Source organism: Thermobia domestica, chromosome 3 (genome assembly GCF_964235325.1).
Source record: "Thermobia domestica chromosome 3, izTheDome1.hap1.1, whole genome shotgun sequence".
NCBI classification, from domain to species: Eukaryota; Metazoa; Arthropoda; class Insecta; order Zygentoma; family Lepismatidae; genus Thermobia; species Thermobia domestica.
Genome location: NC_137456.1, coordinates 14,049,956 through 14,188,328, shown reverse-complemented (window position 1 = coordinate 14,188,328; position 138,373 = coordinate 14,049,956). Strand labels below are relative to the sequence as shown.

General features: G+C 36.5%; 1 protein-coding gene and 1 long non-coding RNA gene across 2 annotated transcripts; one reads left to right on the top strand and one right to left on the bottom strand.

Moving 5' to 3' along the window:
• The first annotated feature begins 42,988 nt into the window (after positions 1-42,988).
• On the top strand, positions 42,989-118,405 carry LOC145682419 (gamma-aminobutyric acid receptor subunit rho-3-like). Its single transcript, XM_081754045.1, has 10 exons — positions 42,989-43,112; positions 66,529-66,665; positions 80,894-80,991; positions 84,199-84,263; positions 89,639-89,874; positions 96,244-96,326; positions 97,577-97,726; positions 103,910-104,108; positions 110,056-110,311; positions 115,761-118,405. The coding sequence occupies exons 2-10, from the start codon at positions 66,640-66,642 to the stop codon at positions 115,989-115,991; spliced, it is 1,344 nt and encodes a 447-aa protein (XP_081610171.1). The 5' UTR covers positions 42,989-43,112; positions 66,529-66,639; the 3' UTR covers positions 115,992-118,405.
• Positions 70,266-76,939, bottom strand: LOC145681385 (uncharacterized). The gene is made up of 2 exons (XR_014130765.1): positions 76,443-76,939; positions 70,266-70,773 (listed from the first exon to the last, which is right to left on the bottom strand). It is a non-coding gene; the product is annotated as an uncharacterized LOC145681385 (long non-coding RNA).
• Positions 118,406-138,373: the final 19,968 nt, after the last annotated feature.

Below are 138,373 nucleotides of genomic sequence, written 5' to 3'. Positions count from 1 at the left end.
TCAACAAAATGAATAAATAAAAACTCCCTCCAGCAAAATAAACGAATAAAAATTTCCTCCAGCAAAATAAATGAATAAAAATTCCAGCAAAATAAATAAATATAATTCCTTCCAGCAAAATAAATAAATAAAAATTCTCTCCAGCAAAATAAATAAATAAAAATTCTCCAGCAAAATAAAATTGTAAAAAAAACATCCAAATGTTTAAAAAGCCTGGGAAAAAACAAACTATCGTATGCTATCAAACTTAAGAGTTACAATAAATGTTTTTCTGTATTTTTCGAAAACTGCACATGAGGATTTACACTCATGTATATCATCTTGCTGAGCTCAATTGGTAGATGTCTCATCTTTGCACGTTATCATCAGTGAAGGGGCAAAGTGGCGTAACTCAAAAACGCGATTTTGAGTTATGATCACTATTTATCCTTATTTAAGCTGGTCCATGGACCGTAAAAATTTCATAGCTGAATTCCTTATATTAATAGAGATATGAACTGTCTGAAAAATACTGTCCCTTGAAATGAATAATACAGGATAACATTAAACCAGGGCTCTTTAAAGCGCCCTGGTTAAACGAAACACTTGAAATCACTCTTCCATAAAATTATTAAAATCAAGATAAGCCACTTGGCCTTTTCATCAACTATCCTATTTCCCCGCTAAGAAGTATCACCACTAATTATACTGTTGAATTTCAAGTAATTTGTTGAATTTTACTGGAAAAACTTTACAATGTGTCAGAGGCGCACTCACAAAAGTTTAACGGGTCCGGACGGCCCCCTCACCAAAACTTCCTAACTCAACATACATTTGTACAATTTCTCAATAAAACTATTTCGTTTAACAGGGAAATGATTGATGTAACATGCAAGTTTGATCTTACACTTCACCTGTAACTCTTTCTCATAAAAAAGAATCTAATTCTATCAAGTCTTTCTGAAAATATAGGTGGAAGTTTTTTTCAATTATTTATCGTCTCTTTGGGTGCAGAATAACACCCTTTCAATACTACATAAACGTACTGGCTTGTAGTATTCGATCCCTTAAAGCTTGGATCCCTCCCCTCTAAAAAAATTCTGGGTGCGTATCTGGGTTTCTTAAAGAATTATCTTTATGTTTTTAAAGATATGATATATTCAGTTTATTCCTTAGAGAATGAAAGTTTTCTGTGTATTTACTATATCAGAATTGAATACTTACCAATGAAGATGGTGAGAGTGCAGTATTGTATATCGAGTGGATACAACGCAAAGTCATACTGGCAACGTGTAACTACTTGAACCCTTAAGAAAAAGAAATAAGGTTCAAAGAAACTAAGTACTCGTATAAAGCCTATAAATAAATTTGTAAGCAAAAATTTTGATAAAAAGTTACCCTATGTAGGGTAATTTGGCTAGTTTAGTAATGTTTTGAATAAAATAAATAACATGAAGAATTTTTTGTTTGAGTTTATTTAAAAAGTAAAAGTAGCTTTCTGTATATTTAATAATAGTCATATACAGTGTATATTAAGGATAACACTACAAAACTGAACAAAAAAAGTGATCAACTGATGACGTACACTTACGAAATTAGGCACAGTACTTTTCTAAGTTCGCCAAAGACAATTGAACACAGTACTTTCCTAAGTTCACAAAAGACAATTAGACACAGTACTTTTCTAAGTTTGCAAAAAAACAATTACACACAGTACTTTTCTAAGTTCGCAAAAGACAATTAGACAGGGTACTTTTCTAAGTTCGCAAAAGACAATTGAACACAGTACTTTCCTAAGTTCACAAAAGACAATTAGATACAGTACTTTTCTAAATTCGCAAAAGACAATTAGACACAGTACTTTTCTAAGTTCGCAAAAGAATTGGACGAAGTACTTTTCTAACATTTTAGAACTCGAATTTTTGCTGAATGAGATTTGTATATTGTACTCATATATACTCATATATTGTACTCATATATTGAAAAACAGAAGAAAATAGTCCTATTTTACTTACCCTAAAATATATTTTACAGTCTTATCTGGATAAATATTTAGGAACACACTTTCTCCTAAAACTTCCTTTTTCTTCAGAGACACTAACTCCAAAAAATAGAGTTCTCCCTTCCAAAATAAGTTCCTGTCGTCCGCTTGTAAGGCTATAAATTTTCGAATTGAACCATTTATGAATTGTATCCGGGGCTCATGCCACTTTATTGTAATCGTTGATCGTAGTGAAAGCTCCTAGAATGGTACAAATATCAAAGTACTTATTAACATTTTAACTATGAGCTTGTTGCTAAGGTTGTAATGGTGACCTACCTTCATTTCTTTTTAATTAATCACTAATATCGCTATGTAATTGCAAACATGGAGAAATTTAGTGTATTCGTTCATGGTCAACCAAGATTTTTCACAATAATAATAGGGTTAGTTGGAATTGTTTTGATTAGGTGAAGGTGGGTCACCACCCGGAAGTAAGTACATATTTTAGTTCAGTCCCTTAACTACTGCGCAATGAAACGTTACATATTATAAATATTATACTATAAAATAGAGTTACCGTATTTTACGGACTATAAGACACACTTTTTCCTCGAAAAAATTTCTCCAAAATTCAGGTGCGCCTTATACACGAAATCAGTGGCGTATTTACGATTTTGTTTCGGGGGTGGGGGGCTTTGGTAACTTTATTCTTGGAAATGTGAAAATTCTTCAAGATATTTAATTTACTTTAGTATAGTAAATAAAATTTCGGGGAGAGCGCTTGAGACCGGAAGCCCCCCTTAAATACGCCACAGGGAGAAATTAATATAAAAATATTCAATGTCGCGGGAAACCTATCTCTATCTGGTAACAGGATTCAACTGGCAGCAACAGTATACCGATGCGACGAACATGATTGCAAGGATTCTCAAGCTTGCTAACACTATCTCCCTCCCACCCCGCCATCACAGACCCAAAACCACAGACTAGAACAGGGCGCAAAATTTCGAAGTCAAACGCACTCGCCAATCCAAATACGATGGTCGCCAGTATTTATCATGTACAAATTATGAGAGGTCCCCTCATGGCCTTTGGTTTGATTACATCTATTGATTCAAAAAAATAGATTACATCAGGGAATAAAATTTCGAAACCAGACAATTAGATTCAGGATAATCAATTTTGAATTGGACAATTCATATACATGTTAAAAGATATATCAGTGACAATAATTTTTGTGCGAAACAAACCGCGCAGCCCTTTGAGCATAGGCAGAAACCATTCCTACTGAACACTGGTCGCCAGCTCTAAATATCTAGTCTCCAATGGCGACCGGAAATTTTGCGCCCTGGACTAGAATATACACACCGTAAACTCTGCGTACAATTGAAAAAAATGTTACGGTATTTTTAAAAAAATGCTTAACAAATAAGGCGCGTCTTATAGTCCGTAAAATATGTTATGTTGCAGCTACAACACAAGACACTGATTAATTTGGTTGTGTATTCTGAAATCGAAAAAGGTACCGTAACCAGTAATAGAAGAAAAACTTGATTCGTTTTACAATGAGCACACAAGATGGCACTTGCTGTCAGCTCTTACTAGATCTACGCTCATTTTTGTAAAATGTTTATTTGTATGTGTAAAGTATTTTTTAAGTTACGATCACCCTACGAAATAGGTATATTGTTTGACCGTTTTTCGAGTTGTGTTTCACATCTTATTTAAATAATAATCTATATTTAAGGGCAGAAAAATGTTTCTTCAGTAAGTATCCAAGCAGAAATTCCATGATTAGGCCTACTTCCTTTATTATCTGGCACCAGTGAACGCTCGACACTATCTGAGAACACCAAACTATTCAAGTAGCGTTTAGCATAGCACCGAGAACACTAAGTGATCCACTTTAAATACGACCCGCTCGGGAGAGTAATACTCTCGGAAGTACGTCTTTTCCGCGCGCTACTCTAGCCAGCTGTTTTACGCGCTATCCTGGCCAGCTGTTTTAAGTTGGTTACAAAATTTATATCATGGGGGTCAAGATGGAACAAAACGAGCCCTGCGGGGCTTCTAACCCTTTCCTCTTCCTCCTCTTTTTCTTCTTCCTCCTCCTCCTCCTCCTCCTTCTCCTACTACTACTACTTATCTTCACAAAAGTAAGTAAATCACTTTTTGAGTATTATTTTCATCTTATTTTAAAGAAAACAAGTATTATATAAATTTTTAAAAATTTCGTTGGGCCAGGTTTGAACCCACGCCAAAAGCGATTCCCGTTACTTGCACGTAGCGCTAGCACGCTCAGCCACGTGGGCCGACAGCAGCAAGCGTTTGATTTCTGCTATATGAATGCTACGTGGTAAGAAACGGATAACGCCAACCAATCAGAACCGTGTATTTCGTTCCTACGTCCGGGAGCATTACTCTCCCGAGCTAGTCCTTTTTAAATTAGGTTTAATTTGGTTAAAGTATGTCAGCAGCGCACATTACTAAATATTGTAATCTTTTATTCCGGGAATCTTTTATTTCTTCACCCTTTTATTATAAAAATGTCTTATATTATTTTTTGTTCAAAGTTTCTATAAATCTTCCTCAAAGTCTTTAAATACTCTAAATAAACGTTTTCAGTGTAGGATAGGAATAAGATTCTTCGGCATATGATGTTGCCTCAGGTAGAAAGGAAGTTCGTCAGCTCACAGCGGCCTCAAACGGAATAGGTTATACTCCGTACCTCATTGCAGCCTCGGGAACAGGTATTAAAGGATTACATTCCATAGCGCATGACGGCCTCGGGAGAAGGTATTGTAGGTGAACGATCAGCATTGAAAATGATGATTTCTTGGTCCCGTCGTTCGTTTTTATAGCCGTCCTTTTTAAAGGGAGGACCTGTGGAGGGGTTGTCGGATTACTTCGTGACTTTCCGTGTCCTCTTCGTATTTTCCTGAAAGTGCAAGTCGTAAAAACACGCGTTTATAATAGAAACATGTGATGTATAGAACGTGTGGGTGTCACGGATCCTTTTAATACATTAATACAAATCATGACTAGAAATTAAGTTCCGTTTCCAGTTTATGCCACAGCTGCGCTGCAATCGCAAGAGCGTACACTGTGCACCGAATAGTTGGACCGACGTCAGTGTTAGAGAAGACAGAAGTGGAAGCGTGTCGTAGTAGGTTGCGAGAATGTTCAAGAAAAACGAAACACCCACCGTGTGTCGAGTGCGCTGTGTTCGTTTCAGTAAAAGCATGAGTAGTCAACAAGTATTGCGAAACTAAAAATGACATCGAGCAATCGAAAACAAGCGACCTGGCATGTTGAGTCCTGGTATTGTCTTCTTTCACAACAATGCTCGTTCCCATACGGCAGCTGCTAGGCAATGATTTCTCACAGACTTTGACTGGGAGCCATTTTCTCTTCCCGCGAATTGTCCACGTCCTCACACTGTCTAATTTTAATCTATTCGTGCACCTAAAACCTTTTCTTGCTAGCTAGAACATTGAGAATGACAATGGTTGAAGCAAAGCCCACGTCCTGTGCAATAAAGGGTTGTGTTCCATTATTATATTTTCTAAATTTGCGAACAGAACTTACTTTCTCAATCTATACTGTATCTTAAAGCACAAATTGCAAATAGATTTATGACAATGCTTTAACTATATTTATATTTGTTCCCTTCTGATTAATACTTTTCATGAACAAATTTAAGATAGCAAACGTAATAATAATAATAATAATAATAATAATAATAATAATAATAATAATAATAATAATAATAATAATAATAATAATAATAATAATAATAATAATGGAAATAGAACATCCTTGGTTGTTCGAAACAGATGATTTGTCGGCTTTCCGAGTTCATTATTGTAGATGGTGATAGGGACAGTGCTGGGGGGAGACGTGTGCGATGTGCGCAACCGCACACACGATCATTTTGGGGAAGCGCAGCAAAAACGGGAAGAACTTTATTAAAAAATATAGCGAAGTTAATTGTTTTATATAATTTTGAAGGCAAACCCACATACATATAAATGTGAATATTAAATAGTCCAAATTTTATAAACAGATGTTAAAAACAGTGTGAATCTTTTAAACTGTTTCTTGAAGGCACAGTAAAGTAAATTATTAAAATGGTTTATACCACCACACAGTGGTTGGAATGTGAAGAGAACGCGGCGAAACTACAGGGTGTCCAATATACAATGCAACCCGGAGTTTGGGATAGTAGAACTTTTCAATCGGAAGCGGTACACTTTTATTGGTTATACCAAAATGGAACCTTGTTCATGCATATATTTTTAAACTAAGGAGCAACGATTGAAGTTTACTAGAAATCATATAGTGTTGCCAGATGTAACTGAAGGTGTAAATAATTTTTTTTACAAGACACGTAAATTGACTCATAACTCATATGTATAGATTTTCTGTCGTTAATTTTCAGTTTTTATAGTTGGAGTAGGAGTTGGAGCTGTTCATTGAATCAAAACGGGGCACTTCGAGAATCTGCCGTAGAACTGACTATTCGGTTCGTTATGAATAGCAATCTTGTCGGGTGTATGTAAGTAAAAGTTTTATCATGATAATTTTAAAGTTTCGTTTTCATTGTTTTCAGGAATTTCATAATGTACACAGATCTTAACACACCTTTTGATGCACTTAAACAAGAATTTCATAATGTAGACAGATCTTAACACACCTTTCGATGCACTTAAACATAAGCACTGTTGCCAATTCAGAATGTTAATTTATGAAAACCACGCTTTCCGTAGTAACCACTTACAGAGGCCTCATCCAATTAGTTATTGGTGGAAATGAAAAATTCTTTTTCCATTCCATAGTTTCCAACCTACTCCAACTATACAAACTGAAAATTAACGACAGAAAATCTATACGTATGAGTTATGAGTCAATTTACGTGTCTTGTAAAAAAAAAAATATTTACACCTTCGGTTACATCTGGCAACACTGTGTGGTTCCTAGTGCACTTCAACCGTTGCTTCTTATTTAAAACTTTATGCATGAACATGGCTTCATTTTGGTACAACCATTATTTGTGTACCGGTTCCGGTTGAAAAGTTCTACTATCTCAAACTCCGGGTTGCATTGTATATTGGACACCCTGTATTTGTGGATGAATTGAAAACGTGTTTTTGTCGATGTGGTATTTTTTAAGGTACGTTAGGCTATTGTCAATTGTTCTGTTGTAATGTAAACACTTTTTGCCCTCCTTATTAGTCTTACTGCTATGACTAGTAAAATATTCGTTTTAGATCAGGGGGTAAAAGTGAGGTGCAACGCGGGGGGACGTCGTCGCCCCACTCCTAGAAGTGGCGTCTCCCCGCTTTCTAAAAAAAAATTACAATGGGCAAAGATAGGCACCGGAGACGGCTTGACGTCATACGTCCCCCTACCTTTTCAGATCTACTTTTACCCCTGTCTTAGACATATGTATGTGAAAGCAATTGTTTTCATGAAAAGACAAAACAGATATCCTAAAATTGATAACGAAATAAATTGGTATTTGTTTCACTTTGCGTTTTCGCAACGAAGGCCTGTAAATACTGTATATTGTATGTAGAAGCAGTATATATATATACACATACAGCAATGTTGTCATGCCGTGTTTCCACTATTTTAGCAAATAACATTTACTGTAATAACACAAATATATGTAACATGCAATTACATACACGTATACGTAGCATAGAATTAGCTTTTGCCGTGTCTTTTGTGCTAACATGGAATAGCTTCGAAGGTTCATGTTATCTCCCGCAACAGCGTCAAATGCATTTATTCCACACGTGGCATTATCATTAGTAATCACTTCATATCCTTCATACAATTAGATAAATATAATGGTATAATGTGCCCATTTCCTTTTGCATTGTTTCCCATGTGTATATTGGTTGAAAGGCGTAGAAAGAATATCTACGAGGGTGATTCAGAAAGTAATGGTTCCAAGCCCACTACTTGGCCACTAGGACTGCAAACATTCTGCACTGATGTTTAAGCTATAGAATGTCACTTGTTTCACCTTCCTCTCTCTTCTCGTTCCAGAGTAATGAAGCAATCCATGGCATTCAGTGGTGAAGTCCGGTTGAAACAGCGGGCTGGCATTGAATTTCTGACTGCAGAGGAACATTCATCGCCGGCGACAGGTCGTGGATATACCATTACGACCCGGGAACGAAGCGTCACTCGGAGTACCGCCACACGTCCTCTCCTTCGCCAAAAATTTCAAAGTTGTTCCATCCGCTGGCAAAGTGTTTGTTGCCATTCTGCCATATCCTGTCTATAGTCCAGATCTTGCGCCCTGCGACTTTTGGCTCTTCCCCAAATTTAAGGATCACCTTCAGGACAAATGCTACAGTTGTGACGCGGAGGTGGAAGCAGCTGTTCGGCAATGGTGTTGCCAGTAGCCATCACAATTATTTGCCGACGGCATTAAAAAACCTTGTTTCACGCTGGTGCAAGTGTGTTGCCCGTAATGGGGAATATGTTGGAAATGATGCCACCATTTGTAGCTGATATTGCAAGCTTTCCACTGATACTTCTATCGGTGCTATCTATCAAACACAAATAAAGATATTAGATGGAGGTGTTACTTTTTGAATCACCCTCGTAATATATTCACATTACAGTTCATCCATTGCGCCTCGAAAGATCTGCAAATCTGATTTAAAGGAATTTTCTTTTTGCAAGTTATGTTTCCCATTTATAACAAAGGTTGTAGTAAATAAATTCCAGTAAAAACAGTAATGATTCCATATCCTGGTATTATAGGCAACAAGCATTTCTTTGCTACTGTGCAGGTTGCATACAAGCTAGGAAATTCAACATATTTTAAACGTGATATGGATAGTCACTTTTCTGCAAATATCCTGTTATTATAGGCAACCAACATTTCTTTGCTACTGTCCAGGTTTCACAGAAGCTAGGGAATATTGTGGATATGAATAGCCACAGTTAACATAATCGTTTAGTATCGATAAGAGATTGATTTCATTAACGAACTTGCCCGAGATTATAGCTCTATAGCTCTCTATTGCAAGGAACATAATGTAAAAATTCACTTTTGTTCAAGAATTGTCGTGTGGAGTAACGGACGTACTAATAGGACAATCATCTGCTGTGTTAATCTATGTGTGCAGCATACTTCTGGAACTTCTCGAACAATTTTAACCAAACTTAATACACACACATTATTTACAGCCTGAAAAAGAGTATCGTGGTGATAGGAAGCCCTAGCATTACTACGGCGGTAGGAGGGGGTAAAATTACACATAAAATGGTGGAAAACGACCAATATTAGTGTCGAATCCATAGTTTTGGGGTCCATAACTTGATTGGTAGATAGTTTTGATGCCCTATAAGTCGAAATTTAGCCCTCAGTGGGAGCTAAGACCATCTAACATACCTAGGGGAGTGAGAGGGGATGACAATATAAAATGATCGAAAACAATCAATAGTAGTATCGAATCTATAGTTTTCGGGGTTGCTGAGATGAATAGTGACTCTCTAGATGCCGTTTAAGTACAAGTTCAGCCCCCAGCAAGAGTAAAGTTTTCTAGCACACCTTCGGGGAGTAGGTGGACTGATATGCAAAATGATCATAAACGGCCGATATTAGTGTCGAATGAGTAGTTTTCGGGGTCACTGAGATGAATAACGACACTCCCGATACCATTTAAATCCAAATTCAGCCTCCCATTTGTACTTATGAGCGGGAAATGGTGGCATGTAAAAATAATTACAAATGGCCGATATTAGTATCAAATCTATAGTTTTTTGGGTACCCAAGTTGCGTGGTGACAGTTTCAATGATTTTTTACATCAAGTTCAGCCCCGGTGGGGGTAGTACGCCTAAACATCTAAGGGAAATGGCAGGGGATAACATATAAAATGCTCGAAAAACGACCGATATTACTGTAGTGTCCTTAGTTTTCAGGGTTGCTGAGATAAATAGCGACGCTCCCGATGCCATTTAAATCCAAATTCAATCCTCAGTGGGGTAAGTTATCCTATCGTCCCTAGAGGCCTATTAAGTACGAAATGTACAAAAACAATATAAAGGTGACCTCTACTAGTATGCAATCCATAGTTTTCGGAGCCCTGAGATGTATAGTAACATTCCTTATACCTTTAAGTTCACGCTTAACCCCCATTAGCACCCTTAGGGCGGTGGGAAGGGGTGTCATGTGAAAACATCTAAATCGACCGGTATTAGTGTCGAAATCATAGTTCTCTGTGTCGCTCAGATAATAGTTACACTACCAGTAACGTTAAGGTCCAAGTTTAGCCCAGGGGCGGATCCGGGACGGACTTCTGGGGGTGCGGTGGGTTGTAATACTGTTACTTAGAGCTACTTTTAAGAGCTCAAAACTTTGGGATAAGTTTTATTTATATATAAAATAAGAAAGTTTCCTCTTCAGGGGGGAGGGGCAATCACCCCGATCGCCCCCTGGATCCGCTCCTTGTTTAGGATCCCCGTTCCAATTGAATGAGAAACTGCCAGGCAACGCCAAAGGCGTTGCTTGTAATCTATTTATCTATAGATAGATAGATGTACGTGAATGGATGTATTTTAATTCGATATAAGGAGTTACCTCTGGGAGATTGGTCGCTGAATTTCTAGATATACAGTAGGCCTACAGCCCATAATATACTTATACTTCTTATACTGTGTATTCCAAGTATGTCCCACATGTGTTGCAAAACATTTCATAACTTTGTTTTCAAAGTGTTTGACAAGAAGAATTGTTTTAATACGTCCTACTGGAACACTGTTTTGAGAATCAACGCGTTTCAGGTAACGCACAGAACAATTTTGATGCATTTTCTCCACAAAATTTGTTTTGAAAATGTTTAAACACTGTTTTATTTGAATTCATAGCGTATTCTGGGTGTTTTGTTCGAATTTTACTGCTTTTCAAGCTCTACGTATCACTTTTGACATGACTAATCAATAAATTGGATCCAATCGGAAATTAAGAGGAAAATATTTCTTTCCATAAATAGTCAGTTATAATTAAGCTTTGGATTGGGATTAAGCCCAACTTTTACATAAAATGAGAGATCAAATTAATGACTATTCTGTCATTGTATTTATGAAAAGTGCTACAAAGACTTTTATAATAAAACATTATTGCGAATCTGAATGCGAAATAAAGTTTCTTTTTTTACTTTTGTGTACAAAGTTAATAACTTCTATTATTATAGTTCCGTTTAAGATATTCTATTTCTCTTTCTTTTTTCTTGTCGATTCATATAATTGAGCACGTGTTCTGTATGCATATAAAACGTATGTACACATATCACTTCTTAATAGCATTGTTTATGGTTCAAGATCATATTGAAAACTCGAAATCCTAAAAGACATACAGATGTGTCCAGCTACTTAGGAAAGACAATTCTACATTGTTTTTATATCGTGTAATAGAAAAAAATGTTCAAAAATTAATCTATAGGTGTATTGGAGTTTAAAAAAATGGTATGCTAGAGGGTTGTTTTCGAGAACATCGACAACTACAAGTATTTTTGCTTACATGAAAATTTACGGTGAACGACAATCACGCCATCTTGAAAGGGAAATTGGTACTAAAATGTACTCTCCTCAAATCTTTCATTCTGATGAAATTCTAATGATGGAATGAAGAAAGTGAGAGGAAACGGAAGAGCTCCGGGAAAATCTACACACACGTTTACCGAAGAAAGCTCACTTGGCGGGAGCTGGGAACGAACTAAGGACCCCACGCACCAGAAGTGAACTCTCTACCACTGAGCCACCGCGGCCCCTTTCATTCTGATGCTTGAAACGTTATAAGTAATGTGATATAGAGTTATCCAATAAAACCAACCATATTTTAAAAGCTAATAAAACAAGAAAAAGTATTGCACACATAAATTTGTTTATTCAAAACAATTTGTAATATGTAAAATTATTCTATACTCGGGGCCGCGGTGGCTCAGTGGTAGAGCATTCACCTCTGTGCTTGGGGTTCCTGGTTCGATCCCAGCCCCCGTCAAGTGAACCTTGTGGTGGACAAAGTCCGTGTGCGTGGGTTTTCTCGGGGTTCTCCCGTTTCTTCCCACTTTCTTCATTCCACTATTTCATTCATTATTCATCATCACCGTCTCCTTTAGCCTAACCGGCATAATCGTGGGACATAAAACTCAAGATTTCATTTCATTTCATTATTCTGTACTCTTAGTAGGAAGTTTCACAGCTGCAGTATGCTTCCTTGGAAAATGTTTTGGCGACTGCAAAACGGACTGTCTCATAGCCTCAATACTCTCAGGCAAACACACACTTTTAGGTCGGCCAGATTAATCCAAAGCAGAACAAAGTAATTAAAAACGTTTTCAATACCATTTTATATTTTTGAATAAACAAGTTTCTATCTGCAATACTTTTTTTGGTTTTATTAGCCTTTTAAATGTAGGAGATTTTATTGCGACATCGTATAAAACATTGTACAGATTACAGAACCACGTCACCTATCACGACTCTATGAAACAAAATAATTTTAAACATGTTGACATTTACGACATTAATATGAAGGAGTAATTTGGATAAGGGTGTATAGATCTATTTCCGGTAAAATGAGATATACATATTTTCTGCAAGTTTGAGCATGTCCGTATGTATCTATGTGGTGTTAAAGTAATATCTCTGCTCCATAGCGAACGCCTGTCTCCAAAACTATTGTGTGAATACGTTGGTTAATTGGATAAGGGCGTTTGTTTTTCTTCTCTCCTGAAAAATTGAAGAATTACTGGTTACGCCCTTATCCAAATTAACCCCTCAATTGTTAAGTTCATTGCAGTAGAAACTTCATACGTAATATGTTGTCACAATGTCCGTAGCTTTTATCTCGTAATTTTCCAATAAAAATTGTCAGAATTAGACATTATACGAGATACTGTATAAATTTCCCAAATTTCAAATCTATTGGTGAAAAGAGAATCACAATTTTCGTATTAAAAGCTACAGTGTAGCTATTACATTTCCCCAACTCTGTGGTTTGTTACACATAATTTGCAAGTGACGACATTCTCGTCTGTTTGTTAGTGCAATAAATCATGTGTAAATAAAGAAATAGACAATATAATGAATTGAAGACCTGACATGAATCATAATCTAATTACTTCAGAAAAATGTGTTGAACAAGGATTTCCCAAACATAAGCTGTACTAGACTTTCCAATGTGTGATGTGTAAACATTACGCTAAAGTATGCACTAAATCACAGTTTTAGTACGAATAAATATTGTATTTAATTTCTAACACAAATAACTTTTTTCTTTATATATATAAAAAAAACATCAGACTAGCTTACCTCGTCATGCTCGTTGACACTTATTTGGTGTATTTGCAATCGAAAATATACATGAGTAGGTTTTCCTGTAGATAAAGAAAATCAAGCTTCATTACAAACATCTTATACATGCACACGACTGTTTTTGAATCTAATAAAACCAAAAAAGACACATGTGAGTAAAACTAAATTTATTACGTGGCTACACACAAGATGATTAAAATTTCAGAACTATACAAAACATTTAACATTGACAAATTAGTATGGTGTGAAGTGACCTCGTATTTGAATCAGAATCTCCATACATCGTGCCATCGAACCAAACATGTATTTGAAAAATTGTCTGCAACGTTGTGAGCTCACGAGACAGCTATACTCTCTGCTGCCGACCGGATATAGCGCACATATCATGCAATCATACAGACCTAGGAGGCAGAACTACCCGTCGCACCTAGAAAAAAAAACTTGCACATTTGGCTATGATAAGTGCTGCAACCGGGGGGAGTCCATAGGATGAACATGACGAAAGTATGTCATTGAAATTTTACTGACCAGACTCGGTGGAAAATTAATTGAAAACAATGAAAATTTCAAAATTAGTTGAAGCTAATCAAGGCCTGACGTGAGCAAACACCTGTGTTTCTTTGCTGTCTCGTCTGAGGAAGGAGCCATTTCTGGACAGAATGTTGACATGTGATGAGAAGTGGGTTTTGTACGAAACTCGGCGCCGTCGTCATTGGTTAGCATCCCATGAATCGGTTCCAAAACAGCCAAAACCAGCACTGCACCAGAAGAAGGTCCTCTTGTGTGTTTGGTGGACTGCTCGCGGCATCGTGCATCAGGAACTGCTACCAGCTGGTCAGAGCATTAATGCAACTGTGTACTGTCAGCAATTGAGCCGTGATCAAGAAATACTCAAAACTTTGGAGCCAGGACTTCTGAATTGCAAAGGGGTGCTGACAACTCCTGTTACAGGACAACGCTAAGTCCCACGTGGCTAGGATGACCCGGGACACCATTCTACGCCTTGGGTGGAAATCACTATTGCATCCGTCGTACTCCCCGAACATTGCACCGTCCAATTATCACCAGTTCCATTCCTTGGACAATCACCTTAGAGGACACCAGTTGAAATCCCTAGTAGAGGTGCAAAATGCACTTGATACCTTCTTCGCTTCACGGCCCAGCAAATTCTACCGCGATGGAATCCGTGGCCTACCAGAACATTTGCAGATGGTCGTCGATGCTGATGGGGACTATTTTTGATCTTGTAAATACGTCTTAGGTGACATATCGATTTTCGAAGATGGTGGGTGAAAAAGCGACAAAACGTTCTTGGTTACTTTATAGTTAAATCTAATGAAGAACTAAAAATCGGGTGAATCTAATGAAGAACTGAAAAGTTTATGAAAATTGTGTAATTTATAGAATAACACTTTGGAGGGATTGCAATGTTGGGTGTTGCTAATTAGAACAATGGAGAAAGTTGAAAACGAGGTAATACATTTTGGGGGAACATAACAATTTAATTTTAGAGTCAGAGTTATTGGTACCTCTATTTATTATGTAAACTGAGAGGTCCACATTTTATACCTAACGTAAGTTGATTGTTCTCAACGTGATTGATTAGATATACATATATTCAAAAGCAACTTAGATTATTTACAGTTGAGAAATATTTTTTACCGTATTGTCTAGTCTCACAACAAGAAACATGCGAGTTTAGTCAATGTAAAAAAAAGAAAGAAAGTGTGTTTACTACAAAATAACGCATCACACTTCCTTGTTCTAAAGAACTTCAACATTTGAAGGAAGTCTCTTACCTTCATGAAAGTGAGGATGATCATATTTATTATAGTTCGATGGAAGATAGAATTTTGCAACATGTTCCTGAGCTTGCATTTGAGTGAAACATCTGTTAAAGAAAACAAAATATATATGGGTTAAATTTTCACATGGAAGCTTTTTATCTTTTAAACTTAAACATATACTAGCGATTAATTGATTATAGATTAATTCTTATCAGCGTCTTCGTGAAGTGGATATATATATCTCGTGCGCCACACTGAGAAAAAAAATTGTAGGTGACATACTTAAAAAGATAGGTTACATGCATAATTCCTGTAGTTTTTGGACTTAACGTACAGCAGACGTATAACTGAAAACGCATGTTTTATAATACTTTCTGTATAAGTGTTCCATCAATACGTACTTTCCGTATGAAACAATATAGACGGTCAGCATCTCACATACAAATATACGTATATAACATACAGCTGAGGAATGTAACATAAGTATATGCATGTGAACTACGGAAAATTGTTACATGTCAGACATCCTGCAACGGCATCATGTAACATCGAAGGGCAGTGCCTATGTAGCATATGGATAACGTGTGCTCCGTACTGATTTCTGTAGTAAGCAAGAGGATAACGTATATTTGTACAATATACCGCTGTCCGGAGAACGGATTTTTCTCTGTGCAGTAGTCCAATTATCGAGAAGTAAGCTGGAGGTAAAATATTAGAAGCTACTGAAGGACGAAAAGACTTCCTCGGTGAAATTGTTGGGAAGGAAAACAATTTTAAATATTTGAATATCAAGTTAAGAATTAGTTGAACAAACCCAAAAGCAATCCCTTGGAAGAGAAGCACTTATGAGTACACAGCTGTTCTCACTTTGGTAATTGTTTCTATCTAAAGAAAATGGCAATATTTAATCAGAGTAAAAAACAAGTAAACCTCTTTTTGGATCAAAAGATCCAATATATTTCAATCAATCAAAAATTTTCTTGTAGGATTTATACCTGGAGAACTACATATAGTGTAGCCAAACCCAAACTATTACTTAACTCAGTATGATGTGCTTATTCCGTAGAAAATACGAAAACTCGATTTATGGGCCCTTCAAAAATTTTGTGGCCCCTGATCCAAGATCCAATATATTTCAATCAAAAATTTTCTTGTAAGCCTTATATCCAACCCAACCTATCACTTAACTCGGTATGATGTATTTATTCTGTAGAAAATATGAAAACTCGTGTTATGGGCCGTTCAAAAATTTTGCGTCCCCTGATCTAAGATCCAATATATTTCAATCAATCAAAAATTTTGTTGTACGCCTTATATCTGGAGAGCTACATGTAGTGTAGCCAAACCCAAACTATTACTAGCGAAATGTCATTTAGGGAGATTTCGACACATTACTACTCGATACTACTCTGATATTTATGATAATTTTATTCTGCAAAAGCGATAAGGCTTGTCGGTAATCCTTACCCTAGCTAGGAAACGCAAAATCTTTCCTTGAAATGTAGTATTTCAAAGTACATGAACACATAAAGGGACTGCTGTGGATTAGTAGGTTTCGGAAATTTTGCGGGAGAAATCAACACTTACTATGGGAGATGTCAACACCGTATAAACAAAGAAATCGTTCACATTTTTGGAGTACAAGAAACATAAAACGCAATAAAATACTAGCTCTAAGGTTGCTTCTAGTGCTGTCGAAATCGGTTTTTGAAAAAACTAAAAACCGGTTTTTGAAAAAAGTGAAATTTCATAAAACCGAAAACCGCATTTGCGGTTTCGGTTTTCAGAAAACCTGCTTTCTCAAAAACTGAAAACCGCAAATGTCCGATAGCACTAGTTGCTACTATCTACGCATGACTTATTTGCAAACTTTGCTGCGATTCATTACAACCTGAGTTGAAATACAAGAGAAACACTAAAACAATGTAAGTTCGTTAAAAACGACCTTTGTTTTAGACCTGTTTTCCAACACATTGCTTTCAATATTTCTACCCATAGTAATCAATAATCGAAAATCACAATTTTAACACAATCATTTTCGGAATCCATATACGAAGAATTCAACAGAGACTGATTTCTTCCAACTAAAACTGACTTTCCCATAGTCTTCTTCACAACATTTTGAAAAGGTTCCTACGAACAAAGTATGCCATAAGATAAACTGAAATTGTTTTTCAAATTGTGGAAGAAAGATGTATTAAAAATTGACAATTTTGAGTACCGTACAGTGAAAGACAACATTTCTATACCAGTATTAGAGACTTTCTTTAATGCATCAATATCTTTGACATGTGTACTATACTCATCTAAACCAAAGGTACTTTACCATTACATTTATACCGAACTAAATGACCCAGAAGTTGAGAAAGTGTGTTTGTTATGTAACCTAGACCCATGATGTATACACTAAGATGAACCAGACGGTAGTTCGTTTGTCTGATGACTTTCCTTATAACAACAGAACTAAATGTCGAAATCTCCCTACAATCACTGTCGATTTATCCCCAAAATGCATTGATTAACAAAAGCTGACACGAGTTGTCAATGGAACAAGCAATGTGTGTCAGCCTGACACACATGCATACAAATCGTATACTCTATCATAATACCTGGGGGCGCGGTGGCTCAGTGGTAGAGCGTTCACCTCTGGTGCTTGGGGTCCCGGGTTCGATCCCAGCCCCCGCCAAGTGAACTTTGTGGTGGACAAACACCGCGCTCGTGGGTTTTCTCGGGGTTCTCCCGTTTCCTCCCACTTTCTTCATTCCACCATTTCACTCATCTCTCATCATCACCGTCTCCTTTAGCCTAACCGGCATAATCGTGGGACGTAAAACTTAAAGATTTCATTTCATTTCATTTCTATCATAATACCAATACTTTGCCTCCTTTCATCAACATATACACCGGTGTATTACCGCTATACATTATTTTTGACTTACTAAAACTTATAACATGGATATTTGTTTTCTTAAATAAAGTTTTATGTACCTATTTTAGAGGCTTCTGCTTCCGTTGCAACAGACAAAATTAACTTTTCTGCATGCGCAACTTGTCACTGAGAACCGACACTAACCTTCCACGTGCTGGATGTTTCTTCTCGCGTGTGTGTATGATCACTAGCTTTGCCAGACCTTAAAATTGTCGAAATCTCCTGAGTGTCAACATCTCCCTAAATGACCCTATATGGTTCTCTGGTTGGTTCTGCGGGATTTCTCTCCTCTGGGCCCATTACTGCAGCAATGGCTGACACTTTCGTTCTGGGGGCCATGAACAGGTAACATTATTAAAACAAAATAGGTGAGCCTCTTATATCTTTCGACGTGAACGAAGACATTGTTGTATATAAAGTTTGGATAATTGTTACAATGATATATTGAAGGCAGTTTCGCCGTGTTTTCAGTAGGGATGGGCAAAACCGGTTTCTAGAAAAACCGACATTTAGGTTTTCTCCAAAATCGGTTCGGCCTTTTCACCGAAACCGGTTTCGGTTTTCTTCAAAACCGGTTCATGTTTCACCGAAACTAGTTTCGGTGAAAACGTTTGGAAAACACACAAAACTATTTCTGTGAAAACGGAATCGGTTTCCGAAGAACAACGAAACACTATTTTGGCAAGAAATAGAACAAATTTTGAAGAAAAAAACCGAAACCGGTTTTGAAGAAAACCGAAACCGGATCCGGTGGAAAACGGAACCGGTTTTGGATAATACCGATAAATTTTCAAAAATCGGTTTCGCTTTTTCTAAAATACCAAAACCGAAAAACCGGTTTTTGTGCCCACCACTAATTTTCAGTACCTGTTGTGGTATTCTGGATTCAAGGACTCCGCCTAAGTTGGCTATGTGCAAAATATTGCAGATTCTAAAAGGGAGTTGCTTTCATTGCTTTAATGTTTAAATGAACTTTATTTTTTAAACGTTACTTGCCTGTTAAGAGCTGGGACCAATACAAATTTGCAGCTAATCTGAAATTTTATATTCTTCCTTACATAAAATGAGTAACAGGGTAATTTGAGGGTTCAGTAATTAATAATATTAGGCAGTGTTCGAAGTGAAAAAAAAAAGCAGAGGCGTCATGTTTTATTACGATTTTATTACACTTAAACATAACCAGGGCCGCCCACAGGGGGGATGTATGGCGCAAGCTGCGCCACTGAGAAAAAATTTGGGGGGGATTTTACTCTACTTTCGAACTATCAATTTTACTGTCGGAATAGCATTAAAACACGATTTTGAGAAGCTAATTTTCAAAAATTTTCCGGGGTGAACCCCCGTACCCCCTGCTTCGATACTCGATGAATGAAGTATCGCGCAAGTAGCCGTATGAAAGGAAAGGTTGGTTCGTTTTAAGAGAAGTGCCGCCCACAGGAGGGATGAATGGCGCAAGTTGTGCCATCGAGAAAAAAATTGGGGGGAATAAAAAAATTGGGGAAGAATTTTACTCTAATGTCGAATAAGTAATTTTGCTGTCAGAATAACATTGGAACACGATGCGATTTTTTTTTTATTTCGAGAATGGATCCCCCTACCCCCTGTTTAGAAACTCTATGAATGAAGTACCGCGCAAGTTGCTATATGAAAGGATGGGCTGGTCGGTTTATCGCTTTGTGGATATATCTGGATCAGTCTGGATCAGTGGGTGAAGAAAGGATTCATTAGGCCTTACAGGTATTTGTTGAATGTCTGGTTTTCCATAACTAACAATATTATACCGGATACTTCTGTCATTACCAGCAACGAGTTGCTCAGCAGAGAGGATTATGAGTAAAGTATAGATTGTAAAAAATAGACTAAGAAGCAGCATGGGAGATGTATGGCTCTCCGACATGCTTGTCCTTTCTTCCGAAAAAGACATTTTAGAATGCATTCCCAACAGCGATATTATAGACAAATTTGCTTTGTCGAGTGAGCAAAGAAAAAAATTATTACTCTATAAAGGACATCAAGGGTAGGTTAATGTCACCACCACGACCAGTAATAATTTAATCCAACAAAATCATTCCTGTTAAAAAAAACAAGTATGAGCGGCCTTAAAAAGAAGTGAAATCACAAAAATGAGCGCCAAGTTCTGGTGAACAACAGTTACAAACACTCAAGGAATTACTTTCAAATTTAGATTTGAAACTTGCCTATGTTGTCTGTTGAAAATTATAAAGTTGTTTGACATAATTGAGAGCTAGTGGTAACCATACAAACAGCCAAGTTTTAAATCTAAATTTGAAGTGAGTCAGTGAGTGTTTGCAACTGTTGTCCACCAGAACTTGGCGCCTATTTTTGTGATTTCAATTCTTTTTAAGGCCACTCGTACTTGGCTCTTTTACAGGAATGTTTTTTGTTGGATATCACTTTTTGTAGGCTAATTTCGAGGATAACATTTTCTTTTGGTATCAAACTCAATAATTTGTAACTTGCGTCTTACTTTTCATGCACAAGTATCAATATTTTGTAAAGAAAAAAAATACTACTAATTGTAAAAAAAGAATACCTGTGCCATACACAGTGTATAGAAGTTTTTATACCCTTCAATATCCTTATAGAACATGTTTAGTATTGTACACTACCAAGACTACTAATAAAAGTAATGCCATTTTTATAATTACTACTGTCCCTACTACTACTACAAGCATTCTATACTACTACTACAGGAAATAAAAACAACAAAAATAACAATTACTAGTACTATAAAAACTACTGCTACACCGGGCAATTGTTTTTAGAGGACTTGTTTTGAGGAGGGAAGATATTATTAGTTTTGGGGGGGAGTGCGCCATCAGCTTTGGGGGGGATGGGCACCCCTGAACATAACAACCGATTTTTTTGTTGTTGATTGCATAAAGTATTTTTTCTCGTAAACACCGGATTCAGTTATATATTTCTTTATCATTTTAGGCACAAAAGAAGTTCCGACACGAACTCATAACAACACTTTCCGATTTCAGTTTAAACGAGTCGCCTCATTACACTGCTTTAGTTTCGATTGAACCCATGACTCATTCTTTAGTATTATGTAACCCATATCTGCAACCAACACAACTAACGCGATTTCTTGCGTAGGTGAACTTCTTCGTTAGGGATGGGCACGAGTGAGTTTTCTTTGAAACTCGACTCGACTCGAAACAGACATCTTTCAAACTAGACTCGACTCGAAAACTTGACTCGAAAAATTTCCCTCAACTCGATTCGAGTCGAGCCAAATGCTGTGTATAGTTTCAAGTACTTTCTTCAAGTATCCTACATACGCAATATAATTATTATCAATACTACTACTACTACTAATACAACTTCTTATTATTATTATTCCTATTATTATTACTATTATTATTATTATTATTATTATTATTATTATTATTATTATTATTATTATTATTATTATTATTATTATAACACCGTGTATAAACATGAAACATAGACGGTTTGTATCTGGATACTAAAAACTAATTGACTGCCGACCTCGGTAGTAGTGAAGGCTAGGACGCAAGCACATGTTTCACGAGGTTCTGGGTTTGAGTTCCGGAGAAGGAAGCATCCAGGCACGATCCAATAATCGTTAAAAGTTATAGGACGCCGGCCAAACATGTTCAAAACTGCTTGGCCCGAGTTTAGGGTTGTCAGCGGCTCGGCTCACGGCTCATTCACTATCGAGCCGAACCGAGAAGTGAGCCGAGTCAACAGCTAACTCAACCGAGCTGGATTGAACCCTCGGCTCAGTTGAACCGAACCGAGTAGATGGCTCATCCCAACGAGCTGGTTCGAGCCGAGCCGAGCTAAACTCATTACAAAAATATCCTCTCGTTATCGAGGCGAGACGAGATGCGAGCAGTGTCCCCTCTCGTGAGCAACACTAAAAGTATTCCACAGTACTGGTTATATTTTTCATGGCATTTGCTTTCCAGTCTAATCAGGAATGATTTCGAAACTAGTTGAAACGAGTTGAACGAGCGAGCCATTTATTAAACTCAACTCGACTCGAAACTTGACTACAAAACAGTGACTTGGCTCGGAACTCGACTCGAGAAAATTACCTTTGACTCGACTCGAATTCGAGTTGAGTCGAATTTTTAGCTCGACTCGTGCCCATCCCTATTTTTTGTAGGCACCTCATTTTTAAAACAAAAGGTAGGAAAAAGATAACAAAAATGTCGGTCGATGCTGGCAACTTAGAAATTATTTCTACATAAGATATACCATATTTGACATACAAAGCTGTCAATTACTGTGCATAAAAAAAGGATTTATTAAAGGTATATTAACATTCACTTTCCAGTGACGGTATGTCTTAATCACTGAGAAACCAGAGACTTTATGTGTTCATCACTAAATAACCAGAGATGGTATGGCATACCACCGCATAACGTCTCACTTCAACCACAGATAAGTTCAAACAGCGGATGCAGGGCTCGTTCATCTCGAAGTTCCGATGTTCTGCACCATTTGTATGTACTCCCATGCGCAAAAAAAAAAAAAAAAAAAAAAAAAATTGCGCGTATACTGTAACTCACGATTTTCCTCAATAATTTCATTTTCCTTATGTGTATGGGTAAAATTCAGTTATTAGTATTTGGAGATAATAGAAAGCAATCCATCTAAGGAGATATTTCCAAAAAATATAATAAAATAATAAAAATATAAGCAAAAAACAAAATTATGTTCGGTTTTGTGTATACTGGCAATAATGTTTTCGAGGGAATTTTTGGAGCAGCACAGCACGATTGTAGAGGGAATTACAGAATTGGTAACAGAACAGTTGAATCAAGGAACAGGAAAGTGGAGTAAAATATTGCATTTATTGGCTTAAATCTAGCGTGTAAATTGTCTGCCAAATATAAATTAGCTTCTGTAACCAAAATGTTGTACGGAAATATATAAACAAAGAGAAAAACTGTTGTCTTAAGTTTGGAAGTGACATGCTCTATAGCCATGAGCATTTATTTCTTAAGAAAAAGATAAGCAACAAAAGAAAGTCTGTGTGGTGAAGTGGGTAGAGTGACGGACTAGTAATTCTTATACTGTTTTGACCTCAGATCGAATCTCATCCGATCCTGTTCATTTTTTTTACGAAATATTATAGAAGTGTATAATTTGTATGTTAATAAAAACTGAAACAATACAATAAAGAAATAACTTTTTGTTTCCTCTGATGACGTATTTATTTAGAATTAGTGTACTATTAGTAATAGCCATTGCTTTCAGTTTATGCTGTTATATAGCTTCTTTTATTATCCTCTTTTCTTGAAAAAAAAACAAATTTGTCTCCATTAAAGTATGAAAAATATATATAGACAGAAACAGACATCTTAGTATCAAACGTGATTTATCGTGATGAAATAAACTAGTTTCCCGTTATTAAAAAAGAAAACTATAGAAAATCATTGAATTTGGTCTTTAGGTTTTTAGCATGCTATATATATTCTTTATAAGACTATACTTTATAAGACAAGATGTGCGATCATACCCACAAATTTAGCTAGTGGGTGAAAGATGTTTTCGGCACAAATATTTTACAGGTCTAGGTGCATGAAACACCAATACGCCATGGTCTTGACCTTCGTTTATTTCACATTATTATCCGACATATCATAGCAGGTAAAAAGCAGCATTAATTGGCAAGAAAAACTGCAAATTGTGGTCTTAGTCTGTTTTTGATGCTCCGGACTCGATCGCCTAGCACGCCCGTCTATACCTTGACTCATACGTCTATCATTCAGTGCAGGCACATATCCAGCTTTACTTTTCGGAGGGGGCCCGACACGAAAGCTCGTAAACACGTAATTCTAATGTTTCAAAAATATCAATAATAATAATAATAATAATAATAATAATAATAATAATAATAATAATAATAATAATAATAATAATAATAATAATGCAACAGTTCTGTATTTCTCTTAAACATTTCTTACTTTTCATTTATGAACCGGTCAAACTGCATTCTAACACAAACGAAATCAAAAAAAATATTTTCTAGAGACATGTAAGGAAAACTGTCTGCTACGTATATCACATAACAAAAATAGCAAATGGCAATGAGTGTATCGTTCTAATACAGTAATGTTATAAAGAGAACGGAAACGAAATTGTAATCCCATTTGAAAGTGTTCTTTAATTCCACCTGGTATCAATGGCATTACGGTATATTCTTACAAACGAATACATGTTTTTTTTATTTTCTGCGGAAAAACGGTTTTAGGTGGCAAAAGCCCTCACCCAAAATTTTGAAAGTTAACGCCCAAAAGACAAGAAAAAAAAGAAAAAAAAGTGGACCAAAGTGAACGAAATTGTGCACAGATATGGCAGACGTAAAATGAAGAAATACGTGTTTTGTATTTTCCTGGAAAAACGGTTAGGTGGGGCACAGACCCCTCCAACCCTTTGATCATGAAATATCAAAAGTGCTAGTAACAATATCTCTGATGTGTGTAAAGGACGAAGAATTCCAACGACACTTTGTGTATGGACAATACGCAAAAACTAAACGAATACCTGTTTTTTCATTTTTTGCGGAAAAATGGTTTTAGGAGACAAAAGCCCCCATCCAAAATTTTGAAAGTTGACGCCCGAAAGGCAAGAAGAAGTGAACCGAAATGAATGAAATTGTGCAAAGATATTGCAGACGAAAAATGAGGGAATACGGGTTTCGTATTCCCCCCCCCCAAAAAAAAAGAAAAACGTTTGGGTGGGACACAGACACCTCCAAAACTTTGATCTTGAAATATCAAAAGTGCTAATAATAGAATGTCAGAAGTGCTTAAAGGACATGAAGAATTTGAACGACACATTGTGTAGGGACAATACGCAAAAAACAAACGAATACGGGTTTATTTTCTGCGAAAAAATGGCTTTAGGGGGCAGAATTCCCCACCCAAAATTTTGAAATCGTGCATAGATATCCTAGACGTAAATTGAGGTAATTGTGTTTCGTATTTTCCTGAAAAAAAAAAAGCGGTTGAGTGGGAAACGGACCTTCTAAGCTGTTGATTACGAAATATTAAAAGTGCAAATAAGTATACGTCAGAAGTTCCTAAAGAGTATGGAGAATTGCAACGAAACTTCGTATAGGGACAATTTGCAAAACAATAAATGAAATGCGTTTTAATTTGTACGACAAAACAGTGTTGGGGCCTAGAGCCCCTCAAAAAAAAAAAAAAAAAAAAAGTAAATATTACCGTAAAAGTGCAGGAAGGAATGGACCGAAGCAAATGAAATTGTGTGTAGATATTGTATAGACTGTATGTAAAATAAGGACTTTTGTGTTTTTAAGATGTCCCTATCAATTTTGGCACATAAACAACAAACAGGAAATTAATCGGCACGTGTTTTTGTTTATGCGGAAAAACATTATAAGGGTTAAAGTTGCCTCGTGATATACTACAAAATACGCTAACTGTTTGTGCTTGTTGTTGATCTGCCAAATTTGAAGAAATCTGATGGAGACGCTTGTGAAACACGAGAGGCTTTATTTTTCATATCCAATATCTACAGACAATTTCATTCGCTTCGGTCCTCTCCTTCCGACACTCAACGCCTCGGTCCACTCAACAGTTTTTTTTTCTTTTCAGGAAAATACGAAGCACGTATTCCCTCATCTTACCTCTACAACATTTGTGAACAATTTCATTCAGTTCGGTCCATTTCTTCTTGCCTTTCTTGCGTCCAATTTCAAAATTCTGGGAGGGACCTTTTGCCCCCTAAAACCGTTTTTTCGCAGGAAATAAAAAGCCGTATTTGTTTATTTTTTGCTTATTGTACTAACACAAAGTTTTGTTCCAATTCTTCGTGTAAATTTAGGCACTTCTGACATACTGTTATTAGCACTTTTGATATTTCATGATCAAAGGTTTGGAGGGGTCTGTGCCCCACCTAGCCGGTTTTTCCAGGAAAATACAAAACACGTATTTCCTAATTTTATGTCCGCAATATCTGTTCACAATTTCGTTCACTTTGGTCCACTTGTTTTTGCCTTTCGGGCGTCAACTTTCAAAATTTTGGGTGAGGGTTTTTGCCCCCCTAAAACCGTTTTTCAGCAAAAAATAAAGAAGCACTTATTTGTTTATTTTATATGTAGTATCTACCTGCCAAATTTTATCAAAATCGGAGTGTTACACTTGGGAAGTGTTACTTGTTAGAATTATAACAACAACGCATTGTCCACAGTTTGGACACTGACTCAAAGTAATCTGACATAAAAGAACCTCAAAAGGGAAAAAGTAGGTTTATTAAAAAGTGCTTGAGGTTTGGTAAAGGACAGCTTCCAGGAACTCACGCTGGATACGTCACTGAGTCAATGCATTGTATTTGTTTCTTGCAAAACATGATAATTAGATGCGTAATATGCAGTGGCGTATTTAGGGGGGGGCTTCTGGGCTTAAGCCCCCCCCGAAATCTTACTCACTATAGTAAAGTATATGAAATATCTTGCAGAATTTTCACATTTTCAGGCAAAGCCCCCTCCCGAAAGTTAGTAAAGCCCTCCCCGAAACAAAATCGTAAATACGCCACTGGTAATATGTAAAATTATATCATAGTTTGACTTTTAATACGTCTTTCCTTAATACATCCATATTATCCGGCGTTCTGCCTGCCTGTTTCATGTCGGATAAGCGAAACTCTACTGTATTTTCAAAGATAGCATATACACAGGGGCTAGAGGTCTGCACGGGCCGGAATTTTTAGAATGGACCCGGCCCGTCCCCTTTAATTTATAATCTATAGGCATTAGCGGATTAAGGGCGGAGCCAATGGAGCCCAGGCTTCGGGGCCCCAAGCTCAAGGGGCTCTTTAAAATCCCTCTGTTTAATACTAAAATATAGTAATCAACTTATTATATTATAGGCTTCAGACCGATGCTATTTTTTTCCCGCTCGTTACGCTCGCGGTATCGCTAGATTTAAGTCTTTCTATCAGCAGCATTTACCTGTTAATAATGAATGCAATTATTTAATTGTTAATAATGAATTTAACTAAACTAATTATTCTAAACTTGGAGCACATTCAAATATTACAGCATAGTTCTCAGTAGTTCCATAAGCCTATGAGGCTGTGGAAGGCAGAAAAGAAAATTTATGCACTGGAACTATTCTTAACATAGGGCCCCCTTAAAACAGTCGGTTCTAGGTCCCCAAAAGCCTTAATCCGCCCCTGTCTATAAGCAATATTTCACGAAAAGCTGGTATTTTTTAACAAATGTATTCATAAAGTAGTCCCTTTCTCCTTTAAGTAATTTCAGAGCCCACGGTGTTTCAGTGGTAGAGCGTTCACCTTTGGTGCATGGAGTCCTTGGTTCGATCTATGCTCGCGCCAAGTGAACCTTGTGCTGGACAAACACTGTGCGTGGGTTTTCTCGAGGTTCTCCCGTTTTATCCCACTTTCTTCACTCGATCATTTCATTCATTTCTTATCATCACTGTCTCCTTTAGCCTATCCGGCATAATCGTGGGACGTAAAACTTAAAGATTTCATTTCAAATCATTTCAATCAAAAAACAGTTGCAGGAAGTATGTAATTTCGAATAAAACAAACTACTATATACAATTCTGAGTATATTATTCTTTTATGAAATTCTCGCGAACCTTATTTCTAAATCGAAGGGTAAGAAGACTAAATTCACTCTCTTATTATTATAGATCCATTTCAATTGAAGCAGTTGGAATAGTTGAAAAAAAAATAATAAAAAACATACCCTATATTCCGGTGTGCCACAATCGGTATAACGCGGCACACTGGTGTGTCCAGCAAAGTGAACTGTGTGACGAAAACTTTTTCCTATTATTTGCAAGAATATTTGTCGAGCTTCTGTTATTTATTATTATTATTATTATCATTATTATTATTATTATTATTATTATTATTATTATTATTATTATTATTATTATTATTATTATTATTATTATTATTATTACTATTATTATCAACGATTCTTCCATGGATCAGCTGTCTGTATACGGTTAAGCAACCACAAGTATCACATTGAGGGAATGAGTATAATTATTTACTTTAATAGTAATACAAAATCTATTTGCTTGTATATTCTACCGGGAATAACTGCATCCGTCTAGAAAGCTAGGACTAACAACAAAGGGATCCGAAGTTGTGACCACACACCGCCCCAAATCGTGAGTGCCACAAGTTCCCTTCTACGCCTTAGCACAATAAGGGCTGTTGTGTTCAGGGAGAGAGAGAAACAACTTAATTCCATTGCAGTTATATGCTTATTAAATGTTAACTTATATTTATAAATTATGTAAGTGATCGTATCGTTTTCTCTTTATTATTATTATTATTATTATTATTATTATTATTATTATTATTATTATTATTATTATTATTATTATTATTATTAATTATTATTATTATACATTTCTTATTACGTTGATTGCCATGTGTATGGAATTCCATACACACGGCTCTCCTGTGCAGTAGAGCGTGATTATTTTCCATACGCAAACAATGTAGATATTCCAAGTTTGTTGTGTTCGTTCTATAGGTGTGTATGTAATTAGATACATATGGCGTAGAAATCAAAATTTAATGTCCATGACACGTATATGCAAAACCATACACAAAGACATTTATGAACAAAGACATTGAGTTTGAGTTTAACGTCTCGCTCAGCAACGAAGCTATATGAGACGTCGGCCTACTGATTAACGTGGACTCCGAAGCACGTGAGCTCTCGCCGGGAATCGAAGCCGGGTCTTCCACGCCAAAGGCGCGTACGCTAACCGCTTAGCCACTAAGGAGCTCATGAACAGAGACATTTAAAACAAAGGCGAAAACAAAGATGTGTGATGTGATTTTGAGTTTAACGTCCCTTTCAGCAGCGAGGCTATATGAGACGTGGACCTACTGATTAACGTAAAATCCGAACCACATGAGCTCCCGCCGGACGAAAACAAAGGCCTTTGGAATTGACAATAATCGTTTGGACATTTCAGTCGCACCTACCTAATATTAACAACATTTCTACGATAATTTCGTAACATTGTATTATTTCTTTTGTTGATTAGCTTGGTTAGGCTTATTTAAACACTTTTTTCTTTGCACCGACGTGTCACATCTCTTGGATGAAAATACACTAGCTCTCACTGGAAATCAAATCCAGAACCAATGCACTTGAACCATTTGACCACAACAAGGCACATTTAAAAAGAAGTTTCGATTTTGTTCGGAAAATTGTGATTAGGTGTAACATTAAAAAATATATATTTAAGAAAGGATACGGAGCAAACGCACTGTACTTTCTTGCTCGAATTTTTTACACTGACTTATGTTAGGCTGTAACTATTATTGAAACATTTATTTGGGAAATTGCGAATAAAATAATGTTTTGGAAAACTTTGCTAGAAGAAACTTCAGGCCCAAAAGTAAAGTACCCATTAGTCATATTTTCGTTAGAAATAACTTGATCCATATATTAGAATTATTAAGGATATAATTGTATGTGAACTATAAGCAAAAGCGTCTGAATAATTTCTGAGAAAATCATGAAAAAAGTCACCCCCAAGAATAAATTATCCCTTGTGGATCTTTTCAGGACAAACGAGCTATGCTATATTGTTAGTGTTTTCGTAAAACATTTATTCATGAAATACGAACACAATAGCCTGAGTCGTTCTTGAGAAAATCGCAGGGTAAAACTTACTGTCAAAAGTAATATACCATTTCTAGTTTTTCTGGATGAGGGAATTATACCATATAGCTAGGTTATTTATGTCACATGTATTTATAAAATATGAACAACAAACATCTCCTGAGTGTTTTTTAGGAAGGTCATCGGGAAAAGCTTACCCCCAAAGATAAACTCTTCTATCTGTAATTTTGACAGTATATCGAGAATTTTTAAGCAAATCGTCGGGAAAAAATTCACTGTCAAAGTATCTCTTTTGGATTTTTCTTTTCGGAACAAGCGAGTTATACCATATTGTAAGATTATTACAGAAAATATTTTACTGAAATTAGAACAAATTTGTCTCAGTTATTACTGAGAAAATTGTCCAAAAAAATTCAACCCTTGAGAAAACCACTTCTTCTGTATGTTATCGGAATAAACGATTTATGCTGTATGTTAGTTTATTAATTAAACTTTTCTTTACGAAATATGAACAAAATTGCCTGAGGCGTTAATGGGAAAACTATCGGGGTAAAGCTCACCCTAAGATTAAGCTACTCCTTCGAACGAGTTGTTTGTTAGGTTATTAATGATACGTTTATTTATGAAATGTGGTTGAGAAAATTCTGCAAAAAGAACGCATACCATACAGTAAATTACACCATATATATTTTTTCAGAAAAATTATTCATATGCGGTGGAGATTCGTTAATAAAATATATATTTATAAAAAGTAAATAAAATCGTCACAGCTTTTTTTACTTGAGAAAATTGAATTGTTTTAAATTTTAATCCTTCAGTAAATTACCCTTACTTTTAGATGTCGAAGGACATAAAATTCGAAAGATAGTATGTTATTAAAACGTTATGTCTAGAATTCGGTCCAGATACGTTGAACAGTATGGCCTCTATTTGAGTGCGTGTAAAAGCGTGACGAACCGAGAGACGAATAGATGGACAGACATCGAAAAATCATTTTTTCGATATGTAGGAGCCATGTAACTTGAATTCATTGAAATCTGGCATTCGGTTTTTATAACTATAACCACACTTTCTTCTTTCGTCGCTCGAATGTGAAAACGAATAGGCCTACACCGACACGTAATGTGATAATTTGTAATCCCCAAAATTTAATTTGTTATGTTTAATGTGTTGTCACGCTAGAAAAAGAAGCTTATGCATGTTAGATCATTTTATTAACACTTTTTCACGCTACTGTATAATTCGTCGGAAGCATTCGTGTTATTCACAAAGAGAGCTGTAAAATTTAGTTTTGTTTAAAGAAAGCATTCTTGATTTTTTTTTTTACACAGACTTGTATTTGTTGCACTTGTTGAAATGAAACAAAAGGAGAGAAAGAAAGAGAGTCAATGCTCTAAAAAGGAACACACACACACACACACACAGAAACACTAGAACAGACAACGAGCTATGGCTGTGATTGTGTTCGTCACGCTGTGTGTAAAGCTGCAGGTCGCGCTTGTTTTGTTTTTTACAGACACACTTGCAGTGAGTTGAAGTTTGAAGTTACTTCTGCTGTGTTAAAAAAAACGGAGAGGGAATGATTAAGCATACCATACCATAAACTAAAAACAATCGCTATTAGTAATAAATAGTAAGCTAATTCTAAATAAATACGTCATCAGATGAAACAAAAAGTTATTTCTTTATTGTATTGTTTCGGTTCTTATTAACATAAAAATTATACACTTTCTACAATGTTTTGTAAAAAAAAATTGAACAGGATCGGATGGGATTCGATCTGGGGTCAAAACAGTATAAGAATTACTAATCCGTCACTCTACCCACTTCACCACACAGACTTTCTTTTATTGCCTATCTTTTTCTTAAGAAATAAATGCTCATGGCTATAGAGCATGTCACTTCCAAACTTAAGACAACAGTTTTTCTCTTTGTTTATATATTTCCGTACAACATTTTGGTTACAGAAGCTAATTTATATTTGGCAGACAATTTACACCCTAGATTTAAGCCAATAAATGCAATATTTTACTCCACTTTCCTGTTTCTTGATTCAACTGTTCTGTTACCAATTCTGTAATTCCCTCTACAATCGTGCGGTGCTACTCCAAAAATTCCCTCGAAAACATTATTGCCAGTATACACAAAACCGAACACAATTTTGTTTTTTACTTATATTTTTATTTTTTTATTATATTTTTTGGAAATATCTCCTTAGATGGATTGCTTTCTATTATCTCCACATACTAATAACTGAATTTTACCCATAAACATAAGGAAAACGAAATAATTGCGAAAAATCGTGAGTTACAGTATACGCGCAATTTTTTTTGCGCATGGGAGTACCACCGATTATCCCGACAGAAACCTGCACAGTTAGTAAAAGAAACGTTGTTTGAAACAGATCCCTTTCTCAAACTGCACATTGTGTTGACATGGTAATTTTCTGTCCTGCTATACGGAAAACGAAAGAAGAACATACATCCTATTAATTAAACAGACGTAATTCAGTGTTTGATTGGTATAGCCTAGAGTACTAGAGTACTATTGTAACACTAAAAATCTGTTAGACTTGTTACAGCAATGGTATACAAACACACACACACATACAACACACACACACACACATCTAAATAATATTATTGCAATTAATATGAGGGAGATAAATGCAGTTTCTTGCCAATTATCATGGGCTGACTTGCCGATCCGGCCGTAAGCCAACATGATATAGACGAAAGTACCTATTTCTACACAGTAAAAAATAGTTGTGTTAATTCAACTCAATTTTAACACAGTGCAGTGGTTCCAGCATGATTACTACTATGTGGTGTTAGTTCAACACATACCCCGCGGTGTTGGCGTTTAACACATGGGGTGTGAAAAATGAAATCTTTAAGTTTTACGTCCCACGGTTATGCCGGTTAGGCTAAAGGAGACGGTGATAATGAGAGATGAGTGAAATGGTGGAATGAAGAAAGTGGGAGGAAACGGGAGAACCCCGAGAAAACCCACGAGCACTTTGTTTGTCCACCACAAAGTTCACTTGGCGGGGGCTGGGATCGAACCCGGGAACCCAAGCACCAGAGGTGAACACTCTACCACTGAGCCACCGCGCCCCCCCACATGGGGTGTGTTACGTCATTAACACACAACCGGTGTTGAGCCGTGCCGTAAGCGTTAATGAACCACAAAATTACTCCCTCAAAATATGTCAAATCGCCTATATGTGTAATGTGTTTACATTATGCTGAGTCTAAAAATACACTTTAAACAAGTAAAAAAAAAAAAAAAAAAACTCGGGTGGAGGACCCGAACCACCTTCGATTACTAGCCGCGTGCTCTTCCAACTTGGCCACGGAGGCGCTGAAGGAAATGTCGCTTGTAGAGGGATAAATAGTTGAGGTTTTTTGAATTTGGCTAATCAGAGTGCTCCTTTAAGCCGCGTATATTCGACGATAACCGTTTAGGATAAGATAAAATCTGTTCGCCATGTAATTTTATAACAAAATGACGATTGTCTATTTACTTTATTTTATAGTTCTTCCATATTCACTTTCAAATGATCGGCGACAGTTGCCATCTAATCAAGTTGATGCGTTTGTTGCTTCTAGTACACAATCGCTTAGAAAAAGAAGGAATAAATGCATCAAATGTGGGAGATGAAATTTTGCGTATATTGGATTTGTTTAAGTATTTCTTTCTACTGTGTTTATCTGTAGCTTCAATTTATAAGCCTTTATAATTAGATGCCAACATATTTGGCAATCACGCAGAAAACAACACCGAAGATTCTACACTTGTGTTAATTTAACACACAGGTTGTGTGTCATTTCAACTACCGGCATTTGACACACAATTCCAAATGGAGAGTGAGTTGTTCTAACCACTTGTTTGTGTTATATTTTAACACAATCGTGTTAACACATAGGCATGTCGTTGAAATAACACAACGATTTTTTACAGTGTAGGTGGGCCAATTTTGATGGTACTTTGCGGAGCACGGTAGCTCAGTGATAGAATGCTTACCTCTGGTGTGTGGGGTCTCTGGTTCGAGCCTTGCTCAAGTAAGTTTGCTGTAGAGAACATCATGTCCATGGGTTTTCTCGGGGCACTCCCGTTTCCTTCCACTTTATCATTGCATTCATTCTTCCATTATCATTCACTTGCCTTAATCATCATCTCCCTTAGCCTAAAGACAGGTACGATAGCTAAACAGATTAGTCGCAAAATATTGCGCTTGATATTAGCAAAATAATAATGATAATAATAATAATAATAATAATAATAATAATAATAATAATAATAATAATAATAAACATTCAAGTTAGAAATTGTCGGTGAAAATAAATGCTGAATATAATATTAGTTATTCTAGAAGTGTTCAATGAAGAATAAAACGCAACGCTTACTTTAAACTTTCAAAAATACATAATAATTATTATGTAGTATAATTATTATAATTATTAGTATTATATTAGTATAATTATTATGTATTATTATTATATTACATTAATTATTTGTATCATTAAAAAAACTGGAAGGCTAGACCCCCTGGCCCCAGGGTAGATCCACCACTGATCGTGGGTCAAAATTTACAAATTTTACTCTTGTGTTTTGGCTTAATTCGCAACGCTTCCCTGAAAATTTTCTTAAAACTCGGGGTGTCCCTTCTAATTTGAGACACGTAGCAACCCTAGTCTGAAACAAACTTGAAGTAACATCAAAAATGATAATAAAAGCACGAAAATTGTAAGATATTAAAGATATTTACGTGAAAATTGGTAAAATGGATATAGTCGTTATTCCATGAGCTGCCATTGCAGGAAATACACTGTCTGCCACCATCCTGTTTGCGACTAAATTCAAATATTTATTCACTGAACGCTCGATCAATTTTGTTATTTAGTAGCTGAAGACAAACACGACATCAGATATTGAGCACGAGCTTATAATTATCTCCTGTGTACCGAGTAATTGTACCTTTTGTTTACCGACAGCCATTTGAGATACGAATAAATAAATAAACAGCACTTTGGATATATATGTTATTCATGTAACAACAACACTTCCACAAGACAAAGAGGGAAACCATTTATAGGAAAAACATTGTAAAGGCGCAAGCAATATATCAACTGAAAAAAGATGTTTTTTAATTTACCCATTCTTATTTGAGTAAGTTTATATTTTATTTAAATGTTTATTTCTCTAATAAGCAAACAAAGTCATCACGCATAAAGTCATGAACTTATCTACCTTGTTTCTAAGGAGTTTGGTGTACCTAAACTAACTTATATACGAGGGCTATTTTTTAAGTAAGATCCTATTGTCAATAGGAAAGAAAACGTAAAGATAGTGCCAAAAATTTTTGGTTATCTCCTCTGTACCTATTAAGCTAATTTTCTACATACTTACCATGTTTGTTTAAACATTTGTTGTAGTGTTCGATAAGTTTTATATTTGCCTACGTCCTAGAAATTACCCACCTGTGACTTCTAAGTATACAGAAAACAGAAACACTTTCAAAATTTTAACTGAAAATCCAATAGGAAAACGTCTATTAGGAAGATTTAGTCGCAGATCAGAGGATAATATTAAAATGGATCTCGCAGAAATAGGAATACAAAGTAGAAACTGGATCCAGTTAGATAAGTACAGAAATCAATGGAGAGTTTTTGTGAACGAAGCATTGAATCTCCGGGTTCCATAGGCCATAGAGTTAGTTAGATGATAAATCATTTATTGTGAAACTTCCATAAATCAGATGGAGGATGGGGCAGTCTGTATTAGAGGATGGAAATAATGACTGGCAATTTAATAAAAAATAATGTGAATCTTGTGCTCTGTGAATGGTAGAAAATATCCATTGATATATACATATTATGCAAATTACCGAGAGTTAAGGGAAACATCTGTGGTACTGAATGACTAATAAGATTACCATTTTTCATGCTCAGGATCAGGGTGCGAATTGGCGGGGGGGATGCCAGGGATTTCCCCCCCTGACAAAAATCTTTCCCACCCTGGAGAAGAAAAATTTTATCCCTGGCAGGGATAATTTTTCCCCCTCTGGAGTATTTTTCAATGGACATAAAGATAAGATAGAAAAAGGGAACAATTCTTACTTTGCGTAGCTGACCTAAATACTACTTGAGTGAAAATTTATGAAAGATCTCACATCTCAACTGTTTTGTACTTGTTAGTATATATATATATATATATATATATATATATATATATATATATATATATATATATATATGGGGGGAGGACTGGGTGAGCATATGGGTGGAATTCATCCCCCCCTGGGAAAATTTTTCAATTCGCACACTGCTCAGGATCATGTGCAATTTGAAGGACAGAGGCAAAACTATTTTATTAACTTACATTATCATCTAAAACTGATTTATTTTTTTCATCTCATAGTAAGAATAATTCATTGAAAACAATTCATTCTCTCTCCCAGAAAATACTTAAAATATTGTGAGGGAGGTAGTAATTGATTTGTAGAGGCAAGGTTGGCCATTTTGATCTCTTAAAATTTATTACATTTTTTTGAAGCAGTGATTTCAGAGGGTGGTCTGGAGGAAATTTTACCCCAGAGCTACGGAATTTCCCCCAGAAGTAACCCCATGCCGTAAACGTCGCCAATACCTAGTGCCCCACTTGCGGGTAAACGTCGATCGTCAATATAGAGACGAATCGAAAGATTGCCGCTAGTGTCCCACTGACGGCAGGGTTTCGTCGAGTCGAAACAGATATCTCGAGTCGGGGTGTTGAAGTTAACACCGCGTAGCAGCGAGGACTTCCTTTTTGGTCCGCGCTCCTTCGATTCGTTGCGGAGAATCGTGAAGGGACCAACACGAACTATCGCCAATCATGTGCATGCGGTTATTATTATATATTATTTTTTTCCTGACGAATTGTTCCTAAAGTGAGCTCCGGGGGTCAAGAATAACCTCTGCCTCAACATCATGAAGTGAAAAATCTTGAGATAAGTGCGATAATTATATGAATTTAGATGGTAACTGTCGTCGATCATTAGAAAGTGAGTATGGAAGAAATAAAGTAAATAGACATGCGTCATTTTGTTATAAATTACATGGCGAACGCATTTTATCTTATCCCAAATAGTTACCGTCTAATATACACGGTTAAAGGAGCATTCTGATTGACCAAATTAAAGACATCTCAACGATTTATTCCTTTACAAGCGACGTTTTCTTCATCTCCTCCCTGGCGAAATCGGGCGAAATCTCCTCCGGGGTACGTTTTTTGTACTTTTTAAAAAGTGTTCTTTAGACTCACCTTAATGTAAACAAATCACACACATTGGCGATTTTACATATTTTGGGGGAATAATTTTTTGGTTCATTGGCGTTTTGTTGCGTCTCTGCCACAGGTGGGCCGCTCTTGGTGTAGTTTTCAAAACGGAAGAGGGGCCACCGCGGATTGGCGCTGCGGGGCCGCCAATTTTTGGCGAGATGTCGCTAGTTGCCCATCGGTGGTCCACCGACGCTTACGGCATGGGGAAATCTCCATTGGTGATAACCAGAAGTTACTTCTTTTTCTGCAGTACCACTTGAATTGTGCTAAAAACTTTAAAGCAATCTTCTGTACTTCATTCAATAGGGGGCAGGACAGAAGTATTTACCAGCTACACTGAGAAAGAAATGTATATGGCGTATGTAAAAAAACGTAGCTTAAATGTGTAAATGATGCCTTTTTTGAACTTGACATACAGCAAACGTATAACTGAAAAAGTAGCTATATTTTATACGTACTTTTCGTATATGTATTCCGAAAAAAACTTACTTTCCATACGAACGAAAGAACTGTATATAGGCAGTCAGGATCTCACATACAGATGGACGTATGTAACATATAGCTGACGTATGTAACATACATATACTACGTATGTAATATAAGGAAGACTGTTAGATGTCAGACATCATGCAACGGCGTATAACATCTAAGCGGGAAAGAGGCCAGTACGTATGTAGCATATGGATAACGTATGCTCCGTACTGACTTGTGTAGTAAACATAAGGATCCTGTATATTTGTACAATATCCGGATAGCGGATTTTTCTCAGTGTAATTACCTAAATATCAGAATGCTTTCTATTCATTATGGGTTGCCGAAAAAGGGAGATATTAAAACTACAGAAGTGGCGCCGGGAATCGAACCCGGGTCTCCCACGTAGCCACTAATTGACTTGGTTGGGTGGGGGAATATAAGAAAAATGGTGACGCTTCGTGGGCTATGGTGGAATTGGGCAACGCTGGGCAGATCTGGGACATATTCTTCGGATACTGGATCCACATAAAAATGTCACTGCCCGGGGAGTACACCCAGAGGGAAGCACCGGGTCCGGAACTCCTAAAACTTCGTAACTCGCCCTAAATTTATACGTTTTCTTAATAGAACTATTCTTCTTTAGGAGAGAAATTACTGATGTAACATAAAGATTTGATCTTATTCTTAATCTGGAAATTTTCTTTTCTTATGAAATTAATCTAGTTCTCTAATTTTTTCTGAGAATATAGGTGTTAGTTCTTAACAATTACTTACCGTCTTTTCGGATGTAGAAATACACTGATTCAATATTACATAGAAATAAGATCTTGTAGTGTTGGACTTCCCCAGAAACTTTGGATTCCTCCCAACAAAAATTCTTGGTGCATGCGTGTCGTTACCTATTACCATATTTCCTCCAATGGGTATCAACAATGAAATCGAAAATGTAATATTTCTACCATTTCCATTTGCAACTGGCGGATGAAAAAGCAAAAAAAGGAAATGATTCTTTTAAAGTTTTACGTCCAACGTTTGTGCCGGTTAGGCTAAAGGAGACGGTGATGATGAGAAATGAAGGAAATAGTGATAGGGTGAAAGTGGGAGGAAACGGGAGGACCCCGAGAATACCCACGAGCACGGTGTTTGTCCACCACAAAGTTCACTTGGCGTGAGCTGGAATCGAACCAGGAACCCCATGCACCAAAGGTGAACGCTCTACCACTGAGCCACCGCGGCGCCTCCCCGTAAAGTGGAATAGTATTTGTTGGTTGTTAAATCAGTATCAGATGGCTTCTTCCCATCATCTTCCACCGTTTTTACTTTGACCCTGTCAATGGCAAGACAAGTTGTTGGACGGACATAAGCGTTCTATAGGGTCAATTACTGATGCATAGCATACTTTGGAAGTCGATAAAATATGTAATAAATACATATTTTGAGAACACGATGTAAGACATTGGAACAAATGAGCTTGTTGTTCACTGAAAGTATTCCCAAATTTCGAAATGTGCACAGAAAAAAAGACAGCGTAAAACAATTCAATTTATCGATCACTGTTAAAGTGCTGTTTCAACACGGTATGTTTCTAATGCACATAGGAATAACAGATGGCAGAACTTTTTACTAATATAAAATTTATACGTTCACAAAACTATTTCCGTAGAGGATTACAGGAAATTCGTTCGGAACTTACATGTTATTCGTTACTTAGTGTAAATGTCAAATAGACCACGTACAGTTTTGCTCAAAGGAAAAATAACTAATGTAAATTCTTATTGCAGCTACAAGATATTTCTCATAGTCTAGGAAGACGACGGTCTTGGTGTTGAAATAATACCGTAACAGTGGTAGGCAAAGTGAGTTTTTTTTTAACACCATCATTCTCTGATGTATATGTGTGTTTCTCCTTTGCATGGAGAGATTGAATATATTTAAGTGAAACTTTTAGTCTAGGCACCACGGCTTCAAAATTGAATTCTAAGGGCAAATCATGTAACATCATCTTGGCATCCGATATTCTTTGAATATAAACTCATCACTGATCACAAAAATACCGGATGCCAGAAAAATACCTCACCGGAGGGGTGCGGGAGAAAGCCGAAATTTTAGCCGTTTCTATTATTCACTATAACTCCGTAACTATTCAAGCTAAAAACTTCCAATCTTTCTCAATTTTGTTTGTCTAATTATCTTCTACAATTTAATTCTAGTGCAGTTTTGAGCTAAATATAGAATGGTTTTCTTGTTATTTTCATTATTCGTTGTGCGTGACGTCAGTTTTTTAGTCACAGATTCTTTACAAGATGGAATTTGGAAAAATGTTTCCTCTAAAAGTTTTTCGTCATTTTATGCTCTTTCAAAAATGTATATTTATATTAGTGTAGGACTAATAGTGCCTGAGTTATAAGCGACTTTATTCTGTCGTGTGCGAAATTGACCCAAGTGTTACCTTCCCACAAACGGTAGATATTTTTAGCTGATGATGATTCATATAATCTTCTCTGCATGCAAGTATAGAATTCTGATGATTAAGTTTCTCTATAATCTATTTATTAATATCCATTTTTGATATCAATTGAGGGGTTTTCGAAAATTAACCCTTACCGAAACACAAAAGTTTACTAAAGAATGATAAGAGAGGTTTCTTTAGTACACAGTATGAGAAACTCTGCAAATCTGTTTCTTCATACGTGTCTCTGATACCTTCTAAAACATGCACAAACATGAAGCTTTCTATTGATTTTTCTGAAGAAATCTTGTTTCAACAAGGATTGTTTTTTGCTTCAAGTCCTTCGATTTATGTATTACGATGGTACTGAGCAAAATGGAGCAGGAACCAGATTTGAAAATTGCCTTCAAGAGAGAATCATGAACAATTTGCCATACACGTGTTTTATATATTGTCACCTTTACTTACTGTAACGATAAGGAAAAAAGCAAAAAATAAGATATACCTAACATATTTTACAAATGATCAGTTTTTAAACTGTTAAATCTTATTTTCAGAAGAAGTACTTGCCTATTATCAAGATTGTGTACAGTGCTATAATACAATAAATCTATAATAAGAAACGCAATAGAAGGAAACTATATGCTTAATAAATCTCTACACAAGAGAACAAATTATATGATTTCTAAAATCAGTTCTCAATAATGTTATGGCACTCTTATATAAAGGTAGCCAAGAAATTCTGTTGCCTTTTCACCCACCACCGTCGAACATCGATATGTCAGCTAAGACGTACGTAGAAGATAAAAAAATAGTCTCCATCAGCATCGACGACCTTCTGTCAACTTCTGGAAGAACCATGGATTCCATAGCGATAGAATTTGGTGGGCTGTGAAGCGAAGAAAGTATCAAGTGGATTTTGCACCTCTACTAGGAATTTGAACTGGCGTCCTTTAAGGTGATTGTCCAAGAAATGGAACAGGTGATAATCGGACGGATCAATATCCGGGGAGTATGTTGGATGCAATAATGTTTCCCATCCAAAGCCTAGAATGGTCTCCCGGGTTATCCTAGCCACGTACCTTAACATTATTCTCTAACAAGAGGGCCCCTTTGTGATCCAGAAGTGCTGGTATTGAGTTTCCTTTGAATACGGCTCCAGAGTATTGAGTTTTCTTTGAACACGGCTCAACTGCTGACAGTACACAGTCGCACTGATGCTCTGACGAGCTGGTAGCAGTTCTCAATGCACGATGCTGCAAACAGTCCGCCAAACACACAGGAGGACCTTCTTCTGGTTCAGTACTTGTTTCAGCTGTTGTGGAACCGGTTCATGGGATACTAACCAACGATGACGGCGCCGTGGAGATTCGTACAGGTCCCACTTCTCATCACATGGCAATACCCTGTCCAGAAATGGCTCCTTCCTCAAACGAGACAGCAAAGAAACACAGATGTTTGTTCGCGTTTCCTTCTGGCCCGGAGTCAAATTATGAGAGACCGATCGACCAACTTGTAGTGCTTCCCAAGTTGATGGAGGTAATGCCGAACCTTTTCTCACGTATGAAGAAATACGTATGAGTTACACGTATGAAGAAACAGATTTCCAGAGTTTCTCATACTGTGTACTAGAGAAAGCTCTCTTTTCATTCTTCAGTAAAATTTTGTGTTTTGGTAAGGGTTAATTTTCGAAAACCCCACAATTGATATTAAAAATGGATATTTTTAATTAGATTATAGACAGACTTAACCATTAGGATTCTATACTTGCAGACAGACAAGATTACATGTATATGAATCATCATCAGCTTCTAATATCTACCGTTTGTGGGAAGGTCACACTTGGGCCGCGCCGTGATCAATTTCACACACGACAGAATAAAATCGCTTATAACTCAGGAACCATTAGTCCTACACTAATATAAGTATATATTTTTCTAAAAGAACATAAAATGACGAAAAACTTTTAGAGGAAACATTTTTCCGAATGCGATCTTGTGAAGAATCTGTGACTAAAAAACTGACGTCACGCGCAACCAATAATGAAAATAACAAGAAAACCATTATATTTATCTCAAAACTGCACTAGAATTAAATGGTAGAAGACAATTAGAGAAACAAAATGGAAAAAGTTTGGATGCTCTAGCTCCAATGGTTACGGAGTTATAGTGAATAATAGAAATGGCTAAAATTTCGGCTTTCTCCCTCTCCTCCTCCCCCTCCCTTCCAGTGAGGTATTTTTTCTGGTATCCGGCATTTTTGTGATTAGTGATGGATATATATTAAAAATATATCGGATGGCAAATTGTTACATGATTTGCCCTTAAGCTCGAAAAGGAGATCACTTTTGTCAAATTGATACCTTGACTAGTTCCAAAATTTTGCCCGTGTAAGCCACTTCGTACGCCCCGGTTAAAAAAAATGGCCTTTTTTCTTTTGACGTTCCATGATTATGCACCGAGGCTACGGGAGAAACGGTAGAGCTCCGAGAAAACCCATCCACACGGTATTTGTCCACCACAAAGCCCACATGGCTGAAGCTGGTATCCACGTAGGGCCTTCATGCACTAGAGGTGAACACTGTACCACTGAACTATTGAAGAGCCTAGCTTAGTAATCAACTTGGAGTTCTTTCACTCGTATCTATAGATAACAACAAATAGCATTCCATACCATTTCCTACAGACTACCAATCTTATTAGAAGGAAATGGGAAACAAAACACTTTTTCAGTGTCTTTCTCCACATCTTCAGATGATTTAACGCCTCGTTATCTTCTATATGATTTCTCCCGTTAAATCTAGCATCATTTTCTGTTCGATTTATTGTGTTAAGAACGGAGAGAAAAAATACGAAAAGAATTATAGACTTGTTTTCAACAATGTCAAAGAAAACACATTCTGAACCTTTCACTAACAACGTGATAGCCTCTCACTCTTTTTCTGATTTCTTTCTTCTTGCAAGATATGTCTCCTATTTTCCTCTATCTTTGATTGCTTCCAAACGTTGTTGTTAGGTTTCATTTTATTTGTTCAATTTAGGGAGGAAAAAAAAAAGCCTCAATCACGCCATTCATACATGACAGAAAAACAAAACACTGTTCCTTCAGTTGTGTCGCAACGCCACCTATCAGCTGGATGGAAACGCGAGAGACGACTTGTAGGCTGCCAAAACTCGTATTTGTTTCCAAGGTAAGTTCTCTTCTCGTGAATTAACCTATATATTTTTTTTTATAAGATAATTAATCATAAAGTAAACAGGGCTAATGCAATTGTCAAGGTATTCTTTTTTACAAGGATGTGTGTAGCTCTTCTTACAACGTATAAGTCAATATAATTTGATGCATCAAGCGAAGTAATGTCTCTAGATATCAGCGTTATGCCATAGGCCTATGCGTTGAATAACCTAAACGTATTTGGGGGCAAAGGTGGTCCAGTGGTAAAGGCCTCACCTTTGGTGCTAGGATTCCCTGACCCTATTCCAGCCTATAAGAGTTTATGGTGAACAATACCATGTCCCCGGGGCCGCGATGGCTCAGTGGCAGAGCGTTCACCTCTGGTACTTGGGGTCTCGGGTTCAATGCCTGCTCCCGCCAAGTGAACTTTTTGGTGGACAAACACCGTGTGCGCGGGTTTTCTTGGGGTTCTCTCGTTTCCTTCCACTTTCTTCATTCCACCATTTCATTCGTCTCTCATCATCACCGTCTCCTTTAGCTTAACCGGCATAATCGTGGGATGTTAAACTCAAAAAATTCATTTCCATTTCAACACCATGTCCCTGCGTATTCTCAGAGTTCTCCAGTTTTTTTTCTACAATCCCTGTCACCAGTTATTCAATAGTAGTTCATGTTTACTAATCTAGTGTCTCCTATAGTCTGCAGGGCATAACCGTGGGACATAAAATCATGAATTCCATTTCGTTTCATTTAAACATACCAGTGATCAGTGGCGTATTTAGGATTTTGTTTCAGGGGGGCTATGCACATCACGGAGAAGTACGGGGCAATTGCTCACCTGAATTTTAGGACTAAATATATTTTAATCGATTGCCTACTTATATACTAGAAAAAGACCCGTGAAACTCGTATGTTGGGGGAGGATCTTCCCCCCTCCCCCCCATGAAAAGACACTCCTGCAAACAGTCGTTGAATATTTGTTTTCTAATTTCAACTTAACAGGTTTTATTTTAGAAAAAAATGGAAATATTCAGTTTTATCTGTGTACGTTTTTAGCTGAAAGAAAATGTTGGAGACAAGTTGAAGCTGAATTGTACTGATTACACTTTTAATGGCAAGAATTGCAGACTGGTAATTCCCATAACTCATGTCATATGATACACACAAAAATTTAGCAGTGAAAAATGAAATCTTTGAGTTTTACGTCCTACGGTTATGCTAAAGGAGAGGGTGATTATGAGAAATGAATGAAATGAAGAAAGTGGGAGGAAACGGGAGAATCCCGAGAAAACCCTCCAGCACAGTGTTTGTCCATCACAAAGTCCACACGGTGCGAGCTGGGATCGAACCAGAGACCCCATGCACCGGAGGTGAACGCTCTACCACTGGACCACTGTGCCCCATAAAATTCAGCAGTGAATCTAATCTTGTATTCTATTCATAGAAGAAAAAGGAAGAATCTTCTTGGCCTACCTAATTTCCCGGGCTACTTATTCCTTCCTCTTGATTTTCTTTAATTCAAACATTTATCTTTATAATTAACGATATAAACATTCCTTTGCTAAAGTAACTAAAGTCTCGTTATATTCGTGCAACTTGGTGTGGAACACCAGTTTCGCTTAACAGCTCCTCTTACATTAGTTTTGGTCAGTACATTGGTTACTGACGACGACGGTCGACTTGAATCACAACTAACAACAGTCGAAAATATGATAGGAGAAACGAAAGAAAGTAACAACTAAGAAAAAGAAACAGAAGAGTAGACTGGACGAAAGAAAGAAAAAAAAAAAAACGCAGCTCTTAAATGAAATGAAATTTGACAAATTATAATTTGTAAGCAAAGTATTATTATCTCTGAGGAATGACCATAAGAAAATGGAAAGTCAATGAAATTCTTAGAAATGGTAAGAAGGATTATTGTTGTACGTGGAATGCGAAAAAAAAAAAAAAACTTACAAATTTATTTCGGGAGATGGAGGGCTTGAGCCCGATAGGCACTGCCAGTGATCCTGTAATCCAAGAAACGAGCGAAAGTTTTTTATATATATATACACACAAGGGCGGATCTAAGGGGGGGCTACGGGGCTATAGCCCCCCCCTTGACGCTCAGGTTTACACTGGATAAAATGGGCTTCAATTCAGCTTTACACTGGAAAAAACGGCAAATTATGGTTTAGCCCCTCCCTTGATCATATCCTGGATCCGCCACTGTATATATATATATATATATATATATATATATATATATATATATATATATATATATATATATATATATATATATATAATTGGAAGGTGGGGGCATATAATTGACTATACTGAACCCCAAAAATAAGGAATGTTGGAGGACTTCAAAGACATTTTTACATCATTCTATATCAAAAGGGAGTAAGTTTCGCGAGTTTTCCCTGAATGCTTTTAAATCGAGATGGAGGGTAGAAGTAAAAGTCATGTTCTTATTCTAGGCTGATTTAAAAACCCAATGAACGGAAACATTTGGAAGCAGAAACGGATCTAGAGCGTAAAACTGGGGGGGGGGGGCAACTAGAACCCAGATTATGATTTTACTAGAAACTTTCAAAAATATATAAATTATAGCTTACATTATTTTTGTCACTCAAAAACCTGGGGAGGCCTTTTACTCCCCCGGCCCCAGGCTAGATCCACCACTGTTTGGAAGCATCAAAAAAGTATACGACAAAGTGTATCAAAATCGAATAATTCAGAGATTTTCAAACTTTTTTTTTTCTTGCGTGTCACCAATTTAGTACAGTGAAGTCAGACGCACTACTTAGGGTTTAAATATTAAATTTTAACTAAAATTGAAGGAAGGAAATATTTATAATTAATCAAATAAACCAAACATTTATAACGAAGCACATTACTAGTATAACTTACACATGAATACGTATAAACTGCCTACAATTGAAACATGTCTAACAAGAAAGACGTTTAAACATCCAAATCTTCAAAGTAAGACAATGTACGCAGTCACACACATCAGGCGCGCACTTATAATTTTTTGTTGGAACGGATCCAAATTTTGGGGGATCCAATACTACAAGCCAGTCCTAGGGATGGCCACAAAGTTCCGGTTCTCGGAGATCCGGTTTTCAGAACCGGTTCCGGACCTGGATTCGAAAACCCGGTTCCAGAACCGGATCTGAGGAACCAGGTCCAGATCTGAATCTTAGGAACTGGTTCCAGATCTGGATCTTAAAACCCGGTTCCAGAACCGGATCTTACAAACCGGTTACAGACCTGGATCCGAAAGCCCCCAAAGACCGTAAAGAAGGCACAAAGTTCACCTTAAAAAAATGCAAAGAGGACCATGTGCTTCTGCCCTCGCCGCCCAGACCCGCTTGTGCCCCCAGAAAAAAATTTTGGTCCACAAGTTTGTGTTTAGCCAAATGAGTTTGCCTGTTTAGCCAATGAGTTTGTCAGTTACCCAGTTTGTTTAGCCAAATAAGACTAGCTGCCGCTGCCTGTCGCTTCCATCATTTCATCTAGCACACTGTTCACAGCCTGCCAGCAGCTCGGGTTTAGCGTAGAGATGGTCACCGGTTCTTGGAGATCGGTTCCAGACCTGGGTCCGAATACCCGATTCCAGAACCGGATCTTGGGAACCGGTTCCAGACCTGGATATGAAGAACCGGTTCCAGACCTGGATCCGAAAAACCGGTTCCGGAACCGAATCCGTTCAGACCCGAAAACCGATTCCACTAGGAACCCAGCCAGTACGTCTATGTAGTATTGAACGGATATTAATCTGTACCCAAAAAGACGTTAAGTAATTGTTTAATACTTCTACCTATATATTCAGAAAAAAATGTAGAACTAGATTATTTTTATAAGAGAAAGCGTACAGATGAAGTGTAAGATCAAATTTTCATGCTACATCAATCATTTCCCTGTTAAACAAGTATAGTTTTGTTACGAAAGTGTACAAATGTAGGTTGAGTTAGGAGGTTTTACAGAGATGTGTACCCGGTGAACCCTCCATGGGTACCCCTCTAACACACATACACAAACTGCAATGTTACTAACATGCTTGTATTTAATTGTAAAGAATTACACTTATTTATGTGAATAAGTTTAGGCTTCTAATGTCAGGAATAATAATTCGTGAAAGTTTCAGTCTCAAGTCAAGTTCAACTACAATTCTGTTTGTATATTTATTCTTGATATATGCAAGAAAGGAGAAAGCACTTTTACACAGATAAGTAGTTGTGTAGGGTAGAAATTTAACTGTTTTATCAGCTATAGCAGGATATTCCTTTTTCTTTTTGATCCAGCAATTGGAGAGATTTATTTTACGAAAGATACGCTCTAGTCCACGTATCATTTCAACCAGTTCCTGCTTTTCTTTTTTCGACAAAGTTTAAGGCAGGGATGCAAATAACCACTCCCCCAGGGCAAGTGATTAATCCGTGCGGGCGAGTTTTTAATATCACGATACTATCTGAACCTGCTCTGTCTACTCAGCGCATCGTTCTGTTATGACCATGAATCTCCTTCCTACTGTGCATGTCTCACTTACACAAGTAAAGGATAGGAGACTCACAGTTATGTATAGATGTGCTATACAGCTGCTATGTATAGATGTTGGAGTGAGTTTGTAGGTTTGTAGAAGTAACACGATATCAAGTAGAAATATTTTTTCTAATAAACCCATATCCGTCGAAGTACGCCTCATTGCGTCTCTTGAGGCCTTTGAAGTTGCCAGCATGCAATAGGTTTTGCAATTCCGATTTAAGCAAAGTGCCTGCAATGTCCGTCAACCCGACATACTCAACTTTTCTACTGGTTGTCCCACACCATAGTTTTGACCTGCAACAATGTTAATCTTATGGACTCTAAACGGCCCCTAAAATGTTCAATAGAACAATAACGACACTGTTTTTGAAAATTTGAATGAGAACTGGACAATCTACACAAAATTTCGAATCGACCAGTGAAAACGGCACATTTCTAGCACTTGTGGTTTTCGAGATTTCATTATCGGAAGGATTGCGGATAAACATATAAACGTAGCATTTTAATGTATAGACTAGCTGAACCTGCGCTCTCTACACAGCACATCATTCATATATGAGCATGAATCTCCTTGTGCTTTCTCACATCTGTACATGCTCCTTTACAGACACAAATGAAAGACGTTTTGATAAAAATTGGCAAGAGATACCATAAAGGGGAGATATTTTCGATTACTTTTCCAATATCTCGCACCGTATGCAAGATTTGAGCCTATTTCCGGTTGGAGTTTTTAATTCATGTGTGATCAGTGTTTTCTTTCTTATTGCATGCAGTACGTAATAAGCAAATACATTACACACACAATTAATTATAATATCAGTCATATATCATGTTTATTGGGACAAACACTCCAAACAATAAAGATTCAACTTAGATGGGAGAAATGGTTATCCTTCGTTTTTCATTGTAATTTGGCCATGAAACAAACGCCTGAGAGCCATGCAACCCCCTATACAATTATGTGGTGTTGGAATGTATAATGCGTAGGATAAGATACTTTAGTTTTTTCTAATTTCAACACTTCCAGTGTACCCGTAAAAATGTAATAAAGAAATAATGGTCATGTTTTTTTTAATATTAATTAGAACTGGACAATCTACATAAAATTTGCAATCGATCAGTGAAAACGTCATCTTTTTAGAGCCTGTCCATTTTTGAAACCGTTTGATATTTTGTTCGGTCATTTGCTATTTTGATATTTTTATATTTCACTAGCTGAACCTGAGCTGCCTACTCAGCGCATCGTTCTGTTATGACCATGAATCTCCTTCCTACTGTGCATGTCTCACTTACACAAGTAAAGGATAGGAGACTCACAGTTATGTATAGATGTGCTATACAGCTGCTATGTATAGATGTTGGAGTGAGTTTGTAGGTTTGTAGAAGTAACACGATATCAAGTAGAAATATTTTTTCTAATAAACCCATATCCGTCGAAGTACGCCTCATTGCGTCTCTTGAGGCCTTTTGAAGTTATATGAAGTTTGAACATGCGATGGGTTTTGCCATTCATTTAAGCAAAGCGCCTGCAATGTTTGACAACCCGCCGTACGTAACTTCTCTACTGGTTGCCTAGCACAGTATGTAATTTCTGCCTGCAACAATGTTAAGCTTATGAGCTCAAAACGGTTCTTAAAATGTTGAATAGAACAATAACGACACGTTTTTTGAAAATTTGAATGAGAACTGGACAATCTACACAAAATTTGGACTCGACCAGTGAAAACGGCACGTTTCTAGCACTTGTGGTTTTCGAGTTCTCATTGTCGAAAGGATTGGAGACAAACATATAAACCAGCCGTGTGCCTAACAGAGCCCCGCACGGGCCGGGCGCGCCCGGTTCGGCCCGGTGCCCGGCCCGGTCCGACCCAACCCGGCCCGACCCGTTTCAAGTAATATCAAACTGGACCGGGCCCTAACCGGGCCGGGCACATTTCGGGCCGAGCCGGGCCGGCCCGGCTCGGCCCGATACTCTGAAAGACGGTTCGGAAACTAATGTTGTCAGCCTATTTGTTTTCTTAATGTCCTCCACTACCTCTATTTTTGCCGTGTTTGTACGGTCTTACTGTCAGCCTATGTTAATCGTAATGTGTTTGGGAAACTGACTCTTTATTCAAGACTAGTTATTATGGCCGGTCTGCGTAGAATATGAACCGATGCTTGATCTACGAGGGAGAATAGTGGCTCAATAGAAAAAACACTCACATCTGGTGCTAGAGGTCGTCGGATCAATCCCTGCTCATGCTATGTGAGCTTTGTTGTGGACAAACATCGTGTGCATGGGAGTTTCTGGGGTGGTCCCGCTTCCTCCCACTGTTTTCTTTCCACCAATTCATCCCATCATATCCATTCAGCCTGAGCCGCAGTTACCTAAAGAACGTATGGTAAAGTCAAGTACTTGACCTAGTAAGTAGAATTTGGTACGCTACCATTGGACCACGGAGGGCAAAACCATAAACTGGCGTACTCATAAGATCAGTGCAATTTGTAGTAATGTTCAATTAGCAAGGCAAATATCGAATGGTGTTACATGTTCATGTATTGTTTATAGTATGATGCTACAAATATAACAAAATATAATGATCAAATAAATCACCAAATCGCCAGGGTCGATTAGGTGTTTCTGGAACGGTGGCTTAGTGGTTGAGCGTTCACCTCTGGTGTATGGGGTCCCTGGTTTGATCCGAGCTCTCGCCAAGTGAACTTTGTGGTGGACAAACACCGTGTGGGGGGTTCGCGGCGTTCTCCTGTTTCCTTCCACTTTATTTACTCCACTATTTCATTTATTTCTCACCATCGCCTCCTTTAGGCTAGTTGGCATAACTTGGAACCACCTACCAAGAAGAATAAACTAATGGATTGGGAAGATAGACATTCAGTCTCTGGTGAATTTGATGATGAAGTAGACATCTACCTCAACATATCATCATGTGTAAGAGAACTAGATATACTGCAGTGGTGGAAGCAACAAGAACAAACATTACCAAAATTGTGTAAATTAACGCGTCAGTATCTCGTCATCCCTGCTTCTAGTGCGTCTACTGAAAGAGATTTTAGTACTCAGGAACGGAGAAATGCTCTAAAGCCTGAAACTGTTGAATCTGTTTCCGTGCTATTCGATGCGTACAAGGACATAGAGTAAAGCGATGTTCATTTTGCACTATTGGTTTCTTAGGAAACTTTATTTTTTCATTTTCTTAATATCAACTATCCCTTCTATTATATGTGATGTTAAGAGTAGAGATGCAAGGGATCGGAAAAAAACCGGCTTTTTTGAAAAAAAAACTCGGTTTTTTCTGCTTCGCTTTTTTGCTTGGGAAATTTTGGGCTTTTTTGAAAATTCTGCTTTAAATTGATAAACCAGATTTTGTTTCGCTTCTCTACAACACAAAAAGTCATTTAATTAGTAGTGGTTGATGCCGATGATAATATAAAACCTCAAAAATAAACCATGAATTTCGAAAAGATATTTCAAACAGTTTTACTTCTCAACATATTTACATTATGAATTCCAAAGCATTAACCAATGTATATAACAAGATTTTTTTTTAACCTCCTACATACAAAAGTAAGCAGGGTTGGCAAGAACCATGGTTGTTTTTGAAAATGCCAAAAACCCATTTTTGGGGGGGAGTTTAAACTAGGCTTTTTTGGTTTAAACCAGGTTTATTGGGTTTAGATATTTTGCTTTATGTATTTATATTACATATTGACAGAAATAAGTTTGTTTCGCCTTGGTGTTATTATGCAACAACGGGGTTATGCTGGAAGAGGTCACATAAGCTTAAAGAAGTCCGGTCAGTAAATTTCTTAAATTGAGAAACTCCCGCCCTAACCATCGGGAAAATCCCGTCATTACTCTAAATCCTGTTATTGCTTTGCATGTAAAATTTAAAGGTCAACATATCATAATCAGTACGCTAAAACTGAGGTATTAAATTACAAATTTAGTACGTACATATCATTGAAAGTACAATCCAAGCTAATGTTGGAAGCTACGTAGGCAATCGATAAATTTTGCCAATCTATATCAGTATATTGAAACAACCTTGGCTTCTTTATAAAACAACAGGCATTCAGGCATGCAGAAATATACAATTTAGTTTCGTTTCGTATGTTCAGGCTTAACATCCTTACGTAATATCGAGGTTATCAAGGAGAAGACTTTCGCTTAAAGTTACATCCGAACCGCTACTTTGTTTACGCATGAAAGAAGGGTTGTGGTTCGACCGAGAATTGAACATGGGACACCTTGATTAAAAGGTGAAAAGGAAATAAAACTAATGCAGATGGTTTGATGTATGGAAACGTCACCATGAAGTTCACACGATTCGCATTTTTCGTTCTTTTTTATTTTTTTCTTTTTAAATCAGTTGTTTATTCAAAAAAAAAAAAAAAAGAAAAAAAAGAAAAACAGCTGGTGTAAACCAGCCAACCCTAAAAGTAAATACTTCTTTTAAAAAAAACACTCAAATAAGTAGCAAAATTCTATGTAGTATTTTTACTTCAAAATATTCCATACCCTCTTTTTGGAACAAAATAAAATTAAAATAAAACATAAGAGAAATACTTAGATTTACATGATACACTTAAAGGCTGCACATCTAGAGCTTTTGGTTTTGTATATTCTTGAAATTCTACAGTTATATAAGCACCATCACGGTTTACTCAGTCCTCAGGTTTTCTATATTTTTAACAAGAGGGATTCAACATATGAAGGGTGTGAGGTAAGAACATGGTAACCCACAATTTTACTATTTTAAGAAATTAGAAATTTTCTGCTACACAATCCATTTTGAAAGTCGGAAAGCTGATTTTTCACATAAGACTATACATGAGGAATTAAACGAAGCGGTATCCGTTGCTGTCTATCTGATGCTGCGTAACTCAGCAATTCAAAATTTTTTTAGTTACCATGTTCTTGGCTCACACCCTTCATATTATTATGAAACTCTCCCCACCCCACCAACACCCCCCCCCCAAAAAAAGGACTACGGAATATATTTAAGTTAAGATAAATACAACTGCACAACAAACATGACTGAGTGGCGCTTTTGCACTTCTATCGGGAAGTCCGGATTCAATTCAGCATTCGACCATTCTGACAAAACTTTTCTTCATTCCATCTATGAAATAGAAATAGTGCGTGTACTGTGAGTTGGCCGACTTCATTTCTTATTGTTTTTAAATCGTTATTATTACTAATTACCAGCAGTGACGGTTTTGCGAAGGTTAGGGGGGGCGGTCTTTCGGACTGAAGCCTGTTCCCCAAAATTACGGAATGTCTAAAACAAACGAAATATATATTAATTATGCCTTTACTCATAAACTTTAAGCTCCCGTCAAATAAAAATTACGAATGTTTAGAAAAACTAAACATTAGTAAGAAAAAAACCTCCCAAAATACTTTTCTAAATCCGCCACTGATTCTCAGTATAAAATGATCTTCAAGGTTGTATCCGGAAGATTATCGCTAAATATATAAACGAAACGAAATACAGTATTAGTTATGCCTGTACTCATAAACTTCAAGCTCCTCCCAAATAAAATTAAGACATTTTAGAAAATGAAACAATCAGAGAAACCCGTCCCAAAGTACGTTTCTAAATCCGCTACTGATTGTATAAATTAGTATTCAAGGTTGTATCCGGAAAATCATTGCTAAATCGTTGCACATCTACAGTATAACAGAAATGTGGAAGTACGGTTAGACGGATAAATTGAAAAACGTACGCTTTGACGGATATAGAGAAAAACGTAAGTTTCTTTTGCGCTAGAAACTAGAGTACTAAGCTCTTAGAAATGAAACACAGACGACAAACTGAAATGATCCCGAGAAGAAAAAAATGTCGATAACTCAAAAGTTAAAATAAAGTTAAATGCCCTCTAAAATTGAGCTCAAATACATATTCTTCATGTTAGCTTTAATTCATAAAACATGTGCTCCATCCATCTTGATGGTGAATTTTAGAGCGAAATATGGCATTCAGGTCATGGAATTCTTATCTAACTATAGAATATACTATAAGAAAGCTATTTAGATAGAAAAATCATGAAAATGAAAAAAGCCAAAATTTCCAAAATTCTCGTTTTTTTCCCAAAAAAGCCGGCTTTTTATGTGAAAAAAACCATCGATTCAAAAAAGCCGGCTTTTTTGCATCTCTAGTTAAGAGGCATTTTTGATAGCTGATATCTATACATTTTTCATTCAGGGGACTTTTGAGGTATTTTTTGATCAACAATGATATGTGTGGATTTTGTTTCGATTTACTGCCTCGCATTCCGTCATATAGCTCTGTTATTTACTTGTTACGCACCGTTCCAGGAACACTTCATCGATCTTGGGGTCTGGGTGATTTATTTGATCATTGTTTTTTGTTATTATTATTGTAGCATCGAATTATAAAGAATACAGGAACATGTAATATGATTTGGAATCTGCCGTGCTAATTGAACATTACTAGAAATTACGCTAATCTTATGAACATGCCAGTTCATGGTTTCGGTCTCCGTGGTCTAATGGTAGCGGAACAAATTCTAATTAGTAGGTCAAGGACTTGACTTTCTCATATGTTCTTTAGGCAATTACGGCTCAAGACGTATGGATGATGATGGATGAATTGGTGGAATGAAGACAGTGGACGAAAACGGGCTAATCCAAAAACTCCCACGCTCACGATGTTTGTCCACCACAAAGCTCACATAACACGAGAAGGGATCGATCCGACGACCTCTAGCACCAGATGTGAATGCATTCTACTGGCCAGACTACGCAGACTGGCCATAATAACTAGTATTTCTTTGATTTTTTCTGTACTTAGATTGTAAAGTATGTACCACCAGACATGTCAACTCTGACGCTCGTAGCAGTTGTAGTAGTAGAAGTAATAATAATAATAATAATAATAATAATAATAATAATAATAATAATAGTAGCAGTAGTAGTAGTAATAAGAGTAGTAAAAGTACAGTACTTTACAGTCTTGAATAAAGAGTTAATTTCCGAAACACCAGTGGCGGCGGTTGGACGTTAAAAGTGAGGGAGCAAGACATTATCTGAATATTTGTATATAACTGTTAGTTTTCCTGGTTGTTTCTAACATTTTGTTTGACGAAAGGTTGTATAACTAATAGGATACTATATTTTCAGTTAAAATACCGTATATCGTATTTCATATTTTATTAAGTAACTTGACAAGAGCAACGCAAGTAGATACTAGCCCTTTGTACTCTTAAACAACGAAAGTGTAAGAAAAGATTTGATTCCTTGCTCATGAACATCTTAAAATTCTGTCTGGAAAATTGTGTGATCAGATTATTTAATAAATTTGCAAAACAAATAAATAGAAAGGATAATATTAATAATAGTAATGAATAATGATGCTTGTTTTGCAAAAGTTATATTGAAACTGAGGATTAATGAAAAACTTAATATTTAATTCCACACATGCTATTAAATGTATGTTATTACTCTTAGAAAATGAAAGGCAGTAAATACTACAAGCATATGCTACGACATTTAAAGAAATATTTGCTTTTGCAACTCCTTGAAATATGTTCGTTGCCATTAGGTGCAGTTTTCACTTTCTTGGAACACATCAAAACACAACAATACTTAGAATCAGTGGCGTATTTAGGGGGGGGGCTTCCGGGCTGAAGCCCCCCCGAAATCTTACTTACTATAGTAAAGTATATTAAATATCTTGCAGAATTTTCACATTTTCAGGCAAAGCCCCCCCCCCGAAAGTTAGCAAAGCCCTCCCCGAAACAAAATCGTAAATACGCCACTGCTTAGAATCAATCCACACTTCAGTTATACAAAATAAACTTAAAACCTAGAATTATGTTCAATTTACTAAATTTTATTGTATATACACTCGTACATCCTTAAACACAACACTTCACTCGTATATTACACTACAAAACAATGGAAAAGGTAGAAGTTGTTTCTTATCACGCTCTTTTTAATCGATATTCCTTACTTTAGAAAGAAGAAAAGACATTTTAGGAACTGTCAATTTTTGTGCAATTAAAGAATAACTTGTGAAATAGGCCCTACTTTTTTGCATAATGTTCTTTCGATTAGCTTCAAAGCGGCTCACTAACATATCGAGCCCTTGTAAGAAGAAATGAAAGTATGCTGAAATTGTGCTCCAATAGGTTATTTTTTGGGGTTATTTTCTGTGGCGATTAAAACGCAATTACTGTAGCTTTCTTTACTCCACGGGAAGACAACCAATACGTAGTCACGCAACAGCAAATATTATATGGCAGCATTTTTTCCTATTAACCAGTAACACATACAAAATCGTTACATTTCCAAATGAAACTATATACATTAATTGGTTACTTCAAAAAAGTGTGGGGGCAGCTGCCCCCCTTTGCCCCCCCCCCATGCCAATCACATTACGATTAACACAGGCTGCCAACATTAGTTTCCGATCCGTCTTTCACAGTGTTCAGGCCGAGTCGGGCCGGCCCGTTTCGGCCGGAAATGTGCCCGGCCCGGTTAGAGCCCGACTCGAGATTCGGGCCGGGCCGGGTCGAGCAGGGCACAGAATTCAGATCCATTCGGGTCGGGCCGGGCCGTCTTCGGGCCTGGGTTTGCAGGGCTCTGGTGCCTAACCCTGTTTTCCGGCCCGCTGGTCAGTTGTTGCAAACAATAATTATCATAATTTTTCGTTTTTACAAAACATGTTAAGATTAAACTGGAAATTTTCCATCGATCACACAGTGCGAAATGTGGTAACGCCCTGAAGACAAGCACTTGGCAAGCGCAGGTACTTGGGGGAAATTTCCCTCGGTATAAGGATTGCTAGATGTACCGACAAAGTTCTAAATACATTATTCTGCTCCTCTTTAGTGAGTAAATATTTTGGTTACCAGTATAACAGTTGTTTTGTGTTATTGTGACGTAAATTACGATGAACATGTTCCATCATTTAATACTATACTATTCAATTGTCGTAAAAATGATATATCTACAATGAGGCCCAGCGACGCCATTTAGTGCTCTGTGATTGGCCCGCCTACTATTCCAAGTTGCACACCCCTGATATAAACCTAGCCTTTAATATATAGATTATTTATTTCAAAGGTAAGTAAATGATATCTATCGTGGGATATGGTATAGTAGCTTTTTTCTTGGGCTAGTAAAATATTGCTTATTTGCATCCCTGGTTTAAGGCAACGTTTCCGTCACATATCTGTAGCTTTTTTTAAAATCCAACGTTCTAAGCTCAAATCTTCTGTGAAATAACACCTGAACTCGTCTATCAGTGTTGGTAATGCTTCCGAATCTCAGGAACTGTATCAGACTTTAGCTGAACGTTGTTTTTCTGAATAAATCTTTCAAGAAAACATTAAGGTTGGTTTAAAGGGACAAGTTTTGTCAATAGATGGCAGTACAATCTTCGTATCTTTTCCATGTATTTTTTACCTTTCACGAAAATTCACAATTTCCGTTACATATTTCAACCTACAGACTTCAAATTTCTAGAAATGTAACTTCATAATCTATCAGAGGCAATAATCCGTGCCGATTTTTTTATTTAGAATTTTCTTCATTGTTAAATGGCTTGATTGTTGGAATGGATATCCAAATCTTTAACAATGGAACCGTTTGAACAATGAAGAAAATTCTAAATAAAATATCGGCACGGATTGTTCCCTTTAAAAGGTGATGAAGTTCCTTTTCTAAAAATTTGAAGCCTCTACGTTGAAATTTGTAAAAGAAATTGTAAATTTTCGTGAAAGGTAAAAAATACATGGGAGAGATACGAAGATTGTAGTGACATCTATCAGCAAAACTTGTCCCTTTACACTAGGTTAAAATTTCATTCTTGAAGATATATTTCATTGCAAGTTCAATTTTTCCCCCCAAGCTTGGATTTTATCATGCACTGAGAACAGAGTAATGTTTACCAATTGGAAACTTTTGTTTAATTCATTAATTCTACTTAATACGTCAGGAAGGTAGGCAGTTGAATCCTTATTAAGTTTACGTTGAACTATAATAAAAGAATACTCTTTCAAATAAATATTGAGGTATCTATCTATTTCATAAAGGTCTGGCCCCTGACTTCGCGATGTTGCCCTGACGTTCACTCAAAACTGTATCGCATTGTCGTACCGTACCTCGTTGGAATTGCTGGATTGTTGTCTTTTTAATACTTAAGACATACAAATTTTCTTTGTACTGTGTAGTGAGAAAAAATAGAAATTATAAAAAGGTGCGTATTTTTATCATGCTTTTTAGAAAGATTAATGTTTGCACGACTATATATCGGAAACGAGATCACGTGAAATAATTTCCTGTGCTCGATATGTAGGTGCATCTATTAGCTGTAAGTTCTGAAAATTTCATTACTCAACACGTAGTAATTTTCTTGTTATTCTGTAAAAATTAAAACATCATTGTCTCTGAATTGCTGCGGCGTATTATCAATCAAAAAAAAAAAAAAAAAAACTTTTGGAAAGATCTTAAAGTAACTTTTTCAACCAAACTGTTTCGATTCGTTTATGATTCTTTTCTCCTCTGTGCCCTTAAGTATCGCAGTTTATACGGAGTGCCACGCTGCAACATTTTCCTGGCGCGTGAATACTCTCAGGCCGACGGGTATTTAAATTTGTCACGCACACTGTCCATCACTTTGCAGAGCTACTTGTAAAATTTCATATCTCCAAAGATTTTAAACCAATTTCTCAGAAATTAATAGGGTTTAATACCGTAAACGTACCAATTGTTTAAAATTAGAAAAACGAACTGTTTATCTTGTTTGGATTTGCATGTGATGGTCCTCGAAAATTTGTTGCTTTTTGTCAGTTTTTTTCAATTACTGTACGCAGTACAAAATACACTTTTACCAAAACAAATACACTCACAAAATTTATTATATGATACAATTTTAGTTGATATGTAATATTGAGTTTACACTTCATAGAAAATATATTTTCAGACTTAAGGGTGCCAGTACTTCTCTTTAGTATTGTACATTTCGAAGCACTTTCCCACGCAAAGTCCAACTTCATACATCAGACGATAAACGCTAATATTTTATTAAAAACTTCCTTTCACTGTGCGGATGTTAAGCACTTTGTATTTCCTTTGTCCTACTCTATTAGAATTTGTGGATATTGGGAGAACTCTCTATGGGTAATGGTCCCTTGCTACCAGTCTTCCACCGGGTGAAGATTGGGATGGTCCCTTACTTCAATGCCTGCTGAATGAAGCAGTTTTTTTCTGTTACGTTCGTATAAAAAGTGTGAAGTGCGATATACCGGTATTTTCCTGTTTTCTTCCTGTACAGTATGTGAGCATTGACATGTAATAAGTCAAACAGCAGAAAAAACAGTTTCTTCCACCATTTGACAGACATACTAATAGCTCTTGCGTAGTTGATTTGTAAAAATCGTGTAAAGCTGGCTTCTGTACAAGGCACATGTGAATAATTAGTGTAAATTTTTTGTTGTTTTCAATTGAAGTAATATGTTTTTACTTAGGAAACAGAGACTTTTGCTTTAGTAATTTTTGTCTCAATCTGCTGTTTTCGTATTAATTCATTTCTTTTTCTACTATTCCCGGCGGAAACTAATGTTGTGTAGATTCTACGTTAATCAGTCGGTCCACGTCTCATATAGCCTTGCTGCTGAACGGGACGTTAAACTCAAAACTCAACAACTTTCTTTACTTTAAAACCTCAACGGTAAAAATATCTGAAACACTTTATATGGGGAATACTCTGTAGATAGCCCAGCATTTTAAACAATTCCCGAGACACGACTAAATACGGGTGTTTGCATTTACTTCAATTTTATCGCTTCAAACTACATCAGAATCTGCCTTCTAACAGAAACGACGCTTTTTTTCTTTCCCGACACAACCTCAGGTTCACTTGAAATAGAGTCACTATCTTGTTCACTCCCGGATACGCCACTGAGCACAGAATAATCCATGTCATTACTTTCTAGCTCATAATCATTTGAGTTGGAGTCATTCATTAATTCTGCAATTTCATCATCGCTCAAAATTTTGCCTCTTCTTTCTGTAATACCACTGCTCGTAGAAGAAATACGTATTCATATTTTTTCAATAAAAAAGCACGAGAAATACTCAGGAAAATATAAATGCATGTTCGCCCGTCTCACTGCAATGAACACATATGATGTAAGTGCGTAAGTTTTTGAGGAGTAAATTGCTTTTCACAACTTACAGTTAATGGATGTATCCACATATCGTGCACAGGAAAGTATTTCACGTGATCTCCTTTCTGAGATATAGTCCTATAAACATTGATTTACCAAAAAAAATACTATAAAATACGCACTTTTTCATTAATTCTTATTTTTTTTCTCACTACACAGTAGAAAGAAAATTTGAATGTTTTAAGTATTGAAAAGACAACACTCCAGCAATTCCAACGAAGTACGACAATGCAATATAAGTTTTGAGTGAATGTCAGGACAGCACTGCGAAGCCAAAGGCCTACCATTATGAAATGGATTTGGTTATTCACGGTTTCACTCTACACTATGACTGAACAAAATTACCTGAGTAATTCTTGAGAAAACCTTCTGAGCAAAACCATTCTCATAGCTTCATTCTGAACAAATAAATTATATGTTGTCAGATTATTAATGAAATTATATATATATATATATATATATATATATATATATATATATATATATATATATATATATATATATATATATATATATATATATATATATATATATATTAATGAAATATAAAAGAAAATAATCTAGTCAGCTTTAAAGAAATCATGTGAAAAGTACTCACCGACATGAATAAACTACCACTAGTAGATTTTTCCCAGAAATTTGACACATCGTCGCATGAGAACCAGAGGAACGTAACTCCAAAAATGCGGTTTTCGTGTTTTTCATGTTTGGACATTTGAAAGCCTCGTTTGGTGTAAATAGAACGTAACGCCATCTGTTCTCCTTGTCGATCATCTGTTGTAATGTAGCTCAATTACCATCTTATTAAAAACACATCTCTCTCTAAGAAAATAATATTTTTGTCCTCTCTCCTGTGAACCTACGAAAATGGAGTTACGTTCCTCTGGTTCTCATGCGACGATATCATAGTATAGATTTGTTAATGCAATACAGGTATTTGATGTATAAGAAAATCTCATTTAAAAAAATCACCTTTCACCAAATTACCCTTATTTTGAGGTAACAAGAAAATTCGAGACACTATATTAGAGAATTTTAAGTCTACAATTTGGTACCGATTCTTTGAATGATATGATTTCTAGGCGAGTGATCACGTTAAGTTAGGACGGACAAACGAATATTGAAAATCACTTCTTAGGTATACAGGAATGTAAATTCGTTGAAATCTAGAATCCGATTTTTTTTTTATTGGGTCACGATAATCACACTTTCTTCTCTCCTGCTTCACACGAATTTTCGCCCAAGCCATTTTATTTTACGTCACAGTAACTTACGTAAACAAGAATCTGCGAACTGATGGGGGTTTGGAATAATAATTGTTAGTGAAAATGAAATGAAATCTCTCTTTTTAACGTCTCATGATTATTCCTGTTAGGCTAAGTGGGAGGAAACGGAAGTACTCTGAGGAAACCCACGGACACGATGTTGTCTACTACAAACTTACTGCACCAGAGGTCGAACCAGGAACCCCGCGCACCAGAGCTAAGCTTTTTACCATTGAACCACGGTGTCTCCATGAACGATAATAATAATAATAATAATAATAATAATAATAATAATAATAATAATAATAATAATACAATAACAATTTCCAAAAAAAAAAAATCTTCTGAATTCGTATGCATGCGAAATTTAAGATTGGTTTAAAGGAACAAGTTTTGCCGATAGATGGCACTACAGTCTTCGTATCTCTCCCATGTATTTTTTATCTTTTACGAAAATTCACAATTTCTTTTACAAATTTCAATGTAGAGACTTCAAATTTTTAGGAAAGGAACTTCATAATCTATCGAAGGCAATAATCCGTGCCGATTTTTTTATTTAGAATTTTGTTCATTGTTGAAATTGCTTGATTGTTGAAATGGTTATCTAAATCTTTAACAATGGAACTGTTTCAACAATAAAGAAAATTCTAAATAAAAAATCGACACGGATTATTCCCTTTAATAGGTTATGAAGTTCCTTCTCTAAAAATTTCAACTTTCTAGGTTGAAATTTGTAAAAGGAAATTGTAAATTTTCGCGAAAGGTAAAAAATACATGGGAGAGATACGAAGATTGTAGTGACATCTATCGGCAAAACTTGTACCTTTACACTAACCTTAATATGTTCACAGCGTCCGTTAGTTCCCACGTTTCTGAGAAAATCCGCCCCCCAAGGAAAAAAAAAGAAAAACAGGAGTAAAATACCCCGTATGGATTTTTCAAGACATGAATTATGCCATATTACCATATTATTAATAAAGCATTTATTTTATGAAAAGTGAGCAAAATTCCTTGAGTCTATTTTGCGAAAATTGTCCGGAAAGACCGCATCCCGAAGAATAAACTATCACTTCAGGATTTTTCCCAGGTAAATGACTTATACCACTGTATGTGATTGCTAATGAAATATTAATGTATATTAGATAATAACTAAACTAAAGAAAATTCTACCCACTGAAACAAAGTTACTACTTTTAAAATTTATAATATTTTCTCATCTTGAATATTGTGATGTAGCTCTATCAGACTTAAACGAAGAATTAGTGTTGCGGTTACAATGTATTCCAAATGTCTGCATTATCATTTGCTTATCATCTCAAGCGACCAAACCATGTAACTCGCTACTACAGAAAGCTGGGCCCTTTGAAACTTGCCGGTAGACGTTATTTGCATCGACTTACACTTCTCTTTAAGACTTTGCGAGTTGAACAACCTTCCTACTTATTTCAACGATTGCAACCAATAAATGGTCATCATGATGACGGTACAAGTTCAAGTGTAAATAAACTAGGGATGCTCAAAACCGGTTTTTATAAACAACCGGAAAGCGGTTTCTAGAAAAACCAAACCCCGAAAACCGACATTTCGGTTTTCTCCAAAACCGGTTTCGGTTTTTCTAAAAACCGAAAAACCGGTTTTTGTGCCCGCCACTGGAATAAACGCCTTTCTCTTTCCCTACACTCATCGAAATATTACTTGAATGCGTTGTTTGCATTCACTATACGTGTATGGAATGATCTTCCACCCAACATAAGGCAATCTCATTCAAGCGATCTATTTTAAAAGTCGGTTGAGCAGACTATTCATGAGTTTCTTTAGGCTTACTGATTTTTGACAAAAATGCTGATTTTTATTCTTCTTACTTTTTACTTGTTTCTCATATTCCACTAAATGTATCTGAATATACTATACAGTATGTTTATTTGTAGTAATCTATGTGTGTGTATGCGTGAGTGTGACTGTAATTTTTGTTTGTTATATTATGTACTGTATATTAATTTGAACATTAAATCCTGATCATTGTATGGTCAAGTGGGAGACAAGCGATGATTAGCCTTAAGGTTGGTTTAAAGAGACAAGTTTCGCCGATAGATGTCACTACAGTCTTCGTATCTCTCTCATGTATTTTTTTACCTTTCAGGAAAATTCACGATTTCTCTTACAAATTTCAAGTTACAGACTTCAAATTTTTAGAGAAAGAACTTCATAAGCTACCAAAGGCATCAATCCATACCGATATTTTTATTTAGAATTTTCTTCATTGTTAAAACAGTATATTGTTGAATATTTGGATATTCGGTTTCAACAATTAAGAAATTTCAACAATGAAAAAATACTAAATAAAAAATCGGCACGGATTTTTGCCTTCGATAGGTTATGAAGTTTCTTCTCTAAAAATTTGAAGTCTATAGGCTGAAATTTATAAGAGAAATCGTGAATTTTCGTGAAAGTTAAAAAATACATCAGGAAAATACGAAGAGTGTAGTGACATCTATCGGCAAAACTTGTCTCTTTAAACCAACCTTAACTTCGCTATGTAAAATAAGATTAAATAAATAAGTAAAATAAACAAAATCATTTTATCCGTTTTCGAGAAAATCGCAGCTTTTTATTTTAATCCATCAGCAAAGTATGATTAATTTTGGGAATAGGGAGAAAATTCGAGTCCGTCCTCCCTAGAGACTCATACAAAAAACTTACGTTTAAAATTTTGTGCCAGTATGTTGAACGGTATGGCCTCTAGGCGATTGTACATTGATACATAGTACACCAGACAAACAAATGAATAAACGGCCGTACAAATTTAAAAATATCACATTTTCGGTACGTAGGTGCCAGTTTTGAATCTCAAGTTTGACATTTTTCACGATCACCATAATTTATTCTTTCCTATCGTCGGTCGAAAATAAAAAATGGAACGAGAAAATTTATTCAGAGGTCTTTACCTTCTATTCTTATATTTTGAAATTTTAAAATGCTTGAAAACCTTCCTAAATGGCTAAGAACTATCCACTGTAAATAATTTATTCCATTGCTGAGTAATCATTCAGCTTATCATGATACTTTCTAAATTCTAAATCCTTGTTGCCTTTCAAGCTCTTTGAAACTATGATCTCTCTTGTTTATGCCTTTATGCATCTGATTCTGTGTTCGTTCTGGATGGAGCTCCATTATTACTATCTTTGATCGTTTCTTTGATCCTATACGACACAGTATTTCAGTAACCTTAGGTTCATATGTTAACTTCTCAAGCTGTCAGTTTGGAAACTACTGTTACAAAGAGATTTAGAAAACTTCAGGTTGATAGGTAGGATAATGCTAAGCAAATGTGAAAAAAATACGCTGAGTTGATTAACTGATGAAGTTGAGCATGCATAGAAGCATGCCTAATATTCTGTTCTTGCAACAGAGATAAAATTGACCGTTTGCAGTTGCGTTCATGCGAGTAGCAGTAAGGTGAAATGACTACCGTAATGAAAAAAATCCGCTAAATGTGAAATGAGATCTGTCATATGACTTCTGAACGCCAAAGTACAGAATTCAGGTGACATCCATTGAGAATTGAGCCACTTATGGACCTACAATAATGACTGAAGAAGAGGTTAGGCAGTGATGCAGAGGATTTCGGGAAGGACGTTGACATATTCATGACAATGAGCGAAGCGGGAGTCCTAGGGTTCAGACGGACGATCTGATGGAACGCGTTAACGAGAAAGTGCGATCCAATTACCGGTTGGCAATAACTGAACTCGCCAAAAAGTTTTCAGAAGTATCTGCGGAAACAGTGCATCGAATTTGAATTAACAAGTTGATTGTTATGTGCGAGATGGGTGCCAAAATTGCTGACAGACGTTCATAAAGAGCAAAGAATGACAACTGCATGTGATTTTTTGGCTTTCTGGGAAGAGACTGAAGATAACCTTACTTCTCATGTGGTGACTGGGGATGAAACTTGGATATCGTACGCTACAGGGGAGTCGAAGCAGCAATTAATGCATTTGCGACAGTCGAGTTCCCCTAAAGCAAAGAAATTCAAACAAACAAACGCTCACCGAATAATTCAGAAAATAATTCAGTCCACAAGATAATGGTAACCGCGTTTTGAGACCAAAAGGGTATGATTCTTCTGGAATTTTTGGAACAAGGACGAAAAATTACAGCAGATGTGAATTGCCAAACACTGAATAATCTGTGATGTGCCATCCAAAATTGGCGGAGAGGAATGCTACGCTCTGGAATTCTGATTCATGACCACGACTGCTTGTACTTTTGAGGCAATTTAAAAATTCCGACGACAACTATTCAATTATCCCCCTTACAGCCCCGACCTTGCTTCTAGTGATCATCAGAAGAAATGAGCTCTATCGAAGTGTTTCAACGACAGTGAACTGTTCAAGATATGAGTTCTGAACTGGCTGCACTCTCAGGAGGTAGTACTTTTACACATAGGGTATACGAGAGCTTGTGCCCCACTTCCAGAAATTTCTTGAAGTTCATAGTGACTACGTCGAAAAATAGCCAAAGTATGTACTTGTATATTAATCAATAAATTTATTCTCCTAGTATTTTCTTCCTTTTACAAAAAAAAAAAAAAAAAGTCGGTCTTTTTCCTGACATGCGCCTCGTATTTTTGCAACGGAATTTCTTACCCAAAGTATTTTCTTTCACCGTTTACACAGTATGATAAGTGTAGTAGTTTTGTATGCTATTTTTGTTGTAAAATGTTTCAACTTTGTAAGTCTCCATTTTTTCGTATATTGCACTATGCCAAGGGCGACGATCCTGGGGAGCCGGGGAGGCCCGGTCCCCCCCCTTCAAAGCTCATGTGGGGCTCCCTATTGTATTTATGAATATACAATATTAGGCATAATTTGAATGCAATTTGTCTTAAAATCCTCATATATATATACCTTCTGCATCTGAATGGGCCCTCAAATTTACAGAGAAATCGGCGCCCTTGTGCTATGCCTCTATGACGTTTTGCTTTTCCATAGGACGCATGCTTTTGAAGCAAACTGTAGGTACAGAGGCTCTTTGTTACTGAAATAAGTTGGATTTTATTATTTGTAAATATTCCTTATCACAAACTCTTCAACACCATTAACGCCCTCTCCCGCTGGTCTAGTGTTTTAACTCACACGTCTTTGGAACATATGACCAGGATTCGTTTCCCAGTGAGAGATTTTGAAATAAGAATCCATTACGGTTCACGTCAATTATGGCTTGGTGTTCAGTGGAAACGCTAAGCTTCGAGTAAGCGATTCCGCTGCAGATTTATTTTTGATATTTCTGAGTGAAAGAAGAAAAGGTATATTTTTCATAAATTTAATTTTGACAAAATTACTGATAAATATTGTTTTTTGTTTGTTTGCTGCTTATGCACAATAATAATTTAAAAATTAATCCATAATGCAATATGTTTTGAAGGTGACAGTAAAACTATTTGGAAACCTCAATTTACAAAGAAGATGAAGTCCTTGGTGCAGACCAATGATAGACCTATGACATGGGAAATGGATTAGAAACTTCCGAATCAAAATGAGTATTAAACTTCAAGTATTACTGTAAGTATGACAGAAAAAATCATACTATAAATGGCGGGTGGGTGTATAAAGTGCGTTACGTCAAAAGTTAGTGTTTGAAAGTTCGCATTTGAAAGTTCAAATATTAAATCCAAAAATTCGGTTTTGGGTTTCAGACATAAATCGAAAATACAGTCTTATTAACATGAAGAGCTACACCAACGAATCATTTTCCCAAAAGTGGATTTTGGATTTATGTCTGAACTTTCAAATGCGATTTCTCTAAAACAGTAATTTTTAAATTAACACACTTTGCACACCCACCCACCAAATGTAATACATTAGAATGTAACGTATTTAATTTCAAGTAATTTAACAGAGTTCAGTAAGAGCTGATATTTCCATTTTTGAGTTTTTATTCACGATATTAAAAGCGTTAATTTGTTGTTATGAATAATGAGATGATATTACATTGCTAAATACTCTGTGTGAGGAAGTTTATTTTGCTGAACAGAGATAATGTAAACAAATTAAATTTACAGCCACAACTAGAAGAGAAAATATAATTAACCAAAATGTCAGTATAAAGTAACATGTAGAAAGTTAATACCCACTCTACCTAACGAAACTGTTTTGTCTTTTGCTGAGTTTAATATAGGCGTAAAGACAGAATGAATAAATGTACAAAATTATGTTAGAATAACTAAAATAACTTAGAATAATTAAAAATAATGTTAGAATAATTATGTTAGAATCCAATTATGCTAGAATAACGTAATAATAAAAACAGGGCATCTATCGTTTTTATTATTACGATATTCTAACATTATACGTATTGCAACAACACAATTTGACATCTTTGAAATTCAGTCTCAAATTTTGAACCATTTCCGTCTGACCGCTTCAATTCGTTTCCTTTCCAGTGTTTGTAGATTTCCTTAAGAAAATTTCCCTCGACTGACAAAATTTTCCATTTTCTCCCTCGATTGTTGAGTGTCCAATTCCTATGATAGAAGTTATATGATAATATTAATTTAGTCATGTTAAAGGAAGTGCCAAAAACATTTGTTTTATTCATTTGCTTTTTACTTCTATTTTTCACTTTTTCCTTTACTTTTTACCACGAAAAATACAAATCCACCAACAATGAGTCCAAATTATGCTAATTTAAACACACATAAACTATTGCTATTATTTTATTGTTTTTTTTCTGAAGAACAAAGAAAAATTTAAGCATTTATATGGTCAATCAGTCAGTACTAGAATTTGCCTGAATTTTTACGTTTCATTGAAAAATTCCCTTTCCCCTTTTTGCTAAATTTACCTATTAAATTTCCCTAGATTAGGGAAATTTCTCTCAAACTGCAAACACAACTTCTTTCTACCCTGATTGACGTACTCAGCGATCACTTAACATTCCACTAACAACGGCCAGGCATACACATGAATCTCCAGTGTTTCCACCTCAACCATCTTAGGTATTGAAAACTACACTATTTGTGTTTCCACTATTTTGATAACATCTGTATATTGTGAAGGTAGCGTTTCATTCAAAACCCTTAACTAGACGTTTCAATATTTAATAGATATAATCCCACACAGCAATGAAATATTTTCAAAACGTTTCTAAAACGTGCCATCATTTTCCTTCAGAAAATGTATCCTACTTCCCTTAAGGAAATATATTCCATATGTTGTTGAAAACATTTTCCACATAATACTGAAAATATTCTCTAAATACACTCAAAAACGTTGTAGAAATATTTTATACGCCGTTAGAAAAGTTTTCCTAAAAATGTTTTCTGTACGATTTCCAAACATTACTGAAAAAGTATTTGAAACGTTTTATACAATGTTAACGGAATGGTTTTTAAAATGTTTCTCATGGAATATTTTAAAATTATTTACCAATAACGCAGACAATATTTTCCTACATATGCCAAAATATTTTCTTTACATGACAAAATATATTTAGTGAATATTTTTTGTACATCACAGAAAATATTTAAAGAATAGTTTCTGTGCATGACAAAATATTTAGGGAATATTTTCTGTACATGACAAAATATTTACAGAATATTTTCTGTACATGATAGAACCCAAAGCCCATAGGCCAATTCGGTTACTACTGCAGATGCGAAAACAAGGTAAGATACAGAAGGAAATTTTTAAAATGCAGCAAGTTTTGTTTTTATATTAGTATACCGCCCAATAGTAACGAAAAGTACAACGCTGCCACTGTTGGACAACAACGAATGAAAGAAAGAAAGTTTGAAATTATTTGGACCAAAGGGAACGGAAAGACACAATGAAAAATATAGTGCAAGACCCAATTTCGCGTCCTTCGTATCTGCTCCCCCCCCCCCTCAACACCGTGGTTGCTACGCCTCTGGCGTGGATGTTGCATTTGCATGTTTATCCTTCACTGTGTCTCCTTTCAATTCTTCTCGGTGTAGCTAATTTCAAACCACACATTCTTTCATTCGTGTAGCCCGACATGATGTATGGTAACGCATTTTCTTTATTGAGCGGTACACTAGTACAAAAACAAAAGTGTTGCTGGAATTTAAAAGAGTCCTTACATATCTTACCGTGTTTCCATACCTGCAATAGTAACCGAGTTGGCCTATGGGCTCCGGACTTTTGCGTCACTCTGCATATACGGTATAACGGCTTCTTGCTGGGAACAAATAGTAGGTTGAAAACAAGGCGGCCAGGCTGTGACATAGCAGCTGGAAGAAAACATAAGATTCTTCTGTACAATTTTACCTGCTTAGACGTCTTTGCCTCACTCTGTCTTCATGACGAGGAACCATTGCGGCCCACAGACTCAAATCAAAAAAATAAATAAATAGATAAATAACTAAAAACAAAATAAAAATAAAATACCACTACTACTACTACTACTACTACTACTACTACTACTACTACTACTACTACTACTACTACTACTACTAATAATAATAATAATAATAATAATAATAATAATAATAAACAGTGTAAATTATAACTACGTAATGTTAACTTGCTCTCATAATTTTAAGCATTTTTTTTTAAACTCAAACTCTTATTTACACACAAAATGTTTCTGGGTGTTTCACTGGTACTACTGGTATGTGGACACGCCGTGCATATATGTTGGGGTGTCTTATGTGACTTACGACATTCAAACTGCACATCAGTGTGTTCACAATCGTCGCCTGCCAGTTTTGAAAGCGGCTGTATTGGATTTTTTTTTTTAATACGAAAAGGATTGAAGTTTAGACATCCATTTCAAGAAACAATTGTTGGCAATCCTTTTCCTATCTTAAAAATAATAAATCCAATATAGCCGCTTTGTAAATTGGCACGCGATGATTGTGAAGGCTCTAATTTGCAGTCTGAACCTCGCAACATCACATAAGATACCCCAACGTACATAGACGGCGTGGCCACATACCAGTAGTAGCAGTGGAACACCCTGAAGCATTCTGTGTGTAAATAAGATTTTGAGTTAATAATAATAATAATAATAATAATAAAAGCAGCTTAAAATTATGAGAGCAAGCTAACATTATGTAGTTATAATTTACACTGTACACTATAATAAATATACATCTATATAAGTTTATATCGGTTAGTAGTTAAATAAAAATATAAATGTACACTATTCTGGCATTATTTATTTAAATACTCTTCAGCAGCATCTTCATGCTGCTCGTATTATTTGTTTCTATACATTAAGAACAATCTTCTCAAATATCACATTAAGAACAATCTTCAACACTTGTTCTAGAAAATTATGTCACTGACACTAATTAAAAAAAAATCAACAACAATATTTATGTAAAATATGTTGCTGAAAATATGTTCTACAAATCTACGGCGCATGGGGAATAGATCTTTTCACGAAATGTCACTTTTTGCAACTTTCAAGAAATATCACATTGTTGAATAACCAGAAAACGTATTTGCTTCTTTATAATGTCACTTTTGATTACCACAACTAACTATAAATTCGACGCTGCGAATTGTCAGTTAAAGTTCTGTGGAACTGCAGCTGAATTCTTAACTGATCTTCTTGTTCGTCTCTGTATGACATGTTGAAGCCAAATCCCAATAATCTACGCGATCTCATCGTTAGTTACGTTTCTCTTGTGTTACACAGTTTCTGAAAATAAAAATAATAGGCAGCGTTTAATAACATAATAACAGCAGGGAATGATTAAAGATCAATTATTACATCTTAAACTTACAAAAATATTTAAAATGTTTGTGTAGGACCTACAGCAGCTTGTGAAGACAATATTGTGTTACAAAAGTAACATCCTGAAGAAAATGTAAACGGCAAGGAAGACAACAGCTTCAGCTGAAAGTGACATACCTCAGACTGTAGCTTACTTACGGACGTTGTAACATGTTGAAGCGGTCACACATTTTTTTTTAAAAAGTATAGCATCTTATAAATATTAAACCTATTAAAAAAAAAATTGAAAACATGTGGCAGCATTTGAGTTGATGAAGAACTAGCGTCTCATTCCGAATGCTCTGATCTCAAATCTGGACCCGATCATCCTTTTTCCCTCAGTCGTACCAGGTGAATGCCGAGGTGGTTACTAAGGCCTTGATGACCGCTACCTTGCTTGATTTCTTTCCCCACGGAGCAGGCCATACATATTATTTTGCCTTATACAAATGAATAATTTTGATACGTTGCATTGCAAAGAATACAAAAAATCGCGAATATAGGAATGAATCATGAAATGCTCAAGAAAACTACCAACATGACAGAACAATTCAGTAAAAGGATGAAATGAAAGGTAAGGGGAAAAAACAAGGAATGTCCATGTGTGTGCTTTATTGGGTACTTTGTCCTATGAGATGGTGACTTTTGGTACTATTTGCCTGTATATATATATATGCATCCGTAGATGTAAAAATATCTATGTAAAAACAGGCAAAAGATTTGATTAAGCCCAGTAGCGTAGCCAGGATGTGTGTTTGGGGGGGGCCCAAGTGCTGTTATAGGTACATATAGAAAAATTACAAACAAAAAAATATATACACATAAAAATATATATAAAATTACAAACATCAAAGTACCAAAGTACATTGTCGGACCTCTTTGGGGGGGGGCCGGCCCCTCTGGGCCCCCCCCTTCCCTACGCCACTGATTAAGCCTATGCCTTTTTACGAGGTTTTCAATATTAAAACACCGTTTTCTCAAAAATACAATTTTGTGACATTCCTTCTATTTTCCCCTTACCCTTCAAATATACTCTATACATGTTCAACTCTCTCTTCCACGGACACTTAAATGGAACGTGTCACTTGAAGATGGGAAAATTGCGCATTTTGCTAAAATAAGGATTTTCAAAGTGTTTTGAATGTAATAACAGCGCTTGTAGTACATGCTTTTGGGAAATAAAGTTTACAGGAAGATGATTCTGACAAGTATTCATGGCACAATAGTATGTATTTAAAGCGAAGAAAAAATAAAAAGGGCGCCAGAAAGGTTTTTGTTTTTTTTTTTTTTTTAACAAGAATTTAAACATAGTGTATCCCTCTTCAAATGACAACTTCTTTGATTCTTTCCACTCTGAATCTAAGGTACGGCTTTTTTAATGCATTCAGTGCATTCACAACTTTATAAAGGTCTTACGTTGAAAAAAATGGAATCTTTAAGTTTAACGTCCCACGGTTATGCGGTTAGGCTAAAGGAGATGGTGATAATGAGAAATGAGTGAAATGGTGGAATGAAGAAAGTGGGAGGAAACGGGAGAACCCCGAGAAAACCCACGAGCACGGTATTTGCCACCACAAAGTCCACACGGCGCGAGCTGGGATCGAACCAGGGACCCCAAGCACTGGAGGTGAACGCTCTACAACTGAGCCACCGCGCCCTCGGGTCTTACGTTGAATGTTGTATATCTTAGCGCGAAAGCAACTAATTCGCCCAAGGAAAGTCCAAAATCTAATAAGAACCACTTCCAATCACTTGATCACCTTAATTGCACCAATAATATACCAACGAAAAGCTCAAAAACCTAGGTGGGTTTTTCCGGGCTGGGCCCAATTGGGCAAACCCTGAACACAATACAATACACACACACACACACATATATATATACGCAAATCACAAAAGAATAATTGTAATCTTTCGGCAAATCTAGTCTGATGGCCCCCTTTAATTTTATATATGCCAGGTGAAATATTTACATGTCGCCTGCCGCAAACCATTTAAGAGAAAATAAGAAAATTAGCGAAAGAATTATAATTTTTCAACAATTATTTCGAGCGGCACGCCAATAGTAAACCTGCAGGCAGAATTAGGTAATACTCAAGCAGACTGTTTTACCAAATTTTGACGCATTTCTTGCATCTTCCGGTTTCTTTTTGCAGAACATGCACTAAACGAAAAGAAATCCTTAAGTTTAATATCCCACGATCATGTTGGTTAGGCTAAAGGAGACGGTGATAATGAAAAATGAAGAAAGTGGGAGGAAACGGGAGAACCCCGAGAAAACCCACGAGAAAGTCCACACGGCACGAGCTGGGATCGAACCAGGGACCCCAAGCACCGGAGGTGAACGCTCTATCACTGAGCAACCGCGCCCCCCTATGTACTAAATGAAGAGCTCTAAAAGAAAAAGCGAAACAACTTCTGTTAGGTGGCCAGTAAAAAAGCACGCATGCTATCTGAGTCAGGGCAGAAGCACAGCAGGGGGGCACGCATAAACGAGGATGGTGCAAAAACATTTACAATATTTGTAATTATTCTTATCTTCAAAAACACTTAATTTCGATCCTAAAAAAAAAAAATACCTTTCACAGCTAATACACGAGTGTTACACCGCCTTTCTTTCTTACCTTTACGACAGAAAATAGTGTATGTAGGGCTATTCCCTCTGTTCTGAATTTTTCTTCTTGAATAAATCTTTTCCACACTTTGCGCAGTTGATTTTACGCGCTTCACCATACCATGACTGTAGAAACTTTATAATCCTTCTCTCTTTATTACACAATTCTTTAAAAAAAAAAAAAAAAAAGTTTACATTACGGCCATCGCAGATGTTCACAACTGACGTATGAACCGGAAATTCCCGCCGCTTACTTCTACCCTATTTGCATTCAAAATCCATTTCAATAAGCTGTGCAATGATAGAAATAACTTACATTAACGCTCTCATTCCTTCACGAAAAATATTTCACATCATATTTTATCTATAAATTTTGTTCTCGGCGTAAACGTCTGCTCGAGAGAACCCAAGAATTATTATAACCCACTGGTGTATTTAAGGGGGGCTTCCGGGCTTAAGCCCCTTGAAATTGTACTTACTATATTAAAGTAAATGAATTATCTTGGAGAACAAAGTTAGCCAAGCCCTTCTCCCGTGAAAAAAAAAGTCGTAAATACGTCATTAAAATGGTAATATACGCGCAATTATCCCGTCACCAAAATAGAAATGTACGTGCCTACTCCCTTCGGAAGCATCCCCTCGGCCCCCCCCCCCCCGCCTTCACCCTCCCTGACTCGGTTAGATGGCATTCGTGCTTTTTAGTAGCCCCGTAACACAGATTGGTTTGTATTTTTTGGGCTTCTTATCCACACATCAGGAATCAGTATAAATACGCAAATCGTAAAAGAATTGTAATTTTTCGACAATTATTTCTGACGGTCGCCTTGAATTTATAAGTGAAAAATTTATACGTCGCTTGGCGAAAATCATTAAATAGACAACAAGAAGGAAAGTAGCGAAAGAATTATATTTCACTAAGTATTTCGAGCAGTGCTTCTTCCAGACTTGTCTTTGGGAGGGCAGTGGCTCCCCGGAGCAGACCAAAATAATACGTTTATAATAATAACTAGAATAGCACGAGCAATGCCCCCGGAACATTACTTTTGAATGAAACACTGCTTTCGAGTGGCACACCAGAAGTAAAACTGCACGCAGAATCATTATAACCTGTCATAAAAATGGTAATGTACGCATCTTTTTAAACTCTTTACTTTGAACAAGGCAGTGATATTATGACAGTACATAGTATTGCCGAATGAGCATTAGCGAAAAATGAAATCTTTTAGTTTTACGTCCCACGATTATGCCGGTTAGGCTAAAGGAGACGATGATTATGAGAAATGAATGTAATGGTGAAATGAAGAAAGTGGGAGGAAACGGGAGAACCCCGAGAAAACCCACGCACACGGTGTTTGTTCACCACAAAGTTCACTTGGCGGGGGCTGGGATCGAACCCGGGACCCCAAGCACCAGAGGTGAGCATTAGCGAGTGAAGGCGGGTTAGAGTCCCGCAGGGCACGTTGTTTTCTCTTTCCTTCTTGGGAACTGTAACTGCAGAAACCGGTTCAGATCAATTGGTCATTGTCACTGCCTTGACTAAAGTAAAGACTTGCCCGCATATTTTCCCTTTGGAAGCATCCCCTCGCTCCTGCTGACCTCCAACTTCGCAATGCTCTGACTCAGACAGTATTGGTGCGGGAAGCTTCTAGAACACAGGTCCCCCATATAGGTTAATAGATGTTTCTTTTCTGTATCAAAGTAAAATATTTAATTCACATAGTATTGCCGAGCGAGCGTTAGCAAGTGAAGGCGGGTTAGAGCCCCGCAGGGCACGTTGATTTCTGTCTTTATTACAGATAAATGGGAAGAGGAACCTGTGTTCTACATCAATACACGTAGTACAGGCTGATTTATATTTTTTGCACTGTAGTTTTTACGTCATACATCCGGCAACGTATATATATACGCAAATCATAAAAGAATAACTATACTTTTTCGACAATTACTTCTGACGCTCCTTTTGAATTTTATCTATTCCATGTGACGTATTTCAAATCGCCTAGCGCAAATCTTTAGGAGACAATAAGGCTTGTGTATAGCCCGCTCCCCCCAGTTCTTTGTCACCGGAACTGGAAGAGTCAGTACTACTACTACTTATATCGAGAACAGAACCAAACCAACCCCTGCGGGGCTTCTAACCCGTTCCTACTACTATTGCTACTAACTACCACCACTACTACTACTATTGCTACTAACTACTACTACTACTGCTACTATTACTACTACCGCTACTAAAGCTACTACTACTACTTATACTAAAGCTTCCTTACCGCAAGATTTACATCTTAAATCTTTATAACATGCAATTCCGATTCATTATGAACTAGTATGAATCGTTAGAATCACTATGATTCGTTAAAAATCATTGGGGGGAGCGGGCTATACTCAATCCGACAATAAAAAGAAAATTATTAAAAGAATCTATTTTTCAGCAATTATTTCGACTGGTGAGCCAAAAGTAAACCTTCACGGTATTTTATGTATAGAGATGAAAAATAGAAATCTAGCATCCCATACCTTTATTAATTTGTAAACATAAATTTCTCGATAATACATAGTATACATGAGAACACCCTGATCTGCGTTTCTTGTGTTCTATTACCATTTCTACATGAAATACCATAAATTTTCTACGTAGTGCAATATAAGAAGTACCCATGTGCACAAGACATGCGATATGCCTTAAATCCCCCCCTCCACACACACATAGTCATAGATAAAGTACAAGGGCACTACACATGCAGATATGCAGATATAAAGTACAGGTACGTTCTTTTTTTATTTTCGTATCAGTCGATAAGTAAATAAAAGTCACTTTGTTACCCCCTTTGTAAGTTCGTACATACTCAATGAATAATCCCTAAAAGTATGAGCGTCCTGCTTATTCGGGAACTGATGCAGCTTCATGTACACTATACAGACACTCAATCACTTATAAAGACAATAAAACTAAATTATTTTATGTAATCGTTATACTTACCGACTTTTCTTGTCTTTCTTTCTTTCTTCTTCACTATTAACAGAGTTGAGGTGTGCCTCCGACTTCGGAAAAGTCTTCTTTAATTTCAAATCACTCATTAACTAATTAAAATTGGGTATATTACCAACTTTTTAAGTAGGTAGATATTCAATGAATAATTCCTGGCTCCTTAACTATAACCCTTTTTCTATATAAAGATATCTTCTTCAACATGACTGAATATAGTGAGATTTATTTTATTTTATTTATTTATTTTTTAAATATTCCTTCTTGTCTTGACTTGTGAATTCAACATAGCGCGCAAGGAATGCTGGTACCTTTGATAAACAAATGACGGTTGATGTAGCGATGCTAATTAGCAATCTCACACACTGGATATCATAAATTTCAAATTTTTAACAAATATATTTCTTTGGTGCTGCTATAATTAGTATAATGATTGGTAATAATGCTACTACGATACTCTCGTGAGAGAATTTATTCAACATTCGATAAAATATTCTGCAAATAATTCTAAAATATTACATGAAAATATTTCATTTAAGTTACAGGACAAGATAACAAACACATTTCCATACAAAATTAATAGGAGTTTTAAAAATATTTCTTATCTTACGAACGAATTTATTTTTAAAATATTCGAAATATTTTAAAAATTATATTTCATATGTTTTCTTGTAACAATAAAAAAGAATGTAAATGACATGTTGGAAAACATTTTATTCTGTTTATACGCCTATTCTGTTTCCTTTATCATGTATGTAAAACATTTTTTGTGTTACTTAGAAAACATTTTCTCTCTCAACTAGGGGTAAAAGTACGGGGGGACGCCACCCCCACCTCGAGAAAATATATACGGCGTCTACCCAGTTCCTAAAAAAAATTACAATGGGCAAAGATAGGCAGGGTGAACGACGTGACGTCATCCGCTACCTACCGTCCCCCAACCTTTTCAGATCCACTTTTACCCCTGCTCTCAACATTGAAAACATATTACATTACATTCAACACAATATTTCTATTACAATTTGTGAAAATTTTCCATACATTATTTTCCTACTAACGTTCTAAACATGCACATCCTGTTCAGTGGCATATTTACGATTTTGTTTTGTGGAGGGAATCTTTGCTAACTTTATTCCTGAAAATGTGAAAATTGTGCAGGATATTTCATTTACTTTAATATAGTAAAACAATTTCGGGGGAGGATTAAGCCCGGAAAGCTTATTTAACGCCAATGCTTCCCGTAGTTAATTAAATGTTCTCCAAACACATTTTAAAAAATAGTTCCGGCATATAGTTGGGATACTTCTCAGATATAACAAGGAATATGTTTTCTCCAGTAACGGAAGAGTATATTCTGAAAACATGTAAAAATGTTTCTATAATAGACCTATATCAGAAAATGTTGTTCACTAAAGACACAAAATATCTTCCAAAACACAATGGAAAACATTTTCTATTCATTTTTAATGTTTTCTTTTAACTGTTTTAAAGTTTTATATTCAAAATTCCATAAAATATTCTGGAAATAATACTAAAATATCATACGAAAATACTTAATTTAAGTTATAGGAGAAGATTACCAAAATACTTTTGTAAAAATTAAGTAAACCTTTTTAAAACATTTCTGAAAAATATTTCTTATATTACGAAATAATTTATTTTTAAAATATTCTAAATGTTTTTAAAAATATATATTTAATACGTTTTCTCGTAAAAATAGAAAATATTACAAATAACGAATTAGAAAACATTTTTTAAATATGTGGAATATATTTCGTTTGATTGCTTTCCGTATCATATATGGAAAACATTTTTAGTATCATTTCGAAAATATTTCCCTTCTCAACAGTGAAAACATATTAAATTAGATCCAAAACAATATTTCTAATATATTTTGTGAATATTTTCCTGGTTTTACTTTCCGGCAAGCATTCTCAAAATGTACTCCAGGTAATTTCTAAAATGTTTTACAAACATTTTTGGGAAAATATTTTTGGGAAATATTCGGAATACATTGGGGAAACCAGCATGGAAATCTTCAGAGAAGGAAAACCTTTTGAAAACCAAGGAAAATATTTTCTTTTGATTGAGGAAATATTCCTTGCTGTGTGGGATCTCATTGAGTTCTTTCAACTGTAAATCAAATTCTGTTTTAAATTATAGATCCATGTCCCAAGTAGCCATTGGCACTCAAAATTAACGATAATCTAAACAAAAGCAAAATTTATTTGCATTTAGAAACTTTCTAAACTTTTGATTCCTTATCTTTTTATAAGAAACTAGCCTTCGGCTAACTGGGCTCCGCCCCCAGACCCCCGCCGAATTTCAAGTTTTTCCTACTTCAACTACCTAAAAGATCCCAAGAAAACGCCCATTTAAATAACATGAGAATTCCTTCATCCCCCTTTAGACTTCTTAAAAATTAAAACTACTCACCTTTGGCAATTTTCCTGTGAGTTAGTCTCGAAAGGCTACAATCATGCCAAATTTCATTATTCTCCAGAGGTTGTTCAGTCTACATTTGGACAATTTCGACTTACCTAAAAAATTAGAAGAATTCATGACGCCAGGTCCGTAAGTGTTCGATGTGTTTCCCTTGGTTCCTAACAATAGCCCGACAGCATAATTTCCACTGTGATAGGCTTCTCTGAAGAACTGGGAGGGGAATCTTGTCCAATTCTCTTTGCACAGCTCTCCAAAGTCCTTCCACAGTTGTCATACGCCGCTTTCCCAAAGCCCGCTTCAGCAATCCAAATCCACAATAGTCCATAGGACTTGCATCTGGAGATTTAACAGGTACCTCATTAAAAGGTATCACCTGTATACCATTTGCCTCCTCTATCTCCCTGTAGAATGCGAGGGACGATCGTGAGGTATGTGATGAGGGCTTATCGATGTGAATGCGCACCAGATTGGCGTCATTTCCGTACATTGTTGGAATCTCATGCTTGTAGATCGGCCGCATGATCTGCTCCTGAAAATACTGCGAATTTATTTTGCAGTTCTTCGCCACCCTACGAATCTTCAGTTTACCTCGGTAACAGTAGCCAGTAACGACCATGAACCCTTTTGGGAAGGATTCTTTACAGACGCTGACCCACCTTCTGAAGTTCTTGGCGCCTTTCTCTGGGTACATGATGGCTCTCGGTTTGCCGCAGACGGAAAGATAAATCCATGCTTCATCGAGCGTTACGACGTACATCCACCTTTGTTTTGCTAGATGCCTTTCGTGCAGCTTCCGGGCGTTACACTTTCGTTCCTTTTGGTGGGCATCCGTGAGAAGATGGCCGCGAGCTTTCATGACTTTTTCCAGCTTGAGTTGATGGTGTAACGTCCGGCTCACAGTCCCCAAAGACACGTCAAGACGATTAGCCATACACCTTTCTGTTGGCGGATTTTCTTGCATTGCCATTTTGCGAAGTTTCCTCTGCATGGTGGAGGTGGCCTTGGTACATTCCCTCTTCCTAGGCGACTTCGTTGGTGATCCAAATGGTGGAGCTTCTTTTTAATAACATTTTTTATTCCACTTAAACTGGTGTTGCAACCATTCTTCTTGCACTGTTTTCTAATGACAGAAATACTAAAGTGGGCGTCATAAAGAGCCGCAACATAGCCTTCCTAAAAACGGCTTAGTTTGGGCGACATTTTGGTCACAGAGCGGAAACCCATACACTTGGAAACAAATTTAACACAACACTCACAACAATGGTCCTGTTTTGTGCGTTATTGTCATCCGCACGGAAAAACAATTCCGTTCCCAGGAAGCCACTGCACAACACTGCAGGACGCCACGATCCAGGTCGGGTGAGTCCATTCTGCCCAGGAGGGGGAAGAAACGAAATCGGCCAAACGTAGGCTGAACAACCTCGGTAATCCTGCAGGAAGTTCCTAAACATATTGGGGTGCAAACGATGCCCCATTTAAATAAGATAGGAAAGATTTTTCAGTTCCCCATAAAACTATTCTAAAGTTGGAAATTTTTATTTTTGGTAGTGATAACGAAAACGTACAAGCATACCGAATTTCAAGTTGCGATTTCAATTCCAAATACCGAAAATATGAGATTATAGATCCGAAGAAACGAGCATTTAAATAACATTGGGAATTTTTTCATCTCCCCTTTAGACCCCCCTAAAAATTAAAAATATTCACGTTTGGCACTTTTTCTGTGGGTTAGTCCCAGAAAGCTACAATCATACCAAATTTCAACTTTCCATGTCAACCGGAAGTACCCCTTTATTTTATGTGAGTCAGTTATATGTTTTGTTGTGTGTGGGGGGTGGGTGGGGGGTAATTATGACCGAGAAGAATTAGTACAATTCTTATTTGCTACAATTGCACGTCTACAGTCCACTTATCAGTTAGTCATAAGAATCTGCAACTCTTCTTTTAAAATTACGGTATACAATTAATTAGCTACACACTCATCGTAAACTATTTTCCAGGTTGATTTTGTTGCTTGAGAGGTCGGAACAAGGGACTTACTCTTCGTTTTACATCAATGAATCAGAATACAACAGTAAGAAGCCGGATATGCAAGATGGTAAGTACACTCAACTCCTATTCGAAAACGAACCAAATATTTGTAGAAGGCCTTATGCAGAATCGTTTTTACGTATGATTAGCGTCATACTAAAAACCTGACTACTGCTGGAAACATTTGTTAGTCGAGCTCTTTAGTATGGTACTAATCACTCGTCAGAACGACTCTGCATAAGGCCCATAGAGTTTTAACCCTTTGCGTACCATTGATATCCATGTGGATGTCATGAAAATATATCCTTTATTAAGGGTCGTATTAATCCTGGAGATGATGAAATTTTTTAGTGGATACAAGGCAACACTTAGTTCTACTATTTCTCGTTAGGTGACTAGCGTACCAGTGATATCCATGTGGATGTAATGAAAACGTATCCTTTATTAAAGGGTCGTATTAACTCTGGAGATGATGAAATTTGTTAGTGGATGCAAGGCAAGACTTAGTTCTACTATTTCTCCTTAGATGACTAGCGTACCAGTGATATCCATGTGGATGTCATGAAAATATATCCTTTATTAAGGGTCGTATTAATCCTGGAGATGATGAAATTTGTTAGTGGATGCAAGGCAAGACTTAGTTCTACTATTTCTCCTTAGATGACTAGCGTACCAGTGATATCCATGTGGATGTCATGAAAATATATCCTTTATTAAGGGTCGTATTAATCCTGGAGATGATGAAATTTGTTAGTGGATGCAAGGCAAGACTTAGTTCTACTATTTCTCCTTAGATGACTAGCGTACCAGTGATATCCATGTGGATGTCATGAAAATATATCCTTTATTAAGGGTCGTATTAATCCTGGAGATGATGAAATTTTTTAGTGGATGCAAGGCAAGACTTAGTTCTACTATTTCTCCTTAGATGACTAGCGTACCAGTGATATCCATGTGGATGTCATGAAAATATATCCTTTATTAAGGGTCGTATTAATCCTGGAGATGATGAAATTTGTTAGTGGATGCAAGGCAAGACTTAGTTCTACTATTTCTCCTTAGATGACTAGCGTACCAGTGATATCCATGTGGATGTCATGAAAATATATCCTTTATTAAGGGTCGTATTAATCCTGGAGATGATGAAATTTTTTAGTGAATGCAAGGCAAGACTTAGTTCTACTATTTCTCCTTAGATGACTAGCGTACCAGTGATATCCATGTGGATGTCATGAAAATATATCCTTTATTAAGGGTCGTATTAATCCTGGAGATGATGAAATTTTTTAGTGGATGCAAGGCAAGACTTAGTTCTACTATTTCTCCTTAGATGACTAGCGTACCAGTGATATCCATGTGGATGTCATGAAAATATATCCTTTATTAAGGGTCGTATTAATCCTGGAGATGATGAAATTTTTTAGTGGATGCAAGGCAAGACTTAGTTCTACTATTTCTCCTTAGATGACTAGCGTACCAGTGATATCCATGTGGATGTAATGAAAATATATCCTTTATTAAGAATCGTATTAATCCTGGAGATGATGAAATTTTTTAGTGGTTACAAGGCAACACTTAGTTCTACTATTTCTCGTTAGGTGACAGCACCTTACTAACAGAGAAGAAAAATGTATTGCCTCAGTAGATGGCATGCCTAAGAGAGCATTCAATTATAACACACATGTGTTTGTTTGATGATAAGCAATTAGCAACTTCGAGATCTATTTCGAGATCGGGAAAGAACATCTTTGTCTTTGATCTGTCAGCGTTGGCAATCTTTTATTTTTTGTAAGAATATTTATGTTAGTAAACTAAAGTCAGAGAATTTTTTGCTTATACCTTATTCTTAAATTCTATTATTATTATTATTATTATTATTATTATTATTATTATTATTATTATTATTATTATTATTATTATTATTATTATTATTATTATTATTATTATTATTATTATTATTAAGTATTCTGACTTTCGGCAGGTCCTGCGAGTATTGAGAGTTTTTCTCTTCAATTTTAGATTTAGGCCTGGAAATGTTTCTCCCACGTATTTCGATCTTCAGCTTCCTCTTTTATCTCCCAATATTTTCTTCTATTTTTCAAATCATCAATCACTTGTGATCTTCTTCTTCCTATCCTCCGGTTTCCTTCCATCTTTCCTTCTATACCGGTAAGAAAAAGACATTTTCTTCGCAAAATATGTCCAATCGAATTGGCCTTCCTACGTAGAATGCTGGCCTCTTCTCTCCTATCTGTTTTAAAACATCTTCGCTTTTTACTCTTTGTGCCAATTTTCTTCTCCATCTTCCTGCAACACCATATTTCGAAACTCTCTTAATATTTCTTCTAGTTCCGTAACGTCCAAGTATCTGAACCATACAATTCAATTGCTCCACATATAGCACTTGACGAACTTCTTCCTAAGTTCAATATTGAGCCTGCTAGTTAAGAGTGATCTTTTCTTGTTGAATACTTCTTTGTCTGTGGCAATTCTTGACCTGATCTCTTTGGTGCAATAAGCATCTCTCATCAAAATACTTTCCAGATAACTTGAAATGATCGACCTCTTCAGTTTCTCTTTGTTCTATCCTCACCTGTAAGGGCGCTTTTCTACAAGATATTCTCATGACTTTCGATTTTTCAATGTTGATTTCCATTCATATAGTTTCCTACTGTCAACTATTTTGTCAATCATCTCCTGTAGTTTTTCTTCGGTTCTAGCTACAATAGTCGTATCATCTGCATACCTGATCTCATTAATGATCTGTTCTCCAATCTCGAAATCTCCAATTCCTATTAATGCTTCCTTCATTAAACATTCACTGTCTATAAGCTGTAAATTTAGGTATAATGTAGGTAAATCTAACCATTTTTAGCTAGATTCTGTGCATTATTTAGCTACCTTTTGGAAACACTTGTTGGCAACAATGGATATGACATATGATAGTGAAACAAAACGGGCGATGTATGCTTGACATTTGATAAACGAAAGTCAATCTTGAAGTCATATTTTAAGTTTGAAAATGTCACTGAAGTTCAATCACAGTTTAAGCGTGAGTTTGTAACTGAATGTCTTACACGTTTGACAATTACAAGGATTTGTGACAAAGTTGAGATTAACAATATCATTTCTGATGTGCAAATGGAAGAATTCGAAAGACCATTTATTATTTGTTATGTTTAACTACATAGGCTAACCAGTAGTGAGTGGTGATGATCCTGAGTTCTAGATTTCTATAGGTATTTTGTAAAAGAATCTTTTTCTTCTGTTCTAGGACCAACTAAAGTGGAAGTTAGCATTGCCGTTATTCGAGATCCTAGAATTCAGGAAGATAGTGGAGTAAGTGTTATGACTTACCTTCCTTTCCAATATGCTTCTGCAATTATGTTTCTAGTATTTATAATTCTTTGCATGTTATCATACTTTTGTAATGATACAGAATAGGAGTATTAAAACTATACAGAATATGAGTAATAAAAAGAAATCGATTTTGGCTTGTTTTATATACGTACATCAATTACCATTTTAACATTATTGTGATGAATGTTGCAACCGGAAATGATATACAGTAAAACTTGTCTTTAGCGGAATCGAACGAGACTCGCAAAAATTTCCGTTAAAGATATATTTCCGGTTAACGAAGGTAGACCTATGTAACAAAAAATGTATGCATATATAGGACATACAGTTTCCGTTTAATGAAGGGAGTTTAACATGATTTTACGGCAGTAAATTCATGGAACCGTGAAATATTTCCGTTTAACACAAGTTTCCGTTGAAGACAGGTTTTACTGTATTTCTACTCCTTCTGGCTTGAACAGAGGGTTAAGGGTTCACATGGAGCATAATATTAGGACAGTGGATATATAATAACAAAAAAAAAAAAAAAATGATACTCACTGTACCTTGCCCAGTACACGTCCAGCAAATAGTTAGGAGGTAGTGCATTGTTAAATATGGTCTATGAAGAGCACATTGGAGAATACACGTTTGCAAATGACTTTTCATGACGAATTCAAACTGAGCCATTCTGCACAGAAAGCGACAAAAGTATTGGCATTGCATTTGGTACAGGAATGGCGAACGAACGCACTATTCATCGTTGGTTTGCCGGTGACACACCATTGCAAAATGAAATCCGAGGGCAATGTTGAGATAAACGGTTCTGGAATGCCATGGAAGCAGGTCCTTGTAAAAGTGTTCGTGGCATGGCAGACGAGTTAGATATACAGAGTTTGTCCGGAAAGTAATGAGGCTGGCCACCGCACGGCGCTCCAGTCGCCAGCAGCGCACTCCCCGGCATGAGGATTTGTGGTGAAGGTCTAAGCTAAGCTACGCATTGACCGAGCTCTGACGCGATGAGGGTCACGCGTGCCGTAAAAGCTATTTTTGAGTTTTTTCTTACGGCAGAGAACGTGAGAAATGGAGCCCAGTGCTACGAAAGCAACGCTATACGATTACATTTTGCTTTTAGCTTGGCAGAACCACTTCCGACATGCTTGCCTTGGTCAAGGATGCTTACAAAGACTACTCCCTGTTAAGGACCCAGGGTTTGCAGTAGTTGAGTGAGTTCAAGAACGGACGGGAGACCGGTGAAGACATGAAGCGATCTAGAATCCCTTCAACTATTGGTTTGGACAAAAATAGAGCCGAAGCGAAAGATCCCCTTGGACTCTGACCGTCGTTTGCCAAAGTATAGTATGTCTTCTAATGTATTTTTATTCAATTTCGTGTCTTTAAAAAATAAGGTTTGTCCTGAACAGTATGTTTCGGATTACTCTAACCATCGGGGCGTTCCCGAACAAAGCTATACATATATAGTAAGTATGGGTGATTCCGGACATCCTAAGCTTATGATAATACTGTTCCTCGCATGCGTAATATGGAGACTCGTTGTGACACCTATTTGAAGCACCGTACCTTCCTACAGTCCAGTGCTTAGTAAAAAGTGCAAAGAGTGTTATACGTAATTTCAACGATGGGGGAAAGAAAAAGAAGCAGGTAAGTTCATGTACGTTTCTTTACCTGATGTAACTTTTTAGTGGGATATGTTAAGGTTTTACCCAGAAGTGGTTTTTAGCAAATGGTTAAGTAAGACATATATGGAAACAAAGACGTTAATTTACTCGTTGCATATTGGAAGAATTCTATTACTTTGCGGGCGCCTGCTCAACGCGTGCACAAGTTTACAGTGCTCAAAACGGGCGAATCCTGACGTTTAGGAAGGGTGAATTCGGACACGATTATTACGTTAAGTTGATTCCGGACAATGTAATTAATGAACTAAGAGGATTCAGAACACTTTCTCTTCTCTCGCTTTCCACGTTTATGAGTGTGAAATAGTACGGGAGATCTATTGCTTGTGTCTAGCGTCTATTCATTTTTGCCATAAATGGACTCTGAGGGATCACCAGAAAAAGCTATAAAATTATCTTAGGATATACCAACACAACTAAATTACAAAATGCTAATCATAAGGTGTTCAGAAATTCTGCACTACTGAATGGCTACATCATCCCCAGATATTCCCCTTTGATCTGCAACAAATTGGGGAACATGAATTTCTTTTGTCAAATGAACATAATCCGTCACTTGCTGGAAACAATTCCTCTTCTGTGTCGTCAGACTCATCCCCAAACCCGTCTCAAAGAAATTCAGAGTCTTCAGTTAAACAGTTCCTATCTTTTCCTGCTGTTGCTTCCCACAAACCCACATCCCTAAGTTCAGGCGTTGCTAAAAGATTAAGTATCACGAAACGCAGTTTGTTTCAAACTGCCTCCTCAAACACAATCAAAGGTATGGATGAGAACAACTGTGGATTTTGTGGGTATGCACCATCATCAAGCGAATACGCTTCCTGGGTATTCTGTACTGTGTGTAAGACCTGGTTTCATGAAAGATGTGTAGGTTTGGTAAGGAACTGTATTTTGTCTGTTCACGATGTGTATGAATTATGACTAGTGCTTCACGAAACTTTCAGACGTCATTAACGCAAGAAAAATAAATACTAGTTTCACAAGGAAACCGATTCAAGTGTGACACTAAATTGTGGACGAGTTTATGTGCAAACGAAGTGTTTTCGTGTATAATTAAACCCATTAGAGAGGAAAACCCTCGACCTCAACCGTTCCGGAGATATAGAGGAATAAGTGTAAGTTTGGTGCTCCGATATTTTGCGATTTTTTGAACAGGTAACGATAGTACAAGTAAAAGAGACTTTTAAAAATGAAGAATTCCTTCATCCACGAAACTTTAGTAATACGTCGCCTTAGACATGACGATTACAAAACCGAAGGGTCCATAAAAATTCTAGGGGAAGAATGTTTTGGAGGGGGAAGGCGAAAATAACTGAGTTCCATTGTTGTCTGAAATAGGCGTGTAAGGTGTCTATGTATAGGTTTCTTGGTACGCTGACTCGAATGAAAGCATCATCAGGTCAAATAGGATGAAAAATGTTTTTAAAAAGTGGACGTTTACAACAATATGTGTTTATGTTTCATACTGTGGTGTACTTTTCTTTTGGGGTGTAATATTTAACTCTGTTAGCCATAACGTCATTAGCAAATGTAAACAAATTATCTTGGCAAGAGCCTGACACTGCTAAATAAGATACACCTTTAGTTAAATTATGGAAACATGAATTTAAATGATGTAAAAAGGGTTGCTAGTATATTTACAATGATTTATGGAAATATGATAAGACAAATTAAATTAAGTTACAAAATTAATAACTAATTAATGGTGGTAACAAAAGTGAAAGCTAATTAAATGAATATTTACGAAAGTGAGAATTAGATAGGAGACATTTCTTATTAGACGGTAAGAATCTTGAGCATTTCCTATTGAAAATCACAATTCAACATTTATCCATATTATAGGATAAGTAGAAGGATAGTCACTTACAATACTACTCGGCAGAAGAGACCAGAAGATCCAACCTTTGATGGGGAGGAGAGATCCATCTCTATGTTCCGAACGATGGAGACTTCTTCAAAACAACTGCCTTGCCTCTCCACTGAACCAACTGGACCCAGCAAATTTACGGCAGTATTTTATATCAATCGTGTAACTGTGATTAAATTCCTCTTAACCTATTTCTGTTGTGACCCAGTCACCTACAGAAGTCACGTAGCATAGAACAATATTTAGAATTTTACTGTTAGGTGGAAACTTCTGTTCTCTTCTAACTCAATGAACATAGAGAAATAAATCAATCTCTGGATTTTCAACCTGTATGAAAAAATTTAAAACATATAACTTTTTTTCGACTGTGATTTTTACCACAATACTATGCGATTTGTTTTTCTATGGCGTCTTTGCACAGAATATGACCTTGTATTTTTTCACATAATAACGTATGTTCCTTTGGCAATATAATTAATACATTTTCATATCATCTACGAACTAAAGACATAGTATATTAGCAAATAATATCATTCAATTTTGTTCTTGGTGTCAATGCCGTGTGTTATTCCTTATAACCCCCTTTTTTCCGGCTTCGGGTAAAAGCTACGCAACTCACCTCAACATTCAACACTTTCATTCGCTCTGCTGCATCTTTCTTAAAGTTTAAATGCAATTTTCAGACATATTCACCTGCAACATAGCCGAAAATCCACAAAATATCAGAGAACTAGCTTTTCCCTTACCCCTCGATATCTCCGGAACTGTTGAGATCAAGGGTTTTTCTCTCTAATGGAATTCATTGTTCCCAAAAACATTTCGATTGCGCATAAACTCGTCCAGAATTTTGTGTCACATTTGAATCGGTTTCCTCGTCAGTGCACACATATTATACATTTTACTAATAATCTAGTTGATACTAGCAAAAAATAGTAGTATAATGTAGTTTTAGTGGAAACAAGTGTGATTACTGTGTTTAATGATTAAAAGCTACATTATACTACTATTTTTTTTGCTAGTTACAACTAGATTATTAGTAACCACATTTGCTACTACATTTGTTACACTACTGTGCATTTAGATTACAATTTCAACAGTTAGAATAGAAATTGCTATGTTAGTAATTTGTATGTATTTATCATGTATTTGTATTTATATTCTGTACTTAATGTGTTAGAATGTTAGTGTAGCAAGATAGTAAACTAAAATATATTGTACCTATCATATATATATATCTTCTTTCAAAGTTCAGTGTCCAGAATCAGCAACCTACTGTCCGGATTCACCATTCCAAATTTGCAAATCAAAGATTTTGTCAACTTTCAGAAAATTATTTTTTATTTCTTAACATGCCATTCCAGGAAAACTATTTTAGTTGTACATGCATACCAACAAATCATTGAATAATATGACGAAGTGTTGGATATTTTCGTTTAGCGGGTAGCAATAAAAGAAACATCAGAACTGTCCGGATTCACCAAAGCTTACCCTGTATCTATATATCTATATCTATATTTGTATCTATATATAGATATAGATATATTAACAGAGAGTTTTGGTTTAAATTATTACTTTTATTTGTTTGCACTTTAATGAATCGAACATTCTTCAAACTTTCAATAGTCAAAATATCTGTGCAAACACCCTGATCTCCCCAAAGTCACGTGTCGTATAATCTCGCTGCAAAAACGTTATCGTTAACCTTCAAGGAACAAACCATTGTCTATAAAACGTGTCTAGCTTAAGTATATTAGGGTGAGTTTCAATGAGTCTAAAAGTAAAATGTTAACATAAAATAATATCTTTTGCAGGAGGTCGTCTTAGAAATGTATCTCCAGGCATCTTGGAAGGATTCTAGGATCAACCTTAATAAATCAGCTTTCCCCACTCCTGAGTCCAAAGACACGTTGGATGAAGAAGATATGGGGAAATTATGGATTCCTGACGTCACTTTTCTTCCTTCTAGGAAAGTGACATTAATTCATAGTTTACGTTCAATTCAAATGTTGGTGCTTCACGGGAATCATCATTTGGAACTGGAAATCGGGTTCGTTAATTATTATTAATTTATTTGTATGTTTTGTGCGAACTGCTGGCGTATTATAGGGTAGTCCGTTGGGTGTGACCTATGCCCTAATATACGATGTTAGGAAAGGTACAAGCAAGTGAAGTCTATAGAACTTCGGAGGAAGCAAGGGAGTATTACGATGACAGTAGAAAACAAAAATTGGAAGGAAGTCAGCGAGAGAAGTGAAGTCTTAGGAAGATGGAGAAAATATGTTGAGGACTTATATGGGAGTAGATATTAGGGATGGCCACAAAGATCCGGTTCCGGCGGAAGGAACCGGTTCTCGGAGATCGGGTTTTCAGAACCGGTTCCGGACCTGGATCCGAAAACCTGGTTCCAGAACCGGATCTTAGGAACCAGTTTCAGACCAGGATCCGAAAAGCCGGTTCCAAAACTGGATCCGAAGAACCGGTTCCGGAACCGTATCTTCTAGAACCGGATCCGTTCAGACCCAAAAACCGGTTCCACCAGGAACCGGTTCTGGCCATCCCTAGTAGATATAGATGTGTGGCCTAGATGTTGAAGTAGAATGAAGTACTCAAGTATGACAAAAGGTTTAGTATTGTTCGGGATGAGTCTGGAAAAGCTATATCCGAGAATAGAACAGTAATGGGGATATACAGGGTGTCCGGAATGGGACTGACGGTTTTTAAAAGTGTATAGTGTTTAATATGGTCAGAGATACAGAAGAAAAAAAAAACATGCATTTCAAAGGAGAACTCAACTCTTACAACTCATTCTAACTCAGTGTGACTCCACGTGAGCTCCGGGCGGGCTAGGGTGGCTCCGTGGTAGAGCGTTCACCTCTGGTGCATGGGGTCTCGGGTTCAAACCATGCTCCCGCCAAGTGAACTTTGTGGTGGACAAATAGCGTGTGCGTGGGTTTCCTCGGGGTTCTCCCGTTTCCTACCACTTTCATCATTCCACCATTTCATTCATTTCTCATAATCACCGCCTCCTTTATCCTATCCGGCGTGACCATGGGACGTAAAACTCAAAAATTGCATTTCATTTTTTTTTTGCACGTGAGCTCCATTTGCAACTGTTGCAATATCTAGCCTGAACTCAATCTCCCTCCACGTATTCTGTAACATCTTAGGTGTTACTGAAGCAATCGCACTCCTAATACGGTTCTTCAGTTTATCAAAGTTATGCACTTTTTCACCAGAATACACAAGGTCTTTCGCATACCCCCACAGGAAGGAATCCAGGGGGCAACATCAGGAGAGCGTGGAGGCCCATCACGGCCTATCCAATGGCCAGGAAATTCAATATCAAGGTATTCCCTCACTTGTAGGCTGCAATCTTACAGGGCACCATCCAATTGGAATATCATTTGAGGTTGCAAATATTGTAACTGGGGAACAGCAAAGTGTTGAAGCATGTCTAAGAACACATTTCCTGTTATGGTTTGCTCTATGACAAAGAAGGGGTCTATAGCTGCATTATGTGTTAAAGCACACTAAACATTCAATTTGGGACTGACTCCAGAATGTTCTATGTACGCATGCGGATTCTCATATCCCCATATCCTAACATCGTGTTTGTTAACAGAGCCAGACAAGTGCAAAGTTGCTTCATCAGAGAAAACAACGTTCAATAGGAAATTATGGTCATAATCAATCCTGTCCAGAATTTCAGTAGCAAATGGTGCTCTCTCTGGCTTATCGTTGGGCTTATTTTTTTCCAACAATTGCACCTCATACGCGTGCAAACGTAATCGTTTGTATACTACATCGTGCACTGTTGACTTTGGAATTGCGAATTGCCTGCCCGCTGCGTGAATTGACTTCCTCGGGCTACGTGAGAAACACTCTCTTATTGCTTCCACATTTTCTTCTGACACACGCAATTTACTACCGCTGTGCTGTTTCACTACACTCCCCGTTGATAAAAAAAGATCCTTCTACGCCTGAATACTGTTGCGTGATGGACGATCCTTGTGGGTCGAAAGTTTCGTTGAGATTGAACAACACTTTTTGTCTCTGCAAACCACCACACCCATTGCGCCTTTTCGACTGCCGACGCCATTTCTATTTATCGACGATACTAGCGCCGTCACCAGTAGTTGTTCAAGTATGAAAATTTGCTGAACAAAACTTTTCGGGTTTTCCTTCAATATGAATATTTTTTTCCTTTCTGTATCTCTGACCATATTAAACCTACACACTTTTAAAAACCGTCAGCCCCTATTCCGGACACCCTGTATAATATACCAATCTAATTCATTAAGAATATAGGAGATAAGGGCAAGAAATAATTGTTTCGACTTTGCAAGGAAATATATGCAATAGGAGAACGGCGAAAATGGTTTCTGAAGACGAATATGGTGGCTAAGAAATTGAAACCAAAGAAATGTGAGGATTAAAGAACTATTAGTCTCATATCGCAAGCACCAAAAATTTTGCTTCGAATTCTGAACAAAGGAGTGTTCGGAATAACAAATGAAAAATTTAAGGAAGGAAGGAAATAAGTATTGAAACCGGAAGTGCTAATAAATTCCAACCACTTCCTGTTTTGGCAAAGTGTTGCGGGTGATGATGGTATGTTGAATATACAGATATAAACCGCTTTTATTATCCATTATTGTTCTTGTTCTATGGCAAACAATATTGAAGCCACAAATGGTCAATTTCTACCACTTCCGGTTTGAATAGAGGATTAACGGAAGAGATGAGATTTCTTCTTGAGACACTGAATCGATTGCAAAGTCATCTCTTTCTGTTATCGTTTTTGCTCTACGGGAATCAATATTGAAAAGGTATGTACTTGAAATGCCAATCACATAGTTTCCGTAGAGCTTTGCCGGAGTGATCATGTGATCTCTTCAAACACTGAATCGATTGCAAAAAGTCGTCTATTACCTTTATTGGTCTATAGGGATCAACGTTGAAACTGGAGTAGTTAATTTCAACAATTTCCGGTTCGAATGGGCCCTACTCTTCGGACACTGAATCGATTGCGAAAAAAAACTTGCTTGTTGATATCACTTACCATTTTTGTTCTTATGCGTATTGACAGACACAATGGACGGACGGACGGACATGGCCGTTCTATAAGACTTCCGACACTTATGCTTAGTCATAGTTTGAAAATTTAATAGTTAAGCCTACATTACATATGGTACTCTAGATAGTGTCCGCGTGCGATTAATGTCAAAATTGTATTAGATCGGATAACTCATACCTTAGCTCACATAACCCTGGGTTCGATTTCAGATTATGGCAAATTATACATATTTTGTGACGTCTCCTTTACCCAATACGGTATAATATTTCTGTTACTTGAGCCTTCTTGCTAGTTTTCTACGTTCCCCTAGTTTAGGAATCACAGAAGTAAACAAAAGAGGAAGGAATGGATTGGGAAAAATTTGGGGTGGATGCGGGAATAGGTAGTAAAAAAAAAATTGGGCAAAAGCATTTCTCTATTATTACGATCATAATTATAATTAAAAAATATTTGATGTTAATATAACATAGTTTATAACACTGAGAAAGAATTATATGTAACGGTCGTAAATAAAACATTTAAAAATTACTGAACAAATGCCACCAACCTAATACATCAAGTCTTCATCAACTTTAAGGTGCCACAAGAAACTTCGATTAACGGTTTATAAGGAACTATTACGGACAGTTCATACAGCTACAATATAATATTTAAACTACTTATTTTGAAGCCATTTAAACGATAGGATTTACTACTACGTGTTTCATGATATTTCTTTTAACGTCGTAAATATTGTTAATACAGTATTCTAGAATTGTAAGAGTTCCATTTTGTTCTAATTTGAAGCCTATTGTGAACATAGAGGAATAAAACAACGAATAATTACGTTCACAACGTCAGTGACGAAACAATCAATAACGCTGCAAATTCAAAATAAAGCTATTTGCAGAAGAATGACGTAAGAATTGCATGGGGGAGGGGGGAAGGAAATGCTCATGCAATAGTAAATGGTAGTAAATAGTAGAGGTGCACGTGCAAATACAGCTCTCCCATACACACACGGAGACAGAGAACAATTATCTTTGTTTCTTGACTACGTTTTAATGTAATAACACTCCTAAAATAGACAGTAACAAAACCCTTAGAAATTGTAATAAGCTAATAACACAGCCACACACACAAACACACACACGCACACGCACACACACACATATATATATATATATATATATATATATATATATATATATATATATATATATATATATATATATATATATATATATATATATATATATATATATATATATATATATATATATATATATATATATATATATATATATATATATACAAGGGCGCCCATGTTGTGGTTTCCAAGGGGGGCAAATATAAGCGAGGTTTCAAATATAGTTTTAAATTTTGCTATAACTAATGTAAAAATTCTATTGGGCTTTTGGTATTCCCAAGTACGATTTCCTCTTAGGGGGACGAGCGCCCACCTTGCCCCCCTGATGGGCGCTCTTGTATATATATATATATATATATATATATATATATATATATATATATATATATATATATATATATATATACCATGGCTGCAATTGTCTAGTCTTTCTTTGAATATCAATTTAGATTCTCATTCTAAGCATCATAATTTAAACTAGCAGTGTTTTATATTCATAGTCAAATATAAATTTTCGGTGAAAGCATGTAGGAATGATTTGGTAAGTAAGTTTCTGTACGCATGTTCAGATAAGGTACGTAGCCAGTATTTCTTGATAGGGGGGCTCCGTGGCGAAATACTGTGGTTACCACACCAGGGTCTCGATCATTCTAAACTATTTTACTGGCAACATATATTGGTTCGTTTAGCCAGGATTTCGTAATGGGTGGGGGGTGGGGGGCGAACATGAAATACTGTGGTTACACACCAGGGGCTTGATCAATCTAAACTATTTTACTGGGAACGTACCGATATTGGTTTGTTAGGACAATAAAATGAGGATATGTTAGTAAGTATTTTAATTATAAGCAATGAAGAAATCTCGAGGAAAAGAATAAAAAAAGTATTGAAAAAGGTATAGTCTTCCGAGGTCATTCGTACTCCGTTCTCTTGTCTTTTTTCTCCTTTTTTTCTTATCTTCGTTTAATGTCGTCAAGGATAGGAACGATACCTCTTTTGGCAGTAAAGACATCCTATAAAATGGATTAGTGCTGCTGCGAAATTGAAAATTTCAACTGTAACTGGAATCTATGTTGCCAGGCTCATATTATTGGTGATTGCAGGCATTTCTTAAGTTCTACCTGAGAGTCTGTCTATCTGATCGAACCGGTTTATTGATCGTCATTTGTAGTCCATAGGATTAGCATGGAGCTAGATGGAATTTGGAATGCTCCGTTATACTAGTATCCATTTTCAACTTGATCTCCCCCCCGTTTTCTCCACACAAAACTCCTCATAAAAAAGAGTAATCAAACGCTTGCTATAGCTTTATATTTTTAGGCAACGCCGATTCCTCTCTTTTCGTTTCTTTTTATTTCATCCTTCCTTAATTTTTTCATTTCTGGCTCCGAAGGGGGAATCCGGACCCCCGGACCCTCCCTTTGGCTACGTACCTGGTTCAGATGGTTAAAATATTACACTAAATAAGAAGTTGAATATGATTTCTGCAGACCTATATTGAATTGAGATCAACATTAGCAGTAGTTTGTTTAAGAAAGTCTCATTGTGAACAAAATCCAAAGTTATGGAAGTTATTATTATTATTTTAATATTTATTCTATTAAATTTTAGGCCAAATTTAATCAAAGTCAGATTGATACCAGTTCTTTAGAAATATTTCTAATATGGTACCAATAGGACATTAAAATATTAGCAAACTATGGAAGACCTATCCCTGAGGGGGGTAAACTTCGACAAATGTTGGAGCTTCCGGGTCTCTGAGGGTCACGTAACATTATACACATTTTACATTTTGTTAATTGAATTCTAATTTTTTCAAGTTTGAAATTATCAACAAAATAATTATAACTTATCTAAAGACTAAATTAAACAAAATTAGATTAAAATATGTATCTAACGAGTTTCTAAACACCATTTGGTGACAAGAATAAAGTTTAGTCTACAGCCAATAAAGGAATTTAATGACTTTTGAACTCTTAGTTCGCAATTTTCATAAAAACGGACTTGGCAACAATTATGACAGTTGCATAGATCCTCACAGAACATATGTCTGGAAGCACATAAAATCTATGGGCGACCCTCGCTGTAGGCAATAAATTAGCTTTATTATATATAGAAAGGTAGTTCACAAAGTATTTTATATGTAAATATTTACTGCAATCCATAAAAAGTTTCTGTGATTAATATATTTTTATTCTATTACTGTTTAGATGCAGTGTTTCTCTCCTGTGTAATATGGACTTCAGTTTGTACCCGTTGGATATCCAAATATGCTCTTGGCATTTGTATTCATGTAAGTTCACGAATCATACTTTTCACTTTGATTTGAAGATTTAATCTGAGTCAAAAGCCTGTCTAAACTGTAATTAATGATTTATATTATTTTAGTGTCGAACAACAAATCCTTTGAAGTGCCACGGTGGCACAGTGGTAGAGCGTTCACTTCGATTGGATTGGATTGAGTTTAGTGTCCCGTTCAGCAGCAAAGCTGTATGAGATGTAGACCTAGAGCTTAACGTCGGATCCGAACCACTTGGGCTTCCGCCGGGAATCGAACCCGGTTCTCTCACGCCAAAGGCGCGTACGCGATCTACATACACGTGAGGGATCTGTACAGCGTTTACTTCTGGTGTGTAAGGTTCCTGGTTCGATCCCAGCCCGCACCAAGTGAACTTTGTGGTATACAAGCACCGTGTGCGTGAGTTTTCTCAGAGTTTTCTCATTTCCTTCTATTTTCCCCGTTTCACCATACAATTCATCTCATCATCACGTTTTCCATTCAAAAAATTAGTGCTATTTATCTTATCAAAAATATGAAGGATTGATTATTTTCTTTGATGATGCCGCCATTAAAAATTTATCATGTATCTTTTGGCTTTCTGATAAGAACACTAATTTTTTTTCTATATGTGGTATCGTCAACACTAATTTAACACTAACTTCATGTATTGGTTTGGTTTCAATTGGATGAGTGGGTGGGGCTAGCGTGAACCTAACCCATACAATCTTTTTTGTTTTTTGACGTTTGTGTAACAGCACATCTTTTAACACTACAGATCATCTGCGCTAATTCAATACTAACATTTGGCATATTTGGAGCCAGGTTCGTTAACACTGATTTGTTTGAAAAATGAAATGCAATCTTTAAGATTTACGTGCCACGCTTATGCCGGTTAGGCTAAAGGAGACGGTGATGATGAGAAATGAATGAAATGGTGGAATGAAGAAAATAAGAGGAAACGGGAAAATTCATGCACACGGTGTTTGTACACCACAAAGCTCACTTGGCGCGAGCTGGGATGGAACCAAAGACCCCATGCCTAAGAGGTGAATGCTCTACCACTGAGCGGCATTGATTTCTTGCCGTGATAATATATATGGTAGTTATTAAGTCTCAATAATATGAAATGAAGTGGTTCTTGTAAATTATAAACTTCACAAGTTGTACTCGTCTGAAAACACAATGTTCATATTACATTAGCTATTAGCTTTTTTTATTTTTAAATACAAACATATAATAAAGTTTTTAATTTTTATTTGTAGATCGTCACCCAAAAGAGGAAGTAAATATGGTTTGGAAAAGCGAAAAGACGTTCTACAGAGTTTTGAGTCAAAAAGAGTTTCGTTTACCTGATTTTCGAGTTGAGTTTAAGACCGATCATGATATTTCAGAGTTCCTTCAAACCCCAAGAGGTAACTATAGTCTTTATAAAAATTTTTCTGTAACTGTTTTTCTCTTCAATTACGTTACACATCTTTCATGTTACATTCAACAATATCGCTATATTACGAAACTATTAAACCATCTCAAAGTGAATATTTTACAGTTTGAAGTTTCATGATCATCACTATAAATCGTAAAACTGTGCGACTTTTTAACATGGTAACCAAGAAAGTTCTGTCGCTTTTTCACCCACCACCTTCGAACATCGATATGTCACCTAAGACGTACCTGAAAGATCAAAAATAGTTCTCATCAGCATCGATGACCTTCCGCCAACATTCTGGAAGGCCATGGATTCCATCGCGGTAGAACTTGGTGGGCCGTGAAGCAAAGAAAGTATTAAGTGCATTTTGCACCTCTATTAGGGATTTGAACTGGCGTCCTCTAAGATGATTGCCCAAGAAATGGAACAGGTGATAATCAGACGGTGCAATATTTGGGGAGTATGGCGGATGAAATAGTGTTTCCCATCCAAGGAGTATATGGTGTCCCTGGTCCTCCTAGCCACTTGGGGCTTAGCGTTGTACAGTAACAGGAGGACCCCTTTACGATTCAGAAGTGCTGGTTCCAGAGTTCTGAGTTTTTCTTGAACACGGCTGAACTGCTGAGAGTACACAGTTGCATTTTTGCTCTGACAAGCTGGTAGCAGTTCTGGATGCACGAAACCGTGAGTACTCCACCAAACACGCAGAAGGACCTTCTTCTGGTGTAGTGCTGGTTCGGATATTTTGAAACCGGTTCGTGATATGCTAATTAATGATGATGGTATCGTGGAGCTTCGTACAGGACCCACTTCTCATCACATGTCAATACCCTGTTCAGAAATGCCTCCATTATCAGATAAGACAGCAAAGAAGCACAGGTCTCTGCTCGCGTTGCCTTCTGGCTCGGAGTGAAATCATTTGGGATCCATCGACCCAACTTGTAATGCTTTCCAAGTTCATGGAGGTGCTGCCGAATGGTTTCTCCACTTACACTGATTGTAGTTCCAGTTCCTCACACGCCTGGCCACTGTTCGCTTCAATTGCTGCCTAAAGATCTTCATTTTGTACATGTATTGGTCTTCTGGCACGTGATGCATCTTCGATTGTTTCGTCATCATCCGTAAATCTGTTAAACCACCGCTGCACTGTCCGCGTAGTGACGACACCCTGACCAAAGGCCTGGCATATCTTATGTTCCGCTGCAGCGGCGTTTGACCCGGACTTGTACAGCATATACGTCCTTATGACGCTCTGTGGAGGTCCCATATTCACTCTGTCCTTATGCAAGTTCACGGCGTAACTGAACTGCCACAACCGGGTAGTATGTTGGATATACGCACACCAACAACTGACCTTCGCCTTATCTCCATTCCCGTTCAAGTCACGGTGTGAAGGCCAATTGAACGTAGACATCAACAAAAAACGAAAGAACTTTCTTGGTTACTTTTATATGTAGTAATCAAAATTTAAAAAAAATGCAAATATTATCGCCTAAATACTTATGCAACCCGTAACTCATGAATGTGTTGAGGGTTGCATATTACATACATTTATAAATGAATGGGATATGGATAGTCAGTGTTAAAGTCACCATTACCCATAAAGGTGTTAACGAACTTAATCCATTAAAGAATTTGATCGAGGTAACCGCTTTAATTGTAAGATTTTTTCTACACTTGATACAATGCGTTGTGTATATATATACAAAATTGCTCAAAAAGTGTGCACACTATTCAATTGTGGATAACTCCCAAATGATTTGACGGAAACTTCTCCTTTTTGGTACTACTATTGTTTAATGTTCTGTTATTACATTGCAGTGCTTGGTGAGGGACTGATATTAGTTTATGGTATTGATCATTAACATCAATATAGTAGTGATGCTCCTGTACTTTTTTACAAAGTACTAACTGGAACGTATCAAGTTCGATATTTTCAACGGAACGTTCGATGGCTGCTTGTAGGTCATGCATTATACGAGGCTTTTGTCCATAAACAACGTTCTTGTAGACCCCATAAGCACTAGTCTGGAGAAGTGAGGTGTGGGGAATGTGAGGGATACTCGATAGGCCCTCTTCAACTTATCCACCGTTTGGGTAAAGTTTTATTCAGAAATTCCCTGATAAAAGAGGTAGTAGGACGAGGCATCTACTTGCTGGAGATGAAACCTTTCGTTCCCATAGAGGTCTCTGATGGCGGATAAAATTGTTGTCTAGCATTTATGGGTACTGCTCACTGGTAATTATGACGTTAAAGAACGGCCCAATCAAATCATGATAAAACAACCCATTCACGGCTTTGTTCATGTGAATTTCCGGATCTACAGCTGACCAGTAGTCACAATTGTCTCTGTTTACTATGCCATTAAGTTTGAATATTTCCTCATCAGACCAGGGGTAAAAGTGAGAGGGAACGCGGGGGGATGTCGTCCACCCACTTCCAGAAAATATCTGTGGCGTGCCCCCGTTTCTAAAAAAGAAATGCAATGGGCAAAGGTAGACACGGGGGACGGTGTGACGTTATGCATTCCCTATCTTTGAAGAGCCACTTTTACCTCTGCATCAGACAACACTATTATATCTGCAAACCGCTTTCTTTCTTCATGGGTCAGCCTTGCAGCTATGTTACTTCACTTACACTATCTGCATAAAAGAAGAAAATTAAGTCATTATCGAAATGCAATGTAGCAACAGAACATCAAACTGTAGAACTACCAAAAATGAAATTTTCCTGTCAATCTATGTCAGAATTATTCACGATTAAGCAGTGTATACATTTTTGAGCCACTATTTTATATAAAAATGAGTTAAACGATGTTTGTTCTCCAGCTCCTCCTAGACCGATGGATCTATTTTGATGATGTTTGGTATATAACTGTACCACAGCTTAACTTGGATTTTTATCATGTTACTTTTGGTAAAATCTTCTCATAAAGGGGGAGCAGGTCCAAAATTTCTGCGAAAAATTGAGAATCTGACAATACTCTTAACTTATGATATTTGACACATAAATTTTTCATTTAAAATAATAGGATCCGTGTCCTAGTATTTTGGAAAATTCAGGAGTTCTAAAAATGGCGCCCACGGACAGCAGAACGCTATTTTGCAGATCAAAATAAAGCGAAAATACTATATAGTAGTATACTCTCTGGGGCCTCCTTCCGCCACTACGGAGAATCAAAATTTTACTATGTGGCAACGTCATAGATTAATTTGGACTATTAGCATTGCTCTATTAATCTATCAAGAATTTACATCAAATGTTATAGTAATAGGTGGTGCCATTGTCAACGTCTACCAGCTTTTATTGCCATCTGAAAAGAAAAGATGGCTATTTGATGATTTGGTAGATATTCTCCATAGTTCTTTTTCTGCGACTTTGCCACATAACGCAATTCGCGTCTTCAGATGAGGACCCCAAAAGTGTATAATTATATATATTTTTCGCTTTATTTTAACTTACAGAACAGTGCGCAGAGTTTCATGATTTTCGGAGCATGAGTAGATCCTGTCATAACTTAGGTTTTAGTACAATTTGGGCAAGACAAGTAAATAGCATGAGGGCGTAACATGTAAAAGTAATCGATAACGTCCGATATTAGTGTTCAATTCATAGTTTTTTTGAAGTTGCTAAGATTATTAGTACACTCCCGACTCTGTTAAGTCTAAATTCAGCACCATTGGTACTAGTGCTCTCAACGGGTCGGGTTGAAGGCCAACCCGACCCGACCCGATCCGACCCGACTGACCCGAACCGTGATCCGACCTGATTGACCAGACCCGATAACCCGACCCGGTTGACCCGACCCGACGACCCGACCCGACGACCCGACCCGACGACCCGACTCGAATAACCTGACCCGAGTTGACCCGATTGACCTGACCCGACAACCCGACCCGAGCTGACCCGACTGACCCGACTCGACAACCCGACCCCAGTAGCCTGACCTGACAACCCGACCCGAGTTGACCTGTAACCCGACCCGAGCTGACCCGATCCGAGTCGGGTCAGCTCGGGTCGGGTCAACCCGATCCGTTTGAGAGCACTATGGTCACGAAACTGGGTGAACGCCAAAATACACTCCCATTGGGAATTAAACCCGGACCACGTGTACCGAAGTCTTACACGTTAACCACTAGCTAGATCAAGCGGGGGATTTGTATATGCATCTTAATGAATATTTGGCACTTTTGAGGTTTGGTTATTTCTTTTTATAACTGATGCCAATGTCCGACATGGGAGAATTTTTTTTTCTTGTTTCAGTTCTATGTGAGGAAATTTTTCTTCAAGATCAGTGTTCTCACCTGCTTGAACGGCAGAGGGTCTTCTCGGAAGGCAGTAGCAAGAGTCTCTTGGCGGAGACAAAAGGAAATCGTTTAACTACAATGATAAGGGTTGAAGAAACGGCAGAACACCTGTGATTTTTTTCCAACCCTTCAACTTTCATTCCAAAATAGGTTCTTATGATTCCGGTACCCGCGCCACTTTGATTTTTCTTTCTCGGTAATTAAAACGTATTTTACAGTATATATAGTTGCACGTAAGAAGATACATAATATGAATTTTGTAATTTAAAATTTAAAAACACAATATGATATTTAATTATAAAGTACTAATTTTATTCCATCACTTTCAGCCCAACAAATGAAATTCAAACAATTCGCTCCCTGGGTCTTGGTCATCAATACTGCGTCTTACTCTTTGTCTTGCACTCAAGTCTTGGTCCTGCATTTCGTAGTCTTGGTGGTCTTTCATGTTATACAAGAGCCAAGAATGCTCGCCTCATCGGTTCAAATGAAGACTAAGTGTGATTTTGATTATGGTTTTTCATACTATACGGAAAGCAAGAAAATACGCTCATCGCTACTTGGTGATCACCAAAACAAGGCCAAGAGCAAGATTACTATGCAATTCGTCTTGCTTATCCAATCTTTATCTTGTTCTTGTATCGATGTCCTTGGGCTTGGTGAAATAAAATGAAATATTCAGTTTAAGGTCCCTCGATTCTGCACCGAGGCTAAGGGATACGGTGACCATGAGAAATGAATGAAATGGTGGAATAAAGAAAGTGGGAGGAAACAGGAGAACCCCGAGAAAACCCACTACACGGCGTTTCTCCACCACAAAGCCTACTTAGCACAAGCTGGGATCGAACCATGGACACCATGCACCAGAGATGAATTCTCTACCACTGAGCCACCGCGGCCCTGCTTGGGCTTGGTCGTCCATATCCAATCTTTCTTTTGGCCTTGCTTAAACAACTTCTAGTTTTGTTCTAAATCCAGACTCCATATTGGCGTAGAAATTAATATTACAGTCGATTGGTAAAATCGATCTTCCACATTTAAAAATTAAAGTACACACAAGTATAAAAATAAGCATTTACCATAAAAACACTAGCAGCAAGTGTTCAAAATAGATTGATGGTTTCTATAAAATCAATTGAAAATTGCTATATTTAATTAGGCAGCTAGTGAAAAACAGCAGCTTTCGACTCCAGCCGAGTTTAAGCTCAACCTAAACTCAGTTGACCAAAGTGAACTGACCCGACTGACCCGACCCGACAACCCGAGCCGAGCTGACCCGACTGACCCGATCCGACCACCCGACCCGAGTAGCCTGACCCGACAACCCGACCCGAGCTGACCCGACTGACCCGACCCGTAACCCGATCCGAGCTGACCCGACCCGTTTGAGAGCACTAATTGGTACGGACTGGAGAGGGAACAAGGTGACATGCGAAAATGATAGAAAGCTTTCGATATTATTGTCCAATCCATGACATGATTAGTCATACTGACATTGGCCCCAAAGTTCAAATTCATCACACACGCGTATTCTAAGGGTAAGAAGGGATTCACATAAGTTACATAAGCTTATTCTTCTCGTGGGAAGAATATGCATTTCACCTAGTGTATCTATATCTATATATCTGTCAATGCTATATACAAGTTATAATGTTAACTTGGGATAAAAATGGATTTTTAAAGGTAAGGGGACGGTAGGTAGCGGCATGACGTCAATGCGTTCCTCATCCTATCTTTGCCCATTGTATTTTCTTTTAGAACTGGGGGGACGCCGTGCAAATTTTTGGAGGTAGATGGACGGCGTCCCTCTGCGTTCCCCTTCACTTTTACCCCTGATATAAACTATCTGTTGTCTTAACAGGAGAATCGATGAGTGCCGTTCTGAAGATGATTCTCTACAGAGATGTCCAGAATTACGTTCTTGTGACGTATTTTCCGAGCACCCTATTTGTAGCTATCTCTTGGGGAAGCTTTCTGGTGAACCCAGAAGTTGTTCCTGGACGAATGGTTCTTCTTGTTACTACTCTTTTAACCTTGGTCACCATGTTCAATTCCGTCAGGTAAGTGCTATAGGGATAGTATTAATACTATATATTTAATATATTAAGATTAATATCTTTTAGTAAGTTTTCTTTACTTATTTAACAGGTGATTTTCTTGTTTATTGTTATCAAAGGTAGAGGGGTTTGGAGACAGTAGGAAAACAGATTGCAGTAATTACATTCCTACCAATCTGTTTCAAGATCGTAGCTTAATTGCACATTATCACAAGAGGTGGAGCTTGATCCACCCCGAATGATACTAACTAAATCATTCCCATTAAGAATCTTTGTTTTCCACTTAAAGAATGTTTTGCGATGAAAATTTTGAATATATAGTCAAATTCAACTACTTTATGCCTTTTCATTTTATTATTATTATTATTAAGGATTTTAGAGTTTAGGATTTAGATTTATGGACTTTCGGCATCTATGGCCATTAAGCCCGTCACGTTTTGAGGGTTGACGTCCCATCAGTGAGCATACTATCCTGGGAAAGGGGAAGGAAGGAAGCGGCCTGGGACCTATAACTTTGGTATTTGCCTGGTGTAAATGAGGAAAACCTCATTCAAGATGCCGGCCTGGAAAAGCTTTTCTTTACATTTTTTAACGAGTGCCCGGAATCGAACCCGAGACCACTCGCACCGAAGGCGAGAACGTTAGTGACTACGCTACAAACGACCATTTATGTAATTTTAATCCTGTAGCTGCAGGGATGTCGACTTCGGGCTGTGTCCAGAATTCTTGTGGGGGTGCTCAGCAACCACACGGAAAAGAAATAAGGAAAACTAAAAACAAGAAGAAAAGATAAAGAAAGAAATAAAAAGAGGAAAAAGTTATGATATTTCACTGCATTTCTTAAATGATAATAAGGCCCAGTATTTTCATGGAATGGTGATGGGAGGGTGTAAAATTTAGTCAGACTTTACGAAGGATGAAAACACGTAAAAGTTTGGAATTGTGACGCTGAGGATTTTTTTAAAGTGAAAAAAACAAACGTGCGTTTCTCCATACTATTATCAGCTAATATTTTCCACACGTCTTACATCACGAATGGTTTGTGTTCCGAATGTCGTGACGAAAGCCTAAATCAAAGATTGGAACCATTGAACCTCCCTGGTTGCGTCGTCGTACTCTCATTCAAGAATACTCGTACATGTTTTCCACTGTGAAAGAAAACAAGAAAAAAAAAGAAGGAAAAAAATGTTTCATTTTTCTTCAAAAAAGTACCTAAATTTGCATTTTCAGAAGAGTCAATTTTTAAACTTTTCCAGGTATTTCATACACTGTTTTTTTTTTTTTAAAATCAGGTACCATTACTTAGAAGAAAAGACGCATGCAGTATTCCAAAATAAAATATGTAACTTCTCACAATAGTGTTTTTTACGTGAAAAATTACAGGAAACATAACACGCTGTTCATCACTTGGTATAACTATGAAATATACCGCGTAAAGCTTTCCTCATAGCAAAAAGTAAAAAATGTAACACAAATTCTCAATATCAGATCAGATAATTATTTATGATGTCTCTGTAAGACAATGTGTATGTTAAAATGTTAGTATACCTGTATCGTTCTGATACACAAGATTTTGAGGCGGCTGTAATATTGCTAAATCATTGTTGTTACCGAATGAATTTTTGGTTGATTGCTAACGAATAGTACAGTCACGAAAGAAAGTATTCTTTAGTTGACAAAATTTCTTTTCCTAATAATTCAACAAAAAATAACCTAATAGAGTACCGATTTTGGCAAGTTATCAAGTTATAACTATTCTAAGGATAGCAACAAAAGGATCCAAATTAATTCATTTGTTCCCGAGTTATTGACAAAAGAAAATTTGTCAACTGTCAAATAGACCCCTACTTTCTTTCCTGTGTGTACCGTTACCAATAGTAGTGTCTCAATGACTTGCGTTCCTAAGCGATCTTGTGTATTAAGGGAAAAGGCTACAGGACTATAGGTCAAGCCACTTAAGAAGGCGTCCTAAGGGAGGCCAAAATGCAGATGGAGCTGTTTCTAGTTTTGTGTACCCTTGTTCATTCACTTGGATCTTTAACAGCAACGTGATACTACTTTTTCACCGCTCAATACCGGCTTTGTATCAAACCGGTAAAAACGGGCCTGTATTAACCGCAACATCGGACATTTTACGTCGAAACAACACGCTAAGTGATATCTATGCTGGGACCACTGGCCTGTGTTTAAAATTGAGTTCTATTAACACAATCATTTCTTGGTGTGTACGGTAGTTAAACATGAAAAGTTGGCAGTATAATGTATTTACTTTTAATCACATTCATCAAATAGCCAGAGGGCAGATGTATACAAAACAACGGAACTGGAAATGAGTTTTTCGTGCACTATTCCCTGTTCAGCGTAAGCTCTAAACTCCGATAAACAAAATATATGTATCCTTCCGCTTGTCACAAATACTATTGGCTAGTGATGTATCACTCCCACTCCCCACGGAGAGGAGCAACAAGTGCATTTTCACAACACTGTCTCGTGTTGTCCAGATACAGCAGCAGCAGAAAAGAAGAAAAAAAACTCGAAAGATTAAAATATATATATATATATATATATATATATATATATATATATATATATATTTGAATTTCGCTGGTAAACAATTGTTGCTTAGTGAGTAAAGATTTACCTTGTTGGTGTTTCACCACAACACTCGTGGAACCGGGATTCATGCCAGCAGGTCTTTCAGGTTTGAGAGCATAACACGCGTCCATGGCGCCATAATTACTACGCATGCTTAGTGTTTATTTCTATTGTTTCATTAACCACTCTCGATTGCAGTATTATTAGATAATCTGCATTATATTTTTTGTCATTTATAATAATGTTGCATTTCATATGGAGCTTCACAGTGAAAGTAATAATGCACTCGCATGAACTATTTTGCGGAGGAGTACAAGCGTCGGTAGGCCAACAGCAAATCAGTGTGATTTAGTTTCACGTGCCTTTGTTTATCGCAGTTTAGAGCTTAGGCCGAACAGGGTTTAAGTATAAAGAAATCCAATATGTAGCACACATATCATGGGAGCCACCTGTCCACCTTTTCGAGGAAAAAATGCCAAAAGTTCATTTCATTCTTATGACTGATTCCATTAACTCTCTCATTCGATCTTGCATTTACGCCACATCAACATAATGTAACATAAATAGCGGAAAATTAAAATTTCGTAAATGTACAAATAAATATTTTAATGCATTGTGAATATTAAACATTTCCTATTAAATTTTCCTGCGCTAGCTTTCTTGTTTGTTTAATTGCCTTACTCATGTTGTATTGTTGCAAATGAATGGCAGATTATATTCTCTGAATACAGAATTAAATAAACATAAAAAATTCTCAGGTATCAAAATTCGTGTTGTATTTGGAAGCTCACCATGGAACGAAAGAAATACTCTCTACACTGTTTGAATTTATGCAAATTAATGACAATCTGAAAACGAAATTTAAAAAATGGGGACAGTAGGGCTATATTCTACTGTTCAAGTTACAAATATTACAATATAGACAATATGATACACCCAGACCTTACTTAGTTAGTGGAAAAATTTCCAAAGAAACTTCCGCACATCGAGCTGCATCGTAGGAATAACTAACACTTTTCTGAGCAGAGTATACTGTATACCAGAGGTGACCACTTTGACCTAACCTCACTCAACCTCACGCTCACAAACTCATTTCGACCTCACGCTCACATCACCAGTCTGACCTCACGCTCACTCAACCTCACGTTCACTTCGTGAGTTTGAGGCCGAGTGAGCGTGAGTTCCGAACTCGTGAGCGCCGACCTCATGAGTTTGGACACCTTTGCTGTATACACTTTCTGTTTTTGTTAACACTAAAATAAAGTGTTATTAAAGTATAGTTTTAATAAATATATGATATACTCTGGCCAGAAGAGTGTAAGTTATTCCTGTAGTAAGTTCCAGAATCGTGATGGATAGAGCTCTATTGTGCACAAACAAATCGTCGAAATCGACCAAGGGTTTGTAATATAATGATCCTCTATGCAAACACGATGAGTGTAATAGAATTAGCTTATGTTTAGCAGAAGGGGTCCAGGAATTGTTTCTAAAAATGTTATAATTTCGATAATTTCTGTTCACATTGGGTTCGTTTAATTTAGATTAGGTTAGTTTGTGTTAGATTATCCTAGTGTAGAGGTCCAGCATAATTTTCCAAAAAATGATAGAATTTCGCTTGTTTCTACTAATATTAGTTTAGTTTAGGTTGGTTCAGGTTAGCTTAGGTTAGTTTAGCTTAGATTAGGTTACATTTAATTACGTTATGTTCGATCTAAGTACTTGCATCATCCGTTTCTCCTGTAATTTTTGTGTGTTTTTTTAGGTGCTTCTGGACCTCTTTTGCTAAACATAACCCATAGAATTACTGCTTTTATTTTAGGGTTCACTTTCTAATCCTCTGTAGGGTTGTAAGTTTTTAAAATTACTTCTTAGAAAGAACTTAAGAATAACAAACCCGACAATTTTAACTTAGGCTATAGGGTTTGGAACGTTAGTGATTAGTTGATCAGCTACCAGTCTTTCTTATTTATTATTTTTAACTTAGATTTAATATCAAAATTTCTTATTACAAAACGAATTATGATATAACAGACATATTTTATAATAAATCCTATAAAATCAAATCTTTTGTGTCAATTGCTATAAACTTCCTTATTTTTAACAATACTGTAGGATATGAGAACAGAGCACGAAGTGCTTACAAATAAGACACAGACTATTACGGAGGAACAGAGATATAAGCTGTGCATATGAAGTTAGCTTATAATGTAAGTGAGAATATAAAGGTAGATATATTATGAAGATGTAGATTGATGTATAACAAGATTACTGTAATTCTGGAGTACGATTGTTATTGATAATCTTATAACAAACACCTAAAGTGTGTCTACAATATTACTTAACACACTTTTGCACAAAGAATCACTTTTATTCGATACCATTTTTTGGTATACATATTCCATATGAACTATCTACAGTAAGTGTTCTTTACTGCATACACAATCCCTACTGCCTGTAACTAATATATTAAATAATCTCCAACCATATATATTAATTATCTCAACATAATCTAGATTCTCTTTGAATCTAAACAATACATACACTATTTCCCTAACAACCGCTACATAACTGTATGTGTAAAATTACACACACTTTCTGCTCATGCTGCATCCGGGTTAAATTCCAAAGTTGGGCGTCCGTTTCCAGCGAAATTTTTAAAATTTACAGGAAATATATGGATAATTTGATCTTTGTGTGCTTGATAATATATAAGTCTCTCGAGAAATCTGTTTATTTGTTATATATAAGCGGTTATAAACATGGGACTATATGGCGAGCGGAGGGAACTACTTGGCGCAAGGTAACCGAACAGTTGCATTGTGGGAAAGAAACGAGCATTTATGTTACCAACATGGCGAATGTACAAGGACAATGAACTAGCAGTTTTAACATTTGTGAAGGAATACATTGATAACGAGCAAAATCTTTTAAAAGTTTGTGAAGAGCACGGATTAATGAACCTAATAACAAATTGCAGAAAGTGTGGAAAGGAGATAACAGTGAAAAAACTTGACGAAAGCGGACGCCCAACTTCGGAATATATGCCCTGCATCCCAACAGTATAATATATGGGATCAGGGCATAAAGTGCTTACAAAGAAGACATATAAGTTACAAAGTTAAGAGAGATAGTATGTGCAAATAAACTTAGTATATACTAGAAATTAGAGTATAATGGTGGAGATTATGAAGATTTAGATGGAAGATAGATTGAGGATACTGATTATTCTGTAAAACAAGATTAGTGTAATTGCGGAGTACGATTGGCATAGAGAACTGTGTTACAGGAAGGCTCAGATTAAGAAGCTAGTTATTTAGATTTTATTATATTTAAAATACTATGTTGTCCGTTACAGGCAAACTGCTCCGGGTTCTCACCGAGTAAAACCGGTTGAGGTATGGTTGATTACATGTATTGTGTTTGTATCCTGCGGTCTGCTGGAGTACGGGGTACTTTTGTTCCGTATGCGCCGAACTCACTCGTGGCATGGTACGAAACATCCGAGGGCGACTAGGAAGTGGAACCACTCCGGAGAGGAGGAAAGGATGATTTTACCAATGAGAACTTATATATATAATCAGAAACAAGGGGCACCGGATCTTGTTATTAGCGTAAGTGCTGTAAATATTAATGTAAGTACTGTAAATATTAGAATGCAGTAAGTATTAGTACTGTAAATATTAGTGTAAGTACTGTAAATATTAGAGAAAGTGCTGTAAATATTAGAGGAAGTGCTGTAAATATTAGATAAAGTGCTGTTAATGTTAGTGTAAGTACTGTAAATATTAGATAAAGTGCTGTAAATATTAATGTAAGTACTGTAAACGTGAGGAGTTCTATGTAATAAGGGTCCATAACAGGAAACCATGTTTTGAGAAAATTGCGTGTAAACATTTCAAACATAGATATATTTTTTATTTAACGTTGTGCATGTGGTCTCTACAAGATAAACATGGATTTGTTCTTTTTTTCTTCAGCAAAATACAAAGAAATTAACAGTTTTTTCACTATAACATAAATATGCATGTTTTTAAAAAGGATTGCATAGGCTTTTTTAAGAGAGAGAGAGAACGACTTTTCAAGATTTTCGCGTATGTGTAACACAGCAGTTGTGTGATAGACTGTGTGAAAATGAATTAAGAAACGTAATTGCAAAGTAAGGAACACAGTATAAAGTAAAATGAATAATATATAAGGTAACGATAATACATTAATTATGCAGAAACTTGATATGTAACAGTTCTGGGGACTGGAAACAGTCTATGCACTATGTAGGGCTGGCAAAATATACTCACGAAGACCGTCTTCTGCATCCCTGCTGTCTGGTTCTTAGTTTACGGTTTGAGCTTGACGGAACACTTCCTCGTATCAAGGAACAGTATCTGGGTCCAGAAAATAAACTCCATACCTCTCGTTCTTTGGCTGAGTACGTCTACTTTGTAGTAGGCTTGACAGCAGGGCATCTTGTTGTTTCTTTGGACCACTTCTGTAAAATTGAACAAACAACGCTTCTTATTCCTCAGCATTTGAGTTATTTTACAGCGTGTTCAACGCTGTTCAAACAACTAACTACCCCACCAACATAACTGCAGCAGATAGTCGCTTTCGTCTCACGACGACCTCTATTCCTTCACTGTAGCAACATCAAGATTTACGACATCGAAGTGAAATTTTGTAGGTTTATAAAATTAATACCAAAGAATTTAAAAATGAAATCTCCCTAGAAAGGGCCTATGCCGGTATGGGCCCTTATTACATAGAACTAACTAACTTTATGGCTTATGGAACCCGGAGGATCAATGCCACGTTCACAAAAGCTCTCCAGTGACTTCTATCCTTAACTAACTGCATCCAGTTTCTACTTTGTATTCCTATCTCTGCGAGATTCATCTTAATATTGTCTTCCCATCTGCACCTAGGTCTTCCTAATGGTCATTTTCCGATTGGTCTTCCAGTAAAGACTTTGAAAGCGTTTCTACTTTCTTCCATTGTAGATACATGACCTGCCCACCAGGCCTCCTAGACTTTACGACCCTAACAATGTTTGGTAAACCGTATAAATTATGTAGTTCGTCGTTATGAATTTTCCCCATTCCTCTTGGGTCCGAATATTCATCTCAGAATCTTGTTCTCAAATACTTTTAGTCTATGTTCTTCCCTCAGAGTAAGCGACCATATTTCGCAACTATACAGGACAACAGGCATAATTATCGTTTTATATATTTTAAGCGTCAAATTACATAGAACTTCTCATATTATTGTTAGTTTTTAATGAGAACGTCAGCATCAAGACCATTTGTCACAATCACGTCAACAGAATTGCACAAACACGGACAGCCATAAATAAAATGAACCCAAGGAGCATCATCCACCCTCCCTCCCACTCGAAATGACTGTATAATGAATTTTGTCTAGTTTCGCTGTGTTCAGTATAAGATTATAGCACAAAAGCATGATGGAAATAGTAATTCTGACAACAAAATGTATTTGTTTTCATCAACACTTTCAATTGATCATCATCATCATGATAGGTATTCTGCCATTATTGGCAGGTCACTTGCCGCAACTGAGAAGCTTCCATGCTCTACGGTCTTCCGGTAACCTCTTTGGCTTCACGTACGATTTTTTTCGTTTTGATATCGTCCATCAATTGTAGCAAGGATGTTATAAAATAGAGGATCTGTCCATACAACAAAATCGTGAAGCCGTACGTCACAGCTTCGCCACGCCTACTCTGCCCACTTTGCGCCACTAAGATCGCAATGTTTCGAGCCAACAATCATGGCGGAAACGAGAGTAGCCAATCAAACGTGCCGGATCAGACGATGCTCGGTTGTTTCTTTGGCTTCATTGGGTTCATATGTTGAAGATACGTATGGGCAAATCCTGTATTTTATAACATCCTTGAATTGTAGTCTCCTTTGCCTCTCCCTCTCTTTCCTGCCACCATACCCTCTACCAGTCCCCCATAATAAGTTCCTTCTTAGCCAATGTCCCAACCAGTTTCTCTTCCTCTATTCAATAATATATAAAATTGTTCTTTTCTCCTCCACCATTTCTAATATTTTCTCATTCGTTTTGTGCTCGACCCAACTAATTCTTTCCATTCTTCTCCACATCCACATTTCAAAATCTTCCAGTCGTTTTCCATCATTTTTGCGTAATATTCATGTTTCTGCCCCACACAGTACAATACTCATATTTTGAATAGTCTTTTTTTTTTTTTTAGTTAAGAAAGAAACGTATTTATGAACTATTTAATAAATTTAGAAGATTGGGATTTACGTATAATTCACTCAAATATTGAAGAAAGAAGTGATACATAGTAGTTTCTATTTTAATATTTTGTAAATTTTGAATTTTTTGTGTGGGAAATTTAAGATCAAAATGGGAATTTCTGCCTTTCGAGGTGAGATTTTATAAAGTTCCGGGTGGTATTACTTGATCCATCCGGTGCAAGCATGTTATAAAATAGAGGATCTGCCTATACAGGAAAATCGTAAAACCATACGTCACAGTTTCGCCACATCCACTCAGCGCACTTCGTCCAGGAAGATCGCAATGTTTTGAGAACATTCACGGAAGAAACGAGATTAGCCAATCAGACGTGCCGGTGCTCGATTGTTTTTTTTTTTTTTTTTTTTTTTTTTTTTGGCTTCATTGAGTTAATATAATGATACCTATAGGCAGATCCTCTATTTTAGAACATCTTCGATCCTGCTTGATTCCCACATTTGACTCAGTGATGCCAACTCAGGAAAAATCCCATTTTATGGGATTTTTTAAAACTAATATTTCCGGAAGAGATGAAAGGATTTTTTTCTTGAAATTGATCACATATATGGGATTTTTAATAATCCAAGCCAACAAAATTCTTTACAGTCGGGAAATAGGTTGGGAATTAATAAGTGTAAAATCGGTGTTAATTGCCAAATTTTGGCTCAAAGTAGTTTCTTTGGAAAGTATATGTGGTTTGTAGAGTGACTTAATCATGTATAATTCTCAAAAATCAAGAAGAAAGGAACCCATATTGTACTCTATTTCTGACAACAAACTACAAGTGCTTGTTTTGATTAAGGAGAATATACAGTATATTCATAAATTATTTTATAAACGTGTAAGAATCGTTACTCAGATATTGAAAAAGTGAGTAATATAGAGTAGTTCATTTGTTTCACATTTTTTATATAGTCTATATATATATATATATATATATATATATATATATATATATATATATATATATATATATATATATATATATAATGTATATTATACCCGGCACCTCCACTATGTAACGTTCTTCCTATATAGCTGTAGGTAGAGCTTGGTAGATTAAAAATTATAGGTCCGGAATCTTTTTCCACTATCGGTTTATTATAAAAATCCACTAAAAAAAAAGTATTTTGACAGAAATATTACAATGATGTAAATACTCTAATGTAAGATTATAGTGGGCGTGCCTTCAACCTGACGGTCTCGGGAACGATTCCTCAGTAGTGAACTACGTGAAGAGGTGTAGGACTCGCTGCCCCACTGCAAGCAGAGAGGGGTTAGTTAGTCTTCCAACAAGGCTTCACTACAAGTCAGGCCGGACTCTGATTAGAAGATTCTCTTGCTACTTCACTGCAAGCAAAAAGAGAGGTCAAGTTTCCCACAAGGCTCCACTGCAAGCTAGGAGTAGTGGGAACCGTTAGCTCCACTATAAGCTAAGGCTTTAAGGTTACTGTAGGTACTTTTTATTCCCAGCATCACTGCAAGCCTAAAAAGAGCAATTGACCAATGGAAACTGATGGCTTTCCATAGAATCTTCTTGGTTATATAGCACTTCAGGGAAAGTGGTAGCGCTGCTGTTTCCTGGTCATTATGTGATCCGTGGCATCGCTGTAGTCTTCGTCGTCTGTAACTTGTAATACTCCATCGTAAAGTGCACGTGGTTCTTGTTTATAAATAGGAGCACATGTAGAATGTTTTGTAAACACAATCACATGTTGAATGTTCATAAACACAAGCATTTGATATCTTATCTTCTAATATAAATAAAATAAATAGTTTCTTTGTGGGTTTGTCTGTCTGTCTATGTGCGTCCTGGGAACCAGACGAGTGGACCGAGAGTTACCAAATTTTGGTCAGGGGTACCTTGGCCGAGGACCCATTTCAGGACGAAGCCTTTTTTTTTCAAATTTCGAACCAGGGGGTTCTCAGGAGGGGCGTTTACCGGAACCGGCTTTGGAACCAGACAAATTGACCGAGAGTTACCAAATTTTAGTCACGAATACCTTGGTCCAGGCTCCAGACCAGAGTCAAACGTTTTTGTCAAAATTCGAACTAGGGGGGTCTCAAGGGGGTGTTTACCGGGGCATGTAAAAGTAGTAGAAAATGACTGATGTTAGTGTCGAATTCATATTTTTGCGGTCGCTGAAATCAATGGTGAAATTCCGATCCCATTAACTTTCAAATTCACGCTATTCGGCTCCGGGGTGGGAGTCACCGGAGGGGAGAAGATACCGAGACATATAAAAGTACCGTAATCCAAAATGACCGATATTAGTGTCAAATCCATAGTTTTCGCGGTCGCTGAAATCAATGGTGACACTTCCATTAGCGATGACTTGCAAATTTAGTTACAATTGCATGCAGGCCGGGAGTCAGCGGGAAGGGGGGGGGGGAAGGGGATACCGAGACACGTAAAAAATAGTCCAAAATGACCGATATTAGTATCAAATCCATAGTTTTCGCTGAGATCAATGGTAATACTCCCACAGGCGTTGACTTCCAAATACAGCCCCCGCGCGAAGCATGGGGGTATATTCAACTAGTGTTACAATATAATTAGTATTACGTGGGAAATTCAAAGTCGAAATTATATTATTATTATTATTATTATTATTATTATTATTATTATTATTATTATTATTATTATTATTATTATTATTATTATTATTATTATTATTTTGCCTCTCGAGACGGGATTTTTTAATGTTTGAGGTTGACATCTTTGATTTGACTACGTTACTGTATGTGCATTCTAACAACTTTTGTAAACTTATTTTGTTTCAGGAAGTGCACACAGACGAGAGATCGAAGAGACTACCGAAGCCCCCAACTGGTAACCAACCCAAATGGAAGAAACTGAACGAGAAGATGTTGAAAGAATATATTCCGCTGTGCTTTAGAGATTTGGATCTTGTTTCACTTATATTGTTTCCTACTTGCTTTTTCGCATTCAATATTATCTATTGGTCAGCGTACATTGGAGAGAGAAATCGCGTTATCAAAACGATTTGTTAGTTGTTTACAGAAAGAAAAACACGATTTCTAAAACTTTAGTTTGTAATAAATTATTACGAATATGTTACTACGCACTTAATAGTTTATCAACTTTATTTTATGCAAATTAATGTTGCAGCTAGTGTAAGTTAACATTAATATCCTTAATGGTTTTTACGTAAAACAAATATCATTTCGACTCAAAAAGTTCCATAGAGAGAATTTGTCGTTGCCAAAGGAAATATTTATAATCTAGACCTGTATTATGGTGGTGTAAAGCACAAAAGTGTTACATCATCAATAGACGTAAGTTATTTCCTAACAGTGGCGGATCTTGAGGCAAGTCAGTTAAATAAAAATTACAATTTTATCTCTACAGGCTACGGTGAAAAATTTATTTTATCTCCTACTGCTTATGTAGTTTTCCTCCCATATTATGTAGAGATAAAATAGTATTTTTTACTGTACTGACTTCCCTCGTGGGCCGCCACTGATACTTAGAATTTCATTACCGCTGTGCTTGGCCATAAATCATTTTCTCCTCCCTTTACTTTTTCAAAATCAGCCTAAAGAGATAGGCTATTGTAGAAGAAACATTAATTCTTACCGCAATATTATGACACATGGATTTTTGTCTTCTTGGAAATAAATCCGCGGGCTCACATGCGACTATATGTCACTGGCATCATTTGGGGAAGAAACGAGCAATTGCCTCCTTAAATTTGAGAAACATACATTTTATAATAAATTTTGCATTAGTATACCAATAGAGAAGTAAAACCCTTTGGTGGGAACTCCCCCCCCCCACGAAAAATCTCAAATGATGCTACTGCTATTTATTTTTTATAATTAGTATTGCTAAACGTATTTATGAATCTTAGAGGCCTCATTACCAATCAATTTGCACAGCACGACGTAAAATTTGCTATAATGGTTATTACATATTAATTTTGTAAAGTTACGACAAGACTTCAGTAAGGTTAACTTTGTAAATTGTATATTGAGTCGCATATCGTCGTTTGCGACCAGTAGCTGCACACATTTCTTTCTCACAAACTCATCATCAAATTTTTGTAACAAATAACTTACGTGCGATTGTAATTGCAAATTTTGCAATGATTGATCCGTAATAAAGCCCATGTTCTAAGTGTAAGTTTATGTTTGAATTGAATATCTTTGCTATTTGGAAGAAGAAAATAAGTTCGAAACCTCAATTTTGAGGTACAGACTTTTAAATATTTTTAAAACTAATTTTGTTAGTGGTTTGTATTCTCAATATACTGTTGGCCCATAAAAGCCTGACTTACTAAAAATAATAGAAAATTTACCCTTTTTCTTTTGCTTGTTTTACGTAAGTGAAAGGAGATAATGAAACGCAACTTACCACAATCATAGATGATGTTATTCTACAACAGAAAATACGAAACTAAAGATTTTTCAGTGTTGCTATCAGTAGAAATTACAGTCTTATCAGAATAACAACTCCTCCAAAGCCTAAGTTACGGCAATGACTAGAGGAACGAACTCAAATGCATTTGATTATGTATCATGTTGTTTTGTTATCCTGTGAACTACTTTTTAAATAATAGTTGTATTTAGTTTGTAATAAATAAAATAGTTTTAACATACAGTTATTAAAATAAAATAATAATGTTATTTAAAAAGTAGTTCACAGGATACCAAGACAACATGATACGTAATGAAATGCAGTTAAGTTCGTTCCTCTAGTCTCTGCTGTAACTTAGATTTTGGGGGAATTGTTATTCTGGCAACACTGAAAATTCTTCAGGTTCATATCTTCTGTTGTAGAATAACATTATCTATGATTGTGGTAAATTGCATTTCACTATCTCCTTTCACTTATGTAAAACAAGCAAAAGAAAAATGGTAAATTCTGTATTATTTTTAGTTTGTCAGATTCTTAATATTTGAAGTGTAAATACAACGAACAACATTTTATTGCCAGCACAAACCACTAATAAAATAGACAATAAAAAAATTAAACATCTTCATCTGAAAATTGAGTTTTTGGAGTAGTTTCCTTTATCTCAAAAAAACACAAATAGGCTATATTACATTTAAATACATTTTTTGAGTGTCTTGAGTACTTTTTAATAGTATACTTAAAATAAATAAGATTGTATTTTAACGCCTTCTGAGTGTACTATTACCATGGTAATGACTTAAACTACTTACCAAGAATGTAATTCTACGTTTGCATATCAAAAGATTGTAATTTGCTGTATACGAATACATAATATTAATATTACTGTATAAGTATTGTAGTACAAATTGTGAAAAAAAACTTGCTGTTGATACTTAAATAATGTATACGTATTCATAATCATAACATCAGCCACCTATGTAATTGAATACATGTATTTCATTATGTATTTAATTAGTATTTAGCTAATAAAATAATAAACTATATATAAATAAAGTTAAAAGGAGTATAATTTGAAGAGAAAAGCTTGTCATCCAATTAACACTTTCTGACGAGTTCACTGAAGTCCTTTCCAAAGCTAAATTCAGGCGTTGTGCATCGTAGAAATGTTTAGAGTGCGTAATTCTCGTGTCGGCTATGCTACTGTGAATCGTTGTATGGAAATATACTGCACACAGTTATGGGCCTACCACACTGACATGAGCAGCTAGAGTTGTTTCCCAAAAGATTTCATGATTGTGGCCAGTTTCTCGTGCAGGAGCAAACAAACTGTGTCTTTGAAAGGTGGAATGAAACGTCAAAATCAATGCTACATGCTAGGAAACTAATGTCCTGACTGAAATGTATCAGCATGAAATCCCAGCATTCTACGGACAAGACGTGAATCAAGTTGAACTGCACCACAACAAGGCATTCCAGCCATATGGTGAGAACATCGCTGGAATTTTATCGCCATATGGAATAGGAAACTGGAATTGCGACAATTCCTTTCTCTGATATCCCTGTCAAAGAGTCCAGATACCAGTCCAATGGACTATTGTGCTTTCGGACTCCTGAAGCGGCGTCTGTCCCATCGTCGACTCGGCACCGTCTCTGGTCTGTAAAAAGCAGTGTGATGCAATGCTTATGGTTTAGCTGCAACGCAGTCTGTTAGATGGAAATTCCGATGCCACGAAATAGTCAGTTGAGGTGGCTTGCAGATCAAACACAACGGGTGATGAAAACAAGGTATTTCCTAGGTAAGAACCACATATCACTGAATTAACTGAGAACCAGGAGTAAAAGTGAGGGGGATGCCTTCTCCCGACCTCGAAAAAATATATACGGGTTCCCCCATACCTGAAAAATTATAATGGGGAAAGATAGGCGGGGGGACGGCGTGACGTAATGCCGTTACCTACCGTCCCTCTACCTTTTCAGATTCATTTTTATCCTTGCTGAGAACCAGTCTCCCACGTCACACACGACCAGCTAGGAACGTCTTAGAGCCTGTGAAGATGTTTCACTTATAACTTTTGACTATCGGTTTATCTCTCCTCAGTCAGATTTATTCTCTTTGGCCTTCTGCAAGGGCGGACATATTGTGGTTTTCAAGGGGGGGAACAAGTATAAGCAACGGTTCAAAAATAGTTTCAAATTTTGCTGTAACTAATGTAAAAATTCTATTGGATTTTCGATATTCTCAAGTACAATTTCCTCTAGGGGGGCCAGTGCCCCACCTTGCCCCCCTGATGGGCGCCCTTGGCCTTCTGTCCAATTGCACTGCTTTCTCCATCTGTCTGTTCTCTCGGACGGTCAGATCATTGATAAGGGAAACGTTCATAATTACAAAGGATGATTTATGACATTTGCCCAACTCAATAAAAGTTATACGAAAGTTACGTTATAAATTGAATAACCGTAAGAAAAGATTGACGCTAATTTTCTGTCATTTTAAATGTCATACTGTATTTCTTACGCTCTAATTTCAATTACTTAACTCCTATTATCGCATGTCGTATTTCTAACATTACTCGAAAATCTTGAAGAAAATTATTTCACGAAAATTTAAAAAATCAATGAGAATTCTTGTACAAAATTTAAAGTTAAGGGCATTGCACGTCAGCGCCATTTTTGCTTTTTAAACTTCTTTTCTTTAAAATGATAAGACATTAAATGTTTTGATTTTACTCATTTCATCTTCATCGGGGGCACGGTGGCTCAGTGGTTGGGTGCTTACCTCTGTTGTCTGGGACTCCCTGCTTCGATCCCCGGCCAAGTAAGTTTGAGGCGTACAACATCGTGTCCGTGGGTTTTCTCAAGGTACTTCCGTTTCTTTCCACTTTCTCATTCCACCAATTCTTCCATCATCGTTCATTTTCCTTAGTCTCCCTTAGCCTAAGGGACATTTTGTGAGACGTTCAACTGAAAGATTTCATTTTTTGTACGTCATTGGTTGATTTGTTGTAATTTAGTTTCCTTTATCAGGACCGCAGTTTAGGTGGTACACGAACCACTATAATGCATTCAAATGTTAATGCTATTTCACCGGGAATCGAATCCGAGACTACGTGTACCAAAGCCACTACTCTGTAGGGGAGGCCAAATAAGTTTCATGTTACTTTATATAACAATACGAAGAAAAAATAAACGAATTAATCTGAAAATTTCTAAGAACTATCAAAAATTTAGGCAGTTACTAAAATAAATGAAAATTTAGGAAAGCACTAAACTGACTATTGATAGCTATATTGACTATGTACACTCATGTCCAAAATTATTGTCGCATGTCTATAAATATGATGTTCTACGAATATAATTTGATAACGAATTTGCCCGCTTATTCTTATAATGTTAGTATGTGTATAAACGGCAAAGAAATGTATGTGGAAAATTTCATGTCAAAAGAGCAGTAAATAAGAACAATAAAACGAAAATAAAACTTTCTTGTCCATTTAGCAACAATTTGTTTTACTCATTCTAATTTTCGTATTTATAATTCTTTTCCTATGAAATTTAGCACAAATATACATTTCCCTATTATACACATAAGATCAGTATTAAAAGTACCCTTCAAAATAATTATCAAATTATATTCTTACAAGAAGACAGTTATAGATATGCCACAATCATTTTGGACATGAGTGTACCTTATACTAATATTATCTTTTCCGCCACAGAAAGGACTGTATAATATATGATCATGCATACACGACACTTCCCGTGTTCTGTGACAGGAAGTTATAACACTGTTACCACACCCTATTCTTTCTCCCAACAGCTGTCCTCAAGGACATTGCGTGTAATGGTGGTCAATCTTTGAATCCATTTTTATCACACAACCACCTGTTTCACGGTGTCTCAATATTTAAGACGCCAGTCTTGTTGAGGGCAATACTTACTATTCAACATGTGAAAAGAGTGACCCTAATTTCAACAGTTAAAAACAGCACACACACACAGTATGTTCTGATTTATTTATAAAAAAATGAAAGATAAAGATATTGAGTAGAAAATATTCAGTACTTGCGTCAATTACCCGATTCCCTGGGTCAAATGAACAAAAAAAAAAATTAGTAATATGTTCCGTTAGTCACTTTTTACTTTACTAAAGCGCTCTCTGATATCGGTTATTTTCCATCATTCTTGTGTTTTCTCCCCTTCCTCCTCCCACATGTTGCGTGGCTGAATTTGGATATAAACGACACCTCCTTGAGGCCGAAAACTATGGATTCGACACTGATATTGGTCATTTTCGATCATATATATATATATATATATATATATATATATATATATATATATATATATATATATATGGAGGAGAAGGTAGTAGTATGGGACAGTCTTTTATTCCTTGGCAGAAATCGGAAGTATTAAGGGAAAATGTATTAAGTAAGGTCCTATTGTCGTATGTCTAAGCATCATAAACGAAAAGTTCCACTTTGAAAATCGCACAATATCAGGAGTATACAATAAAAAATTAAACATGCTTCAAAATATACATCCTGCAGAAAGAGATGGTTATATGGGATATGGATACATGTAACTAAAGTCTCATTGTCGCATACGAAAACACATCGCCTGCAGGCAGAGCATTCCACATGCCCCATCTGCTACACACAATTCACCGAATTCATACTTCACCAGATTTTTTTTTTTTTTTTTTTTTTGTAATTTACGCCACAAAACACTCATTTAGCATCTGCATCACCTACTTCTGTTTCAACTTTCATTGGAATTGATAAAACTGCGTCGTCTGAAGATATTGACATATCTGAGTCGTCGGAATCAAATAATTGCTCTGGTTGGGTGAATTTACTACGGACATTCAGGTTTTGATTTCTTGTTTCTTTTCCCATTTCTTTCGAACTCCCTTAGGCGCTGGTCCTATCTTAGGCATCGGCATATCCACAGATACCAGCGTGGCAACCTGTGAAATAAAAGAAGAGGTTATATTATGGGACACCTCCTACCTGTGTGTCCCATTATACCACCTCACGTGTATAACAATTAACACACTACAAGTAACCTATCCATTAAATTATCAGATTCACATTACTAATACATAACTCACTACTATGTAGTACAGAAACACACATGAAATATTTATTACAACTTACGTATTAATTAGAATATTTGTGTTGCAACCTCCTCTACAAAAGTTTTCACTCGTGCACAAATTAATGCCGACTTGCCAGAATAACACTTCTTAACCAACTGGCGCCCAATGCCTTCTAGGACCTTTCAGTAGCCTTCTACATAGTATGACAGCACCACCAATAGAATGCAGTAATACTTCCAGACATACGCATGTGTCCCATCTTCCAACCCCGTCCCATACTACCACCTTTTCCCATATATATATCCTCCCTTCCCAAATTGCGAGGCTGAATTTGGATATAAACAGCATAGGATGTGTCACTGTTTCACTCAGTGACCCCGAAAACCAAGGATTTAACACTAATATTGGTAATTTTCGATCATTTTTATACTTCTTTCCCTCTCCCAAGTTGTGAGACCGAATTTGGATTTAAACAGCATAGGAAGTGACACTGTTTTCCTCAGTGACGTCGAAAACTATAGATTCGACACTAATATCCGTCTTTTTCGATCATTTTAAAATGTCTCTTCTCCTAGCCTTCCCTAAGTTAAATCGTCAAAGTGATTTGAACACTTTGACGGTGATGAAGAGTTCAAGAGTAATGAAGTCACAAAGAAAATTACTTTCATTCTTATCCCCTCCCCTTTCCCTACGTTGTACGGTCAAAGTAAAATGATGAAAGTCATGCCAGGCTCAAACCTCATCAACGTTAAAAACTTGATCTAGAGATCCCCCAAACCCTCTCCTCCCCTTCCTCTAAGTTCTATCATCAAAATGAATAGATAAAAACACTCCCAGGTCCGAACCTCATCTATGTTGAAAATTTGATCGAGATCGGCTGGGTGGTTCAAGTGATTAAGAGTCACAAACATAGTCACTTTCCGTTTTATAATATAGATTGGTAAGAACGTTGGCCGTTAGGGTTTGTTAAATGCTTATAACGCCAATGATGGCAAAATTTGGAATTATTTTTTTTTTATAATTCGGTTTAAGTGCAGGCTTACCAACCACACGATAATTTATTGTGATATACGGCAATTTAAGCTTTAATGATATATATACAATAATGCTCTTGCGATAATAGATGAATATAGGTTAATTTTAGTGTCTTTTTGGCAGTTTTTGAATGTGCAAATTAATTGCAGATGTGCATTAAATAATTAAAAATACACATACATCGAGGTTTTTAACAATCATTCCCGCTACAATAAATCAATAACTATTTGAGAATTGGTAGCTAACAACTCTGCATCCATTTTTTAAATTCAGCTACGTTGTTATTCAGAGTAATGCTTATAAAGATTTAAGAAAAAAACGACGAGGACAGTGATGTTGATTTGGAGTTTGAAACTGAACATTACCAACTTTATTATATATTATTGCTAGATTATATTATATTTGTTTCTACAATTATTACGAGCATAACGAATATAAGGTACATTTTTGGAGTATATGATAATTTAAAAGATGAAAATCAATAATTTTGTTCTCTAAGGGTGGCAACTCTGTTTGAGTGAGTCACTAATTATATTGCAATAGATACTACTTGTCCTTTCTGACAGCTCGCTGCGCGCACGTGGGCATTTTCGCAGATCCCAAGAGCTTCAGATATCCTCTGATCTCATTGGCCGATACAGATACGACATCACGAGTTATGACATATCTATAGCACAAAGTAAACGCTATACGCTGTCGGCTTCGTGGCCGAGTGAGCTAGCTCAACATGCTAGTAAGGAAAATAGTTTTTGGCGTGGGTTCAAACCCTGCCTAAGAAAAGTTTTTTTATTATTTTTAAATTTTTTATAACACGTCTTTTGTTAAAATGATATTAAAAATAATATTCAGAAAGTGATTTAACGATTATTTTTTAAAATTTTCATTAAACTTCTTTCATTAAAATAAGTTTGCCCTTGTACTACACAGACCCATAGCAAAATCAGTAGTAGTAGTAGTAGTAGGTGACGTCATCGGTACGTGGCCAATAAGAATGCTACTTCAGCCTTTTTTGGATGAATCTTTTGGGATCGGCGAAAATGCCGCACGTGTTGCTCAATGCTGTGTTGCCAGCTTTTGCGTCGGATATTGAAAGACGAAATTATTCACTACAACTAAAGCTCAGTTTTATAAAATTAAATGACACAAAAGAGAACTATAAAGAATGTTCTCAATAACCAGCAAGTACACTACTCAAGTTGACGTTCGACTAAAATAATGTGTACGTGTTTATACACAAATTGGCAACGTTTGGAAAGAGTGGAATGTATACCATTGCAGAGCGAGAGAAATGAGCCACTATAATTGGCTGAACGTGCTGTCGCCATAGAAACAGTACTTCTTGTCTGATTGTTGTGACCACGTGCAGGAAGTTAAGAAACAGAGGAAGGCAACTGTCAGAAGAGACAAGTTGTATCAAATGTAGTGTAGTGTTTGTGTAGCATAAGGCTATAACGCAATACTGTGGATAGTTTAATAATTACCTGTACCTTGGGCAGAAAGTGCTCATACATGTGCACTATACTTAATAGAATGTTAATTTAATATTAACAAAAGAAGAATGTTTTTAATATCTGTAAGAGATATTACGGGATAGTGTTAAGTAGTGTGTGATGATGTAAAGATTTTATGGATACCTAATCATCTTGTATGTGTGCATGACCATTTGATTGAAAATACATAAAAGTGTATCAACTAATAAATCATTTGATACCGTTCATCGACTTTATAATTTTGATAGAAAAGGTGAGAATAATAATATGTATAATTATTAAAGATATTTTTACATGTAAACTATTACTACCACTCGAAATTCATATACCATCGATCGAACCAGGTTGACGACTACCCTTGGTGAGTCGTTATAAAAATTTTGGTTTACCTCACCCGGGATTTGCTGTAAATTCATATCCCGAAGCAAAGTAAGGGTGAATTTACTTTTGTAATAAAGTTAATGAATATAAATTTCACAAGACTGAGAAGTGGTAGAATAATTATAAGAAAAATGAACGGTAAGGGAATAGAAAATGAATCCAATGAGGGTGATGACGGTGAACATAGTGTAGCACCAGGAATGACATTCGAAGAACGAATCTTGTTAACCTTACAGCGGCAAGAACAATGTCGAAAGGATGATTTTGAAGCCATGAAACAAAATTTGGTCGAATTGAAGCAGACGATAGAACAGAAGATAGAACAGAAGTCTGAAGAGTCCAATAAGCAATACGAGGAATTGAAGCAGACGATAGAACAGAAGATAGAACAGAAGTCTGAGGAATCCAATAAGCAATACGAGGAATTGAAGCAGACAATAGAACAGAAGATGGAACAGAAATCAGATGAAATGAAACAGTCAATTGTTCAGGCGATGAATCACATCTCCTCACAGTTCGAGGAAAAGTTAAAAAAATATCTGAGGATTGTCAAGATAAGCACAATCACCAAATCCAAGAAATCAGTGATGTAAAAAAGGATTTAGAAGTAATAGAATCTTCTGTCCAACAGCAAAAGATTCAGGTCATCAATAATTCTAACAACATACGTGCAAATACGCAATTAATAGCTACTCTACAGGAAGAAGTTAGGACGCTACAGGTTAAAGACAACACATACCACAATAATATGGGTAGTGAGCACTTGGAGTTTCCCCACTCACCAGAGATGACTTCGCCTTCCCCTGTGTCTGATGAAGATATTATTTTGGAAGAAATTCATCCGAAGAGGACAGATGGGCGGAAAAGGGATAGTGCAACGACACATCACGTCATGGATAGGAATTGTCACCCAATAAGTACACAGAATGATAAAAGAAAGGTAAAGTTAAGTGTTAAGATGAGTGAAATACGGGCTATGAGTAAATTCAGTGGTAAATGTAATGAAAACGCTACTTCTTTCCTGGAAAAATTTCAGGACGAATGCAATATAATGAGTATAGATAGATCACAATATATGAAATTAATCCCTCATGTATTACTCCCACCATGTTCTTTATGGTTTAAAGCAGTACGCGATCACATCAATACATATGAGGAATTCAAAGCGGCATTGATCGCGAATTATGAAAATGACTTTTTGCTTGCAAATCGAGATGCCACCATTAGAAATCAACATTTCAATCCTCGTTTGCACAAATCTGTTGTAGAGTTTGTTGTAAATACATACAACGAATTAAAAGTCGTTAATCCCTTGCAATCGGAATCTAGAATAATAGCATCGATTCGAAATTTGCTCCCATTTAAGTTACAACAGATCTTGTTCTCTACACAGTGTATGAGTTTCAACCATTTATTAATGCTTGTTCAATGCTATGAAACCCAATACCATGCAATGAATCAACAAGCAGGAGTAGGTAAAAGCAAAAATAATTCAGATCATTTTGTACCTGTTCGGAATCTAAATATCAGAAGTGTGAACGATACGGAACACAACCTAAGCCGATTAAATTCTAGCAATCAAAACGAACAAAGTAGGCAAAGTTACGTAGGGAATACGCCTAACTTAATTAATCGTAGCAATCCTTATGTTAGACCATATAGTCAAAATAGGTTTAAAAATAGACGGAATGTATGGCGAAATTCTAGGAATACAGCAAACTACGTGGATAGACGTAATTGGAGGTCAAGAGATGGCACTTCGCATCAAGATCCAGGCATCGATGTAATTCCTGTACAGAACAGTAATACGGAACATAATCATGATTGTGCAGTACAATGTACTTTATTAGAATCATATGCAAGTATGAATGTAAGCTGATTACCGTTAACGAAATCAGGTTAAACCCATATCAGTTATAGATTCTTGTGAACTTTTATTTTCAATTTTATGAGTTAATGTTGATAATGAAAACGACTTTTATGAATACTTGAAGTGCTTAGATATAGTTTTAGATAGACTGTAAAGTTAATTTTCAAATGATTTTAATTCTCTCTTGTTAATGTGAAGAACTTATAATTCGATTCATAAATGATTAAAAGCAAAGGGTTATTTATATTAGATTGATTTGTGTTGAAAACTTAATTGTCAAAGATTATGTTAAGTATAAGATTCATTCTGTTAAGTTAATTATTCAACGACTATCTTGAATGAAATTCTTCTATATTTTGATGCCTTATAGATCCAATGTTTATTTTAAAATATCACCCAATATAATTATTATATAAAGCGCCCTGGATAATGGTAACGCATGTTTTAACTGTAATTGCCTTTTACAATTTTGATTTCGTACCCTTCAAAGATTAAATAAATGGGCGACGACATTTTAATAAATAATGTAATGAAAAATAAGTATTAATGAAGTGAAAGATTTGTTATAAATGTATCTATATCTATAATATGTAATGAAGATACATACGAGGGTCGATCAAAATGTGATGGACATATGTAATGTAAGATCATTATTGTAAACGGACCAGTGGTTCTTGAAGATAAAAGCCAAGCTCATTTATGACTTTTATATTCAGTCCAATTGTCGGGCGACATTTTATATAACGCAATACTGTGGATAGTTTAATAATTACCTGTACCTTGGGCAGAAAGTGCTCATACATGTGCACTATACTTAATAGAATTTTAATTTAATATTAACAAAAGAATGTTTTTAATATCTGTAAGAGATATTACGGGATAGTGTTAAGTAGTGTGTGATGATGTAAAGATTTTATGGATACCTAATCATCTTGTATGTGTGCATGACCATTTGATTGAAAATACATAAAAGTGTATCAACTAATAAATCATTTGATACCGTTCATCGACTTTATAATTTTGATAGAAAAGGTGAGAATAATAATATGTATAATTATTAAAGATATTTTTACATGTAAACTATTACTACCACTCGAAATTCATATACCATCGATCGAACCAGGTTGACGACTACCCTTGGTGAGTCGTTATAAGGCTTACCCATTAAATGAAAATGAAAATGAAATGAAATCTTTGAGTTTTACGTCCGACGGTTATGCCGTGTGGACTAAAGGAGACGGTGATGGGGAGAAATGAACGAAATGGTGGAATAAAGAAACGAGATAACCCCGAAGAAACCCATACATACGGTCTTTGTCTACCACAGTTTCTTTTGACGCAAACTGGGATCGAACCAGGGACCCCATGCACCAGAGCCCATTAAATGAGTAGGTCACTGTCTAAGATCAGTAATGCTTCATAACATCACCCAACTTTTAATATAACTAATCAGTTGTTTTCGGAAATGCATTAGTATAGAACATTTAGATTGCACTAGCAAAATTAGACTTTCTGAAAATTACCAATTAATGCAAAATTACAGTAAATGAAAATATTTACTTCAAAGAAAATTATCTCTTTATAACAGATTCAAAAGTCAAATAATAACAGGCTAATAATCAGCCATTTAACTTTTAACTTTTAAAAGTATTACAATTTAAGTAGTCGTTGTAATAATACTATAGGAAACTTTACATTAAATTGCAATTTTGCATTTATATTCTACATTCTCCATATAAACAGTTCAGCAGCGGCGCAAATCTGTTTTCAACATTGGGGAAGGGGGATGAGTAAAACCTGTAGCCGCCCCTTCACATTGCTGGGTCACATCACCAAGGCAACACAAGACGGTTCCAAATAGATTAATATTTTGTGTTTGTTTTGGCCCGGATATCACTAAATACGCCACCAAGTTCCCTGGTCGTGATCCGTTGTTCTGTAGAAGTACTGTGTACTTTATAGTGTGTAAAACCCATATGTCTATTTGGAATGTCAGCCATGAGATGATCAATACAAGAAGAAGATAATTCAATATAAGGATGAATAAATAGAAGATACCGTATTATAGGCTACCTAGTGTCGATCAGGCTTCTTAACCATGGGCCACAGACATGAATACTATGAAGAGAACAATACGCTGTAACTAATCATAAGCGGGCTCTTCAGCACCAGCATCAACATATTGCAGCATTGCCTCTATTTTACACATTCACCGTGACATTATTATATACACCTGACGATTATACGTAGTCAGTAGCTATCAAGATATACAGTACTCATTCACCATGTCATCCTAAGGAAATAGAAGCAACTAAAATGATCAAATCTGGATACCAACAACGACCATCTGTATATATTTATGCTGACTATAACCAACGACATAACCGGTAACTAAATTTCATCTATAGCAGGAAAGAAGACTGGGACATCATTAGGTGTTAGGAGATTTGGTCAGGGATCTCAACTACTTACTCGAACTGATTAGTAACTGTTGTTACCGTGGCGGTACTTAAAGAAACAGATGTCGCAATCACGGGTATTTCGGAAGATACATTCATACCTGAAACAGAATCATGAATTATAACAGGATTATTAACTTTAACACTTGAAATATCAGCATTGTTATGGTTAGTTTTACCTGTAATTCGATGAGACAATAATTCATAATTATTCTTTTGTCTTTCTACCTGAGTACTCAACTCCGAAAGTAATTTACTATGACAGTCCACTGTAGCTTTCAGAGTTTTCAAGTTCTCCTCCTCTGATACAATTTTCTCTTGCATCTGCAGAATCTCATCCTTCTGTTTGGTCTCCGTCACTTGGATTTCCGCTATTGCCGTCTTCATTTGAGTTAGGTCGTCATACACCTCCTTTCTCAACTCGCTATTTAAAAGAATCATGGTCGCCTTGAGATCTGTTATTTCCTTCTTCCTATCCTCTTTGTCCTGTTGCAACGCTGAAGTGAACTTTTCCTCTCCCTGTTGCAACGCTGAAGTGAACTTTTCCTCCAATCTACTAAAAAACTGTTTCTCCTCTCCAGTTTCTTCTGGTGGATTCCTACTCAGTATGTCCGCAATCTTATTATGTTTTCCTGGTAAATGTTCTATTTGTATGTCAAATCTTTGAAGTTTCAAAATAATACGGGTCGTTCGCGGGTCTAGGTGTTTTAAAGTCAGAGCGTGTGTTGCAGCACTATTATCACAGTGAATAATAACAGGACGCCCCAACACATAAGATGCAAAATGCTCACATAAAAATAAAATCGCATGCACCGAATGATTTAACACTATTCCTGTAATAATATGTATTCTTTTTCACCTTGTTTCAATTAATAACAATCTTCATGACAGGAACTTAATACATCAATCTTCTTTTTTTTTTTTTTAGCACATCTGTCTATAGTGAAGCGTAATGATGGTGGATGCGGCCGTATAGCATAGCTTAACGCTAATCGCAAATGCGTGTCAATCAGGATACTATAATAGTCACGGTGAAACTAAATATTCGAGGCAACGCTGCAATAGTTAGCCACATGGTGCCTATAGAGCCCTGTCTATTTCGTCTGTAGCGTATTGTTCTCTTTGAAGACTTCACGTCTGTGGCAAATAATTAATTGTAAGACCTGATTGAGTTGAGTTGATTTTGAGTTTAACGTCCCGTTCAGCAGCGAGGCTATATGAGACGTGGACCTACTGATTAACGTGGAATCCGAACCACATGAGCTCCCGCCGGGAATCGAACCCGGGACTCCCACGCCAAAGGCGCGTACGCTAACCGCTTAGCCATGGAGGAGCTCAAGACCTGATTGAGACATGTATTATGAGGCGCTATAGTCATACGCACTTCATTCCCATCCATCATCCTAATGTTCTTTTCTGTGATATTGATCAACTGTTAACCCTTTCCAGCCCGAATTTTTTTGTGTTTTGGAAAAACATATGTACACAGTATTTCCTATTGCAATGATGCCACATCATAGATCCTCGGTTTTGCTTCAACGCGAGTAAGTAGAGATACCAAATTATGAGATTGACCCGAAAGAAAAGTGTTATGATTACATGGGGAAATTGCATGAATTTATATTAGATTTATGATTATAAAAATTTTGTGATTCCAAATGGCATCATTGGGCTGGAAAGGGTTAACTGCCATTTCAGCTATATCTAATAGTCATCAGTATTTCAGAAGACCATCCGAATAGTACCAATCACTTCCATATTGCTGCGCACCACGACCGGGGGACTTGGCAGCGTACCTTTCGATATCCAGGCCAACATAAAAATTTTAATCTATTTGGAACCGTCTCGTGTTGCCTTGGTGATGTTAATAGTCGTGACCCGGCAATGTGAAGGGGCGGCTACAGTAGAACTAAATAAAACGTAATTAAAACTTTTCACACTAATTTTCATGACATTTTTAAAACTCCATGTCAGTAAAATCTGTAACTACAAATTTTTTTCTTTTTCTTCTTTACATAATCTTTTTTTTTTCATGAAGAGTTCAGTTTTCATTAAAATACAAAATTGTAGATTAGATTTCAAAAGGGTTACAATGGTAAAATTTATAATTATTTTGTTACATAATTTTAAATATATTTAATTACAAAATTTGATTTTTATTATATAGTTCATTATTCCGAATCTGCACATTTACTAACAAATTGAACATCTAGATATAAATAATCTTTGAAACAACGACGAAATCAATCAAATAAACAAAGTATTTCAACCTTTCAGATATGCAGATAATGTAGGAGTTGACGTATTTAATTTCTATTACAGCATAAAATATACTGTAAGGACCATCTGCCAAAATGGTCCGTTACAAACCGTTCCCATAATCTTTTTTTTTTAAAGCGATGTTTAAAATATTTATGAAGTTTGAAAACAATACTGTGGATTATCAGGGGAGTAGAGTTGTCTTCAACATTGGGAGGCGGGCAGATTCGAGGCTTATTCTGGGGGGCTCAACTTTGTCTCACTTTCCTTTGTGGCAATCAGACACAAATAATCGAATTTCTACCTAAAAAACGCACATCAAATTGAATTATTGGGAGAACAGTCCCCCAAGTTCCTAGATTGGAGTGGACATGTCCCCCTCATCCACCCCGGGATTTGCGCCAGTGCAGTTCAGCAATCTACAAGTATCGTTCAAATACATATTTTCTCCTTGAAATAGCAAAGTGATAATTTTAGTCATATAATAAGTTTTTAACATTCAACTCACCAGATAATAAACTATCTCTGCTATAATAACCTCGTATCCAAAAATTATACGTACAATGTCCGTTGCTATACTCCATTTTGCTCTGAATCTCCATTTATCTTTTGGATTTCGATCGGTTCAATACTAGACTAGTTAACAACTAAAGTAGGAATCTCTAAAACCAGATTACAAAAACTTTAGTTCTAAGTTTTACTACTACTGGCGCTATGAGCGATTGAACACTAACGGCCAAAGCTTTTTCAAACACTGAATATTTACTATTCTAATACCTTTTATCCTCCATTTTTAAAAATAAATCAACACACACACACACACACACATATATATATATATATATATATATATATATATATATATATATATATATATATATATATATATATATATAAGTTGCAACAATAGGTTATTTCGGAATAAATTAATAATTCAACAGTATATCAATGGCATAATATGAAAATGTGAAAACAAAAAAGCAATAAAACTTAATTATGGTATTATGAAGGGACAAAAATATGTGCCAAAATACTGACATTAAAACATTAATTTAAAAGTAAAAGCCTCCATTGCATTCAAGGAATCAGGTCAAAAGAATTATTGTTCTTATGAGTCACTCATATAAAGAGAAGTTGCAAAACAAGTTTCTTGTCCTCTTGGCCCGAGAAACCGTAAAGTAAGGGAGCAAACGAAATATTGATTCAATGCGAAGGGCATTCATAGGTTGTGTGATGACGTGTGGTACGACCAACTTCCTGTAGATGACACTAGTATCAAAGTGCTTGTAGAAAGTTCCAATGAGTAGTTCATTCTGTGCCTGACAAGTGTGAAGACTGGAACAACCAGTGCTCAGCGGTATTGTCAAACAGTGTACTATACTTTTTAAAAAAAAAAAAGAAAAAAGAGGGGCTTGTCTTCTGATTCTGTAGTTATTCCTTTGGATGATAATGCGAAACCATACTTGGCAGTGACAACGCAAAACCATCCTGCCACTCTCGGTTAGGAACACCTTGTCTATCCACCGTACAGTCCCGACCTTGCGCCCAGCGACGTCTATCTTTTTCTGACGTTGAAGACGGCTCTCAATGAAAGCTGGTTTGGAAGCAACCCCATCAGGATTCTGCCGCCTACAGTCGGACAATTTGTCCATGCCGACCAGATGCCGCGGTCTAATTGCCGGCGTGTTTCAGCGCGATTTTCGATGGCAACGAATAGTTGCCTTGCCGAGCAGTCGGCAAACAGCCGTAAAGGCGCAGTAAATGCGCTGGCGCCGCCGTCGAAAAAAGGTCGGCATAAGGAGTCGGCAGAGGGTCGGAAAGAGGCCTTTCCGACTGTTTTGCCGACTCTGACGGTCGGCAACAGTCGGCAAAGTGCATTTTATTTTACGATTTTCGACCGCTTGCCACCTCGGCAAAAGGTCGGCAACTTTGAAAGGTTAGCGTTCATCGTGGCGCCGCAGACGGGTGCCGCCTGCCTGCCACCGTCGACGGAGGTAATCCCTCTTTCCGACTGCAACTTCCTGATGGGGAATGACGAAGTGAAGACAGCCGTTAAACAAACCACGCATTTGTTTGCTAAGAGAGTTTCTCAAACCTTGTAGAGCGATATGATAAAGGCATCAATGTCCTTCGTTCTTATGTGGCAAAAAAGTAAGCCTTCCTGTCCATAGTTCCCAGAGGAAATTTACTTTTCGGCTTACCCTCGTAACAAGAATATTGAAACACTCTCCAGAAAGAGAGAAACAAACAAACAAACAAAAAAAAATAGCTTAGTGTTTCCTTCTGTCATATTAGCTATTATATAAGAAAAATAGATTGTGTATAATTTAGCAATAAGTGCATCTCTGCATGACAGTTATTTTTACACTTGGCTATCTATTTGAGATTTCGTTTACAATGAATTTTGATTAGCGTCCAAGGTAAGCTATTAATCTTCCCCTGCTACTTGGTTGGGATAAGAAGAGGCATGACAGCTCATCCCCCCCGCCTCTCAATGTCTGATATGGACGGTGTTTTTGTTAATTAACGACCACACCCTGGGAAAGTAATCACTTTATTGTAATCACAGGTGACTGAAAAGAGTCGTGAATTCTAATAGATGGAGACATGCCCTTTTTTCCATTTTTCTTCTTTTTTTTTATCTAAATTGTGTGACTTACTTTCTTTTTCTCTCATTATTATTATTATTATTATTATTATTATTATTATTATTATTATTATTATTATTATTATTATTATTATTATTATTATTACCGTTTCCTGAGAAGTTTGTTATAAGTAATTGATATTTTATTGTCATCAAAGATATTTGATTGTATCCTGTACCAAATCCTCCCTGCTGGTTAGGGATACGCAGGGTTAAACGAGTCGAGACAGGATTTTCCTGACAAAATTCGAGTCGAGACACGACTCTTCCAATAGAGAAATATACCTTTTTCGAGTCGAGACATCAATTTTACAGTACATTTTCGAGACGAGACAGCCACAAATCTTGTCTTACTGCTGGTCTAGGAGCTAGCATGTGTGCATTTAGAGCACGGGGTTTTAGGATTCAATTGACCGTGGATAATCCTTGAAATCTAAAACTCACTACGGTGATTCTTATCTCACAGTAAACTACAGGCCCATACCTTGTACAGCCTTGGTGTTTAAAAAATGACACTAAAGTCCAATTCTACCAACTAACGTATCTTGCATCAAACTAATCTAACCGACTAACGTTTCCTGGACTAAACCAATCCGTTCAGGATTTTTGTTCCCTATCTTTCTAAGATCTTGCTCCTGCCCTAATAGTCTATCGAATATCCTCTTTTCCATTCGCTTTTTTTTTAAAAAAAATAATTTGGTCTTTTTGTATCTAAGTGACAAATAACCAATACTTAAAATACGTTAGTCACAATAAATACACATTTTTTGATAGTTATTTTTGAGATATTTACTTTTTTCACTCAACAGATACATCTGTTCTCATTTTTAAATCGTCACTTTGCTACAACTCTCAAACCAGTGAAGTCGTGTTTCATTCATCTCCATCATCATCATCATAGGTATTCTGCCATTATTGCCAGATCACTTGCTGCAACTGAGAAGTTTCCATGTTCCACGGTCTTCAGCCAACTTCTTCGCCATCACAGACGAATTTGCTATTTTGATATCGTCCATTACGTGTAGCCTCAGCGCATTCTGTAAACCATAAATCAACAGACTGGAAGTTCAATCGGAGAACGGGCATTAGAAATACGTAGAGTACTGTGTTTTATCTTGACACACTTCCCACCAGTGCACTTGGTTGGCTTGTAAAGTACTTTCTGCTAGCACTCACATGAACGTTTTAATTCAATAGACGTTTTTGTGTCTTTGTCGTGCAGGTGACGTTAGTTGTCAGCCAGCACATCAAATGAGGTCATTGCTATTGCAAGGATGTTATAAAACAGAAAACCTGTCCATACGTATCTTTGTCCTATTAAATCAATGAAGAAAAAAAACTGAGCATCGGTACGTCTGATTGGCTACTCTTGTTTCTTCCATCGTCGGATTGGCTACTTTCGTTTCCGCCATGATTGTTGGCTCAAAACATGGCGATCTTATTGGACGGAGTGGGCAGAGTAAGGGTGGTGAAACTGTGACGTATGGCTTCAAGATTTTGTTGTAAGGGCAGATCCTCTATTTTATAACATCCTTTTCTATTTGGCTAGTATTTGAAGTGCTTAGTTGCCACACGCGAACAAGTGTATTACAGTGACTTGTAGGTGGTGTGGCATTTTATTGTGTTTCCTAGCGTATTGTAACTCGCAACTTAACTGCGGCGTGGCAAGAACGCGTTGCAGACAGATCCATCCTTTAGGCAGATCCATCCATCTTGAATCACTCTGTATATCATTCCACAAAAACAATTTATTTCTGCTTTCCTTATCCATTTTTTAAACTAACAGTTCGATATGCATTTAATTTTTAATACCTCAATTTTTTTCTCAGTATTGGTAAGAGATAGAAACGTGCTGTTTGTTTTAAAATACGCGAGCACTTGGCAATGTGTAACAGAGATGCAAACACTGTATGATACACAGAAATCTAGCGGCAGTGATGAGAGTGATGATTGCTTTTGGTACTTACGATACTTCTCGTTTCCTCTATTTGCGTGGTGTGACATTACTTGAAATTTATCGCTAGTTGAGTGACACATGGGATGATGGTATCATGGACATGTTTAATGTGCGTTTGTGAGTAAGACAGTTCAAAGAAGGCAGAGCGCTGTGTGACTACAAACTAAGATAATCTCGGCCTTTCACAAGCCAGTGAAATGGAGAAAGTGAGAGAAAACGAGGGAAACCTGAGAAAGCCCCCCCACATGGTGTTTGTCCACACAAAGTTCACTTAGTGCGAACTGGGATCGAATGAAGGACCTCGTACACCAAAAGTGAAAGCTCTACCACTGAACCACCGCAGCCCAAGAAAGAGTAAGTATCAAGTTTCGTGCTCGCTTCGGGAGAACTACAATGGAAATATTTGAGGTATTGCAAAAGATTTATGTGAGTAATCACCTTTGTCCCACCATAGAAAGAGAAAGAGAGAGGGTTGTAATCTTCTGTAACTTGTTCAGTCGCGATTAAAGGATGCATCTATTATATATATATATCTATCTATATATCTATATCTATATCTATATATATATCTATATATATATATCTATATATATATATATATATATATATATATATATATATATATATATATATATATATATAGAGAGAGAGAGAGAGAGAGAGAGAGATAAATGAAAGTCACTATGTTTGTGACTTAATAACACTTGAACCACAAGACCGATCTCGATCAAATTTTCAACATACATGAGGTTCGAGTCTGGGATGGTATTTATCATTTCACTTTTATGGTGGAACTCAGGAGAGGGGAGATATATAAAAATGACCGATATTAGTGTTGAATCCATAGTTTTAGGGGTCGCTGAAATGAATAGTGACACTTTCGATGCCATTTTAAATCCAAATTCATCTCCGCAACTTGGGGTAGGGGGCACAGAACCTCCTGCTTCTTGCACGGCCAACTTCTGTATGTGGCAATGTCTCGAGCTGGAAATCCCGAAAATTTATATATTCTGGTTGAAAAATGGAAGACAAAAAACATCATCTATCAGAGAGGGCTTCAGTAATTATAAAAAGTGATTGACTTACGGAATATATTACTAATTTTTCTTATTTTAACCAGCGAAGCGGGGAATTAACCCTTGTGTATATATATATATATAGGGTGTTTCAAAAAGACACGGCAAAAATCAGGGGCAGATTCCTTACGGGTAGACAAGTAAAAACGTTCATATGAACATATGTCCGGAAATGCATCTTTACAGAGCTATAGCCACTGACACCACCTGACGGTGTGAAATAGTCACCTTCTGTCCGGAACTGTTTCCCGACGTATTACCAGAGTGTCGTGTGTGAAAGAATATGCAACACAGGTTCGAACGAAATTAATTATGCCGATTGCGCGTTGAATGGTACAAGAATCAGAAAAAACACGCGCAACTAATGCATAATAATTGGTACTTTTAATGTCCGGTATATATATATATATATATATATATATATATATATATATATATATATATATATATAGAGAGAGAGAGAGAGAGAGAGAGAGAGAGAGAGAGAAAGAGAGAGAGAAAGAGAGAAAGAAAGAAGGAGAGAGAGTTGAAGTTTAGGGTTTAATTCGGTACCAACACTATATGAGATGTGCTCCTACAGTTTTAAGGTATAATCCAGACCTCCGTAATTAGTTCGAATTTAAACGGTTCACACCGGGAATAGGATTTAGGTACCCGTGCACTAAAGACATGCAGTAACTACATGATTTACTTAATTTAGTATATACATAACTTTTTCTTACGTATAACTGTTGTTAACCG

Excerpts from the sequence above, each read along its gene's own strand:
- LOC145682419 (XM_081754045.1), top strand. The coding sequence starts at position 66,640 with ATGAGTATTAAACTTCAAGTATTACT. Across the intron at positions 66,666-80,893 it reads ATTAAACTTCAAGTATTACT|GTTGATTTTGTTGCTTGAGA; the intron begins GTAAGTATGACA and ends ACTATTTTCCAG. Across the intron at positions 97,727-103,909 it reads GTTCCTTCAAACCCCAAGAG|GAGAATCGATGAGTGCCGTT; the intron begins GTAACTATAGTC and ends TTGTCTTAACAG.